This window comes from Glandiceps talaboti, chromosome 13 (assembly GCF_964340395.1).
Source record: "Glandiceps talaboti chromosome 13, keGlaTala1.1, whole genome shotgun sequence".
Taxonomy (NCBI): domain Eukaryota; kingdom Metazoa; phylum Hemichordata; class Enteropneusta; family Spengelidae; genus Glandiceps; species Glandiceps talaboti.
This window is the reverse complement of record NC_135561.1, coordinates 1,162,501-1,302,500: the sequence shown is the minus strand read 5'-3', so window position 1 is coordinate 1,302,500 and position 140,000 is coordinate 1,162,501. Positions and strand designations below refer to the sequence as shown.

Genomic DNA, 140,000 nt, shown 5'->3' with positions numbered 1-140,000 from the left:
ACTACGATATTCATTTTTGTAGCTGTATATGTTTCAGTGTAAAACAATACAAGTTCTTTTGGTAACTACTAATATACAATTTTGAATTGATACTGACAAAAATGATAGTTTTTATTTTGTGATATTTATATGCATATCTATTTTTGATCTACTGAAATATTTTATTTTCTATCAAGTGAATGTTTCAAATAGTTTTCTAGATCTATAGTTATAGTATTTTATGATGATGACAATGACGACGATGATGGGGACGACTACGATGACGATGGTGTCGCAAACCGCTGCTGCTGATGACGACAACATTGACAATGACAACAATAAGAATTACTGTAATGCATCAACAATGACAATGATGATGGCATACATAACAACTAATCCAGTAATTCCTAAACTATTCACTAACTGTTCTGTTCTGTTGTTGTAGATGGAGGACCCAATAAAACTGAAAGAGAAAGGCAATCAACTATTCAAAGATGGCAAGTATGAGGCTGCCATAGCAGAGTATACGAAAGGACTAGAAATGTGTCCCAAAGATGACAACAATGACAAAGCTGTCTTCTTTAAAAACAGAGCAGCGTGTTATTTGAAACTAGAAAACTACAAGAAAACAATCCATGACACTGAACAAGGTGATTTCCCTTTATTTTTATAGTGTTCACATCACCTGCTCTTTTCCAGCTATGATCTGGACTATACCATTACATGAAAGGGGTCAACAGCACATGTCTTGTGTGCTTCTATGCTGGTCAGCAACCCCTATCATATAATGTCACAGTCCAGGTCACAGCTATGAGGCAGAGTAATGCACCCTTCTCTTCTGTTCTCTAAAAAAATGACATAATATTATTATACTTACTGAAAGATAATATGACATTGTTATTAATTATTAGTACTGTTAAAAGTTAAAATCAACACCAGATGGGTTTTTTATATATGGCATATGTACCAGTGATGGTGCATGGTTTATGTACATACTAATGGTATCGTTGTTTACACTGCAGTGCAATACCAAAAACATTGCATACCTTTGATAATGAGTGCAAATGAGGAGACAATCATTCCTTGCACACTTCATCATGTGATTGCACAGTATGATTTTTATGGAAATTTGCTGTTTTGGAATAAACATATATAATCATATCATAACATCATATCATGTGAGTACTAGTATGTGGGTAGGCAAGGTTATTTACATATGTGCTGTGTTTTCTGCTGCACTTTCACTTGCTATTAATGCTTGTGAATGCATAGCTGCACAGACACTGCAAGTACTCATGCAAATACCCAAAGTATGCTAGGCCCACACTTGCACTCATGTGTCATGAGGTTCTGTTATATTATTTACTAGATAAAAATTATAGTATCTCAATTTATCCAGTGACACCCCCCCCCCCCCTAATATTTAATTTTCCAGCCCTTGAAATCAGTCCTGGAGATACCAAAGCCTTGTACAGGAAGTGTCAAGCATTAGAACAGTTAGGACAACTAGAAGAAGCCTATCAGAATGCAATGAAGTTATTACATATTGATGCCAAGAATACTGCTGTACAGACAATGTGTAGAAGACTTAATATTGCTTTAACACAGAAGGTAGGTCTATTTTGTTTCCATGGTAACCCAAATATAATTATTGTATCTATGGAATTAAATCCCAATGTTTTGAATCCAACAGTCTTGGACCAGAACACTGAACTATCTTATCAGTGGTGCTATAAGGCTTAGGTCATCGTTGCAAACCACAGCCTCTTTTATTGCACCGTCCAATACGTGCCATACTCTTGTTATTTTGAAGTTCCCAGAGAAATAAGAGCTCTGGTTTGCTAGAATGGTCTTAGATAGGATCATTTCTTTTGTCCATGGCCATCTATACAATCATTCAGTTAGACAACTGTTTTACAGTCACCTATTAATGTCCACCCATAACTTACAATGTCCTATAAGGATGGTGCAAAAATTAACATTAACCCCTCACTCCCCACCCAAACATGAGATTTTAGTACAATTTACAACATTCAACACGTGATAATATAGAGATGATTATTATTCTATAGCTGTTATAATTATACCAATATCTTCTGAGTCATGTCATCTCTGACTTCAAGAAAGTCTCAAAATGGAATGAAAAGTCATTCTTCTCTGAATGCAGACCGGGTTCAGCTGTATCATGCATGTATACAATAAGGAAATCACTGGTGAGTCACTTTAACTTTGTGAAGTATCAAATCAATTAATATATATACTAACAATACATCAATGACTTCTTTTTATTAGGCAAGTGACCACTCCAAAACAGATGCTAAAGTGTCTCAAATGTTTAATTTACTCAACACAAAGGAAGAAGATTTAGAGAAAAAGAGACAGGTAATGTACTTATTTTTATCATTTTATAAACGTCTATAGAATGTAATCTTTGTTTTAGTGACTTAATGAGGTGATAGAAAAGTTACCTGTGTATTAGAAGTTATTATATTTTAATACCTCCCATCTATTCTTTGCAGGCTGCCCAGAATTTGATAGTTCTGGCCAGGGAAGAAGCAGGAGCAGAAAGAATATTCCGGGAAGGTGGAGTAAAAAGGATTTTACAGCTGGCTGGTGATAAAGATAAAGAAACTAGTCTGTCAGCTCTGAGGGCATTAGCATGTCTATGTACTGGTCATAAGACTAGGGTGAGTAGTCAGATGTCATGTCATATGTCTGTCATGTGACATGCAATTGGGGCATTGGCATGTCTATGTACTGATCACAAGACTAGGGAGGGTAGTCAGGTGTCTTGTCATATGTCTGTCATGTGACATGCAATTGGGGTATTAGCATGTCTATGTACTGGTCGTAAGACTAAGGTGAGTAGTCAGCTGTCATGCCATGTGACTCATGTGACAGGTTTGAACTATGGGCATATCTTTATTCTAATCACAATACTAGAATGAGTTATGTTCTGATTGTCATATACTTAACTCATTAGGCATTTAACCTTTGTCATATGATGGTCATGTGATGGTCATGTGACTAAAATTTATTTTCCAAGACGTCTTCACAGACTTTTTACTTATTGATATTGTAACAAACTAGGCATTAATAGTGATGAAAGACGTCGGTCTAGATAATCTTGGTAAACATATCGGTGTAAATGATGAAGAATTAGCTGCTGCAGCTGGTAATATACTCCAACAAATCATTTTATCTCTGATTGGTGAAGATAAACGTGAATCCAAAGACAAGGACCAAGCTGTAGTACAGGGTAAGTTTGGATTATACTTTTATAGACAGGTTTAGAATAGTAATTTTAATATCAGTATAGTCATGACCTTAGGGACAAATGTCACTCTACTTTATGTTAGGGTTAGAGAAAGTCCTATTTGACCGCAGGGTCAGATGTCACTACTTGACTTGATGGCTTGCAATCACCCTACAGAGAATCTACAGGATCTTAGGGTCAGAGTTCATCCTATTTGACCTCACGGTCATATGTCACTCTAGTTGATGTTAGGGTCAGAGATCACCTTATGATCAGAGACCATTCTACTCAATCTTAGGGTCGATCAGATATCATGCTTCTTAGCATCAGGGCCAGAGAATACTACTTGACCTCTGAGGGTCAAAGATTGTCCTTGAACTTTGGTTGAGAACTTCAACTTGGCTTTTGAGTCAGTGACCATTATGGTTGAGCTTTAGGGTCAGAGACCATAATACTTTTATTAGATATAACTGGTGAACTTTGACCTGTTTGTGTTTTATTAGATATAACTGGTGAACTTTGACCTGTTTGTGTTTTATTAGATATAACTGGTGAACTTTGACCTGTTTGTATTTTATTAGATATAACTGGTGAACTTTGACCTCTTTGTATTTTATTAGATATAACTGGTGAACTTTGACCTCTTTGTATTTTATTAGATATAACTGGTGAACTTTGACCTCTTTGTGTTTTATTAGATATAACTGGTGAACTTTGACCTGTTTGTATTTTATTTGATATAACTGGTGAACTTTGACCTGTTTGTTTTATTAGATATAACTGGTGAACTTTGACCTGTTTGTATTTTATTAGATATAACTGGTGAACTTTGACCTCTTTGTGTTTCATTAGATATAACTGGTGAACTTTGACCTCTTTGTGTTTTATTAGATATAACTGGTGAGCTCAAATCTATTCTATTATTCATCATGAAGATATTGACAGATAACGATGTTTCTGGATTTGGACGTGATGCTGTCATAGATGTACTTATCAAAGTTTTACCAGAAAAAGATGGCATCGGCAAGTCATTGACCTTTATGTACAATGGAGGTAAGGAACAACTATCTTGTATCAAGACTTGTTATATCTAGTGCCAAGGCTGCTAAGCAACAAAAATATCAGTGTTGCCATGGTAATAAGATATTATTACTGTTTGATTTTATTAGATACAATGCTTTATGATAGTAATAATCAATATTTACCAGTTATCCATAATACTCAGTTATCTGATGATTAATTACCAAATGGTTGTCATGGAAACCAGTTAACCATTTTGATATATATATATATATATATATATATATATATATATATATATATATATATATATATATATATATATATATATATATATATATAAATTGTTCAAAACTGTTAATTTATGTAATAAATTGTCATTTATTGGACAATAATTTATACAGATTTATTACAAGTAGTGTGTGCAGTTACAGATTTAGTTCAATATCACTTTCCCCAACAGCAGAGATTTTTGACCCATGACCTTAATCTCAGTATTCATGCCAGTCCACAATTACTAAAATGATATTTTATTTTATTCGTCAGGTTTAAATAAACTACTTCATGTAGCCTGTCAAGTTCCTGATTTGAAGAGACTTCCTATCACTGCCAATACCAGAATGCATTGCTCTGTTTTGTTTAATCTCATGTATGATGAAATGGGAGGAGATAAGAAGAGAGAATACTACAGAGAATTGTGCCATAAATTTATCACGTAAGATTTTAAACTCTAAAGAGCAACTTTTCAAGATTCTAGATTCAGATTTTACTCGGAAGATTTTAAACCTGTAAGGTCAACTTGTAAGATTTTAAATCCGTAAGGTCAACTCGTAAGATTTTAAACCGGTAAGAGCAACTTTCAAGCTTTTAAGATTTTAAATTCATGAGATTTTAGACTCATAAGATTTTAGGTATGTTACATTCTTAAAACAAAAAGTGACATAAATAACCAAAAAAAATGCTGGGTAAATAATATTTTTTGGAGAACTGTTCAGATGCTGGTGCCATGCTATTTGACCTTTGACCTTGATGTCAATTTTCATGCTTGTCCACTCTTAGTCACTAGTCTTGCTCATTGAAAGCTGTACCTATGTTGTATTAATAAAGTAACAACATAGTATGTGCATTTTTTATCTTATTTCTAGGGAGCGATTTGGCCATAATAATATGGAGTCTAACATGGAAGCCCTTACAACAATCTCAGCTCTTTTACAAGGTCCATATGATGTGGGTGGTGATATGTTGACTAGAAAGGGAGTCTTAGAAGTCATGGTTTCCATGACAGCCAGTAGAGATGAAAGGTTACAGGTAAGTTAAGGAGTCTTAAAAGTTATGGATTCTGTGATAGCCAGTAGAGATGAAAGACCATAGCAACAATAATTAAGTAAACAAACAAAGAAACAACTAGTGAATGAGTCAACAAATGTACAAACATAAATAGTTGACTGTTCTTCATTTAAGTTTTATCTACAGAAGCAATTTATCACTTAACAAACAACAAATAAACTAGTGAAGAAACCAACAAACGTACAAACAAACAAACAACTTGTTCACTATTCTTCATCCTATGTACAAGTATTAGCTATTGAAGCGAATATTCACACAACAAACAAACAAACAAGCTAGTGAATAAGCCAACAAACAAGCAAATACATACATCTCTGAGTCCCACACTACGGAAACCTAGGCAGTAACGAGGGATGCTCAAAAAAGACCTTTATTTCTGAGCATAAATTTACAAAAGACCTCTACCACCACCATCACATCAATCATCAAACAGTCCACTGTTCTTTCTATTAGGTTGTAGCCACTGAAGCAATAATTCATTCAACAAACCAATCGAAATACTGCAAAGGTACCCTGGCTGCTGGTGTACCCATCCTGAAAGAGTTATACAAAGACACTAAAACTGCAGAAAGAGTCCGTGTGAGGGCGCTAGTTGGTTTATGTAAATTAGGTAGTTATGGTGGATCAGATGCTAGTATACAGACTTTTGCTGAAGGCTCCTCAGTCAGATTGGCTGTCGAAATCAGAAAGTAAGTATTGTACAGACAAACCACAGTATTTTTCCTATTTACACACACACACGCATACACGTGCGCGCGCACGCACGCGCACACACACACACACACACCTGCCTGTACCTCCGACTCCCACACTACGGAAACGTAGTCAGTATTTAAAGATGCTCAAAAAGTTTGTTTTAGAGGAGAAATTTACATAATATACAAAAGACCCCAATGCCCCCCCCCCCTCCCCCACTCAAATCTTGCCCAAGGACTTTAGCCACTCAGAAACAAATGGCAACAATGGGTCTCAAACCTGCAACCTGTAGATTCCAAGGTGGCCTCACTAACCCTTTGCCCATGTTTCTGATTTTGATTAGGGTACTTTTCATGCACTTTTCCACTGGTTTATTCTCTCTTATTTAAATTAATCTAAATTTTGTTTACATTGTCATTTATCAGTAGTTAAAGTAACATTTGCTCTGTTATAGATTTCTAGTCAGTGCTAAGAAAGATCTTGATATTCGTAAATGGGCTGCGGAAGGCATGGCGTATTTGACGCTAGACGCTGATGTCAAAGAAGCACTGTGTGAAGATAAAGAAGCCATATTAGCTATCATTGACGTTGCCAAGGTAATACAATAAATCACCTTTCTTTTACCTTTGTACACATACCCATATCTATTTTGGAATAGCTGTGTTTATTCATTACAAACAATTCAGTTTTGTGACTTGTACTGTTTACATTTAATTCTTCTGTAAAATAATTACCCCACCTGTGGTTGGTTGGTTGATTGATTGATTGGTTGATTGGTTGATTGATTGATTGATTGATTGATTGATTGATTGATTGATTGATTAATTGGTTGATTGATTGATTGATTGATTGATTGATTGATTGATTGATTAATTGATTGATTGATTAATTGATTGATTGATTGGCATAGATACAGTAGGGTTCATTACACTTGTGAGTCCATATAAGTTCATTAAATTTCAAAGTTCTCCTAAAAAGTCCTGGAAATAAAATTTACCCGATGAACTCTCATAAATTAATTTATTGAAGTGATAAGTCATAAAAGTGTTGAAATTCTAATTCCCAACATGTCTTCATGGTAGACTAAAGACAAAGTTACATTGAGAATAAGTTATTTTTAATTATATTGAGTTTAGAATTGAAATCTGTTTATAATATTCTTTTATTTATCTTGATTTATTTTGTTCACAGAAAGCAGATGCCTCGATGTATTTTGGCATTGTTTCAGTGTTTGTAAATATGGTGAATAGTTTGGAGAAAGAAAAACCACCACAAGAACTCATAGATCTCGCTAGGTTTTCTAAGCAACATGTACCAGAGGACCATCCCAAGGTGGGTAATGATAACAGGATACCTTACAATTGATAGAATTTGACATGTTTTTGAAAATGCATAAACCAAAAATATGGAATTTATACCCTGGTCTTTCAATGCCAAGACAATACATGTTATGTAACAACAACGCGTATTTACGTCACTGGTTCTGCTGTGTTTGAAATATAAGCATATTTTAACTATCACTTGCAATTGGCAAAATACAAACATGTTATTTAGACATGATACAGTGTTTTACAGGTTATTGTTAACTGGTTCTGTTTAATACAATCAACCAATAAAAGACTATACATTCTATACATTGAAAGTTTAAGATAGCAAGGTAGTCATTTCTGACTATGTTTAGTCTAAATGAAATAAACCATTACAACATACAGCAACTAGACACAGACATGTGGGCACCAATATTTTGATCTCTGCATTTGATGTCTGTATGGTGGCATCTTAGTTTACTTTATTTGATGTCTGTATGGTGGAATCTTAGTTTACTTCATTTGACAAAATGTAACAAGAAATATATTGATGAATACCTTATAACATGTGCAGTTTCTTATTTGTTTGTTGGAGTAACTGAATGAATGTATTTATTAGTTCATGAAATTAGGCTAAATAGTGTTTGTTTTGTTTCTATGGTAACAGGATGAACCAGAATTTGTGAAGAAAAGAGTGAAGACCTTGTTGGCTAATGGGATTGTGCCTGCTTTAATTGTAATGAGTAAAACGGATAGCGATTCTGTCAAAGAACTTTTAGCAGGGTAAGTAATGTTTCATTTCAACATTTTTTTACTGTAATTTTCTGTGACTTTGTGTTATGTTAGAGCGTCTTCACTTTTATGTTGTCATGTCATCATGTTTTATCAGAAATTTGTTTTCCTTTGTCATTGTAGGGTATTTTTAGCATTGGTTGAGGAGCAAGAAAATCGTGGTTTGGTCATAGCACAGGGAGGGGCTAAAGCCTGTATTGGTTTAGCTACCAGTGGATTCAAAAGAGGAAAATTACTAGCTGCCCAAGCACTTGCTAAGATAGCAATAACTAATAATCCTGAGATAGCCTTCCCTGGACAAAGGGTATGTACATAGTTCAAATATCTTTTTAAATGTACTATTTTTTGTTCTTATTTTTGATATACATTGTACTGTACTTGCTAAAGCATGTATAATTGTGGTCAATAATCTATCACTGTCCCGCAAATATACAAAGAAATAAATAGTTTGTACCACCTCAGACCATGAAACAACATATATGTTAATTTATCATGGAATTTATCTGTATTGGTAATCCAATAAATTGCATTAAACTTTTCTTTCAATCACAAAATTCAATATTGTAAATTCTTGTTTCTTGATGTTTAGTCTCTAGAAATAGTTCGTCCATTGATAAATCTACTAGGAATTGAAAATACTGGTCTACAGAACTTTGAAGGTCTTATGGCTTTAACCAACCTAGCACAAATGAGTGACTCTGTCAGGTAAGGACCCCCCCCCCCCACAGACTTTGTACGAGTGACTTCTTGAGGGTAAAACAATGTCTCCCTGCCATCCAGTTTGTTAAACTATGAAACTATGTATTGAGGAACAACTTGGATTAAAAGGTGTATGTGTGTATGTGTGTATGTGTATGTGTGTGTGTATGTGTGTGTGTGTATGTGTATGTGTATGTGTGTGTATGTATGTATGTGTGTGTATGTATGTATGTATGTATGTATGTATGTATGTATGTATGTATGTGTGTATGTATGTGTGTATATATGTATGTATGTATGTATGTATGTATGTATGTGTGTGTATGTATGTATGTATGTATGTATGTATGTATGTGTATGTATGTATGTGTGTGTATGTCTGTGTGTGTGTGTGTGTGTGTGTGTGTCTGTGTGTGTGTGTATTAACACCACAATGACATAATCTACAAATACCTGTCAGTCTGAAGTCATTACATTGATGTACAGAAATCTTGTTGACTCTGTGTTATTGATTCATTTCTGTGAATAGGACAAGAATTCTGAAAGAAAAGGGACTGCCATCGATTGAGAATTATTTATTTGAAGACCATGATATGATACGAAGAGCTGCCGCAGAGTGTGTATGTAATATGGTAATGAATGAACAGGTACAGTAGCCAATGATAGTAGATGTTATATAGTGTAATATGGTAATGAATTAGCAGGTAAAGTAGCCAATGATAGTAGATGTTGCATAGTGTAATATGGTAATGAATGACCAGGTAAAGTAGCCAATGATAGTAGATGTTATATAGTGTAATATGGTAATGAATGACCAGGTAAAGTAGCCAATGATAGTAGATGTTATATAGTGTAATATGGTAATGAATGACCAGGTAAAGTAGCCAATTATAGTAAGTGTTACAAAGTGTGATGACCTATTTTGATACAAGGACAAATAACTGCTGCAGAGTTAAATAAAATTGTTAATGGTGGAAAGTGGAAAGTAGAATGTCTCAATGTAAAATGTGTACTCTTTGTAGATATTTTAAATTCTCATATATTTCACAATATTAATAACTATCAAGTCATAAAATGGGCATTGCAAGTTTAGTGTATCAGTAATGTGAACATGAAATCTATATGTCTTGTAGGCATTTGAAACCTATCTAGGTGATAATGACAAAGTGAAGTTAATGACAGTACTAGCTGGAGAAGAAGATGAAGCCTTGGTTCTGGCATCAGCTGGTGCATTGGCATACTTATCTCACAACGACATTGCCTGCAAGAAGATCACAACCGTGAGTTATCATAGAATACAAGAGTAACAATTTTATCATCCTCGTTCCAATGAAATCAAGATGAATTCATTGTTGAAATCCCAAACAACCATTTTGTAAACTGTGCTTATTTCTTTCTCTGTATTAATGACTTTAATTATAGTTGCATACACTTCAATGCTATATGTTTTGGCCTGATTATTGGAAAGACGAAAGGTTGTATAGTTTGACCACTAGGTGGCGCTATTCAACAAGATGTTTTGGGCAGAAGTGTGGTCAGAATTGTTCAGTACTGTTGTTACGTAGCACATTTTGAAAATCACACTTTCCCAACTATTTCCTATCAAATGCTGATAACATTCTTGAATAATTCAAAGAGTTTTACTTATTCCATTTTTGATTATTTATGAAAAGTTTTAGGAACTTATGAAGTTGATTTACACTCATTTCGTTGACTACTTCCTAGACTGCCGTGTGTTGTGTGTACATAATGAAACCCACATATTTCCCAATCTTGTGCACCTTTGTCTGTGCAAATATTGCATCAACTTAAACCATGAATGAACAAGTTGTAACTGTCTTTTTTCCTTCACAAGTTTAGAAATGTGAAGATTTGAATGAAAGGTCAATCTCAAAACACAGGCTGTTTTCAACCTTTTCTTTTTTGAACCAGAGACATTTTGTCCAAACAATTTTTCATGCATAAATCTCTCACTCACCTTGTGTTTTTTTCCACAGGTAAAATCCTGGTTAGAAATCCTACAACGACTTTGTCTGTGTGATAACATGGATATCCAGCATCGAGGTGTTTACATTGTCGCCAACATGATTGAGAATGACAAAGGTCTTGCTACAAAAATGATAGAAAGCCCATTACTAGAGATCCTAATCGTCAAATCTAAAGATACAACTCCCGAGAAAAAACACATCCAAGAAATGGCATTGAAGGCATTGGAGTCAGCAACAAAACATGAATTAATTAAACCAACTGGCCAATCATAAAAAAAGCTTTCAATTTTCCGTCATCCTCTGTTTCCATGACAATATGTACTTGTTCTCTTGAGTGGTTGGAAGCCATCTTGTAGGATTATGGTCAATAGTTTTGAATTCTTAATGTACTGCCATCACACTTGTAGAAATTATCTTGGAGAGGATAATCACTTCATGTACTGCCATCAGATTGATAGAAACAACTGGGCAATAATTTCTAAATTGTGTGTATCGTATGTAGATGCTAGGAATGAATGTACAAGTGGAGAATGCACCTCAGAAATAAACTCTTTAATTAAAGTTTTGCTGTTACTTTATTTAAGATGAATCCAACCTATTTGCAGGTGAAATTGATTTTAAAAATCTATGGTCACTGTACACATTTTTAAATAGAAGTCAAAATGATACCAAAATGTGGTCATTTTAGCAGCCAATATGGCCACCAAATAGTGTATTCACTCTATGGGACAATAAAATCCAATATGGCCACCAAATAGTGTGTTCAATCTTTGGGGAAAATAAAATCCAATATGGCCACCGAATAGTGTGTTCACTCTATGGGAAAATAAAATCCAATATGGCCACTGAATAGTGTGTTCAATCTATGGGGAAAATAAAATCCAATATGGCCACCAAATACTGTGTTCAATATATGGGAAAATAAAACCCAATATGGCCACCAAATATTGTTTAACTCTGGTAAAATAAAACCCAATATGGTCACCAAATACTGTTCAATCTGTGGGAAAATAAAATCCAATATGGCCGCCAAATACTGTTTAACTCTATGGGAAAATAAAATCCAATATGGCCACCAAATACTGTGTTCACTATATAAGAGATTGAAGATTTCCTTGAAAACAATACTGTGAATCCCAAATTTCTTTTTAATTATTTAAGAAGAACCAGGAACAAACTTCCATACAGCAAAGTTTTGAGTGATTTTAGGGACTTTTGGTTTCAATAAAATTATCCTTTAGATGCAATCTACCATATCACATGGGCCATGGTGCTACCAACAGTGTCTTTATGTACAATGTGCACATATGTAGAGATAGAGAACTGAAATGTTATTGTTGCCATGGCAATCTGATGCAATATAGGACTTTTGTTGTAGTGGAACACATTATGTGAATTCCAAATAAACAATTTTGTAGGCTACTACTTTGTGTTTATCTGTCACTTCACCAAAAACTACTACTGTGTGTTCATCTCTCACTTCACCAAATACTACTACAGACGTGTTTTGTACCATGTCAACATTTTCAGTGTGGATACAATTTAACAATATCAAATATTATTAATGTAATCAGAGATACCAAAGTTGTGAGGTTCAAAATATTGTATGAAGGGAAGCTTTTTGAAGTAATGATAATAATGAACTTTTATTGCATATGCTTTCCAATGATATATGATGTGATATGATGTGATATATGATACGAGATGATATGATATAATGTGATATATGATATGATATGATATATGAGATGAGATGATATGATATAATGTGATATGATATGATATGATATGATATGATATGATATGATATGATATGATATAATGTAATATGATATGATAGAGAGATTTATATAGCGCCTAGTATCCATCAAATGATACTCGCTGGCACTTTACCATAGGTACTGTCAGAAATAAGCTCTCTTGATAAGGTATGTCTTTAGTCTTGATTTGAAAATCTCAATGAGTGGGAAATTTCAACGGATAAGGTTTCAAGGAGATGATTTGTGAAATATGCTGTAGAGGGGGATTGGGGAGATGAATATTATTGCACACTTGTATGTCCATTATGTCAAAATTAAGATGTCTATAGATTTCAGAAATGAATAATTCAAATTAATATGTCGCCTACAGATTTCAGAAATGAATCATTCAAATTAAGATGTCTACAGATTTCAGAAAAGAATCATTCAAATATGATGTCGCCAACTGATTTCACAAATGAATCATTCAAATTAAAATTGGACAAGACACAGAGTGTTTATTTATAGTTTTGTTTTATTTGAGCTACTGCTTCAAAGTGACAGTATTGTGTGACCTTGTGACCTTGTACAAAAAATCAAGTTATTAGTACATTTTCTGTTAGGCTAGATTTTGTGATAAAACAGCAAACATTATGCATTATGTATATCTAATAAAATCAAAGGTACTACATCACGTGTAGGAATCTTTGTATTTGTACAAATTATTGTTGTACTTGTATGATTTTAACCAAATTAATTGGTTTGCCAGATTTGTATGAATTTTAACAGTCATAAGGTGTTCTGAGAACAATCTAGTTAGTATTACAGTGGAAACGAGATTAGTGTTGCATTTCACTTGTGTGACACAGATTTTTTACGTAAGAGTAGACATTTGAATGCCAAACTAGCAATAACAAAGACACAATAACACAGAAGGATCTTGTATATATTGAATCATATTGACAGGTGAAGAACACTGCTATTCTTTAACAGTGTAGTAGAAACAATTCCATGTGAACTTGATAATTTTAATGACTTCAGTTGCTTGTATACTTTCCTACTGATGAGCAACGTGCAACACAATGTACATGTTTGCTTCTACATCCTAACTGTGTGTTACACCTCTAGAATCATTCACTACCCTGGTAGTCGAACCTTCAGTTACTCTGGTAGTCAAACCTTCAGTTTACTAAGATAGACACAAACTAAAACTACTGTGGCATCATTTTGATACAACTGTGATAAGATATTGAATGGGTGTTGGTTTAATTATAGTCTCAGTAGGGAAGCTTCTCTGAAAACTAGTTTATTTACAGTTCCATAAACTTGCTGTGTTGTTTTGGCACTTCCAATGTTTACGCTATGTTGATCACAGGGTGATTAGATCACACAACAGAGGAACTGCTATCGCCCACTTGACGTGTAATCTACCACATTAAAGAACAAGAGATTTAGTTTGTGTCTATCTTAGTAAACCAAAGGCAGGATTACCAATGTCATATTTTAGGTTTGAAGTTTTCCTGTATGTGTAAAAAATGTGTGCCATCAGTGAAACGTCACACCAACTCTGTTTCTGCTGTACATTGACTGTAATATACAATACTTTGAATCATCAGACTTGGATGTTATTGGCAAGAAGTGATAAAATATTTTACTTTCATATAAAAACTTACACATGGTAGTGATGTGTAGACAAACATCTATCTAATATCAAGCAGTATTGAGTTGTTATATCATGTTATCTTTTGTAAATCTAATATTGGTAAATTACTGAATCATAAGTTTCTACACACTACTTCACAACTACTATTAATTCCCTGTACCTTTAAAATGCCCCATGTATCTTTACCCATTTATTTTTAACTTCAATTCCCATTTTGAGCTTTTCCCAAAAATTCTATATTTCCCCCCTCCCTGTGTAACTGTCTACTATTGGCATTACATTTCTCCTCATATCCTATGTTACAGATATTGGCTATTCTCTCATTAGTTCCCTTGATACTTTCCACCATTATGAGTCACGCTGCTCACCCCACCCCCACCCCCTTCCAATATTGTAGTGATATATTTTACTCGCAGCATCTCACCTACTGATTTAAGAAGTGTTGTACATCTATGGCTGCATTGCATAGATTTTGACAGCTACTAGGCAAGACTCTATAGGCTGACATGTTCTCCTGACATGAAATATTAATGGCAAGACTATCACCTGACACAGAGTTAGTGTACGATCATACTCTTTGTACTCTCAACAAAACTTAATTTCATCAATCAACAGTGCAATAAAATATCAGAGTTTTCCAATATTTTGACGACTGACAGCCGTCTTCATCTGGGAATGTGGCCATGACCTCAAGCATAAGGTGGTGTAAACATTTTCTATGTACTCTCTTAATTTTGGTGCATGACCACATCTTATGAAAGAACACCATTCAAGGTTAAAGGTCAAATGCAAATTTATGCAAATATTCTGTAACTCCATGTTTATCCATGTCAGATCAAATACTTTAAATACCATATATGGTAATCTAATGCCAAACATAGTAATTCTCATACCAAATATGGTAATTCTCATACCAAATATGGTAATCATAATGCGACATCTTAATCTTAATACCAGATATTATCAACCCAATACCAAATATGTTCTAATGCATTACAATAATTCAATAAGCATTACCACGAACTATACATAGAAACATTATTTGTCATTTCAAATTTTGTATAAAATTCAAAAACACATCAATATCGGTAGTAAAATTTGTCAAGAGACTTGCAAGCTCACCACAAAAAGACTATAGTCCTTACTATAGGAATGAATGTGTCTTTAAAGTTTTACCAAAAAGAGGACGACATTTTTTTTTTATTTGTTTCAGATTTCGAAAAAATCAGGGACATAATTCCTTTGTTGCAGTTGAAGGTTGTATTTGTCACTGTTAGAGAAAAATCATATTTGGTCAGGGCATGAGAAACAAACAAAAAATAAAATGTTGCCCTTACATGACATCCAATACATGAAGAATCTTTAAAGTTCCCAGAAGTGTAACAAACCTTATTTCAGTTCTTAAAATGTTTCATTGTTTAACTTTGACAACCTAGGGGAGACCGAAATTCTCACGTTGATTTCTCATAGCATTAGCATGCCAGTATACTTGGTTGAGCAACCTATCAGCTCCCCTAACCATGTGATCGTTGGTTGGTTCACCATCTTCTGTCAGACTCTGATTGACTTTGGGAACTCCAAAGATATTGGAGACAGCAGTGCACCCTAACTCACCCAACATTGTACGCAGTTGCATGGCTGATCTCATCCCACCATACATACCTACAAGATGAGAAAGTTTTACAAGTGTCAAAAATGTTTAAAATAATAAATCCACAATCTTTACCCTAAACAAGACATAGCCCCCCCCCCCCCCCACTTGTGTGCTGTATTGTGTAAGAGGATTAGGCATTTTGGCAATATTAAGAGAACAAGGTACCTGAGTCAGACTGGCATACACTTATCAATAAAGTAACAGACAAAAGCAATCAACACTCTACATTTACTATAGCAACACTTACCATAGCAACCGTTACACTTACCTGGGGAAAAACAGACAATACCCCTGGGTTATACATATAGCTAGCGTTACCAAAGTAGTCCTGTTACACTTACCTGGAGAGTAACAGACAATACCACTGGGTTTATACATATAGCTAGCGTTACCAAAGTAGTCCCATTACACTTACCTGGGGAGTAACAGACAATACCACTGGGTTTATACATGTAGCTAGAGTTACCAAAGTAGTCCATCATGTTAGATAGTGCTGGTGGTATACAATGGTTATATTCACCACTGACTACAACATAGGCATCGGCTGCATTCACAGTCTTCTCTGCCTGAATTAACCAGTCTGGTGCACCACTTCTATCTGCGTCATAGTGGAAGATAGGTTTCTCCAGTAAGGGAAATTTCATCTCCAAAGGATCTACAGTAATTAAAATAATTATATTTCATTAATTATTCATGTCCTGTGTGCTTTTGCCTCCTGTGGAATAAATCCGTATTTAATAGAAATCAGAGACCAATGTTGGTTTGGTTGTCTGGTAGAGTTCAAGGGTAGTCCTGAACAAATGAATGATTCTATGTAATCCCACTTAACTGATATAAAGATAGTAGTAATCCAGAACTGTCAGATTAGTTGTGGGATTCAAACATTTGGGGTTTAAGTACTAACATCCAATACCCCCACCCCCACCCACCCTACCCCCACCCCACCCACCCTATCCCCACCCCCCACCACACCTTGAAATTATATAAATGGTAGATGTTTAAACAAACGCGCTGTCTGTACACAAAACCAAATGTTGCCAAGTTAATGTTCTATACTTTTGTACTAGTAGTCATGTCACTGTGGAAAGTGATATGAATGATTTCCTGGTCAATGACCCCACCTCATTCATAAAGTCACTTTACATGTAACAAGTCCAACACTTTTGACTAGACCCCAATCTATGCTGGTTAATATTTCTCTCCTACATTTTTATTGTCAACACATCATATCATTTCTAAAGTACACCAACTGAAATCAAAGTCTTCACTTCATTCTGACTAAGTTACAGAATTTTATCCTATGCAATACAAGTACTCAAATAAATTGAATTGGTTCTTTACTTTAGGTGTGTCATCATTCTACCATCCTGATATTTAAGGTAATATAAGACCCAGGGAACAATCAATCCGGTGAACAAGTTTCACCAAGGAAAATTCATGACACAGCTTGTAAAGTTAAAATACATATATAATACATTGTATAAACAACAATTATTAGTATGAAGTCCTGCTTGCAGAGACACTGGACCTATCATGATCATACTGGGACAAAAGTTTGAGAATGCGGCAGTTACATAATATCACTGTCTGCAGGACTGGGAGCGACACAATAACAAAGACCAGGGGGTGTATGCCCTAACATTATCATTACGGTACATCCCAGAATACAAGCAAAATTCGAAACGCTTAATGTGGTTATACCATGGAAATGTCAAGAACGCGAAGGTATTATTTCGCCAATAGTTTTCTTTCAAGGTCTGATTTGTTAGCATCCGTTAAAATGTTTCAGGAAACGCAATCAAATTAACCTTTTGCGATGCGATCCATCGACAAGATGTCGCTCTACACTCTGGGTTTACACTATGACCTATTGAACTGGGAACTAATTTGTGTAGCATGTGTAGGACAGCAGTACTGTACATACAGTACTGGTGTAAAATACATCAAGTGATAGTCTCCTATGTGAGCATAAATCGACTTGAATTCACAGGTACTAATACTCATCCCGAAAGAAAGCGCTGCTATGCCTTCAAATGAAGATAGTGGTACACCCCCTGTCCTATAGTGCATACAGAATTGCTAACTCATTGATCATTCAAACCACAGCTAGGCTTCTTCGCTGATTTCCCGGCAAATATCTGTCAATAGCTGTACACATAGACATCAATTTATCATTAACAGTCATACATACATACATACATACAGTGAACTACGATTGCAGTCTATAAACAAACAAACAATCAACATAGCTTGTACAGACATCGAAAGTGATCTAATTCAAATTGTGGACCTACCAAAAAAAGTGACTTCGTGTCCCGATTTCTCTATTTGCTTTAACATGAACTTGGCAAGTCTCAGTCCGAGACGATTCTCACGAACAGTTCCAAGAAATAAAACGATCTTGAGTGGAGCGTTTGATGCTGTGAAGGTAGCCATGGTTTAGTAGCTGTCGAACGGTATGCAGAGCTGAGTGAACGCCGTACACAACCACAAAGAAGGCGATCCAGGGGTGACAGACAGTACGAGTATGACAAAACAACGTGTGAGAGTGAATGTTGCACAGCGCCACCTATGTATTAGCATACACCATATGGTCATTGTAAATTAATTTCATTCATTCAAAAAAAAACTAACAACATTTCGAAATAATGCAAAGTACACATTTAATGCATGTTAATTCTGATAAACTGTCAAATAAATGAAGAACAGGTATCGCAGTCAAAACTATAGTTTAGTTGCAAGACGATCCGTGTTATCGATTTACACTACGTTTTATATCTTCACATGCTATCACGTGTGAAGATAAGTTACTTAGTGTAAATCGTAACACAGTGTAACACGGATCGTATTGGAAATAGACTATCAACGCTACAACTAGAACATGTTTTTGAAAATGTTTCGTTTACAGGTACAATATCTTACTCGTAATATCGCAGTATTGAATAATCTGTGACTAACGTATTTATGTAGAAGTACACACAGGATATATCAAATCAAAGTGATCTGTGGGTTAGTCCCCAAAAATCTACGCTCTCAATGGCTGTCGCGCGAGCGACTGTCGACAGTCTAGCTGTCACGATTCCAACCTGTTTCTGTACAGCGCATAGATAATATAGACTACTGATTAACATGTACACTGTCTGATTATTGGTATTTTTACAATTTTATTGTGGTTGTCTGATCGAAAAATGATACCCCAGTTATAATTTCTACAGTTTTAACATGGTGACAGATTGAAAACAGAGCTTTCGCTCAAGATTTAAACTTGTCACTACACTACCTAATAATGACCGCTAATCAACAGATAAAATGTCTTTTTATAATTAGTTCTTCATCAAATTTTATTGAATAAATCTTTGATAATTTGATATAAAATATGTCCCAGTTGCGAGTACCTGCTAGTGCACAGGTATATGCGCTTGCAACGTGAATAAGTGAGGGAGACGTGTCGGCCGGAGTTCCCGAAGCGTTTTAATTCCAAAGCTAAATCATGGGAGATAGCTGTTGTGATTTCATTTCATTGGCCATCTTTTATAAATGATTGCGACAAGTTTTTAAATTTTCCATTACCCTCCTATAGCAGTAGCTATAGTTTTACGCGTTTTTGTGATGATCGGCTAGCATTTACATGTAGTTTGCGAGGTGAACACATTGAAAGAATTGGTTCTGACTATACCGTTGAGGGCCACTCTGCTGCACCTGGAGGGATTAACCCCGAGCCTACTATCCCCAGTCAACCATAGACGTTCAGTTGGAGAGAAAGGCAATGTCAATGATTCAAACCATTCAACAATACAATACAAAACACATTTTGATAAATATTTACAATTTAAAATGCATATCTGTTTTACTGAGGATCAACAATACACACCCTTTTTCGTACACAGTCCCATTTTTGTGCACCGTCGATCAATAACAGATATACAAATATATCAACAGAGAACACGAACGATAAATATCTATTTATTTTTGAGAAATTGGGACAACTTCTTTTTCCTTCAAAATTTAAATCTGTCCGTTCTTCTAGCAAGAAATATAGCATAGAGGTAATCTTAACTTTCAATATACTTTTCAACAATCGCTGTCTTTGCTAACTTATTTCTATATAACTCCTCTGACGCCAACCATCTCCAGTGTCGACAAATATAAACAGGCTTCTTTTAGTTGCAAATGATAGTGATTCCATACATACAAGATATCGCGCGTTACTGGTGACAGAATTATGGATAACTTATTTGACTCGCCTCATCAACTTCTTTGGCTCCTCGATAACTTATTTGACTCGCCTCAACAACTTATTTGGCTCCTCGATAACTTACTTGACTCGCCTCAACAACATATTTGGCTCGAGTTATCCATAATTATGTTACAAGTAACACGCCATATACAACTTATAGATAGTACATTAGATTGACACAGTCACTAACTTTTTGGTTCTTTATAAATAATGTTATGACAAATTGAGATATCCTCACATTAATTATACCTACTTAATCACACCTACGGTAAAGTTCTCAACAGGTTTGCATACCCACACATGATACCAAAGTGGCATCACCAAGACATGAATAGTATAAATAAATATTGGAAAATACAAACATCCTTATCAAGTTTATTTTAGTATAAACCCGATGTATCATGTGTATTGTCCCTATTACTTCTTTGATATCGACTTGGATATGGACATAATGATCACAGTTACAACACTTAGGAAAATTGTGAACATTATGTACATCTCTCTCTCTCTCTCTCTCTCTCTCTCTCTCTCTCTCTCTCTCTCTCTCTCTCTCTCTCTCTCTCTCTCTCTCTCTCTCTCTCTCTCTCTCTCTCTCTCTCTCTGTATATATATATATCAGATATAAACTCGAGTCTGTGCCCGTGTCTTTACATTTAATTTGTATTTGTTCGTTTGTCTGTCTCATTGCTTTTATATATCTGTCTACTATGCATGTAGGCATGTTTTTTTTTTTTTATAAATGCATCACGTTTGGTGAGAACATATTGGCCTGCGTCACAAAGATGGAAATCTAGATGTTAAGAGTTTGCACAACTAGCTGCTCTGTCGCCAGTAAACTAATTAACTACTGCTTCATCTTTTGTGGAGTAGGTTGTCAAGAGAAACCCAGGCCTTTATTTCTCCCTACTCAAAGACTCGGATCACACTGCAATGAAATACCGAATGGAAGGTCAAGGTCACCAAGAGTATCAGGTTACATGACCCGAATTAACCCTCCGTAAAACGAATCAATAATTCTTTTTCTGTTTACAGAAAGCAAAACTTAAAAACACAGACCATGTGTATATCATATTTTCTCTGTGTGATTTCCCAACGCGATAATGAAACGTTTCCTTCAAAGTTAGGAAAACGGTACAGAATGCACATCGGGGACTTTTTTTGAAAATCAAAGTACATGTAAGATGAATTGCCCAAGACTTTCCCATACGATGAAAGCTTTTTCGCGATCGACGTCCTTTTGAAAACATCAAAGAAATTTGGTTGTTCACCATCTTGTTTGCGATCTATTATTTTCTCACAGAATTCTTGAAGTGTGTAACAGCAAAAGACTTTTATTCCCAGGATGCTCTATGACACAATGTCATTTTGAAACAGTACCCTGCAGATCAGAAACGAATTTCAAAGTAGTTATTTGTTCCGACATTCTGAGAAACTAATGCTAGCATTCATAAAAGCTATGCTCAAAATTATTGTGACCTTTTTATTCAATATAGATTGATATCATGCAATCTATCTTATTAGTCATGTAATTATAGAAACCTGAGTATTTGGAGTCACACTTTTTGTGAAAAACAGTACTAAGTTTTATCAAAACTGAAGGCTGACAACCTTGAGGGAAAATATACAGAAGTTGATGAAATTTACGGTTATATATGATACAGTATTACGAAGCAGTGGAATACAAGCTTCATTGAGTCGTACATGTGATAGCGTCATGACATTTTACAATGTGTGTGTGTGTGTGTGTGTGTGTGTGTGTGTGTGTGTGTGTGTGTGTGTCTGTGTGTGTCTGCTTGTCTGTCTGTCTGTCTGTGTCTGTGTCTGTGTCTGTGTGTGTGCGTGCGTGTGTGCGTCTGTCTGTCTGTCTGTCTGTCTGTCTGTCTGTCTGTCTGTCTGTCTGTGTGTGTGTGTGTCTGTCTGTCTGTCTGTCTGTCTGTGTGCGTGTGCGTGTGTGTGTGTGTATGTGCGCGCGCGCGTGCGCGTGTCTGTCTGTCTGTCTGTCTGTCTGGCTGTCTGTCTGTCTGTATGTATGTATGTATGTACGTACGTACGCATGCATGCATGTATGTATGTATGTATGTATGTATGTATGTATGTATGTATGTATGTATGTATGTATGTATGTGTGTGTGTGTGTCTGTGTGTGTGTGTGTCTGTGTCTGTGTCTGTGCCTGTGTCTGTGTCTGTGTCTGTGTCTGTGTCTGTGTCTGTGCCTGTGTCTGTGTCTGTGTCTGTGTCTGTGTCTGTGTCTGTGTCTGTGTCTGTGTGTGTCTGTGTGTAAATATTGATCTTTTGTATGGGAATCTCTTACCATGTGTGAATCAGTAAGTAGTACCATGTCTGAAACTTTAGCTTTTTTCCAACTAACTGAGTCTTTTTTCTTGATAGAGACATATAATGAGTAAAATAGGCAGTCCATTGATGAACGGTTACACGCTATACCTCTAAATACATGTCGACCTTTAGTCCTAAACTTCAAAGTTCAGACTAAGATTAAAAATTAGGTGCGACAAACAGTTGTGTGGCAGAGACCTATGGAAAACTAGGAAAGAACATAAAAGAAGAAAAGAATGATCCTGTGCAATGTCATACAGTGTTCAACTGATAAGATAAAACTTAATTCGAGAACCTGGAATTGAACAATGTGCTTTTAATCATTAATTGTTAGACTAGCCCACCCACTATTTAGATAGACATGAATCCCCTACCCCATCGCACTCATCAGACATAACATTTATATTGAATGTTTTTATGTACAATAAATGACAAGTATAAACCATTGATTGGCCCTGACCGTTCATTCCAGGCCCGTCTAGTAGTCTTTAACCCTCAGTGTTTATTTTGTCATTTTAAAGAGAGTCTAACTTAGTCAAGCACCACTGCATATACTACTGCGGAAATCGAGCTACACGCAAACTAAGATATACACAAACTATTGAACTGTTGTTGTAATTACATGTGGTGTGATATAGATAGATGTACAGTAGTCAACTTGTAACTAAAATAGTGTAAACACTGCACGAGGTTGAATGTGCAGAGACGCCACCCTACTGTGAGTGCATGGATGTATTAGGAGAGAGTGTAAACACTGCACGAGGTTGAATGTGCAGAGACGCAACCCTAATGTAAGAGTAAGTATTTCAACTTCAATAAAATGTATAAGCTATATCAATATGCGGCTTTAGTTTGTGTCTCTCTTTAAAGTTTACCGACAGCTTGCTGTGGGGGCAAGCTTACAAAACAGATTCTATTAAAAATAAAATAGTTTTCATGGGATGAGAACTAAAATGGTTCAGTCCTCACCCCAAACTTAAAAAGTGGCCATATGGATGAGAATTTGGTATTTGTTTTGGATTTTTGTTTGATAAAACAGCTTCACTATGTTTTTCTACTTGAAAAAATAATGTGAAATAACATATACCAAGTCCATGTTCACATCTCAATAAACGGCAAAACATTAAACAATGTGTAAAATGTTTGTTATTGTACGTACAATAACAAACTTTTTACACTTTTTCCATCTTTTTGCAATGCATTGAGTTATGAACATGGACTTGGTATATGTTCTTTCACATTATTTTTTAAGTAGGAAAACGTAGTGAAGCTGTTTTATCAAATAAAAATCTAAAATAAATACCAAATTCTCATCCATATGGCCACTTTAAGCAGCTACGGTTTTTTATTATCCAACATTGCACTTTTATTGACTTCGAATTCGCCCCCAAATGCATCTGTTGTGAACTAAAACACAAGCAATGCACATACATTGTATACTAGAAAGTCTATCCTTTTCACAGCCCGCTTGGACTCCTTCAAGGGTATTGTAATAGAAATAGTGTGTGCGAATTCGAACTTGTAAACTTTTCAACAAGAAGCCTAATGCTTTCAAGGATACAAATTATACACGTCTCCTTGGAAAGTTGTACATACATGTACAGAGTCAAGTTGAAACAAGTATTTTTGTGTTCTGCAAAATGTGTAACCTTAGTGTGCAAAAATTGCCCACAATAACATCAAATTAGAAGTGAATTTGAAAATGGTTTATATTACCCAACATTTTGTACACTTTTGAAACAAACCACCACAAGTCCCTGAAAAAATCTGTCAATATTCATATCGTTTTTATTATGTCCTGAAAATACTTTTGGAAAGATTTCCTTTGCCGGGAATGCCATCACCTATGATGAATAACCCGATACAATATAAACAACAACAACAACAACAACAACAACAACAACAACAACAACAACAACAACAACATCCAGTATTGTCTGGGCAATGGTCATGTCGCGATACTGGCAACAGTTATGGGGAATGTAGACCAGCAGAAACTTGTTGTTAAGTTGGCCTTGTAATTTAACGATGAGATTAGAAAGACAACTGCAAGCCTATTGTCTAATAGGGGAAGGGGAGACTATATATATATATATATATATATATATATATATATATATATATATATATATATATATATATATATATATATATATATATATATATATATATATATATATATATATAGTTTTGGTAGTACTGGAACTCTTTCTTGATTGTAACTCGGAGTTTCACGCATTGTGCGATCATCAGATATATATAATAGTGAAGTCTTTCTATTACCCCCTCCCCCCAATATTTAGTGTATAAACCAGTTTATTATCGTAACATCTCTATATGATTTACATAACGTCCATATCACTACGTGTAGATTAATACTGTGTTAGTATGGAAAGCCGATATATGCAAACACGCACGGTATTTTGAACCCCTATTGATGTTTCCGTTCTCAAAAAAATATTATTGATTATTTTTTAAAGAGATTTAAAAACAGATTTATTTATCATTCTTAGTTTTTTCCCTTAGTAAATCGAAATGTCCAACATTCTTCAAAATGTCATTTTCAAAAAAAATGATTGGAAAAATTATAACTAGGAATAAATGAACAATATTACAAATGTCCAATTTTCACACACACACACACACACACACACACACACACACACCACACACACACACACACCACACCCAAACCACACATATACACACACACGCACGCACTCTCGCACGCACATACATACTTACATACATACATACGTACGTACGTCCTTCCGTCCATCCATCCATCCATACATACACACACCCACCCACGCACCCACCCACCCTCCATCCATCCATCCATCCATCCATCCATCCATCCATCCATCCACCCTCCATCCATCCATCCATCATCCATCCATCCATCCATCCATCCATCCATACATACATACATACATATATACATACATACATACATACATACATACATACATACATACATACATACATACATACATACATACATACATACATACATACATACATACATACATACATACATACATACATACATACATACATACATACATACATACATACACACACATACACACACACACACACACACACACACACACACACATATATATATATATATATATATATATACATACACACTCGTGCATTGAATAGAAATCTTAGACTTAATACTCATGAAGGTCAATGAACTATAATACAGAAAGTACGAACGTTCGGGATTGTTTGATCTTCTGTCGTTTCATTTTCATGGACATCCATTCAAAGCCGACCCTGATACTCATACCTAAACCCGTGACAGCTAATTTGTGCAGACAATGTTGTCCTGCACTTTAGATTTCTAAAAAAATATTAACATATTGGTCTGGGAAAACGGATTTTAATTATTAACTTGATCAAACTGCAAGTTGCGTTATGAAGATAAACATGATATATAAATGTATGACAATATGTTGAATTCCGTACCTTAGATACATAATATAGATTTGTTTTAATTACGGTGATGGTAAGCAGTAAATGCCCACTGTTGTAATTTTGATAAAAAATACACCCTAGTTATTAAACTCTCATAATACGGGAAAATTACGAAAGAGTGACGGCTTCTTATTTACATAGTATACATCCTTAAGTGGGGCACTGCACATGCGTACAACTTGTTTGTTTCATGTTGTATGCTGAAACCACGCCCCACGTGACCCAGGCAGTATGGTAGTGAACTCACATAACCGCTTACATGCATTGGTGTTATTATACACACAGACCACATCGATCGTTCCCTTAAATAACTGTTGTAACCTTGAAGACGGTGGGAATCGAGGGCTAAAACTACCCAAGAATCGCTACGACTGAAGCTGTTTCAATGCGATATAGGTTGCAGGTCATCCTGACACAGCTTCGAATTGAGTGTATTTCTCTACAAGTTTACATGAACTGAGCTATCAGTCGAATTAGATTGTTTTTGTTGTAAGTATCACGACCAGCACTGTTGTACCACGGCTTTGAAAGAGCACGTCGATCTTGTCCGACAATATGGCATTATATGATGCCGTGAACTGATTGATCTTGTATATAATATGTGCTATTGAAGAAATATTTCAGTGTTAACTGTTATAATGTAAAACGGACCGTTCTTCATATTCGTAGCTACATAAATATACGAAATTTACGATAACAAGAACGGTGCAGCTGTGACATTGCACATGAAAAATGTAGTAAACATTATCATTGTTGCTACCAACTCGTTGTTTACAAGTACTTCAGTGAAAAAAGTCACATTGCCCGATCACTGGAACTGTCGTTAGATCGATGCTTTAGTCCAGACAAAACCAATGGGAATTTGCTCCCCGCCATGTCAACTATTGAGACGGAGGCAGCAATCATGACCGGTAGTGTTGACGAAGAGAACAGACCACAGCAAGAGCTGGTGACAGACTCGGAGAGCGATATCAAAATACAGGGATATCTACGCAAAGTCAAGGTAATTTGTCAACATTAAAAATACCCCACCCCTACCCTTCCTCCAAAACCGCGCCAAAGAAAAAACGAAAAAAAAAAGTGTGTGAATGGAACGTGTTTTTGTATTACTATTTGTGTGCATTTTACAATCGACCCAGTACATACGTACTTGTTTGTGATAGTTGGTGTTTGACATGCCCTATTGTTTTGTGTAGATAATAGCGGTAAGGCAGATGTTTGTTTTGTTTATCCCGCATCGCTGACAAGTTGTATAATTTGATTGGTTGAGATATGTTGGAACGAGAAGTGACATCGTGACTAATGGTAATGACAAGAAGTATGAGATATTGAAAACACGAACGTGCATGTTGACACGATTAGTCAATAGTGCACACATACATACATACATACTGTACATACATACAATGAGGGCTAGGAGCCAGAAAATTATGTTGTTCGTCATTCTAAACAATGTATGTTACCTCAGAACTGAAAATTAAACCGTGGGTTTTGTTTTCAGAGAATGCCACATACATTTGAAGTGTTTGCATGTTAGTTCTTGTATTATTGAACTACCAAACTGCAAAAACAGAAGAATTTGTTTTATGCATGTGGCTGCAACATCCAAAAACCACCAATCAACTGCATGGTGAATAGAAATCAATAAAGCACATAGACCCTGGGTCTATGATGGAGCACACAATGAGACATTTGGCACATGCTGTTGTAAATGTCAACTACAAAAATGTACTTAACTTGAATTGCTCATTTCGCAAAAATGTAATTTAGTGCCCTTTCTAGCTTCTGAATTTACATGTTACATGATAACCTTGCTCCTTACCACACAGTGTGTTGTGGTACTTTCCATAGACTACAGCAGTCAACTGTGCAGAGATTTAATGTGCAGACTCACAAAATAGGTTTCAGTTTGTAATTTTTTTTCAATCTTTATGACATGATCTTAGAAACATGTTTTCATAGTTTTCTGTTTGAAAACTGTGTGCATGATATTAACATTGTGCCCTCATTTGGTCGAGATAGTATTGTTTTGGATAGGAGCCTTGAAGCCTGACCTCTACAGAATAAGTCCAGAGCTGGACATTTTACACTATCAATCCAGGCATACAATAAATGAATTATTTTATTTTGTTTCTGATTTTATTAGATACTGGACAATAAAGGTTTATTTTTTGAACATATCAGGATGGGATTACATAAATACTAACTAAAGTCTTGTTTGTTAAATTCTACACCATGTCTGCAGTGTCTGATAAAGTTTTGTCATGGCTTGTTTAGGAAATCATTCTTTAAAAAATATAGCTTCATATGTATTGCTAAGTGTAAATTAATACAAATTAAAAACATTATAAACTCTTTTATTTTATATTAGAAAATAATATAAGAATGAAAACTATTCCTCTGATGTAGTGGAGTTTTTATGTAAGGAAGTAAATAATGTTGCATCAAAGTTAAGTTTTGTTCCAAACACAAACTTAAAAGTTGCACATATCATCCTCAAAATGTGCCAAGATTTAATTTCAAATATTTTTTTTAATTGTATGCCTTAAGATGAGGAAAAAAAGGCAAAACGTGATATAAATTATAAACACAGTTATTTGGTACTAAACTGTATTATTGATATAAATTATGATTCATATGAATGCTAATATTTTTTTCTCAAACTTTCAAAAGTTTTGTAAGTTATTAATAATAATGCATTTATAATGTAGGAGGTGTGAGCTTCATCATTTGCATAATACAGCCAAACAGGATTTTATAGGTGTGTGTGTGTGTGTGTGTGTGTGTGTGTGTGTGTGTTAGAAACTTACAGTCATTCTCACCTAAATAGCATGTGTCATACATGCCATTTTTATCTAGCTTCATATTGGTAGAATAGAACACTACTTCAGACATACTGACTCTACAAATGAAAATAAAATGCAAGAAATTATAACATTGTTACCACTGAAATCAGTGAGGTTTGGGGAAATGTATATGTACAAGTAGTTTACTAAAAGAATAAGCAGGGTACTAACAGTGTATCTCAATTACTTTCATTTTGTATTCATTTGTAATGAGTCAATGTGTCTAAAGTTTTGTCTGTATCCACCAATGTTGTGTGACCAAACATAAAGATATACTTTGGCATAAACATTTTCGGCAAGGTTAGGTGAACTTGGTTCGCAGAGGAATTACTAAAGTTTACAAAGCACAGATGACATAAATAAAATAAAATAAATTTAAAGTATGTAGTAAAAAAAAAGAAGTTAAAATTAATAAAGTATTAATAATAATTCAAAAAAAAAATAAAAAAAATAAATATATTGTAAAGTAACATGAGATATAAACACTGTTGGCCATACCACTATGACTCCCTCACAGTTCTTGTATTTCAAGAACTACCAAGAAGACTACCAACAATTTTCAAATTTCTGATATTATTTTATGTAACATGATTAAAAATTCAAGTACAAAACTTCGATAACAGTCAAATAATGTTATTGTACCATAACATGCAAAGTACAATGTTTCTTTTGGAATTGATGTTGTGATAATTTTGTGATTATTTTTAAACCTGCTATAGACATACATTAATAAGAAAGAAAGAAAACTGGATGGGCTTAATAAAACAAAACTGAAAAGGTTTGAAAACTGACTACCTTTGCCCAATAAACAGAGCATCATTAGGTCAGCAAATTTAAGAGAGAGAGAGAGAGAGAGAGAGAGAGAGAGAGAGAGAGAGAGAGAGAGAGAGAGAGAGAGAGAGAGAGAGAGAGAGAGAGAGAGAGAGAGAGAGAGAGAGAGAGAGAGAGAGAGAGAGAGAGAGAGAGAGAGAGAGAGAGAGAGAGAGAGAGAGAGATGTATATATATATATATATATGATAATAATAATAATATATTTATGTATTGTATGTGATGTATTTATGTTGTGTGTAAAGTGTAGTGACAAACCTATGTGTTGTACTAAATGTGTTTTGATGTTTTGTACACATATCAAGTAGTTGTTTGTGAACCATTCAAGAAGTGTTTTACTTATAAATACACTAAACAACCTATTCAACTGGAATGTATACAAAGCAAAGTCCTTTGTAAGTTATTTATTAGTCCATTGCCATTCCATATATGGGCTTACTTTTAAGCATTTGTATTTTGTTATCATCACTATCAATAGGCTTGCTAACATACATGTTATCAACTCACACTCACACACACACACACACACACACACACACACACACACACACACACACACACACACACACTCACTCACTCACACATACTAACATATGTTTAGTCATACAAAAAATACATGCATGCCATTGCCAAACACACACACTCACACACTCATGTATTTAACATTTACGTAGCCAATCACACAACTATACAACATGCATTATCCACAGCCAAATACACACAACACATATACAATCATATGTATGTAGCAAATTCCCATACACACAAACATGTGCATGCAATCACAACAATATATATAAGAAAGAAACATACAAAACCACACATACACAGTCAAACACACTTTCATACACACATAAATACAAACACAAACACATAAACATGTTCATTAAATGTATGGGCACATGATACACGTACAGTTACAAATAACACAGTGTATAATGCACATACACAATCAAACACACACACACACACACACACACACACATACACACACACACACACACACACACGCAAACACATACACATGTACACTTGAACATGGTGTACACAGTGACAAAGTAAACATACACTTGAACCTTGACAAAATAAGATAAATTTATAAGTAGCTGTAGTTATGCAATATCCTTTTGAATGGATAGATTATAAAACCTATTGTTTTCATACACGATGATACAGGTATACAGGTATACAGGTACATTTCTGATTATAGGCTTTATTTACGCCTCTGACATCAGATCAAGTTTAACTATCGTTGTATCAGTGCATATGCTTCCATAGTCTTCAATTTAAATTTCATTTGCAAGTCCTTCCCAGTGTCTATCTAAACGTCTCTCAAAAGTCTAAACATTTGGTGCATCAACCACATGATTGGATATATATGATTGTGTATGTGTTGTGTGTATTTGGCTGTGGATAATAAAACATTGGGATAATGATATGATATGTGTTTTATTGTCATATATATACTGATACATATATAATGAAATGTGCATAATCTTCCCAATCATGTGGTTGATGCACCAAATGTTTATACTTTTGAGAAACGTTTACATGTAGATAGACACTGGTATTCATGGATTATTAATAGTATTACCTTGTTTTGTTATTGACATGATCTTGTCTAATTCTGATTACTTTGTTCACCACTACTATTGTTAAATGGTGTTACACTCCTTGGCTTAGTTTTCAGTCAAATTGTTGTCGGACGCTGCAAATTAAGGTTCATTCAGTGAATGTCACTTCTGAATTTCATTTTCAATGGTAGTTGAGAATGACAGCTTGTGCAAGCATGACAGGTCATCTTTGTATTTCGATGTTCAAGTATCATTGGTCATAATGTTGCAGAATAGTGACAATTATTAACATAAACTTTTTGAAAACTTTCTGGCAAACTGATAGTACTGACTGAATGCTGAACATGTGTGCGTACAAAACTGTATGATAACTGTTTTACTATTGGTTAATTGTACAAAACTGTATGATAACTGTTTTACTATTGGTCAATTGTACAAAACTGTATGATAACTGTTTTACTATTGGTCAATTGTACAAAACTGTATGATAACTGTTTTACTATTGGTCAATTGTACAAAACTGTATGATAACTGTTTTACTATTGGTCAATTGGAAGTGTCCGTCAACTGTATGACAGTGGTTTTAGAATTTATCGTTGGTACAAGCATCCATCATTTGTATGATAACCTTTCTAGTTGTGTGGATAAAACAGTGTATGCATGTTGATATTAAAACTGATAATAATCTGTGCAACTAACAATAATACTGCAAGTACAAAGTCTAACATTGATTAGATACTGTCACTAATTGTTTGAATAAATCATCTCTGTTGTGAGCATAAAATGATAATCAGTTTACATATGCGATTGTTTTATTTTAAGTCATTTTCTTAAGTTATAAATTTCAAACCAATATCATAGAATAAAATGTGTAATTTATTTGTTTTAAGCAGTTTTCTTTAGTTGTAAAGTACAAACAATATATAATAGATTCTATATATAAGACATGTTTATAGAGATGATACGCTTCTTTTATAAATCTAGTTTCCCTTTATATGCCAATCATAATTAGCATCTGCATGTGTTATAGGTACTACCGGTACCTAATAAACAGTACGTAACAATGAAAATAATATTAATAGTTGATAGAATTAGTGTACATGACATAAATCATAATGTTATGTTCATTGCATAATTATGACAGGGTATATTTGTATTTGATAAGACAAGTGAGTTATGAAAGAAGACTTTCAATCCTAGATTATATCATTATCTTATTAGTTGAGCTGTATAGGATTACGCTTCTAATCAGGACTAACTTTTCCTTTATATCTGTTATCTACCACACAACTCTTTGTCACACCTAGAGATTATGATCCGATTGGGAATCAAGCCTAAGACCCAGCCACAGTGTCTAGCTTTGTAGGATCATTTACTACAGCTTTGTAATGTTTTTACAATGTAGAAACCACTTGAAGTGCATTTAATAAGGACATCTACATTTACACTGTGGAATCGTAACTCAGGTGCTCCAGGCTTCTATCTTTAGTATCAGTAAGATTGGTTTGCTGGAAACACATAGAATCTTAATTGCTAGTGAATCACAAGCACACACTGCACACATACACATGGTCAAGACATTTTATGGGAGATCCAGACCCTGTAGGTATAATAAATCAAGACCCTGTAGGTTAATAAGTCAAGATGGGTTTAGGAACATTCTCATTAGCTAGATATCTTTGATTGTCTGATTGTGCTCTGACGTAAAAGGTAGAAGACTTTGTCATGTTTTGTTGTCATGTTACATGGTACAGTTTCTCATACTAATTGCTATATTTCATGTTTAGAAAAATCCTGTTCTTGAATTAGAATCATGATGTCTTTGTTTGTCTGCGTGTCAGTCAGTCAGTCAGTCAGTCAGTCAGTCAGTCAGTCAGTCAGTCAGTCAGTCAGTCAGTCAGTCAGTCAGTCAGTCAGTCAGTCTGTCTGTCTGTCTGTCTGTCTGTCTGTCTGTCTGTCTGTCTGTCTGTCTGTCTGTCTGTCTGTCTGTCTGTCTCTTTCTCTTTCCCTCTCCCTCTCTCCCCCTCTCCCCCCTCTCTCTCTCTTCCCCCCTCTCTCTCTCTCTTTCTCCCCCCTCCCCCCTCTCTTTCTCTCTCTTGAATGGATAATTTGACTAAGTCCTAAAGTGAAAGTGAAAGTAAAAAATATAAGCCATACAAATTCCATATTATCATAAAAGGACCAAATAGAACTTGTACACATGGTGTTTGGGTTTTTAGAAATTTTCTAACTAAAATAGTAAAAAAAAGAAAGAGAAACAAACAATTTCAAAGATTTCAGTAAAACTTGTAATTTCTGGTGGTTTATCCATTGTGTTACGTGTATAATAAATGTCGTATTGAAATGTCAGTTTTATTATGGTACCCTCATGTAATGTTACATATTCATACGAAAAAAGATCAGACAAGAACAGCAGCAGTAGAATGAATTGATAAACTGGATATTATGACTCAGTGGTAAGAGGAAATGATAAAAATAACTATTGATAGAGATGTCAACGAAAGCTGCTGATTTAGTATAATTAGTCCTTTATAAAAATGTTTAAAGAAAAAAATCAAACGATTGTTAAGAAAATCACTGAGCACTATTTATTTCTGTATATGAATATGTGAGAGGACAGGCCCAGAGTAGCTGTAACCTAGTTCCTGACTCTCCATTTATCCACTGTTATATTTATTTGGGGTAAATACACTGACATTTTATACAGATGAGAATTGTTACCATAAGCAAATGGGTGATTTACTGAAATCGTCTGGAAGAGTGTTTCTGGGCAGAAAAATGTTAGAAAGAACATTCACAAAATATTGAATAATTTTTATCAGAAATAAATATAAAATGAATTTATTAACCTGTGTTGATGTATATTTGATTCAAAGATTAGTTTAATAGATTATAACACATTGTTCAGAATAGTTCATTAAGTTAAGTTGGTTTATATTAAGAAATTATTTTAAAATCAAAATCAGTTAATTAAATTTATTACATTTGACAAAATGATGAAAAGAAAAAAAATAGTTAAGTTAATATTAAGTAAATTTTATTGAGATTATCGTTGAGAAATAGAAATGTCAAACTTAGTTAAATTGTATATTTGATGAACATATTAAATAAATTAGAAAGAATATATATTTTATAGTTCAGCATAGTTTATTATACAAAATTACAGTAAATTTAGTAAGATTATCATTAAAAGTCAGAATATTAACATCAACATTGATTTATTAATTTATGTCTGATAAAAAGATAAAACTTAAAAAAGTTGTGTAACAGTTTATTTGATTTAGTTATTATTCAGAAATTAAATTTATATCAAAATTATTTGATTATTTGTTTTCTATTTAATAAAATGATTATACAATGTATTGTGTAAATAAATAGCTTACAGATAATTTATTAAAAGCATGGTGAATTGTATAAACAACAAAATTAGACAACTTATATTTGATAAAAAGATTAAATAATGTCAAGAAATAGTTTACAGATGGTTTATTAAAATGTGGGAGTTTGATGATGTGAATTAAATTAGTTTATTGTAATACTTTGATAATACTGTATAGAATAGAGATTTATTGATGATTGAAGTCAATCGCATTAGTTTCAAACCAATAAATAATATTACTTTAGTTTAGAAAAAAATGAATTGATTTATTGGATTGTGTCGGATATAAAAATGGAATTATGAAACGATGTCAAAACATAGTTGAGTTTTTTTAGTCAACCTTGCGAGTTTAATTTTGATTGATAATGTTGACACCAAAATGAGTGAATTAATGGGGATACTAATGTGATATGAGGAATGTACGGTGTGCTGAAAATATTGCGTAGGTGTCATTTTTATCATTGTGTGTAGTACATATTAAATACAAAGTAGTAAGTTGTTAGTAGTTTTGGTAGATTTATGTTGATGTGTTTCTTGTATGTGCTAGACAGTATAAGTTGTTAGTAATATTGGTAGATTTGGAATCATGTGTTTCTTGTACGTGCTAGATAATATAAGTTGTTAGTAGTAGATTTATGTTGATGTGTTTCATGTACATGACACTGACAGATAGTAAGTTAGTAGTAGTATTGGGTAGATTTATATTCCTGTGTTTCGTGTACATGACACTGACGGATAGTAAGCTAGTAGTAGTATTGGGTAGATTTATGTTGATGTGTTTCGTGTACATGACACTGACAGATAGTAAGTTAGTAGTAGTATTGGGTAGATTTATATTCCTGTATTTCTTGTACTTGACACTGACAGATAGTAAGCTAGTAGTAGTATTGGGTAGATTTATGTTGATGTGTTTCGTGTACATGACACTGACAGATAGTAAGTTAGTAGTAGTATTGGGTAGATTTATATTCCTGTATTTCTTGTACTTGCTAGCATACAACAACAGGGTTTGAGTCATTGCTACGGAAATATCTTTGTGAGTCGTAATATAAAAATATCTGAATTTATTAAATGAGTTTTTTATGTTTTTGTTTGTGGATTATTATATTATGAGTCACTAATGTGGGAACACCTAGTTGGGTTATGATGGACAGAGTAGTTGATAATAAAATAATCACACAGAAAATGATAATATCACCATATCATATTGTAGCACACTATACAGCACCACAACACATTGTACACACAACACACCTCACAACACAACACCTTACAATACAATACAACACAACACAACACCTCACAACATAACACAACACAACACAACACCTCACAACATAACACAACACAACACAACACAACACAACACAACACAACACCCCACAACATAACACAACACAACACAACACAACACAACACAACACAACACAACACAACACAACACCCCACAACATAACACAACACAACACAACACAACACAACACAACACCTCACAACATAACACAACACAACACAACACAACACAACACAACACAACAGCTCACAACACAACACAATACAACAGCTCACAACACAACACAATACAACAGCTCACAACACAACACAATACAACAGCTCACAACACAACAGCTCACAACACAACAGCTGACAACACAACACAACACAACAGCTCACAACACAATACAACACAACATAATATAACACATAACAGGTCAATAGAATAGAATTGAAATTGATAGAATACAATACAATGCAAAACCAAAATAACACAACACTACATTGTTTTTATTGTAATGCAGTATATTTTCATTGTTCCATTCTTGGCTATACATGTATAACATTTACTTGTTATGCCATGAACCTATAATAGGTCGTTTGTTAGGTTTCCATGGAAACCAACCTAGGGAAGACATTATTACCATTATTATTACTAAGATATCTACGTAGATGAGTAGATGTACAAATTAAATCTCCTTTGGATCCAACAGTAGATAATCTTTACTTGTACATAGGTTCATAGGTGTTAGTATTTGTTTATTTGTTTATTTATTTATTTGTATTTGTTTATTTGTACTCTTCAAAGCAAATGTTCATATAAAGATGACTTTCAGGTCATTGACAATTAACCTCCATACAAGGTTCTCATTGATTGGCCAATGTGTAGTCATATGAATGATCCAACTGATCGGTAACTTTGAAAGGTTCTCATTGATTGGCCAATGTGTAGTCATATGAATGATCCAACTGATCGGTAACTTTGAAAGGTTCGCATTGATTGGTCAATGTATTGTCATGGGAATGATCCAACTGATTGATACATTGGCCCATGTAGGTCAGTGTGAACCCTTTGAAAGGTTCTCACCGATTGGCCCATCTGAAGTTATTTGAAAGTGTTCCACTGATTGGCCAATGTGAAGCCCCATTGATTGAAGTTCCTCATTGATTGGTCGATGTAAAGCACCTAGAAAGTTCCCATTAATTGGCCGATGTAAAGCCCTTAGAAGGGTCCGATGTGAAGCCCTTAGAAGGTTCTCATTGATTGGCCGATGTGAAGCCCTTAGAAGGTCCTCATTGATTGGCCGATGTGAAGCCCTTAGAAGGTTCTCTTTGATTGGCCGATGTGAAGCCTTAGAAGGTTCTCATTGATTGGCCGATGTGAAGCCCTTAGAAGGTTCTCATTGATTGGCCGATGTGAAGCCCTTAGAAGGTTCTCTTTGATTGGCCGATGTGAAGCCTTAGAAGGTTCTCATTGATTGGCCGAAGTGAAGCCCTTAGAAGGTTCTCATTGATTGGCCAACGTGAAGCCCTTAGAAGGTCCTCATTGATTGGCCGACGTGAAGCCCTTAGAAGGTCCTCATTGATTGGTCAATGTAAAGCACCTAGAAGGTTCTCATTGATTGGCCGATGTGAATTAAGCCCTTAGAAGGTCCTCATTGATTGGCCGATGTGAAGCCCTTAGAAGGTCCTCATTGATTGGCTGATGTAAAGCTCTTAGAAGGTTCCCATCAATTGACCGATGTAAAGCCCTTAGAAGGTTCTCATTGATTGGCTGATGTGAAGCCCTTACAATGTTCCCATTGATTGGCTGATGTAAAACACCTAGAAGGTTCCCATTAATTGGCCGATGTAAACACATTTTATAGTTTTCAAAACAGGTTCTGTAACATGGGTAATTCCATATTCTGAGACTTTGGCATGTGAATATACACTCTTGTAACCTGGGTAATTTCACATTCTGTAACTGGCATGTGTATGTACACGTTTTGTGATTATGAGTATTTATATGATGATATCACTTTTTCTAGGGTAGTCTAGATGTAATCACAACATTACAAATGGATAGTGATCAAACACACTTGTAATCCTCATCTTCCTGGATGTAACAAAGTAATTATACATCATCATTTTGATGACGTCTGGAATGGAAACAACAAAGCTACTAATCCTGGGAATACAGTCATGAATTATACAATATGGTGAAATGCTTCAAATGTCAATCATATGGGGAAAATACAGGTGATAAGCTGGTTGATAGCATTCATAGAGTGATAGGTTGGTTGATAGCATTCATAGAGGAAGCTGGTTGATAGCATTCATATAGTATCAAATATGATAAATTAAATGAATTGCAGTGTTAGTCTGTTATTATCACTAGAACATACAGTCATTTTATATATTTAATACTGCAAACACACACACACACACACTCTCTCTCTCTCTGTGTGTCTGTCTGTCTGTGTCTGTCTGTCTGTCTGTCTGTCTGTCTGTCTGTCTGTCTCTCTCTCTCTCTCTCTCTCTCTCTCTCTCTCTCTCTCTCTCTCTCTCTCTCTCTCTCTCTCTCTCTCTCTCTCTCTCTCTCTCTCTCTCTCTCGCAAAATGATGATGCAGAAAACAACTCAAAATTGAAAATCTAATCACTGGATTGATTTGAGTGGCTAATAAAATATAAGTGAATTCCAAAGAAAGTCAACTGAAAAATTAAGTATACAAAAAAAATTAATAAAATTATGATTTTCAATTCCAAAAGATGGTTTGTTTTGTGTGGCAATGTAGTGTAATACACCAAGATTACAGGGCTGTATTATTGATAAGGCAGGGTACTACCCCAAGATCACAGGGCTGTATTATTGATGAGGTAGTGTAATACACCAAGATCACAGGGCTGTATTATTGATGAGGCAGTGTACTACACCAAGATCACAGGGCTGTATTATTGATGGGGTAGTGTAATACACCAAGATCACAGGGCTGTACTATGGTAATTTACTTGATAAGGCAGGGTACTATCCCAAGATCACAGGGCTGTATTATTGATGGGGCAGTGTAATACACCAAGATCACAGGGCTGTACTAGGGTAATTCACTTGACAAGGCAGGGTACTATCCCAAGATCACAGGGCTGTATTATTGATGCGGCAGTGTACTACTCCAAGATCACAGGGCTGTATTATTGACAAGGCAGTGTATTACCACAAGGCAAAGTAGGTGACATTATGGTGTATTGGATCCAACATGGCCACCCTATAGGTGCAGGTAATAGGGTCTACTGATGTGTTAAGTATACGTAATGTACATGCATACCATATCCCAGACATATGTACATAGACACAGACAAGACAGACACAGACACACACATATACATACATACATACATACATACATACATACATACATACATACATACATACATACATACATACATACATACATACATACATACATACATACATACATACATACATACATACATACATACATACATACATACATACATACATACATACATACATACATACATACAGACACACACACACACACATACATACATACATACATACATACATACATACATACATACATACATACATACAGACACACACATATACATACATACATACATACATACATACATACACATATACATACATACATACATACATACATACATACATACATACATACACACACATACATACATACATACATACATACATACATACATACATACATACATACACACACATACATACATACATACATACATACATACATACATACATACATACATACATACATACATACAGACACACACATATACATACATACATACATACATACATACATACATACACACACATATACATACATACATACATACATAGGTACATACATACATACATACATACATACATACATACATACACACATACATACATGCATACATACATACATGCATGCATGCATGCATGCACGCACGCACACACACAGACACACACACATAGGTACGCACGCATGCACGCACACATACACACACATACATACACATACATACATACATATATTTATATTTAGAAATGTTCGGGTTTTGACCTGGCATTTCTGTGTCTCGCCAATTTTTCCTTTGAAAAAGAATATTTATTCGAAATGCCGGATTTAACAGCTATATATACGGACTGGTTTATTAGTTCCTTATGCATTTCTATCTACATACATACATACATACATACATACATACATACATACATACATACATACATACATACATACATACATACATACATACATACAATAATACATACATACATACATACATACATACATACATACATACATACATACATGTGACATACATACATACATACATACATACATACACACATACATACATACATATATACATACATACATACATACACATACATACATACATACATACATACATACATACATACATACATACATACACACACATACATACATACATACATACATACATACATACATACATACATACATGCATGCATACACATACATACATACATACATACATGTACATACATACATACATACATACATACATACATACATACATACATACATACATACATACATACATACATACATACATATGTTCATATAGACTACAGACAAATTGCACGTCCATGTACACATGCACAATTATATGAATGTACATGTATTATGCCTTTCAATCAAGTAATGTTGTCACATGGTATAGACAGGAGGCCTTCCCAAGTCACGTTTACAATACGTGTCAAGGACGTTCCTATCAACCGCTGGGAAAAAAAGTCATGAAATATTTGTATAAAATTAGTATGATAGTGAGGGCTGATTTATACATCAGTGTTGCATGGTTAATATATGTTGTTTCAAAATTGTTTATGTTTAGGGGAGGGTGTTGTACAGGGATGTTTTTAGAAGTACCGATTATAGTGCTGTAAGTTACTGGATGTGTGATAAAAGTACATTGAATACTACATGTATGTACACTGTATATACATACTATATATACACATCAGAGTTGTAAAGCCATGTGTCTCATTGTTATTCAGATGTAGTCTGCATCTCTTTCAATAATGAAACAATAAAATCTGTCCTTGACCCTGTGAGTGTTGGGGTAGGGTCATTCACAAGCCACACTTTGATCAGTGTGACATGAATGATGAAGGCTAGACATAAAATGTAGAGAAGACATCACGTACGTGTCAAATTGTCTCTGAATATTTCATAGTTTCCTGTCCTCTGTTATAGTTTAATTAAAAAAATGGAAGTGACACCAACTGAAAACAGTCAGACATGTTTTTCTCATCTTGTGTCCTACTGGTAGGAAATGTAATACCACCATGTTTGTCTTTACTGCATGTATCACTATCCTGCAAATAGTATTAATTGAACAAATTTTATGTTTTTTTGTTACTTTTTAGTGTATTTTTACTAGATTCTGGTTGAAGTCAAAGAATTTTTCTGACTGAAAAAATATTAAATTTGTGGTTGAATAGTCATTTGTATAAAAAAAATTCATAAAAATGGTGTCATCCGATGAACATTTTCACATCTGGATAGTGAAGGCAGTTGCAACAGATGAATGTTTTTATGATGTTTTCACCATACATAACACAAGTTATGACAAAATTAATCATCATAAATTTCAGGTTTTACTTTCCGATGCAAATATTTTATAAATACCAATTCTGTCGTTGTCCAGCCTTTGAAGTTTAAAGATGACAGTTGCATTATTTTTATCAATGTACATTAAATTTATAAGAATTTGAATCTGAAGAAATTAGCCTGCTGAAGTAAGAAAATAGTCAGATATTGAGGCCGGTTTTTACTTACTTGAAAATGTTAAGTTTGATTTATTTATGATAAATATAAGAAAATGAATAACTGTTAACTGTTAAAGGAGAAAAAACACACCAAGACAAAGAAAAAAAGCAGATTAAAAAAAAAATTAACATGCAAAAGGCATAAAATGTTATTCTGTACTCTCAGTCAAAAATAAGTCTCATTTTAACTGACCTATATGATAGAAATATAATTATGAATAATTATAAAAGTATTCCAAACAAATTGAAGAGAAACTAAATATAGATTTAATGTGATAAAAAAACCCTGTTCAAATGATAATTTGTGAGTTGACAATAAAATAATTGCTAAATTAATGTGTATAATTTGACAATAAATTTATCTACCCTACTTTATCTCAAAAATCAGAAGATTGCGTTCGTGCAGAGTGTACTTGAGTTTGTTACTGTAAATCAGGAATTTGTACTGATGATAAATTGTTAGCAGTATTTTTGTCACGAGTTGTACTTTTAAAAAGTAGGTAAAATTGACCAAAGTTCCCCACATTGTTTGTCAGGGTTCCCTACTAATAATAACAGTACAAGGTTTTGAAAACCTATTCAAATTTGACGGAAATATCTCCTCTGTTTTAAATAATTTTTTTCATGTACTTGAGTTCCCCATCAAAATTGTGGTGTAACTACATGTACAATGTATGGAAATCTGTGCCAATGTTGTCGAATTATTTCCTCTATTCACAAGTTTTATGTAATTCCCCATCTGTTACTGGGGTTCTCCACCAGACTTGCAATACAATGTTTTGAAATCTGTATCAGTTTTATTGAATCCTCCCCCTCTCCACTGTTTGTGGGTCCCCCACCAAAATTATGGCACAAAGTATGAATGTATGCAAGGTTTACAGAATGCCAACTTCTGTTATATGACTTCCACAAACTTAAACAAAACAGTACAATTATGGTGTATTTTGTAATTCCTTACTGCTGTTGGAACCCAAACTCTATCAGACATATTTTATGTGACCGACGACATAAAGTTGTTGTGGTAAATTGTATGCTTAATGAGGCGTAAATTAATCCAAATATTGCAGTCAATGGCCCTGAAGTTCTTTTACATTTTAATAAACCCCTCCTAGCTTGCTGTGATACAGTATACTATCCTGGAAATCATGACACCCCACCCAGGAAGAAATGACCTTTAGTGTTTTTATGTTTTAATCGGCCAAGGGGACGAGAAGCGATGTTTTGATTTAAATGAGCAACAGGATAAGAATAGCCTAGATCGTGAATAAGAATGAAATTATTCAAGAGTTATAATTGTGAAAAATACAGCTTGTTCACATATCTTCAAAATGGACAGTTTTATGGAGTGACAACCTGACCCTCAACTTAGAAACCCAAGGATAGAAAATCTCAACATTTACATGAAAACAAAAATGATATTTTTATAGGGATTATACTTAAAAAAGTAATGACCGGTACCATTTGCAAAGTTGCTGGAGACTGCTTCAAAAAAGTAATAACCGCTTTCATTTGCTGGAAGGTATTGAGACTGCTAAATTTATCAGGCTCTCCAACCATGTTAGATAATTCTTAGTATTACTGTAATGAAAACAGTCATCTGTTGTTTTCAGATCACTATCTTTGTCAGTATATTCTAGTGGAAGTCAGTGTGTGAAAATACATGTCTCAGTTGCTCGTGTGCATTCAATAAATTTCTGCAATGTTGGTTGAGTTTTTTTGTTGAGATTGATTGTCATGGTGTCTGTTGTTACAATCACAATGAATTCCTAACATAGATGTGCATGCTATCAAAGTTAACAGAAAGATGATATATCTACATCGGATATATTTTGTCACATTAAATGTTCGGTGGTCATCGGATATCGCATGACTCCAGAATTCACATTGGGAAACAGTCTTTCTAATAAAAAAAAAATCATGGAACACCAAAATGTTGTTGTTTCCACTAAATATGTATGCATGGCCACATAAATGTGGTTTATTTGCACGTCATCAGTATTCACAGGAGCAAAAACATCTTTTTATAAAGTATGTAAAGTTTTGCTTGGAAACATATTTGTTTCAAAAACGTCCTTAGTTTATTGGTTTGGTTTTTGTATCAGGAACCCCAAGGCATGTATGTAACTTGGAGGACAGCTGCAATTTTAAAAATGTATGCTAACATTTCATGTACCATATATTTACACTGTGTTATCTATATAGTCTAGAATTGCTAACAATATCACTATGCAAATTGGTATGCTTATGTTTAACTTCTCTAATTCGTAAACAAAATATTTTAAATATACAAGATACAAGAAGACTTCATATCTTTTGTAGGAGAAATTATGGTGATGGGGTTTCCTACATTAAAAACTAATAACATATTCAGAAAGTAAACTATAAAAATATAAAAACGATCCATAAAATAAGCAGAATGCACAATTATAATTCACACAGAGTACAAACAATAAACATGATAAAAGGATGCTGTTAAAATGTGATAACAAACTGGAGCTGTTAAAACTGCAGAGGTGCAGGTCAAATTTAATGATGAATGTATTGATAACAAAACAATATATTTTATCATATAGAAATGATTTATGCCATTTTAGGATTGTTTTGCTTCATGTGTCTCTGTTCACTAAGTTAACATATAGTAATGCAAGTTGTTTTTCATAGTTGAAGTTCCTGCAAAAAACTCAAATAACATATGTTATGATATTTGACTATTGTAGATGTACTTGACCTTCACCTCAGTGAGTTCAGTTTCTGGCAGCTGCATATCTGTAAATATTTGGGAATTTTTACTTGGCATACAAATGTACATATTTGTGCTGCTTTTAGTTTTAGTTATCAAATAGGCCAGATCTACTCTAATTTGTTAAACTTGAGAGTGGTGTTCAGAGTTCAAGCCATCCAAAATGAGATTTAGAGACTAGTAAATCCTTGCTAGTTGGAAACCAGGAAAGGAAGGAAAGGGAAGGAAAGGGAAGGAAAGGGAAGGGGGGGAGGGAAAGGGAAGGAAAGGGAAGGGGGGGGAGGGAAAGGGAAGGAAAGGGAAGGGGGGGGGGAGGGAAAGGGAAGGAAGGGAAGTGAAGGGAAAAGTTTAGGGACTTGTTATCATTTTAATAGTACAATTTTGTGCAGAATATAGAGGGAAGTATGGTTTACATTTTATGACGAGGGTAGTGATTTTAATTCTAGAGGGCTTGGCACCCTTGTTACTTTCATCAGGTAGTAAATAAGTGATGGACATCAAATGTAAACTGTCACATACAAAATGGTATACTTACATACGTATGCATGCACGCACGCACGCACACACTCACACACACACACATACATACATATACTAATAGTGTATATTATACATACATACATGCATACACACACATACACATACACACACTCACACACACACACAGACACACACACACTCACACACACACACACACACACACACACACACACACACACACACACACACACACACACACACACACACACACACACACATAGAGATGTTACTTTGACATGACATAAAGACATATGATTTATGAAAGCCAAAACTGTGGAATGAGAATGTAGAAACAATTCTATAGACTAAATGTTATGTATTGCCTATCAACTAAGTAGTTTAAATCTCTTGTTTTTATCTCCATACTTGCGAAGTCTGAAATCTTACTGGGGTAACAAAGAAAGACATTGGTCTCCAAGGAATCAATCTAACACCCATTACTTAGCAGAGCTGAAATTGATTTCTTCCTGTGGGGGCTGTAGGAAATTGTTTTGTTTCTTCAATAATGGCAGGTTTTCCACAGGAAACTAGAAGGCTTTGAATAATTATGACTTACCTAAGGAGACTTGTTTTTCTCATACTGCCAGGCGGCATGATAACATAGCCTACACACGTAATACTAATATACACTATGCATAGACAAGCACACACACACACATGCCCATGTATACTTATACAAACACATGCATGCAGTACACATATACACATTTCTCATGTTGACGTTAACATATCTACACCTATAAGTGTCACCCAGGCAGCATGATAAAATATTTGTATTAATTTAATAATAATATGTACATATAATGTCTTAAATTATTTGCACAACAAAATAAAGATACAAGTATAACATAGACACAGACAAGCAAATATTCCACATAGTAGCTTCATGCATACAGACATGCACACACGTGGATATGCAAGGGCACACACACACACACACACATACACACACACACACACACACACACACACACACACACACACACTCACTCATACTCATATACTGATATGCATGTATACAAACACATATATTCACACGCACACACATATACATTGTAAACTAGACATATCGGTACATTGATACATACAAATGTACCTCCCCAATAATTTTGTGTTCCTGTCTGCCTTACTATCTGGTAGTGACTATGTCATACTATTTGGTGACTTTGCAAGATCGAAAACCTTAGAATAGAATGTATAGAGATTTTCATATCTTGTACAAAATTTTTGTAAAAGGACTGAGGAACTCTAACTTGTAGATCTACCAGCTTTACTTCCCTCAACAAAACACTGAATACGAGTCAGAAACATATCTGTGCATATTGTTAATTTGCAGATTACTACTTGAAAAATAAAATAAATGGAATATATATTTCTCTTTCCAGTCAAGTAGAAACTTGGGAGAAAAAAGTTTGTATTTGAAAATACATGTATGTGGATTTAGTCTAGTTCCTATTTGGTATGAGCTACGATCACTACGATCACCTCCACTCACTAGTCTAGTTCCTATACAATATGAGTTACGATTACTGCAATCATCTCCACTCACTACATCTAGTCAAAGTCAAACATTTTACCGTTACTCTGACTAAACCCCATGCTGGGTAAAGGGTAAACGGTGCATATCAGTAGTAATCCATCACAAACTGACAGGCAGTTGTAATTGGTTTACTTCCTTCAGACATTGACAATTGCTCATTAATATTCAATTAGCTGTTTTTACTAAGATCATGTGAGGGACACGATAACATCATTACATTTATACGAACACTGTCAGGGGTAGCACAGATTTCTGTGTTATAGCAACGACTTTGACTAGATGTAGTGAGTAGAAGTGATCGTAGTAATTGCAACTCTTATCGTATAGGACCTAGGCTACCAAATACTTGTATGTGCATCATAATTAATAAACCAGCACTTTGCCATCATGTTTGATAATATTGTTTGTCAGAACAGACAAGGCAAAAGGTCCATTATTAGAAATCTATGCTGAATTTCAAATTACCCCCAAAGTTGTGCTAATTAGATTGATGCTCAGATTTAAACTGATGATGTAATCACATCCCAATTTCACTTTCATGGCCTCACTGAGACAGCTAAGACAAATTGAGATGAATTCAAAATTAATGAGGAAATGTTGAAAGAAAATATACAAAGCTTTACATTACAAGCACCTATCAATATGTGATGAGTTAATTACCACACTTTGTCCTGTTGTTACATGTTGCTATGGATATTTGCATATTTACAGTGTGAAGTTTGTTGGTCAAGATTTTGCGCTGGAAATGTCAAGTGTGTACGCTCTATTTTTACAGAAGTGATACTTGGTGTGATGATGATGTTACAGTGTATGTGTTACTAGTATCTAGGGATATTTGCATATAATGTGTGTACATCAAGTCTTGCATTCGAAACAGCATCATAATCATGAACCCAAAATCTGTGGGCTACCTTTGTACCTTTGAGATTTGTTGGTCAAGTGTTGATGTTAGAAATGACAACGTAATCATGAACACAAAATCTGTTAGCTACATTTGTACCTGTGGTAGAGAATATATCAAGGGAGGAGACGATTCTGAGAGTTGGATGATGGGAATGATTTACTGGTACGGTATGGTAGACACGTTTTTTCCCACCTACACATTTGACAACAGATGAAGCTACAGAGCAATAATGATTCATTCAAGGACACAGAAATATGAATAAATCACTTGAATATAGTGAGAGTAACATAACAATAAAACCTTTTGATGCATGAATCATACATGATTATTAAATGATCCAGACAAAGAGCATAAAATATTAGCTATTGTATTACTATTATGACTTCTGTGCATTGGTCATCCTGTGAACACCCCACATGTTCAGAAAGTCACGTTTCCACGACAGACTTTGTAAAAGGATTAGGAGTCTATATTTGAACGATATAGATGTGTGGACAACAACATTGAGGTGTTCAGATTTATACCAATTTGCTAAATTATAACTACCAATACCTAGTATTTGCATTTGCGGTGATGAGAAATGAATAATATGTAAATACTACGGATATATTACCCTTGTTCATGCAGCAGTGTTTTTGGAGCCCATAGACTTCCTGTGGTCACTACATTTTTGTACATGCTATTGTTATAAAACAATAGCCTGTAGTAGTGCATGACCACAACAAGTGGTTCCACAAGTGGTTTTGCTATGGTCTGGGGACCTTGTGAACAGAAATGATGAAATCTGGTAAAATTGTAGCGTACATGTAGCCTGTAGAAGTGGCCACAACAAGTGTCGTCACAAGTGTTTTTGTTATGGTCTGAGGACCTTGTGAACAGAAATGATGAAATTTGGTAAAATTGGCATAGTTTTCCGTACATTGTACGGTACAATTGGTAGGGATTGTACACAACAAAATGACTTTGAAACTCAGGTAGATTTTACCCACCTACTTACCATAAACAAAAAACTGTTTATGTCTGCTTGTTAATATTAGTCATGAAGTGCTTTTTACTTCTGTTTTGGGTGTTATAATTAAGTTCCTGTTAGTTTCTTTACGCAAAGAAACGTCAATGTTGCAATATACAATGTTATTAGTTTGGTAACATTTCTGTTGAATTTTGGGTGATATACTGTAAGTGTTCATGTCAGTACCTGTAAATGCATAGAATTATTGTATATTATAAGCAGTGACTGTTTCTGTTCAATTTGTTTCTCTTAAATCAGTGTGATTAGTCCACGTTCATCCACAGTACATCAACTCTTAGTAAATTACTGTTGCATCCTACATACCCTATTCTTGAAGATCACTCAAGGATTTATCTAGAACTAGCTAGAAATCCTAACATTTTACACTTAACTTAACACCAATAATTTATATGGCTTCTTTGAACCCACGCATACATCACAACTGTATGTATTCATCAGTAGTTTGTAGAATGTGTGGGCTGACACTGTGACAATGATAGAATACTTAACATTACCTATCAACAGAACATGACAAGTCTATCAGCTTGTAAATCTTGATACAAAATATCACTATCAATTTACATATCGATATATACACGTCTGTATTAATTATATTGGTCCTGACTGAGTTATTTGTTATCAATATATAATATTATTCATTGTCAATATATATATTCATATGTTATTCAATATCACTTGTAAATATCTGCATTTTCATTTTCAATATCCATAGTTATTTTCAATATCAGTTGTAAATATCTGCATTAGCGAGTTATTCATTATCAATATCCATAGTTATTTTCATTATCACTTGTAAATATCTGCATTAGTAAGTTATTCATTATCAATATCCATAGTTATTTTCAATATCAGTTGTAAATATCTGCATTAGCGAGTTATTCATTATCAATATCCATAGTTATTTTCATTATCACTTGTAAATATCTGCATTAGTAAGTTATTCATTATCAATATCCATAGTTATTTTCAATATCAGTTGTAAATATCTGCATTAGCGAGTTATTCATTATCAATATCCATAGTTATTTTCATTATCACTTGTAAATATCTGCATTAGTAAGTTATTCATTATCAATATCCATAGTTATTTTCAATATCACTTGTAAATATCTGCATTAGTGAGTTATTCATTATCAATATATATCCATATTACTAAGTTATCCATATTGCTTAGTTATTATCAAAATTTATCTGTATTACCGAGTTACATATATTTGTTATCAATAGATTATTGATATCCATATTAGTGAGTTATTTTGTAATATGGACTTATAATATTGATAATGAATAACTTGGTAATTCGGATAACTTTTATTCGATATCCACATTAGTGAGTACTTCATTCTCAAAATATATATATGAGTTTAAATCGGTTATCAATGTTATATGTTCATATTACACCAAATTATTCATTAACAATTATATATCCACTTTACTGAGTCAGTTATTTTAGTATATATCCATATTTAGATATATTTACTCAATATTTTTCTTCGTTCAGCCAAGGAAAATACAAATGGCCCAAGGGGCATTGTCACTACAAGGTCACGATGTCAGACGAGTAATGACAAGGGGGTCCCCTTAGGTCAAGACTGTTTCCCAGCTGAATGAAGAAAAATGTTGGGGAATTACATGTATATAATTTCACCTCCATAATTTATGAAAAATCTGAAAGTATAATTGTGAGTTTGAATATGTTTTGACTAAATTAAATATTTCAAGCACCACAGAACTACTGATGTAGACTGGTTGTCACGACATCAAATGACAAGTGTATAAAAATTCATATTTTTCTTTTTGTACAAATATGTTCAACCAGTCTTGTGTGTGGAAAAATCAGAGTTATTCAAAATACTTTTTAGCAATAATGCTAATTTGTTTCTTGTCATACACAGTGTCGTAAGTGTGTGTTTTGTGATGTTTTGTGTTCACTAATATCTTGTTCATTTCATTACAGACCATGAAGAGGAAATACTTTGTGCTTAGGTCACAAAACAAGTCAAGTCCAGCCAGGTTAGACTACTATGACAGTGAGAAGAAATTCCGATCGAACTGTTCCCCCAAACGATCTATAGTTCTTACAACCTGTTTTAACATTAACAAAAAGACAGACCATAAACAGAAGAACTGTATAGCTTTGTACACTAGAGATGATTGTTTTACGATAATGACTGACACATCTGATGAACAGGAAGAATGGTTAATGGAAATGTTGAAATTACAACAGTCTGGATCTAAGGAAGGATTGCCATTACAGCCAGCATTTGGTAGGTATAGGGTCCAGGATATAGGGATGCGTGGGATTTGATGGGTAATAGGGCCTAGGATATGGGTGGGATTTGGTTGGTATAGGGCCCAGGGTATAGGGATGGGTGGGATTTGGTTGGTATATGGCCCAGGGTATAGGGATGGGTGGGATTTGGTGGATGGGTGTGAGTGTATATGTATATATGGTGTGTACATATGGTGCGTTGGGTTGGTAGAGTAAGGATACTTACCATATACCACTATGTGACTTACTTCAAAGGAATAATATAAAGACACACTTACACATGCAGCTAGATAAGTATATGTACAAATTACACATACATACACACGTACATACACACCAGCGTTTTTGCTAAAGGTGGAAGGTTGATAAATCTATCCGGGTTCCCCAGTCATTTTACCAGGGTTCTCCAACAAAATTTTGATAAATTTTATTGGAAACGTCCCCTTTCGGTTACAAGGGTTACCTAACACAGACACAGACACACAGATACATACAGACACACAGACACATGCACACACACAGACAGAGACACAGACACAGACACTGATACAGACACATACACAGACACATGTACACACACAGACACAGACACACATGCACACACACCCATATGTACTTATATCATCTTATGTATGTATTGCCTACATGTACATCTGTACATTCACATTTATACAGACCCATGGTGCTAGAACACACATACACACACGCATGCACACACACATGCTCACGCACACACACACACACACACACACACACACACACACACACACACACACACACACACACACACACACACACATGCATACATGTTTGTTTACAAACAGATGTACATACTTACATATACAGTAGTGTAGTCCATGTAAACCTGTACAACGCAGTGCCAGGTAATGTAAAGTTACTGTGTAACACCCACTCTGACTTGACTGTGTCCTTATCAATTCACACACATCATAATCAGTTAAGCAGCGTAAGGATATAATATACGCTATCATTTGTGACATTTTAACTATTACAATAGGATTCCAACCCATTAGCCATCTGTCCACTATACCTGTATACATGTATGTCTACTATCATTGCTGCATGTCATGGAATATTACGGAGACTGGTACGCGATATTAAATCACGGTGCCAAGTACATGTAGGGTAGGGGATATTGCACTCAGTGTGTTTCATACAGTAAACAAGATGTGTACTCAGAGTCTACGAAAACGATTTATGTGTCTAAGAAAGAAGACAGCAACGTCATCGACATCAAGGTCAGTGTCTGATACACCAGCCCAGTCTTTAGAGAAACCTGCCTCGATGACGTCATTGGATAGTTACTTGGAGCACCGTAGGTCAAACTATAGACAGTCTTGGTCAAAACGACCCGTTAGTCTTCAACCTCAGGACATATCATTTATTATCCCAGAAGAAGAGGTATATATGTGTACACGTAATCCCAACTATCAATACCTTACACCCAAGGCTAAAACAGTACTTGTACAAAACAAAGGTATATAAAAACTTCATTCCCCAATTATATGCGATAAGTTTACCATCGATTTATAATACAGAGATTACATTCCAAACATGTGAGTTTATATACCCCAGGCTGACATGGTACTTGAATGAAACAAAAGATATGTTTTAACTACAGCTTTAGACTCTACTAACCTAGAACGTCATGTACTGTATCCATTTACCAAACAATTTGTCTCAACTTAGATACGTCATATCGTGATCGTTCCGAAGCTAAATGGTAGTTGTCAGAAATTAAGAAGAAATATATGTTTGCTCCAAATCACCTGAGTGTGTTTACTACAGATTTGTACAGTGTCTGCCAAACACAAAGGAATGCTCATTCTATGTCAAGTTTACACATTGCTTTTTATAAAAACGAGGAAATTTCATTGCAAATCATTGAAAAGTTAACTCAAATTGTACATATATACCATAATTGTTAATTCTTATCTACATGACTTTATACTTGTACGTGGATATGGCTGTCAATGAAAGACATTGAAATAGAAGATTTACCTTTGTGTGACAATTAAAGGCCCAAGTTTTAATCCCAGGTTCTTGCGTTAGTGTTATCTCATTAGACGAACCATAAGGATTACATAGCATCATTTTTTGTTAAAGTTTTGGACTAAATTTTTATATAACTAAATATTAATCCTAATCTGATGTAATCCTTTAAAGGGGCAAGTCAGCTAGGGGGATTATTTTATGTTGTGATAAATGCTAGCAAGCTGGTAGTGCTTAACAAACTGTCAATTGTCCCCTGGTACTGAAGTCACTTTTCAGTGAAGTCTCTCTGTCAAGTTTAACAGTGAGTGACTCTGCATTGCTCTCTCACATGCTAGAACAGCATAGTACAGTCCCTAATCTGTCCTCTTAGCAATTTTGACATACACTGATTGATGCACATCAATTTTTAGTGACGAACCAGAATTTGTTGTTCCTTTATCTCTAAATGTGCCAACCAAGTCTCAGGAAAACCCAGTTACACACATAGAATTATTGTTCACTCACAGACACCATTAAATGTTATCTTGCATGTGAGGGCATCATACTGTCAAACCTAAACCTTTACCCTGTCTAATACCCACAAACACAGACACAGACTAAGTTCAGGTTCATAGTCATCCATCATTATCATAACACCACAAATTGCACAATGATACTTGTATATTTGATTCTGTGGTTTGTAGAACACCCGCTATACCATTTCCATTTAGATCCTTGACTTCAAAATTACGTTGCAAATATGAAACAAAAACATGTCATTTCTGAGTGATTTGTACAGTACGATTTGGAGGCGATACAGATTGTGGTCACATGATGAGGTAAGAAGGTCATTGTTTAGAGGGGTCAAAGTTCACAGTACAATCTAGACACAAAGTAAACAAACAGTAACAGGTTTGGACAAACAATTTCAAAACAACATTTATGTCAATATGAATATGTCAACTTGTTTTCTGTTATTTTATTTCCAATGGAATATTTTCAATGATGTTATCTATTCAACCTTCTTTTGTTCACATAAACTAAGTCTTGCATTTTTTAACTGTTGGAACTTCTAGAATATCAAAGTGTTCATATTACTTACAAAGTAAATGGTTCAAAAATCTAAAGGTAGGACAATAGAGTAATGTTATGTAGGAAGTTTAATCGAGAATAGAATTGTGTAAGCGATGATCATCCAATGTCACACAAGCTCATAAAACAAACATCGTTCATTTAGGTCCCCTCCCCCTCCCCCTAAACGAACGTTCACAAGTGCAACACCAAACGTTTATATATGATGTAAACTATGATGAAAACTGTAGTGGTCACACCACTATGATAGATGTAATGTAAAAACATGACTGTAAACACATTAAAATAGTACCAGAAACCCAGCACCATATCTCACATTAGAAGTAAATTTTTATCAACTTATCAACATCTCAGTAGTAACTACAAGAGCTGTAATCACAGAAGGACTGAAAGTTTTGCGTCAAAATTTGGTTAGGTATTCAGTAATCGCATTGATGCCAAACCCCTCCCCCTAAACGAACTAAGTTCGCTTATTGAGTGTGTATGACATTGTGCGATTGTTCCTAAGTAATATTACAATCTACTGTAATATAATTACTAGTATAGTTGAGAGGGTACAGTTTAATGTTATTCCCCAATATTTGTCTTCATTCAGCCAAGAAAACTAAAGGTGACATACATGTAAGATGCTGTGTCACTTCAAGTCAAAGTAGTGGTATCTCACAAACCGTTATCCTTAGGAGGAGAATTTTCTGGATAAATGAAGAAAATTGTGGGAGAATAATATTACCTATGTAAGCTTGATTTAAGACAAAATTAGGGAAGAATAATATTACCTATGTATGCTTGATTTAAGACAAAATTAGGGGAAAAAAGCTGCAATAATTATGAATACTTGAACTCATTCAAGTACGACAAAACCAATGATTTAGACACATGCTGTTTTGATGCAGTACAACCGGAATATTAACTCTGTTTATTTTTGATTTACACATGGTATAACAGATATTCTCCATAGACGTGAATTATGTGTGCCCATACTTGATTGCTAGACAGGTATCATGTCATAACATACAAACAAACAAACATTTGTTGTTAACCTACATTAGTTTATTGATTCAACACATTTTAAAATTGAAATTGAGGTATGTGTATTGTTTACCCACAAGTCTGTCAAGTACAGGTGTTTCCTTTACAAAATATCAAGTTGTTTTTCTTCACTGATTTCTTGGAAAACTAACGGACAAATCACTACAAAAATTTTTTTTTTGTTATCCTAATATCCACAGCATCTACAGGTATGCGGCAAATTATTGTTACGGAGAGTGTTCAATTCTTTATTGACTTTGAGCAATTTATGCTTCTCAGTATAATATAATGAAGAAAAAACTATACATCACAAAAAAAATACTTAACACAACATAACTGGTTTACATGCACCTAGTGGGTGAGTCTTGCTAACTCATAATTTCAGTGAATTCATGGCTGTCACAAAACATAACTAGTATACAAGGACCTAGTGTGTGAGTCTTGCTAACTCATGATTTTGGTAAATTTTTGGCTGTCACAAAACATAACTAGTACACATGGATCTAGTGGGTGAATTCATGGCTGTCACAAAACATAACTAGTATACAAGGACCTAGTGTGTGAGTCTTGCTAACTCATAATTTCAGTGAATTCATGGCTGTCACAAAACATAACTAGTATACAAGGACCTAGTGGGTGAGTCTTGCTAACTCATAATTTCGGTGAATTTTTGGCTGTCACAAAACATAACTAGTACACATGGATCTAGTGGGTGAATTCATGGCTGTCACTTTGGGTCCCACTTTTCAAACCTAGCCTGGTACACTTACAACAAAACATTTCCTGCACTGTAGTACAGAACATTATGGATTTCTAAGGTCACCACAAACACAGGCACATTTCTAGTTTGTATATTTACACAACAGACCCTTACCAAACTACACCTGCTTGACTTGTGATTTTGGCCCCAAGCTTGCATATACATTAATATAATTTACATACTTCTTTTCAAAAGTATAGATTTATGTTATGAATATATGTTTAAAATAATATTTCATTGTGTGATTTTGAAAACATGTACCACTCGTTGCTTAGTCTTGATTCTTTGTAAGTTGCAATGTCATGATTAACTGGAAGACGTGCAATTTAGTGAGGGTCCATCATATTTTCTTGTGGAAATGTCAACGTCAACCAGCCCAACTCCTCTCTGTTATTGGTCACTCACTTATTTAGGGAAATCAGATTAAATATGTGAGATTTATGTGTGTCTCTGCAAAAACTTTCGATAAAATCTCAGGAAATATCATGTTGAAAGAACAGGATCCCTCATTAGCGATCTTGTCATCCTTAGGGTGTTACCATAGAAACCATTTAGTTTTAATTGGATCTGCATCATCGTGTAGTGGTAGAGTTCCATTATGTATCATCTTGCATTTCCTTGTCTACCCATATTAAGTGTTGTGTTTGCGGAAGTACGTAGATAAATTCTACCCGAGTTCTATACAGTTTCTAAATTTTCTCTCCTGTAATAGTAATCTGTGTTCCCCAGAACAAAGTAAGTGGAATGTGTGCCCTCTTGTAATTTCTCTGAACAAGGTAACAGGGGTACTGAGTCCTCTTGTAATTTCTGTGTTCTCTCTGAACAAGGTAACAAGTGCAAGACCATTTTCTAATTTCTCTGTTCTCTATAACCATGGTAACAGGAGTGCATAGCCCTTTGTAATTTCCATATTCTCCCTAAGCAAGAAAACTGTTCCTGCTTACGGTGTTCTTCCGTAAGAAGGAAACACGAGTACCAAGTGTCTTAAAGAAAATTAGGTGTCATAACACTCCAGTGGAAATGTCAAAACTTTATCTCAATAGTTTCTGGATTCCTGAAGCAATTCTTGAAGTTTCTAAATGTCAAATGTTGCTGTGATCTGTTCTTCACCAGCAAACACTGTACACTAGCAAACAATACATAGTGTAGTATTACACACTATAGAGTAGTGCTGCCAGGCCCTTGTCTATTACACACTATAGAGTACTGCTGCCAGGCCCTTGTCTATCACACACATTCACATATTTTTATCAAGAAAGAAGAAATTGAGATGATAAACAATGAAATATAGATTTGACTGAATTGTCAAATCCTTGAATGTCTATGTCAAGAAGTCATACATCATTCATCATTGAATTATTGCACTAAGTCCACATTGAAAACCAAAAACAGAAAGATATGGAATATTCTTGTATGATTTGCCAATGTCACTTTGTCTGTTGCTGTCTGTGTGGCTGTGTCTGTAAGGCTGTGCCTGTGTGGCTGTGCCTGTGTGGCTGTGTCTGTATGGCTGTGCCTGTGTGGCTGTGGCTGTGGCTGTGTCTGTATGGCTATGTCTGTGGCTGTGTCTGTTCTTTCATTTGAATATGTGTGTCTGGGTATTTGTTAGATGTTATGTGACTATGCAAGAGAGGGCGGGATGGAGAGGTAAAAGGAGGGAGGGTGAGGAAGGGGTGAGGGAGGGAGAGGTATAATGTAGGAGGAAGGGAGAGAGGTAAGAGGGAGGGGTGACAAGGAAGGGGTGAGGGGAAAGAAGGAGAGAGAGGAGGGGATGGCATCACAGACAACGATCAATCATGTCAATGGTATTGTGGACAACTTTCAACCAAAACCTCCATGGATGATTGCCCATAGTTAAAGCAACACTTTATGGAATAATATATATGTTTTTGAATGGCTATTTAGTCATTGAATTCCTCAAGGCAAAATGATCACCTAATCTGAACATATTCTATGTTTGTAAATGATCATACACTGTCATTATAAATCTGTATGTTGAAATCTTGTTCCAGAGCATGTATGGCAAGTGAGTGTGAAACCCCGAGGACTGGGCAGCAGTAAGAACCTACAAGGATCCTATCGTCTTTGTCTCACATCAACCACTGTCAATTTAGTCAAGATGAGTGTTGAAAATGAAGACATGGTGTTCCCAGTAAGTCAATTTAACTTTCTCTATTGTCTGGTGCATTTGTAATTACACTGCCAATTACTGTACTGTTTTTAAGCCGTAGGTGATAAGAAACATGTAATTTTGTTTAAATGCAATGAAATGTATATTGATTGATTGATTGATTGATTGATTGATTGATATCTCTGCAACTATAGTCTGATAGAAATTTGCAAACTTTTTACTAACAACATTATCTTGTCCTTGGCCCATGGGTTTACCTCGTTCCTGTTCTCATTGCTGTTGTGTTGTTGGTAACGGAAATGTTACCTTGTTCCTCTTGCAGAGAAGATACCTTATTCCTGGTGTGTTTTCTTGGATTTGAATGTTACCTCCTTCCTTTTGTGTTGTTTGGGAAACCAATTTATTAACCTCTTGGTATTAGAATTGTAGTTACATGATTGTGTATAACAACAAATGAGAAATTTCCCTCTATCCAGAACAGTTTAATCATGGAGATATGACAACTCAAAGATTTGATAGTGGACATCTCAATCCTGTACAATGAATGTCTTATATTAATACACTGTATATTTCACAGCTGAGCAGTGTAAGACGTTGTGGCCATTCTGATTGTTTCTTCTTCATGGAGGTTGGAAGATCAGCCATGACTGGTGCTGGGGAACTATGGATGTTGGTAGAAGATACTCTTATAGCTCAAAATATGCATGAATCTATCCTCAAGTAAGAACTTTAAGTGTGTTTAAATCGAAGCAATTTTGAGCGTTGTCTCACAAAATGGTTTTAATATATGGTTTATAATGAACAGTATCCAATATTTACTGATATTCACTATTTTTAGTGTTTTTGTATTGTGTGATGTTTGTGTGTGTGTGTGTGTGTGTGTGTGTGTGTAGGTTGTGTGTGTATGTATGTATGTATGTATGTGTGTGTGTTTGTGTTTGTGTGTGTGTGTGTGTGTGTGTGTGTGTGTGTGTGTGTGTGTGTGTGTGTGTGTGTGTGTGTGTGTGGGAGGGGGGATGCTTGAGTGCGTGCATACATATTTATGTATTCAGTTGAGTTTTATATGTATTATGAGTCATAATTCTAAAGTTTGCAAATCATATATCTGGCCAGGGATGCAATATTTGTTCTCAATAGCTTGATGTAGCCTTGAAAATGTAGCTTTCTCCAGAAAGATGAAAAAAAGGAACATGTTTACCTGTTAAGTTCTTTGTGAGAGGTTCACTGTACCCTAGTTATCTTGTGCAATTGATAAAATATGTAAAAAAAAACCTTGCAGCTTTTAAGGAATCCATTTGTTATTATTACTAGAAAGTATATAGATTGTCAGATTGTATGCTCAGATGTAGAAATCTATAAATCAATGTGTTTGTCTTAAAAAATTATAGTTTTCTATTTTTGTTTCAAGGCCATAGATGTGGTCTGTAAGATGTGTCTAGGTGCCTATTTATTTAGTTTGATCAAGGAGAAATACGGAGGACAGGGACAGATAGACAGATAGCAACAGAGATAGAGACAGACAGACAGAGAGACAAACAGACAGATAGAAACAGAGACAGACAGATAGAGACAGACAGACAGACATACAGACAGAAACAGACAGAGAGACAGACAGATAGACAGACAGATAGAAAAAGAGACAGACAAGACAGAGACAGACAGATAGACAGAGACAGACAGATAGAAACAGAGAGACAGACAGACAGACAGACAGACAGACAGACAGACAGACAGACAGACAGACAGACAAAGCAAAGGAGAGGGTGAGAGACAGAGACAGATGAGAGAGAAGGGGTGAAAATGAGGGGAGATTGAAGGGAGAGGACAAACATGTATATAATTGAGGACAATTAACTTTCAACCAAAGCCTCCATGGATGATAACATACATACATGTATGCATTACATCATGGATATATATACAGTTTTAGATATTAGTCAGTATGAGATTGAGTGTATGAGAGAGTGGGTGGTTTGATAGAAAACACTATTGTATCTTATATTCTATCACTTCTCCTTTATCTCAAACATCTGGATTTATATTGAAATAAAAGTCAATCACACCCAATCTGATCAATAATTTATATTGATCAGATTGTTATCATGCTGTGTTAGCTAGATTTTTAGTTTAACATCAAACAGAGAATTTCATCAGTGTGATCTATAGCGTTATATTTGATAGATGTATGCAGTGAAAGATAAAGAGATAATTACAATCATGGTAACTTTTGATATCAACGGAAACAACGCAAATAGAGATAATTCAGAGTAGCTGTTCAGTCAAATAATGACTATATAGGAAACCATGGAAACTATAGTAAACAATGGTAAACATCCTGTGGTTGATGTAATATTGCACAAGTGTAGGTCTGTGCTTTTCACTGGATGCAGTTTTAAGTCTTGATGTAATTAGACATTAATGATAAGTGCATGTAGTACATGAGAATGATAGATGAAGGCATACTAAAATCAACCACTTAACTTGAGGGAAAATAAAGATATTAAAATCAACCACATAACTTGAGGGAAAATAAAGATATTAAAATCAACCACTTAACTTGAGGGAAAATAAAGATATTAAAATCAACCACTTAACTTGAGGGAAAATAAAGATATTAAAATCAACCACATAACTTGAGGGAAAATAAAGATATTAAAATCAACCACTTAAACTTGAGGGAAAATAAAGATATTAAAATCAACCACTTAACTTGAGGGAAAATAAAGATATTAAAATCAACCACTTAACTTGAGGGAAAATAAAGATATTAAAATCAACCACTTAACTTGAGGGAAAATAAAGTATCATAGGTTGTTTTTTGACAATAGCCTAACATATCAAAGCTCAAAGGTACGACAAGGTTAGTCACTTAAAATGTGATCAAATTTTTGGGTAGCAACTGTTTGTAGTTATAATAATTCACATTATGCAGCACCTTCAAAGATTCAAGTCCGTGAGGCACATACGTATGTGCATGCGTGCATGTGTGTGTGTGTGTGTGTGTGTGTGTGTGTGTGTGTGTGTGTGTGTGTGTGTGTGTGTGTGTGTGTGTGTGTGTGTGTGTGTGCATGCATGCATACATAGAAATACACACACACACACACACACACACACACACACACACACACACATACACACAATGCACCATGCATATGCCAGCGTATTTCAAAATGTAAAATAAAAGTCTTTCTAAAAATTCTTACCAATTCAGTTATTCCCTTTATAATCTGTTCACAGTGCTATGAGGAACATGAGTCAACTAGATGATGACATGCGCCCTCGCAGTCGCAGTACAGGTGCATCTAATCCTGATGTGGTGAATGCAATATCTGTACCGCGACGACCAGGCACTCCAGGTACACCTGGCAGCATGCCAGCTATGGCTAGTAGACTTGGTCGTACAAGATGCGACAGTATGCCGGCACATTCCCGGACAACTACAGGGAGTAAGGAAGACATCCGAGGAGATCGTAGTCCTGGCAGGTTAGTGTTGGATTGTTATATAGATGTTAGTTATACTGTTGCAATGCTGCACATAGCGCATGAAGTGCAAACTAACACACAGCTATGAAATAAACAAATATATAAGGAGAATGTGAATGGCTAGAAAGGTATCCCCCACAATGGCATAGTTGTTGTACCCCTGAATGGCATAGTTGTTGCCCCGCTGAATGGCATAGTTGTTGCCCCCCTAAATGTCATAATTGTTATTTTAACTACATTTTGTTGGCTGTTGCTATAAATATGACACAGTGTCTATGGGTACTTCTGATGTAAGTGGTTTAAATCTGAGTGCCATTTTAAAGTCAAAAGTGATGATTTGTTAAACTTAGTCATCCTTAGAAAAACTACAAGATCACCGTCTTCTGTTTTTTTGTGTTATAAATTATGGTGAGACTTCAAAGCAGCCATATGGATGAGGAGTTGGAATTTATTTTGGATTTTTAATTTGTAGAACAATGTTATCATGGCTTCCTACTTGAAAAATCAACGTGAAACAACATAGGCAAAATTCTTGTTGGTAAGTTAATAAATTGCAAAGATTAATAAATGGGACAAACTTTTTACACATATTTTATCTTTTTGTAATGTTTTGAGTTACAACCACAGACTTGGTCTATGTTGTTTCACTTTGATTTTCAAGTAGGAAGGAGTAGTATCGTTGTTCTATAAATTAAAAGTACAAAATACCTTCCAAATCCTCATCCATATGACCATTTTATTGAATCAAATGATCTGCCATGACCAGTGCTATGCTCACTTTACAAACTATTGGTTCATTTCATTTCATTGCAACAATATATAAGTCCAAAATGTTCATCTTGTCCAAAGAAAACATTTTTTTTTTTTACAAATGAAGTTAAACTTTGAACTGAACCGAAATGCTTAAAAAAAGCTTTCAATCCAAGTCCTTCATGAATGTGAAGTGCTTGGTTTATGTATAGATGACTTAATATATTGTCCCAGACAGATGGTGAAGAGTACTGCCTGTCTATATTTAGAGATGATTGTAATGTTCTCATGTATATAGCATCTATGATAAACCAGTTTGGGTCTCCTATCCTGGATGGAAACATTCTCCGTTATCAGTTCTCTGTGTTCAAGATTCATTTGAGCATTTTGTTGCAGTACATTTACTTGTAAACTCTATCACCTGTCCAGACAAGTTTCCGTAACACATTTTTAGATTTTACAGTGGTCATTAATATATAAAATTATATATTTTTATATCTTGTGATAAGGTGTACAAATTGTCTGAAAGATTGGCTTGCCTCACTATGTCTTTATACTTTTCACTGGTAAAATACTGAAATTCTGAACTGTGCTGTTGAGGGCGCACTACTGTAGTTTACTTGTTCCTTCAATAGTGTACATCCCTTGCTAGGAATGTATAGTATAAAAACTTATCATCAGAAGGCTGGATAGACAATTTGATGTCTTCCCAAATGAAATTATTAATGATTATTATTATTGTTACTTTTTAAATGTAGTCCTGTTTATGTTAAAATGCTCAGTTTAATGTTTATTTTCTGTAGTTTTGTGTTGGTAATTGGAGTTTTCACGTTTTATGTTGTCACTTGATTTTGTGTGTTTTCAGTCATAAAGGTGGTGTTACTTGGACCTATACTGTTCATTTGTTTGTTGTCAATGTCATGTACTTTAATTTCCTCATATAACCATGTCGTCTATCTGTTCTGTATTCCATGATGTTAGTGGTTTGTACCAACCATGTTTGTAAGCCAGTAATTTTAATTTCTTTGGGTCTGTCTGTTCTGTATTCCATGATGTTAGTGGTTTGTACCAACCATGTTTGTAAGCCAGTAATTTTAATTTCTTTGGGTCTGTCTGTTCTGTATTCCTGGATGTTAGTGGTTTGTACCAACCATGTTTGTAAGCCAGTAATTTTAATTTCTTTGGGTCTGTCTGTTCTGTATTCCTGGATGTTAGTGGTTTATACCAACCATGTTTGTAAGCCAGTAATTTTGAGTTCTTTAGGGCTGTACTGTTCTGTACACCTGATATTTATTTGTCAGCTTCATACATTGTTAATCATTTCATGTGTATAATCTGTATGTCTATTTCATTAGTCCATTTTCATACATCAATTTATGGATAGTGTATATTGACTGATTCCAATTCTCAGTACCTGAAATGGAATTTTACTACCCCCCCTCCACCTAGGTATTGTAAAAATAACAAACATCAAATTTCTTAGTTGATACATTGATACATTGCATTACACATATATTACTATAGATAGATGTGAAGATAAGTCCTCCTTGTTCTATTTTGACCCTCTAGCATGAGTTGCTATTACAGGTATCACAAACAGTAGCACAATTCATTAAATCAAGTTATATTAACATAGTAATTTACATGTAAATGACACAAAAGGAAAAGATGCACAGAACAGTTCAACTTAAATATTTGTTAACATTATATATTTTCACTTCAAAAGTTCATTGACATGAAAAAAGACATTTTAGCTTGATGATATCATCCTCCATAGCAACCAAAATGTATATCTAATGAAACTCCATGACAACCAAAATGTATATCTAATGAAATTCCATGGCAACCAAAGTGTATATCCAGTGAGAAATGAAAGTGTTTTCTCTCTCTATGCTTCAAGAATGTGACCACCCTAAGTTCATAGATTTCTTTGAAGGCACCTTAAGTTTGTATTATTGTATAGAGGTAGCTCTAATTTGGCAGTATCCAAACGCTTGACAGAATTCTGAAATTACAAAAATAGCTATACATAATGAAAGTTTTCATATCTTGTTATGATATATTTAAACAATCTGAAATTACCATGTTGTGCATCACATGGTGTAGTCTTATGGCTTATTACATGGTTACTATGGTAACTAATGGTGAGTCTTATGTAGATTTATCTCTGTCAGCCAAACTGTTACATTAACATGAACTTTTCATATATTGCTAGCTACATACTACACATGATGTCTACAAACAACAAATACAGTGGTTACTATGGTGATAAATTGAGACTTAAAAAGATGCTTATTTTAATTTTAGGGAAAGAAATTCTTTTTGTAGGTTTATATGTGCTTGTATGTCATTTAAACTTTATGATAAGATGTTAGCAGAGAGCTGACAGTAGAGGCCAGATAGGCCTGAAGTCAGAATGAATCTATGAATCTATGTGTAGACTTGCATTTAATCCAAACTTTAATAAGTTAGAAAGGTCTCGTTGATATGTATTATAACACTGACCCCCCATGAAGGGTGGCTGCCTTCTTCTTGGGAGACAGTCACTGATATGTTTAAAGAATTATCCAGTATGAATACAAGAAAGATGACACAATAAGTTATACATGCATGATGCTTGCTTTTATAGTGCATTAAATATAGTACATGTATGCCTTGCTGTAGTACAGCCATAATGTAGTTACTATAGTAATTGTATTCCCAACAATTTATTCTACGATATGCTAAGACCTCGGACTTGCAGTGAGGGCGAAGGTCAAATTCGAGCCAAGATGGCTGGCTTAAGGTGACTATTTCATACAATTTGTTTTGATGTTATTATTTTTGTACTCTATATTTCTTACTCTCTTGTTTTTTTCTCACCATCAAATAAATATCCTTTAAAAGGTGGGCTCAAACAATTTTAAAACATTTTATTTTCCCTCTCTATATCAAACAATTTGCTCCTTTTGGTTCATACTGTTGATAATTTTAAACTTTTCCTGACCTTCCAGCAGGGGTTGGTTTTGGGGCTCCATAATTCTACCCACAAGACATGATAAAGGTTCCCTAACTTGGGTAGCAAACTTTGGTTTTGAGACTCCCTAACTTCTCCAGCTAGAGTTATACTAAGACTCCCTAACTTCTCTAGATATAGTTGTATTAAGACTCCCTAACTTCTCTAGTTATTGTTGTATGAAGACTCCCAAACGTCTCTAACTAGAGTTGTATTAAGACTCCCTAACTTCTCTAGCAAGAGTTGTATTAAGCCTCCCTAACTTTTCAAGTTTGTGGTGGTTTAAGGACCTTGTAACTTCAAAAGCTGATATTAGTAATAAGATTTGGTGTTGGTTGAGACTCCCTAACTTATCTGGTTTGAATTGTAATTTTACTCCCTAACTTGTGAAGTTGGTGTTAGTAATGACAAATCCTAACTGCTGAAGTATTGAAATTCCCTTACTTACCTGGCTAGACTTTACATTGAGAGTGCCTAACCTCCTGTAGTATTGTCATAATTGAGAGTGCCTAACCTCCTGTAGTATTGTCATTATTGAGAGTGCCTAACCTCTCTATCTTGCATTGGTATTGAGACTTCATAATCCCTTGCTAGAGTTGGTATTGAGCCTCCTTAACTTCTGTTTTATTATCAAGACTTGTTATTAATTTTTCTGGGACTCCATATCTGTTCTTAAAATGACAATTCTGTAGTGCATTCTTTATGTTGCATTGTTGTCTTACTATACTCCAAGTAGACTTGTTTGTTGGCATGCAGTGGTATCATAGCAACAGCTAACTAGCTGACATGACTGATTTGCATGATGTGGATTAACATACTTACATGTTGCCTAGCAACCACTACATACCACCACATAAAACCACTAGTTATTGGTTGAATAATTAGCATGCGTTCCGATGGCTGTTATTATGTTCCTTCCTTTCTATTCAGTATATTCAAACTTGGAAGTAGATTTCGACCACGGACAAGCAGTGAAGGCGACAAACATTATCGCAGCAATCGTCCTGACAGGTTTGTTATATTTTTAGTCACATGACCACTGTGTGACCCACAGCAACCAATTACATGGCACTTGTGTGACTTTTACTACTACTTCTAGCAGGTCACAGGTCACATAATTACTCATGACCCAAAATAGCCAGTTACACTACACATATTTTGGCAATTTGTTTTCCCATTTTTCAGGTTGAGTCTTGGTTTTCCTCTTTCAACTTTCATCTTTTTTTTCTAGATTCACAGAAATTGCTTTGAAATTTTTCATCCCAAATATTTATTTTGTTAGTTTTTTTCTTTTGCATAAATTTATGTTCAAATTTGACCTTTGACCCCAACTCACGTGTGTAGCTTGCTTTTTGAATGCATTGTAAAGTTTAGCTAAACTACCAAGATTTGGATACTAATTGCTGTTGGTGTACCAAAATGTTTATTTTGCCTCATTTTTCCTGATTATTATGATATCATGAATACTGTGGTGTGTTGATATATTCTCGACAGCAGGATATCTGGGTATTTAAATTTTACTGAAAACCTTTTACTCTCTATAACGCCTCTGAGATACAAATATGACAATTGATTGTTTCATAATGAGTCAGTTTTGTAATGTAAGAACAATATTCTCAGAAGATTGTTGCAATTTTTTTTTCAAAATTCAGATATCAGGCTTAATTTATTTTTATTTATTGTTTGAATCAGGCTCTAGGCCTGTGAATACAAGCTAAAAAAGTAGTGACAAAAATGAATGAAGAATATCTGTCCAAAACCTGGACTGGCCAACCCAGTTTACTTGGCCATCTACAAACATATTGATGTGGTACATAAACATGACATCACTGCTGTCGAGAATATTAGATTGAATAAATGTAGATTACATCAGACTTTGAGATGTTCTAGCTCTATTGTACAGCTTGTTACCATGGCAATGATTTGCTATCAAATCTCATATCCTCAATGTATATTGAATTGAAATCTCTGAAAGTTTGGACCTATACAATTCTCACTAATTTGAATAGTGCATTCCATGAGTCAGAACCAATCATTAAACTTGCTAGCTGTGCTTAGCCAATCAGAAATAACAACTTGCGCCCTGTTTTAACCAATCATAGATGACTTTCTATGCTTGTTCACCAATCAGAAATGATTGAACATGTTAATCTTGATTGCTTTTATAAAGCACATTGACATCACATTTTGCTCTGCTGTAAAAAACATGCATAGCTTTGCTAAAGCTGTAGAATTGTGCTAAGGACATATGATAGTTTGCTACTAACCATATTTATAACTCTAAATTCCTCAAACTTTGACCTTTAACCTCTAACCTGACACTGCCATACTGATCATTTCCCATAATGCAATTCTCCTAGCACTGTACACATTGGGGTTTAGACGATATCGGGTCAGTGAAACCATGCAAGATGGTGTAAATATGGCCGAATATCAGTCATGTACAATATGAACATTTGTTACAGAAGTAGTCTACAAACACGGATTACATGTCATTTTAGTAGTTAGCATTTTATTTACCCTTCAGTTGCATCACAGGGGATATGATCAGTGGCAAAATCGATATTTAAATTAGTGTGTTTGTTTGTTTGTTTGTTTGTTACTTTGTTTCATACAATTAAAATGTAGAGTGTCAAACAGTTATACAGTTTTCTTTTAAGGTTTGTTTGGTTGCTGTTTCTTTACACACATTGACCTATTTACACATTCTTTTTATTTTCATCATTTGTTTGTTTGTTTATTTCAACTTTGCTCATTCACTCACTCACTCACTCACTCACTCACTCACTCACTCACTCACTCACTCACTCAAATTGCACTTTACTACACAGGTACAAGATCACTTTTCTCATAATATTTATGACTAATTGAGTCATTCTAAAAATATAGATATTTGAAAACCTACTTGTTTCATTATCTTAACCTACATTTTTCTTGTCTTTTCATACTTCTTCCATCTTTGTCTATTCTTTGATGGTAAGACCACATTGGTTTTAAAATCTGTACACATTCCAGGTAGTCAACTTGAAAATTATGTGTTTAACCATAGTTTTTTATCTTCTGTGTTAATTCTTTGCAGTCCAAGCAAGTCAAGATCACGAACGCTGGGAAGCCAAGCTCGTAGCAGTCCCAGTACTGGAAGACTGCGCCCTCACACCATCATGTCACGGTCTGTATCTCAACCAATGTCACATTCTCCACCCGTTTCTAACAGTCCTCTAAGGTGAGCTGCATTTTTTAGGTTGTTAGAGGGACTCCTCATCACATGGTCCCCGAAGAACCAATCATAGCAAGAGAGTGGTTGTGTTGCAATGTTGTGACCCTCTAACTCACTAACCTTAGAGGTAGACTGCTTTGCTTGCCTGATGATGTCCTTATTTTATTTGAAATGTATTTACTGATTTGTCATTAAGACTGTTATGAACTGATTGTGTCCACAATTTCAACTCAAGAATTATGTAAGTAATTGTTATGACAAGCAGTTATTACAAAAATATGAATTTTCTGCAGAGATAGTCAATGCAATAGGCCGTATTTCAGTTAAATACCTTGCAGTCTTTTTTAGTGAACTTCTCTGGCATAACGAAAAAATGTTTTGTCTTTCTTATAATCAGAATATGTCCTTATTTAATTCAGTACAACTTCATGTCTACACAACAAAAAGTTGTTTTGAACAGCACTCCTAGTGGCATAACTAAAAATCTTTTGTTTTTTCTGATAACCAGAATATGTCCATATCAATCAAATTCAGTAAACAACAAGCTGTGTACACAACAAAAAGTTCTTTTGAACAGCACTCCTACTGGCAGCACTAAATAATCTTTTGTTTTTCTGACAACCATTTTATTCAGTATAATTCAGTACAATTATATCTTTCTACACCACAAGAAATTAAGAAGTCACAACACTTTAACTTGATCATGGACATCAGTACCATTTATCACAAAATTAAGAGTAACACAAGCAATATTGGTGAGATAGATTTAATGATAAATGAATAATTACATTTGAAAACAGTGAGTGACGTCATCTTTCAGTACTAATAGAGCTTTTTGCTTTTAACTGCAGTGTGGCTGATGGACTGACTGGACTTATCCACTTCACTCATGGCAGCCATCTTTGATTTCACTCACGGCAGCCATCTTTGATTTCACTCGTGGCAGCCATCTTTGATTTCACTCATAGAAGCCATCTTTGTTTTCATTCGTCTTGATCTGAATCAATTTATTTTATGGAATATTTCTGAAACCTGTTACACAATAAGATAAAAATTATCAAATATTTTTTTGTAAAAATCGAATTTCTGACAACAATATGGCAAGGTTTTTTTTGTAGTTTATTAGTAATATGTAGAAAGAATGAATTGTGTCTGGAAGCAGAACAGACTTGGAGGTTTACATGCAATGGGTGAAATTCAATATGGCTGTTCAGTGATCCAGTTACACATGCATACATTTTCCAAATCACTGATTCCTTACAACATCCTTCGTCTTGTCATTGTCATTGTAATTTGACAATTATGTACTATTATTCACAATTTTCTATAACAATCATGAGTTTTCACTGACAAGATGCAACATAAATATGTCTTTCACAAAACAGCTACAAATAGAGTAAAATCGTATTTCATACCAACAAAGTGAACATTGCACAGTAAGCAGAATATCCCACAATTCTCTCTGATTTGTATGCTCAGACGTTAGTTCCTTCAATCATCAGGCAATGCTCACTAGTATACAAGGTTTTATGAAAACAATTTTGACATTTGTGAAATTTAGAATTGCCAACATTGTTTTTGAATTGGTCCTTTTGAAACAATGCATAGATTTGTAATAGTAGCAAGTGAATGGTATGAAATGTGATTGTTAAATTTGTTGTGTGAAAGACAAATTGGGTTGTCTTAACAGTAGCATTCATGGTTCTTATTGGTGAAGTACTTAATAATATAATATTATTTCTGCACTACATTTCTTCAACATTTGAACAAACAAAACACACACAAAAAGAAATAGTTTGATTTCTCATACACATGTATATAACAGTATATTATGTATTTGTTATCAGACATGTACAATAACACAGACACGCATACACACAGAGACACACAGACACACATCTTCACAGACAAAGACAAACAAATACACATTTTCATACTTGTATGATTTGAATTAATTAGCCACTGTCATGACCTCAGTGTTACCCCTGCCCCTGATTAGTGCATTCACATGTCCCTGAAGATGTAAACCACCAGGATGGTTTTACACTTACTTTCACTTAGTCATGCAGTCAAACTGTTGTGTTCCTAATTGCCATGGTAACTTTTCTGTAAAAGAACAAACATAGTGTTATTTCTACTGACTCCCACGATACAAAATAGCCCATAGCAACGATACCCCATAAAGGCGCAAAATCAACTCGATGTTTTGCTGAAATCGCTAGTAATTGTAGGTGATGTAAAATCATGAAATGTCTCTCCAGAAGCCATAGTTTATGAAAATGACTTTATTTCCTGGAATGGCGTTTCCCTTTGGTATTCAGTATTCTTGCTGTCCATTAAACACTTACAAAATGTAAATAACAACTTACGTTGCAATGAAGTAAAATTCAGGATATTTCTAATTACAAAATTGTGACTGATACTAACATCTCGTGTAAGATCAAAAATCAAAAGCAACGCATTATTAAAGGCCACTTTCAAGGTTTAGCTCTATAGTTACACCACACATTTACACAATACATATAATACTATACTGTTAATGTGATGGTGTCAACAGTATTTGTCTGACAGCTCTGGAAAAAGAATAGTTTTATCAAATAATTATGGCTTCATCCATATTAAAGCTAGCACTATGGCTCTATCCATATTAAAGCTAGCACTATGACTCCATCCATATTAAAGCTAGCACTATGACTCCATCCATATTAAAGCTAGCACTATGGCTCCATCCATATTAAAGCTAGCACTATGGCTCTATCCATATTAAAGCTAACACTATGGCTCTATCCATATTAAAGCTAGCACTATGGCTCTATCCATATTAAAGCTAACACTATGGCTCTATCCATATTAAAGCTAGCACTATGGCTCTATCCATATTAAAGCTAACACTATGGCTCCATCCATATTAAAGCTAACACTATGGCTCTATCCATATTAAAGCTAGCACTATGGCTCTATCCATATTAAAGCTAGCACTATGGCTCTATCCATATTAAAGCTAGCACTATGGCTCTATCCATATTAAAGCTAGCACTATGGCTCTATCCATATTAAAGCTAACACTATGGCTCTATCCATATTAAAGCTAGCACTATGGCTCCATCCATATTAAAGCTAGCACTATGGCTCCATCCATATTAAAGCTAGCACTATGGCTCTATCCATATTAAAGCTAACACTATGGCTCTATCCATATTAAAGCTAGCACTATGGCTCTATCCATATTAAAGCTAACACTATGGCTCCATCCATATTAAAGCTAGCACTATGGCTCCATCCATATTAAAGCCAGCACTATGGCTCCATCCATATTAAAGCTAGCACTATGGCTCCATCCATATTAAAGCTAGCACTATGGCTCCATCCATATTAAAGCCAGCACTATGGCTCTATCCATATTAAAGCTAGCACTATGGCTCCATCCATATTAAAGCCAGCACTATGGCTCCATCCATATTATAGCTAGCACTATGGCTCCATCCATATTAAAGCCAGCACTATGGCTCCATCCATATTAAAGCTAGCACTATGGCTCCATCCATATCAAAGCTAGCACTATGGCTCTATCCATATCAAAGCTAGCACTATGACTCCATCCATATTAAAGCTAGCACTATGGCTCTATCCATATTAAAGCTAGCACTATGACTCCATCCATATTAAAGCTAGCACTATGGCTCTATCCATATTAAAGCTAGCACTATGGCTCTATCCATATTAAAGCTAGCACTATGGCTCTATCCATATCAAAGCTAGCACTATGACTCCATCCATATTAAAGCTAGCACTATGGCTCTATCCATATTAAAGCTAGCACTATGGCTCCATCCATATCAAAGCTAGCACTATGACTCCATCCATATTAAAGGTGATTCAAAATGCTCACATTCACTATCGCTAATTTGCTAGACGACATGTTTGTGAAATGCATTCTGGTTTTAAAACTTTTCAAAAGCGTCTGCAAACACCTTAAAATGACCCTTTTTCAGTCACTTCCCTTCGGATTTACTTCGAGAGTTTTCGGGTATTTCCGGTCCCACCTAGACCACGGGATTTTATGACGTCATAAAGAGACATGGATAGCACGTAGCCTATGGCGAGCGTAGTCACTAGGTGAACAAAACTCAACAGCATTGTGAAAAAATACATTGCTAGTGGTTGTAACAGACATCAGTAAACAAAAACTACACTCTACATGTCTTATTAACCAACATTTACCGATATTTACTCACACTTTCTGACTAATTGGCAGTGTCTGTGGGTATAAATGCTAAAATATGATCTCCCCATATTATGGCAAAATAAATCAAAACGGCTAGACTACAGTGTAGATATACATAAACACTTGTAATGTCGCTCGCGTGTTTCAATTTATTTATCTGATTTTTTTTATTATTTGCCGAGGAGAAGCATTACAATATCTTCGACAGGCATGGCGTCGACAGCATATTATAGCCCACTATACTCGACTATACTCACTGATGTCGCCTTTTGAACGGCACATTTAGCAACAAAGTAAACATACTTATCTTGAATAAATATACTAGCTATTAGATTGCCATATCATCAGCAATAAAATTGTAAAGAATTGAGGAAATTTCGTGAGTTTAGTGTTGTCATTTACATGACTTTAGCAACTCGTCTGGAAGAAAACTTGTATGGTTTCCCTTGTTGCGATATCACTTAATTTAATGCAACAATGCAACATGCCTATTTAATATTCATTAGAAGAATTCTGTAACGAATCATGGTATTCGAAGTGTACAGTTTAGGAAACCAACAAATCAAATATCGCGATGTGCTCATGATATCAAATACGATTGGACAATATTGACGTCGGCAATCAAGGTCGTGACCCCAGCACATGGTTATGAAAGAAAGCCTGCAACTAGATACTTGGCTAGCCACGTCCGGTCCCGTTTCTCAGGGTTTGTTTTGAAGTTAGAGACGTTATTTCTGTACGACTTGAAGAATTTTACAATATATCTGATTGATAAATATGGATTACATCAACACGTGGATAAATTTAACCCGACACGAATGTGCGTTGTGCTCTCCCGATTCCATACGTACATTGTACATACACTGCTTCAGCTTTGATCGGCGGCCTAGTATGAGCTTACTGCCGCGGCCGCGGTGACTGCACAAAACTTGACAACACTACCCCTCTACCGATATATAATAATCACCTGTATACCATGATAAAAACAAGCAATAATTCGAGTCCCCAACAAGTCGATGAGACCTACTTCTGTTCTGTCCGATCCGAATGCGAGTTTCTTAGGTTTTATATGGGTTTCAGACTCGGACTAGAGTATTACGCCCTAGACAATAATAGATGTAAACTTGTGTTCACAAGCCAAACATGCGACAATACAAGACCACAACGAAAACTGTGAAAAATTTGCAGGTCAGTCTCATTTTATATATGGACAACAAAATTAGGTCGGTCACAGTTAACGTTCCATTTACATGTACATGATGCAATGACTCGGAGCGTACTTCCATATGCTCGGAGCAAATCGAATCAATTAGTGTATTATGGGACCAACAAATATATTGTGGCACATGTCCCGATACGCCTTCTTGAAGTTTCCCATTGGTATTCTAATAGCTAGTATATTTATTCGAGATGAAATATGTTTACTTTGTTGTTAAATGCACTGTTCAAAAGGCGACGCGAGTACGATTGGGCTAAAATATGCCGTCCTTGGCCCGGGGATGCCGTCAAACGTCACCACGGTATCGCAATGCTTCTTGTCGGCAAATAATAAAAAATCAGATAAATAAAAGTCAATGAATGTGAAACACGCGACATTACAAGTGTTTATATATATCTAGTCTAGCCGTTTTTGATTTATTTTGCCATAATATGGGGAGATCATATTTTAGCATTTATACCCACAGACACTGCCAATTAGTCAGAAAGTGTGAGTAAATATCGGTAAATGTTGGTTAATAAGACATGTAGAGTGTAGTTTTTGTTTACTGATGTCTGTTACAACCACTAGCAATGTATTTTTTCACAATGCTGTTGAGTTTTGTTCACCTAGTGACTACGCTCGCCATAGGCTACGTGCTATCCATGTCTCTTTATGACGTCATAAAATCCCGTGGTCTAGGTGGGACCGGAAATACCCGAAAACTCTCGAAGTAAATCCGAAGGGAAGTGACTGAAAAAGGGTCATTTTAAGGTGTTTGCAGACGCTTTTGAAAAGTTTTAAAACCAGAATGCATTTCACAAACATGTCGTCTAGCAAATTAGCGATAGTGAATGTGAGCATTTTGAATCACCTTTAAAGCTAGCACTATGGCTCTATCCATATTAAAGCCAGCACTATGGTGCCATCCATATTAAAGCCAGCACTATGGCTCCATCCATATTAAAGCTAGCACTATGGCTCTATCCATATTAAAGCTAGCACTATGGCTCTATCCATGTTAAAGGCAGCACTATGGTGCCATCCATATTAAAGCTAGCACTATGGCTCCATCCATATTAAAGCTAGCACTATGGCTCTATCCATATTAAAGCTAGCACTATGGCTCTATCCATATTAAAGCTAACACTATGGCTCTATCCATATTAAAGCTAGCACTATGGCTCTATCCATATTAAAGCTAACACTATGGCTCCATCCATATTAAAGCTAGCACTATGGCTCTATCCATATTAAAGCTAGCACTATGGCTCTATCCATGTTAAAGGCAGCACTATGGTGCCATCCATATTAAAGCTAGCACTATGGCTCCATCCATATTAAAGCTAGCACTATGGCTCTATCCATATTAAAGCTAGCACTATGGCTCTATCCATATTAAAGCTAACACTATGGCTCCATCCATATTAAAGCTAGCACTATGGCTCCATCCATATTAAAGCTAGCACTATGGCTCCATCCATATTAAAGCTAACACTATGGCTCCATCCATATTAAAGCTAGCACTATGGCTCTATCCATATTAAAGCTAGCACTATGGCCCCATCCATATTAAAGCTAACACTATGGCTCTATCCATATTAAAGCTAGCACTATGGCTCCATCCATATTAAAGCTAGCACTATGGCTCTATCCATGTTAAAGCTAGCACTATGGCTCCATCCATATTAAAGCTAACACTATGGCTCTATCCATATTAAAGCTAACACTATGGCTCTATCCATATTAAAGCTAGCACTATGGCTCCCTCCATATTAAAGCCAATACTAATGCAAGAACTTAGCATTGAATCATAGGACTACCTTAAGTTATAGTAGTAGGAACACAACAAGTTTAAAGCAAGATTTCATTTTATCTCTGGAAACATCTGACTAATTTGCTTATTTGGGGTCACCAAGGGTCATGAGAATGTTTGATTAATATCATACAAAAATAGTGAGACCACTCAAAATTTCCACATTCTGTCAAAATGTTGAAGAAATAAACAAAACTTGCATACCGATCATCTTAAATTGTGTGAACTTTTTGATCTGCTACTCTGCTATTCTCAGAAAATAACTATTCTGACACGACTTACTTCTTGGTTTGTCACTCCTATTCAAATCTTAGTAAGCTAACAACTATATTTGCAGTGGAATGAGGAGTGAGCTGAGTGGTTTCATACTAACGTACTCCCTAGTTCAGTCATCAGTGATATGGAGATGTTCTCAGAGACTCCCTAGATTAGTCATCAGTTATACTGACATGTTCTCGGGGATTATATCGTTTATCATAGAGACTGGCATTGAAGGTTTTTTCATTTTGGCTGTTGGTAAATTTCCACCAGGTTGAAAGTGAAATTTTGATTATGATTTGAAAGCTGGAAGGAATTACACCAGTGACCACAAGTCCAATTTGATATTTCTGAAGATTTGTGAAGTACTTAGAAAGCAAAAAACGATTACCTAAAACAAAGAATCACCCATTAGATAGTGGAGAACTCCTGAGAACAAGATGTGAAATACATTTAAAAAAAATATACATATTGTATAATCTGTGATTAAAAGTAATCAGTTGTACTGCAATGTCATTGGCATCATCTGTGAGTTATCGCAATTCAAAGTATGTGTTCAGTATATGTACATATATATCATTGATGAGTGAAGTAGCATGGATATTTAGAATGAATACATGTACATTTCATCTTTAATATTTAGAATGAATACATGTATATTTCATCTTTAAGGTACATATATCACTTTATGAATACCAAGGGAATGAATTCAAAAATTACACAATGCATATATTTCCATAAAATAAATATATAAAATAAATAGTGGAAATATTGGCATGCATTTGAAGTGTCTATGTACAGGTAGTAGACACAGGAAATGTTTACAATTCATTGTTAGGTTTTACTCAAAGGAATACTTTTCAATAAAATAAACTTGTACTGGCTGGTTTTATTTTCTGCAGTGAGAGTCCACAACAGAGTTCTAGTTTTCCAGAAGAACATTTCTTCCGTCACCATCTCAGTGGTATTAAAGTTATGCCAACAGAGGGCAGCAGAACACCTGAAGAATATGGATCCAGTCCAGCTGAACAACACTTCCATAGGTAGGATAGAGTGTTGTATGTGTGTATTAATGTTATGTTGAAATGTTTTCTATATGCCAGTTTTGATAAAATCATTGGGGTGGGGTGGGGGGGCTTTTGAGGCTGGATGGCTGAGAGAATCAGTAAGAGGAAAGTAGTAGATTCTTATTGTATATGTAAATGTATATAATTAATATCAAGTACTATCATTGTAGCCATAATTGTTCTTTGCTCTCATGAATTGAACCATTTTATGATACATTGTAGCCATAATTGTTCTTTGCTGTCATGAATTGAACCATTTTATGATACATTGTTGTTTTGTCAGATATGGTAGAGTTTCCACTCCAGACTCACCAAGTAGAACACCAATCAGAGAAGAAAGTACGGAATCAGGAGATGACTACATGCCAATGTCACCTTCTGCAGTATCACAAGGTAACCTAAGGGGCTATGTATTCCGTATATGGTTATCTTTTTTAATCTAGAAGGCCTTGAAGCAATATCACTAGGTAACCTATGGGGCCTTGAACAACTTATATATGACGTAAACAAGGGCCTTGAACACCTTTTATTATGTGCAGCATATTTCATCTGCAGTATCATAAGGTAATCTAGGGCTCTTGAACTCCTTATATGTGCAACAATTTGACCTTAGTATCACAGGGAAAACTAAGGGGCAATCACAAGAGGGCACCCCAGATTAGAGAAAATGAACGTCAAACTTTGCTTCATGTTTATCAAATATATGACACAAGAAGAAGTCAATGTAATCGGTTCAAAGTTTACAGTTGTTGATCTTAGATCTACCCGATTACTAAGTGTATATGACATTTATTGAAGATGTTGATATGTTCAGATTTCAAATCATATTGTGTATTCATTTTCAGGTCAAGCTATTCCCAAAGTTTTGTCAAGTGAAGGCTACATGGCAATGGATATGCGGATGAAAGCAAGACCACAAACAGAAGCTTATGTCAACATGTCTCCAGCAAACACTCCAGCAGCAGCAGCAGGTAAATATACAATTTATACACCCATAAGAACACTCCATGAGCAGGTATATATGCAGTTTATACATCCATAAGAACATACCATCAACAGGTAAATATACAGTTAATTAATACACCCATAAGAACACTCCATGAGCAGGTATATATACAGTGTATACACACATAAGAACACACCATCAGAAGGTAAATATACAGTATATACACCCATAAGAACACACCATCAGAAGGTAAATATACAGTATATACACCCATAAGAACACACCATCAGAAGGTAAATATACAGTATATACACCCATAAGAACACACCATCAGAAGGTAAATATACAGTATATACACCCATAAGAATACACCATCAGAAGGTAAATATACAGTATATACACCCATAAGAACACACCATCAGAAGGTAAATATACAGTATATACACCCATAAGAATACACCATCAGAAGGTAAATATACAGTATATACACCCATAAGAATACACCATCAGAAGGTAAATATACAGTATATACACCCATAAGAATACACCATCAGAAGGTAAATATACAGTATATACACCCATAAGAATACACCATCAGAAGGTAAATATACAGTATACACACCCATAAGAATACACCATCAGAAGGTAAATATACAGTATATACACCCATAAGAATACACCATCAGAAGGTAAATATACAGTATATACACCCATCTACGTCTCTAAATATATCCTTGTACATATACAGGTGATCTAGATTCATATATGTCAATGAGTCCTACGATCCAAACCACCTGTCCAAACAATGACACAACAACCAATCAGAAGGAAGGACAGTTAAATAAAACCAAAAAGCCCACTCAGGATGAAGGGTACATGGATATGGCACCAGTTGCTAGTGCATTACCAAAAACAGGTAACATCAGACTTGTTAATTTTGTTTGAAATACATATGATAGATCATTAGCATATAAAACAAATGTGTACTATAATTATGCGTTTTGTAGATATATTGTTTAATGTGTTTGTATCGTTTGGAGTAGTGTGTCTTCGTCTGACTAGAAGGCATTTTAGTCACTTACTAATTACTAGACTGGTTCATTGTGTTCATGTACAAGAAGGCATTTTAGTCACTTAATAATTACTAGACTGGTACATTGTGTTCATGTACAAGAAGGCATTTTAGTCACTACTTATTTTTACTAATTACCAGACTGGTACATTGTGTTCATATACAAAAAGGCATTTTAGTCACTACTTATTTTTACTAATTACCAGACTGGTACATTGCGTTCATATACAGGAAGGCATTTTAGTCACTACTTATTTTTACTAATTACCAGACTGGTACATTGTGTTCATATACAAGAAGGCATTTTAGTCACTACTTATTTTTACTAATTACCAGACTGGTACATTGTGTTCATGTACAAGAAGGCAAGTTAGTCACTTACTAATTACTAGACTGGTTCATTGTGTTCATGTACAAGAAGGCATTTTAGTCACTATTTATTTTTATTAATTACCAGACTGGTACATTGTGTTCATATAGAAGAAGGTATTTTAGTCACTACTTATTTTTACTAATTACCAGACTGGTACATTGTGTTCATGTACAAGAATACATTTTAGTCACTACTTGTTTTTTATATTTTTTCCCTCTGATATAAGCAAAAATAAGTCTGTTGTGAAAATGTCCAGGTTTACAGTATTGATATCTCACTATACAGTTGACATACACAGTGGGATGGTTTGGGGATGGGGAATGAGATGGTGGGGGGGGGGGGATGAGATGGTTTGGGGATGGGGAATGAGACGGGGGGGGGGGGATGAGATGGGGGGGGGGGGAATGAGATGGGGTGGGGATGGGGAATGAGATGGGGGGGATGAGATGGGGTGGGGGGATGGGAAAGGGAAGGTTGGGATGGGGATGTGGGATGGTTCAGTTCAGAACATTTTCTACCACCAGATCTGCTAAGACCAGTGTTTTTAATTAGTCTTGACACCTATTGTAATGAGCACTACAATGCCAAAGAAAGACCTACATCAAAGATTTTATGAGATAACACCACAGTCAATATGTGATAGACATGTACAAGCAGTCAAGCAGAACACAAAATGACTCAACTGTCCTGGGAAATAATTAGAGTAAATAATGAAGATAACACCTCTCAGAGATATCATTATCAGCTTTAGATGGAAAGTTGACAATTATGTAGATCAAAAAACCTGTTGCCATGGAGTTTTTACATTAATTGGATCTGTCACCGTTGTCAGAAAAAATTATCAGATTCAAAGGCCAATGTTGGATTATGGTTAAAATTAAAATTAAAAACATTGTCTGGCAATGTAGAACAGTTTAAGTCGGCCAAGGGTCAGAAAAGGTTAGCCCCAATGAAGATGGGTGTGGGGGTGAAATTGGGAGTATTAAGTTTAACTGTAGAATGTGAATGTATTTAGGCTGATTCTGGAACCAGTTGATGCCATGATGCATAAATCCCCATGTCCATATAAGTCTGTGAAGTGGGTAGCATATTTCATAAACATGAATACAGCCCCAAACCAGCATATCAGTTTACGACTTATATGTACTAGAGTCGACACTGATCCCTGTAATGTGATAGTAGTATTAGTTTACTGTTTAATGACTTTTATGGTTGTGTGTGATATAGATTCTGTGGAGCCACTGTAATTTCCAATTTGACCAAACAAAGGGCCAGTGGTAAATTTAGGATATGATGATAAAGTGATAGATTTGTGTATTGTCGTACATACAAAAGTAAGATGATTGAAAAGTTTGTGACTCATTATCAATGTGAGTCGTGATGAGCCAAGTGTTATCATTAATAACATCAGCCATCTTAATTCAGAGTTATTGCTGTATGGGTTCATAACATATTCATGGTTGCCATGGCAATGTTAACGAGATGACAAATTGGATTCACAACGCCATCTGGGATTTGAAATATTATTTCTAGTATTCCTGTGTAGGCTCTGTGTTCCTTCAAGCTTCACTGTGTGTGTGCCATTGTTTGACCACAATATTGATCTGTTAGCAAGTTGGTCCCACAGCTGGGCCAAACGCACACAATGAAATAGGACAGTATGGTTGATTTCTATGTGACCATTTCAGACATTATAATTCCATTTAGTGTAGCCATTATGGTGGACATTGTACTTCTCTTCTATATGTTCATTCAGTGGTATGCATCCTGTCAACATCTTTCACCTATTCATGTCAAATCACGACTTATGTAGAAATTAAAAACCTCCCAGCTGCAGTGTGTAAAACATGTCTTTTATCAGTGATTCAAAGATCATTACAGAGAATGTGTGAGTACAGATACATATAAGTGGCAATCATTACTGTCGTGTATAGTATTCATGTCACTCCAAGAAGAGTATGGAAATATATTCATTTGCCCAAGTGGGTTTAAATTCAGTTCTCATGATATTGCAAATGATACCAGAAATTGTCTCGCATTTGATCACATAGCAAACTTCCGTTGCTTGCAGCCACCCTATGCTTTAAATCTGTTTATCTGGATGTTCATCCAAAGAATTAATGTCCTTTCCTGTGGGTACAGAAGTTTGGGATAATCTGATTGTCAAGTAGACGTCATTCCGGGTCTCATAGGGAAAGCTATTCATAATTCCCAAATACCGATGTGTGCATCTTAGAGGCAAAAAACAGATATCGCTATCGGGCATGTTAATTTCCAGTGTTATAGGTCTGGTACTGATTATGACTAGTAGGAAATGAATCAGAGGATATGGCACTTAATATAGCTCATGGTATATTTATACTCACATTAGGGAGCTCATACATGCATAAAATATAAGTACAAAAAATGTTCTATCACTATCTTTACATGGCTTACACACACTAGCAACCGGGGAAGTTATACACAGTGATGTTATACAAAGAGTAAATGATACAAAAGAGTCAAGTTGTGTGTCTGTTCTTGTATTGAATATAGACATTTAACAACCAAAGATGTCAGATGAGGCTTAAAAAATACAAAAATATAGTCATGCTTCTGTCCTCGCAAGGGGTATAGCTAGCAGCCTGGGAGATTATACATGGAATGAAAAATACAGAAAGTGTAGTTGTGCCTCTATCCTTGCTAGGTGTATGCACTCTAGCAGCCCAGGAGATAATACATGGAATAAAAATACAGAAAGTTTAGTTGTGCCTCTGTCCTGACTAGGTGTATGCACACTAGCAGCTTAGGAGATTATACATGAAATGAAAAATACAGAAAGTTTAGTTGTGCCTCTATCCTGGTATGGAATATACCTGCTAATAACCATGGAGGTCATAGAAGCAATACAAATACAAATACAAAGTGTAGTTGTATGTCTATCTGTGCATAACATATATACACTAGCAACCTGGGAGATGAAGTTGTACCTTGAAATTTGCTGCAGTGTTTTTATTCTGAACACACAGTTTTTGACACATTTTAATAGGCTATTATAATTACCACCCATGGGATAATAAATCCTACTTACTTATATGTGTTTCTATGTCTACGTGCTGTTGTAAATAGCTCTTGAGGATAATATTCATGTCATTAAGATCGGTCTTGATAGAAAAACATTAACGATCAAAGTATATTTCATATGAGTAGTTGCAACAACAATCTGGATTTATGGTAATTGAAAAACATAACATTTACTCAGAAAAGTAAATCAACCTGACAGAAGTGTAACAGATTTTAGTGGTGATCAAAGACAAATCATCATGTCAGTGCAGTATATACAGTTGTATAGCAGATACGACCTACACTGACATGACGAATATAAAAACAACTTTGGGAAAGGCCCTGTTGGCTTAGTATCTCCAAGTACAGGTTAAAGGTGAACTTTGCCTTACATTTTGCCTTACAAAACCCACATCTGTCTGTAAAAGATGTCTCTTATGGACTCTGAACTGATCTGGGGCATTGCAATTTCTTCATTTGTTAGTTTGTTTTGAGATAGGCTTACAGGGGGGTTAGCCTATTTTAGAACAACACATTCAAGTACTTGCTGGCCCACCCCAGCCATAAAAAATGAACATTCCCTTAGTATACACCTCAGAAATAGATGCCTTAATAACCTTTTGCTGTTACTTTGTTCAAGTAAACGCCAACGTATTCTCAGTTCCAATCAGTAAAGAAAATTGAGGGATCACCACTTAAATTTTTGTGGAAACTGAAATTATCTACATTCTATTTCAAAATGAAAATGTATGAAAGAGGATGTGAAAGAGGAATGTCATTATACGTGTTAACAAGTCTAGCCACTGACTGACTGCAGGCTCTATTATCGTGATAGCTTTACTATGTAACTACATAATTAAAATTGTTAATTGTACACACAGTTGCATTTTGATTCCAAATCACCTAGAGTGTTTAGGGAATTGTATTCTTTCCCATTTTTTGTCTTAATTTGGAGACTCAGAGATAGGGAATTATATCTCTTGCTATTATTTTTCTTGATGTGAAAACAGTGTTAGGGGAATGGTATCAAGCCCAGTTATTTGTCCAGGGGAATTGTATCACTTCCCTTTCTAAGATTTGTTAGGCGTATAAACAAAAAATATGAATATATAGATATATCAATCTTATGTTATGGTTTATTTCAGAAGTTGGAGGTCACAGCAGCTCTGTGGAAGTGGATTCATATATGAGTTTCACACCAGAAAAAACAACTGCCTTACCGCTGCCAAATGTTGCCAAATCCCCGGGATATGCTAATGTGGAGATCCGACCTAAAGTCGTGTATCCAACTGGAACATCCCAAACCTCTGAGAAAGCAGTTGATACTTACATGCCAATGACTTATACGACTAAATCCTCCCAGAAATCAGGGCTTGTGGATGTAGCTAATCAGCCATCATCAGCTGAACAGCGGACATTATCATCTGTATCACTGTTAACAAAACAGCAAGCTGTTTCATCCAAACAGCAAGCTGTTTCATCCAAACCATCAAATACATCACCTGTACCTCTATTAACCAAACATCTGTCATCGTCTCTACCTGCAGCAACCAAACATGAATATATGAATATTAATTTATCAAGTCAGGTTGCTAATGCTGGTGGTGATTATGCAGAAATGGACATAAGTAAAGTTCAAAAGGCACTACTACACACCTCAACAAGTCCTAACTCACAACAATGTGGAGGACGATCACCAAGACCCCATAGACTACCTCTTCCATCAGATGACAGGCCATACGTCAATATTCAATATGAAGATTCCAAATTAAAGAAATCTCCAAAGATTTCTCCAAAAATTTCTCCAAGCTTGTCACCCAGAATGCCAAAAAGTAATAAGAAGATATCGCAATACCAAGAATATATGAATGTGGAGGTTGGAACGAAAGATGCATTAAGGCAAAGCTCTACAACTTCACAGCCAAATGTTGGAAGTGATCATAAGCCAAAGAAAATGCCTTCTGCACAGCCAAACGAAGCTCAGTCTAGTCCTGCCTCAGTTAGTAGTAATTTGTCACATAGTTCAGCTGCTGGCGATTATCTTAATCTACAGTTACCAACTTCTACCACAACTGCATTGAGTTCTGAGACTTTGCGAGCTGCAACACAGCAGTCTGGTGCTGAAGCAGAGACAGCACCTTCACAATTGAACTATATCGCCTTAGATCTGGGTCCAAGTGAGGAACCCGATGACAATGGACAAAGTCGCTCACCACGATCACCAAGGTCTCCACGGTCACCCTTACGAAGTACTTCTGACAGTGATGATAAGTCTGAGAGTAACTATGCTAGTATTGACTTTAAAAAGTCAGAAGTACTGAAGAATATTTCAGAAAATATTAGAGAGAGTAGATTTTGACATGTCTCTACAGGTTTATATGACATTTCTATGTATAAAATCCTCAGTGACCCTATCTCTATCTTGACAAGCAATCATAGCTGTATGGATAGCTGTACTGATCTGTCTACAGATTACTAGTATAGCTGTGTGGAGATCTGTACTGATCTGTCTCTGCAAATTACTGAACTGAGATCTGTACTGATCTGTCTCTGCAAATTACTGAACGGAGATCTGTACTGATCTGTCTGTACAAATTACTAGTATAGCTGTGTGGAGATCTGTACTGATCTGTCTCTGCAAATTACTGAACGGATATCTGTACTGATCTGTCTGTACAAATTACTAGTATAGCTGTGTGGAGATCTGTATGGATCTGACCACAAACTACTATTTTACATGAACGGAGATCTGTACTGATCTGTCTGTACAAAATGTTATTTTACTTGAACGGAGATCTGTCTACAAATTACTATTTTACTTGAATGGAGATCTGTACTGATCTGTCTGTACAAAGTACTTGAAATGAGATCTGTGCTGGTCTGTGAATGAAGGATCTTTGGTTAAGTATATGTACAAGTTACCATTGTAATTGTGACAGCTTTACTAGCTGTCTGTACAAATTACTGGTGATTGTGTGAAGGTCTGTATCGATCTGACTGTACAAATTATGATTGTAGCTGTATGGAGATCTGTACTGATCTGTCTAATACAGTTACCACACACAGACAATAAACAATGGATTTGTTTCATGATCTAAAATATTCTTTTAAAACCACTTTGGAAGAATTCAAGATCATATCGGACATCTGTTTGTAGAACATTGTAGAACATTTCATGGTGACGTATAAAAAATATCGTATTGATCTGTCATTGAACCTACCAAACAACTTTCTTGACAATTTTTTTTTGAGGTCAAATGTATGAAAAGATGCACCTACACACTGTATTGCGGTGAATGCTTAAACTTTGATAGCAACAAAGGACAAGAGATCTAAGAGATCCCTTGCTTATTGCAATTATCTTGACATTTCATGGGATTGTTTCTTGAACTTACTCAGAAAACAGTTTTATTCTGTGTGTTTTGTATTCTTTTATTCTGTGTGTTTTGTATTCTCCACTGTTTAGTCATCCATCCCTTACTTCAATAATCTGTGTTAGCAATGCTTGGCTTTTCTTCCCTCATGTGAATGTCACATAGTTATTGTGTCTTGATAAGTGAATATCACATGCTAATTCTGTCTGGACATGTGAATGTCATGTTAATTCTGTCAGGACATGTGGATATCACATGGTTATTCTGTCTGGACATGTGAATGTCACATGGTTACTCTGTCTGGGCTTGTGAATTTCAAATGGTTATTCTGTATGACCATGTGAATGTCACTTGGTCATTCTGTGTGGACATGTGACTGCAGGAGGAGTTCAGATATCTGTCTTAACTTGCTTATTCTAGCACCTTAGGAATGATGAATCGTCTGTCAGTCACTTTAAACAAGGTTTAACATTTAGAGCAAGAGAATGACAAATTTCAGTATTTCAACTGGACAATAAGAACAACATTTCTCAGCTCTCTTGCTGTACATATCAGTCAGTGTATACAAGCTGTGTTGTTGATAAGGTTTAGGAATGTGGGGAACATTGAGTGGAAATGTTGTAAAAATGCAGATTTAATATCTTGTACCATTTTTTGGTAGAACTCAAGGATCTTCAAAGGAAAATAAGATAAAACGTAGATTTCCATACCTTGTACCATAATTTGGTGAGAAGTCTGAACTATTGTAAAATGTTTTAAAATACCCCCCCCCCCCACTCCATGCTACCACCACCACCACCACATTAACAGAAACACAGACAAGATATATTCATGTGAATCACAGTGCCTAGGCTATGATATACAAACAGGTCACAAGGCATTATCATGTTTCCTAACTGTCAGTTGTGCTGCATAGTCATTCATTCTGACCACAAAATCCAAAAAAGAGTATATTTTATTATTTTAGGTAAATTATACTTTAACTTGTGCATCTTGCTACATCAGGCTGGCTGCATAGTTATAAGTACTTTCCTCACACTAGTCAAGTCATCAAGTGTTTCCATACAAATATGTGTTATGTATTTCAATGTGTATCATGGCTTTCCAGTAAAAAACTACATGGGACTCTTATCTCAGACATAAAAAAATATAATATAAAAACTCCAAAAAAATCTGACTTATATATATATAAATATATAATATTCACCCTTAAGTGTGCAAATTTGTCAGTGTATGGAAATGAATTGAAGTAGAAATTGAAAAGTGATGATGTATTGTGTTAGAATTTGCACTGACTTAAATGAATTTCCTAGATTATGTGCTTTAATTTCTTCTATCTATTTAAGATTGTTGACTAGGTGTTCTACATTTAGGAAAGATATAATACTTCACTTCAAATTGATAGAAGATGTGAATGTTGCGAGCAGAATGACTAGTTAGAAATATTTATCAATGGTTGCCCCTTTGGCCACAAACTACAATATTGTTTTTGTCACAATGGAGTGATCACAGCATCCACTAGAAATGTGAGATGATTCCATCATTTTGCTATGATGACAGTACTTTACATTTAGTGTTTTGTTATTTTAATAAGTGTATTGTGAGTAATTTTTTTCGTGAATGAGGATGTGTCAAATATGAAAGGTCAAATGGAAGTACCAGGCCTTGCCCACACAATTGACACGACCACAACATAGTAAACAGATACAGGAGTTCCCTACGAGAGTATTTAGTGTATTGTTGGGAAATAGAAATTTCAAACTACCTCCAAAAAAAAAAGATATATAAAATAAACCATTTATTGCTTTGCTCAGTTGGCAGCTGATTAACATTTTCACAAATTATCTGTATTACTTTTTACACATTACAAATTATCAATTGCTGTGGAAGTTAACTAATGAAATGTCTGACATAATAAGACATTGTCAGTGGACATGTAAAACATATAATTGTAAACTGACAGAATTCTGCATCATTTCATCTCATGTGTTATGAGAAAACCCAGGAACTGAAGTTCACAAAGGAATTTGTACATTGGTAAGATTAGTGTCTTGACACAGGAATATCATATTAATGGTGGCAAATTTGGAAATGAACTTATCTCACAGTATTCTTGTCAAGAGACATGACTGCCATGTGGTTATTCTGTCTAGCCATGTGAATGTCACATGGTAATTCTGTCTGGACATGTGAATGTCACATGGTTATTTTGTCTGGATATGTGACTGCCACATGGTTATGCAGTCTCAACATGTGAATGTCATGTGGATATTCTGTCTGGACATGTGGCTGTGATAGCAATTTTAATCTGACATGGAACTGTTATGCCAATAATTGTTAAAAGATGTACCACAGCGAGATATTTTCATGGCAGCGAAGCTCATATTTATGTCAGTAATCAATTTTTCAAGTTGTTTGTGTTTAATGTGTTGGCATTTAAACTCAATGAAATTACATGATTGGAATGGATGCTTGCCATTACAGCCCAGCTGCTTGTACCCTCTAAGGTGTCTCTCTATGTAAAGAGAACACTTGCAGCAGAAGTATTGTAGGAAGTGAAAAAAGAATGGTTCTTAGTGTAATTTTTAACCCACAGTAAAGTCATTGCTCTAACAGAGCTTAACTATTTTATCATTTACTTTTGCAAACAAATGATTGTGATATTGTAAAATATTGTATTGTAGTTATTATTATATATTTTGGCAAATGGTATGTAATTTTTGCTTGTCAGATAAATGTACTTGTTCAGGTGTGACAATATTCACCACACACATCTTTGTACAACTATAATACTTCCAAGATAAAATACTGAAGAAGACAAATTGCCCAAAAATGGGCCAGCCATGCTGTCATGAAGGATAGAAAATAGTGTACAGATTTTTATAGCAAGGCTGCTACATTGTGTACAATACAGTTTAACTGATCTGTTACATTGAAGCAAGGCTGCTACATTATGTACAATGCAGTTTGACCGGTCTGCTTCATTGAAGCAAGGCTGTTACATTGTGTACAATGCAGTTTAACTAGTCTGCTACATTGAAGCAAGGCTGTTACATTATAGTATGTGATTGAGCTGATTTGCTACATTGAAGGAAGACTGCTACATTGTGTACAGTGCAATTCAGCTAATTTGCTTTGCAGAAGTGAACACATGTTTATTCTGTTTGGACAGGTGACTATCACATGGTTAATTTTGTCTCCACATTTGACTGTCGCATGTTAATTCTGTTTGCACAATGAATGTCACATGGTTATTCTGTCTAGACATGAATGTTGCATGTTAATTCTGTTTCGACAGGTGAATATTACACATCTGGACATGTGACTCACAAGATCACACTGTGTGGCCATGTGACTGACACTGATTGTAATTTGAGATTGAATTAAGAATGTTACATTACGTAAAATGTAATCCACCTAAAGTATTGCAATATTACATGGAAGAGTTTTTCAACAGTACAGGACTACCATTGCAGTCTTGTGACACTGTAGCAAATTAGTACAACATCACAAATACCCCAGCCACATTGAGTGGGGCAATCACAGAAAACAGGCAGCTAGTTATATTTATGAATATATAAAAACACACGCAGTACTTACATCTAGCTATCGATACTGAAATGAGTCCATGTAGCAGGACATTTTATAACTAGCCACCTTTTTCTACTACTAGTTCAAATGACCTCTTTATAGTTTTATTATTTGGAATCTATAGTGTGCATGGCTGTTGCTGGATCATATAATCACAGCTCATTTACATGAAATTAATGAAATACAAAAGTATTTTATGATTCTTGATTGGGTTGAAGAGTGGAGACAGCTATTAATGAATTTGGTCTTTGGATGGAGAGTTGATGAAACAGTTGAAGCTTTAATGTCTTGTCATACAGTACATGTACAATTTTGTTTTGTTTTTTTTAGTCCCCAAAGGAGGGGACTGTTATAGTGGGCTCCGTCCGTCCATCTGTCCGTGCATCCGTTATACATTTGCTCATTTTGTTTTGCAGCTTAGCAAATTTGACTGAATGGTGGCCATATAACTCAAATAATATATAGAGACTGCATTCAAGTGTCTACCCCATATTATCATGTGCAGCTTTAATTTAAGACATTGACCTTTGACCTTGACTCCGCCCTTCAGGGTCATTTATCAAAATCAAGCCACTTCTTGCCTATCGCAGACCCTTTTTAGTATTTATTTGTTGCCAGTTTCTTTGAAATCAGTCTACAGGTAATATAGAAGAAGAAAAATGTACACAAGGTTTGCTTTCTAATAGTGTCATATCACTTTTTTTTACTGAATGGTGGTCATATTTGGTGTAACAGATCAATATATTACTACATACCCCAAAAACTAAATACATAGAGATTCAGGTGTTTCTTGTAAGACTTTGACCTTGACCTTCAGGGTCAAATATCAAATTAAGTAATTTCTTGCATATTGCTGACACTTTGTGTCATTTATGTTTGAATAGTTTCTATTAAAACATGTCTAAAGGTAATATAGAAAAAAGGGAAATATACCTAATCATTACTTTTGGTGACCATATAGAATTGGTGGCCAATGAAGTGAATGGTCATGATTTATTGCATAACTCAACTGTCTCTTGAGACATTGACCTTGACTGTGACCTAGGTCAGTTTTCAAATTCAAGCTTTTTCCTGCATATCAAAGACACTTTGTAGTATTTATTTGTTGCCGCCAATTTATATTAAGGTATGCTGCCATTCAGTCACATAGAAGGGAGTATGTGGTCTATGAAAACTTTTTTTTTATGTGAATCGCTGCCTCATGATCCTGTTTTGTGCAATAGTGGTGGTTAAAGGTTAAATATGTAGCTTCTATACTATCAAATAAACTTGTGTTTGAAATATTGCCAAATGATACTATGATGTCATGTCTTCAGTATTTTATGTACCCAAGGAATGCAATGCATATATGTAGGTTCTGTTTGTCAGTTTGTGTGTGTGTGTGTGTGTGTGTGTGTGTGTGTGTGTGTCTGTCTGTGTGTGCCTGCCTGCCTGTCTGTCCATGTCTGTGTCTGTCTGTCTGTCTGTCCATTTGTGTGTGCCTGCCTGTCTGTCTGTCTGTCTGTCCGTGTGTGTGTGTGTGTGCCTGTGTGTGTGTGTGTGTGTGTGTGTGCACGCGCACCTGTCCCCTTTTTATTTCTCAAGAACCATTGGCTCAAAGACAATGGAATGCAGTACACCTATTCTATATGGTTATGATAAGAACTAATTAGGTTTTGATTATAATTGTTGTTTGTTGTTTTATTTCAGTAAACTAATGTGTGAATTTGCATGTAGTGAAATAAAAATAATCAAAACATTGACCACATGCTATAACACTGTTTACACACAACATTTGGAACCAGACATAAGCGTAACGTTACAGTATATACTTGAATATAATACATTGGATTAAGGTTTCCCTGTGTCTCACTCATTGGGTTCCTTATAGAACATTGCGGTTCTCATGTCTAACATACAGTTGTAGTGTATCTAATACATGGGGATCCTGATAACGTAACACGATGGTTCCTATATATCTAACATACAGTTATGACCCCTTCGTCTAACATTGTGTCCACTAGAGATTCCTATATCTAACATAATGTTATGATCTATGTGGCTATCACATTGGGTTCCCTATAATATAACATTGAGATGTATCTAACATAATGTTATGATCTATGTGGCTATCACATTGGGTTCCCTATAACATAACATTGAGATATCTAACATAATGTTATGATCTATGACATTGGTTTCCCTATAACATAACGTTAAAATATCTAACATAATGTTATGATCTATGTGGCTATCACATTGGGTTCCCTATAACATAACGTTAAGATATCTAACATAATGTTATGATCTATGTGGCTATCACATTGGGTTCCCTATAACATAACATTGAGATATCTAACATAATGTTATGATCTATATGTGGCTATCACATTGGGTTCCCTATAACATAACGTTAAGATATCTAACATAATGTTATGATCTATGTGGCTATCACATTGGGTTCCTATAACATAACGCTAAGATATCTAACGTAATGTTATGATCTATGTGGCTATCACATTGGGTTCCCTATAACATAACGTTAAGATATCTAACATAATGTTATGATCTATGTGGCTATCACATTGGGTTCCCTATAACATAACATTGGGATGTATCTAACATAATGTTATGATCTATGTGGCTATCACATTGGGTTCCCTATAACATAACATTGGGATGTATCTAACATAATGTTATGATCTATGTGGCTATCACATTGGGTTCCCTATAACATAACATTGAGATATCTAACATAATGTTATGATCTATGTGGCTATCACATTGGGTTCCCTATAACATAACGTTAAGATCTCTAACATAATGTTATGATCTATGTGGCTATCACATTGGGTTCCCTATAACATAACATTGGGATGTATCTAACATAATGTTATGATCTATGTGGCTATCACATTGGGTTCCCTATAACATAACGTTAAGATATATCTAACATAATTTTATGATCTAAATGGCTAACATATTGGGTTCCATATAACATAACATAAGGTAACATTGAGGTTCGTATAGCTAACATAAGCCCCCCCCCCCAAAAAAAAAAAAAAAAAACAACAACAAAAAAAAAACCCCCAAAAAACACAACAACAAAAAAAACCCCAAAAAACACAACAAAACAACAACAACAACAACAACAAAAACCCAACAGAATTATTGTTTCTGGTCAGTGGGCGCATCACTTAAATATCCTCACGTCGGTCTTTGTGTGTGTGTGTGTGTGTGTGTATGTGTCTGTGTGTGTGTATGTGTGTGTGTCTGTGTGCGTGTGTGTGTGTGTTGTCCAGCCCATGCAGTCTACAGATCCGAGGGGAAATACAAAAATAACCCTCGCTACTTCAGTGAAGACATCTGACATGACATCTGCCCCACATACACACTTGCTCTAAAGTACTAAGTAAAAGGAACAGTAACTGCCATAAATAGTAGACTGAGTGACAGGTTTGTTGAGAATTTTTACAAAATCGCATCGTCGCTCCATTTTAGACAAACTGTCCTGACCAGAAACATTCCTCTCTTTTTTGGCCAAAGGTTATGATCACTTTGTATAACTCATTGGTTTCCATATAACATAACATAACATAACATAACATAACATAACATAACACAACATAACATAACATAACATGACATGACATGACATGACATGACATGACATAACATAACATAACATAACAACATAACATAACATAACATAACAACATAACATAACATAACATAACATAACATAACATGACACATGAATCTAATAGTTTTCTGGATGTATCTGAGATGTGGAGCCACTGGCCTCATCGAAATAGATGAAATGAGTAACCGAATGTTTACATGTGTGAAGCTAATCCTGTTTGTCAAATTGCATTATCTCCACCTAAGTGGTACATGTTCCCTTTAGACTTCTGAAATGTTTAAATTCCAACAACTGCTTCCACCGAAAAATACCGGCCACAGTCGTAACGTTAACAAAACCACGTTTCCTGCTATGTATGTTACTGACACCTTGTCTGTTAGTTTCCTTTGGTGATCATGACACCTTGTCTGTTAGTTTCCTTTGGTGATCATTATCAAACTACCCCTTGCTTGCTCATTTCTCTCATAAATTGCTTCAAAACTCAATTTCATTTCTTGTATGTTGATTGTGATATAAGGAATGATATGAAATGAAAGAATGACTTGTATTATTGTTTGACCTGTCAGTTTCTTGTCATACTAAACCACTTGTCAGATTTTCAACACGCAACCTGTGTTGTTTTGTTTCATATCCAGGAGGTGTAGTGATAGCAGATATCCGCTCCCGTTGAGTCCACAGTCAGTGCAGTGAGATGCATTTCCAATTCGCGATGTCGTTCTATCCTTCCTGCAGAGAGGCTTGGTGCCTTTGTTCATGAATAGTTCTAAATATTGCCCCAAGTTACACAGTTCAAGTGAAAGTGTAGGAAGAAAAAACAGTGGGGGTTTCAGTAATTTTTGGAATGAAGGCTTTTAGAAAACTGTCACGATACATGATTTCCTTCCCGTAGCCGTACGTAGTAAATATAAATTCACTGGTAGATACTCTAGTAAACAAACTGTTTGGGGGTTTCTCACAAAAGAAGGTTTTGTAAGCGTGTACTGATGGCTTTACAATGAAATATTGGGTGGTTTAATAGTACTAGAAGCTAACACGTTTTGTTCAAACCTTTGTACACAATTTAACAACAGATAAACCTTCTGAATGAGTTTCTATGAAAATGACATGTAATTATTGCATTGGTGATTGATGCCTAAATATGGACTAAATTGTAGGCGACAAAAGATATCATTACTTTGTCCAACCTGTATATCCAGCAGAGATCATATCAATTTGTCATCAGAAAGCTGCGATAAATATTTAACCTGTGCGCCGAATTTACTATGTTTCAACCAACTGGTCCATCAAACCGATACATAGATTGGAAAGTCAATAAAAGACGGGCATGAGCTTAACGTGTTCATTTTAAGAAGAAAATTGAACCCAATTTTATATCAAATATTGTCTCAGTTTTAATGATAGTGCAATACGTTATTTTGGCAGTTTGTAAAGTAAATAGGTTTGACAATTCACCCAATCTGCGTTTTCGCTAACTTTGCTAATGACGTTCGGTTTAAATTCTTGTCAAATTTGTCACCACAAACATTGGACGTAGAACTTTCTCAGTATAGATTGTAGGACTGTGTCTGATGCCAAATTTAACTGAATAACCATACAACAAATACCCACCTGTATTTCAAAGTAATGGGACAATCGTTTATTTAAAAGAAATGCTTTTATTTTAAAAAATGCACAGTTTCATTCCTAGCTTATTTCTCTAGACAGTGATGTTATGAATAATATTCGAAATGTAGTCGTCTCAAACTATTAAATTAAAGGCAATGGATTTTTGTCTGTTGTCACGTGTGTGTATGGCGGTGGATGGAGTGCGTGCATGTGTGTGTCAGTGGGTGGGAGGAGGTTTGGGTAATAGTTATGATAGTCCTGTGTAACTTTGAGATTTTGATAGTTTTTATATAAACAATTTGGTTTTCAACTTATACTATCACTTTGTCTATACCAGTTGCCACATGAAAGTTCCCCTGATAGCTTTTCTTCATTCAGCCAATGAAAATACGAATGACCTAAGGGGCTTTGTCACTACGAGTCACTAGACGAGTAACATAACATTGCTATCTTCTCTTTTACTAAAATATAATGGTGACAGGAAAAACCCGTTTTCTAAAAAGAAATTGAAAGTAAAAGTACACTTGCGCTTTGCATTATACTATATATTTAAAATGTAAGTGTCAGTCCTCAATCAAACATAACCGACTACAAATTGTAAAACACACAGCGGAGATTTGTCTTTTGTCATCCTACAAAAGAAAACCTAACCAATACACCTACCAAAGATAAATATAAAATATTTACAAATTTGTTGGTAGATTTAATTCACGTTAAAATGATTAAGGAAATAATTCTTAGAAGCACCCAGAATCACCAACCTGAGTGAGGAATCGAATGATTGGAGGTGAATGTTTTTGAGCTTGAACATTTTTGAGTAGGTTTCCTTTTCAGTAAATAGAAATATAGTTCTGAATGCTTTGAGCCAAAGATCTTTCCTCCTCTTCGCCTAGGTTGACGACTCACATTAACTTTTACACATTCCCATACCTGGATACGATATTAAAAAGTTAAAACGCTGTCAAAAAGTGAACGATACATCAATTCTAAAATATTTTACTGACAACACAACTAATAAGATTGGGTGCAAGGAATCCTCTGGACATGCATGTCTCTCTTGTCTTCAAAAAAGTTGAGTGCAAGGAATCCTCTGGGCATACATATCTCCCCTTGTCTTCAAAATGTTGGGTGCAAGGAATCTTCATTATCAAATCAGGATGATACGGTTGATAATCAGCATAGAGAAAGTAGTGTATACTTCCCTCACCAAACAAATAAATCTTTGGGTACATGTACAATAATTCCCTATCGAATTAATTGAATCTAACGATGCAAACAAGCAAATGGACCTCAGTTTGCACAGTACTCCCTTAATCAACCCCAATGACAGGCAGGGAACCGGACATGAGTAATGATATCCCAGGTTATTAATGAAAAAATAATCCGAAAGCGAACGTATAGCACGGTAATGTCAATCAAATTCAAAGGGATTAACTTTCTGTTTCTAATCTAACGTCGATAATGCATGTGATACTAATACAAGATATTAGTAATAGGCATTATACAAATCCTCAATATATAGGAGTCCTTAAATGCCCATCAGTTCAACCACGGTAGCTTTAAGCCAAATAGAATATACTACTATACTACTAAACTATTCAAGTATGGTAGCAACCCGGTGGCCCGTCCGTACTGAGGTTTGATCAATTGTATTCGTACAATTTAACTATGATTATTAAAGATACGTCATTCTCCATTTTAATCGAATTGATTGTTATTATCACATTTAAAACCACATTGATGGCAATATCGATACACAGGTGAAATTATCACTATGTATGTCTGTCTGTCTGTCTGTCTGTCTGTCTGTCTGTATGTCTGTCTGTCTGTCTGTCTGTCTGTCTGTCTGTCTGTCTGTCTGTCTGTCTGTCTGTGTGTGTGTATGTATGTATGTATGTATGTATGTATGTATGTATGTATGTATGTATGTATGTCTTCATGCCCGTGAGTGTTGTATTTTGGTTACTGGGCGGATGTAGCTCAGTTCATACAATGTCTACGAGGTTTAATGCACCCTACTGTGATTACCTATACCACATCTGTGATACGTTAAGGTATGATTTCTGGGTAGGTTAACACAGGTCAAACACAGTAAAGATACAACATATCTATCAAAGCCGACAAGATGACATAGCGATTTAACTAGATTAGACTTACGTCAACTTTCGAAGAATCTCTACTCTCGGTGTTCAACAAGTAATTTCCGAATATGATTTGATGTCCACATCTTGATACATTGGACAATGATATTTTGATTGCATAGATAAATCATTACTTGTTGAACGTGTTGAATAATTAATCGCCATTATATTCTTATCATTGGGACATGTTGAGTAATAGCTTAGACGTTAATCTAGACATGTATATTGTTTTTATAAAATAATGCCTCAATAAATCACATTGTGATCAAATACATGTCATTTTGATCTAAATTACAAAAGTTCCAAGAATCAGCTGTATAATAAACTCCACGTTCAATTTAATATTTACATTGTGTATACAAATGATAGAAAGGGTGACAGATCTGCTCTTAACTAGTCATCACAATGTCACAGTATCAACAAGTTACATGTTATTTGATGAATTAGTGACTAATAAACTCAGGCCTATGTCTAGCCATGTTGATGTGTATGAACTCAGCATTTGTCATCAACACTCAAATTACATGGCTGGAAAAACTATAGGAATAAATAGTAACTGTGTGTGTGTGTGTGTGTGTGTGTGTGTGTGTGTATGTGTGTGTGTGTGTGTGTGTGTGTGTGTGTGTGTGTGTGTGTTTGTCTGTCTGTCTGTCTGTCTGTCTGTCTGTCCTGAGGTCGGGTCCAATAGAAGTTGTTCATTGATGCCTGTCCAGCAATCTTTATCCCCAGTTCAGTGGTGAATAGTGTCGGGTACGTCAGTTTTGGTCTTCATGGCTTCCTCTTTTCATGCTTGTATTGCCAAGTGACCAGATCTTTGACTACTTCTTTGCTTCTGTAACAGCGACCAGCGAATTGGGCCCGCATCGGGCTGATTGTCTCTGAGATCTAGGTGTTTCCATGTACAAGTCTTTATTTGTCATATGTCGTGACCAGAAAATGTTGAATTGCTTTGCTCTGAAAAATCTGAAAACTGTTTGAAGTTAAGCATGAAGAATAAATAACATGAAGAACAAATATTAAGGTCGTGCTAAATGGTTGCGACCCTTACTTATGGCAATTTGATAACACGTATATGCAAGTTACGTCAGCCCTACCCCTTACATTAACTTTTGATCACATTTGAGTTCACAACGATAATTACGTTCTTGTAATTAACTTTAGATGACTTTTGTGCAGTGAAATTAGCGACAATGGCATTGTAATATATCTGGCTGTTCCAAAATTGATATTTCTGTGTTGTTATTACAAGCGAAGTAATATGTTAATAGTTGCTATGGCCCCTGTGATGGTTGCTAGTGATTTCAGTATGACCTTTGAATACTAATTAAGAATGCTTATCGGCAGATATCTTTTATAATCAAAATACACAATTCACATGGTTGCTTAAGATTCGTCATAATTAGTACTGACTTTTGAAAAGATGAATTTCAATCCAATAATAGCATATCTGTCTTCACAATTGTGTTATAGCTATAGGTGTGGCCATGCATGGTTGCTATGTATTCCCATGCTAACGCTAGGTATTCATGTGCTGATAACTTATTCAGAATTAAGCTTTCTCATAAACACATCTATCCCAACGTCAGAGTCTTTACAGTTGTGTTATTGTCACTACTTGGAAATTCTTTATCTTTTCATCAGTCGCAATGTAGGCTCTGGGTCTCAACAAATATTTTGGCAAGAAATCATAATTTTTACCAAAACTGCGCTCTGTAGCTAATTAAACTTACACAATGTTTTTCATTTCATGAAATATGAATGAATTCTCCGGCTACTGATGTTCCATTTTAACAACGAAGATGTACGTTTTTATCATTAAACAACAATCAAATACCAAACAAACCTGTCCAGCATGTTAGAGTGTTGTCTACTAAACATAACATGTTGACATTCCCCATATCTTTAGTTCGATAATTTTACCCTGACAAAACTTCAACATGACACAAAGGTCAAAGATTACACCCCTTCTGAGTGCATAATACAGATACAGTCGCGCACGCACGCACACACGCACGCACACACACACACACACACACACACACACACACACACACACGTATATGTAGCCGCTTTACCAAAGCCCTCTTTTTACCTCCTGAAGCAAATGTAGCTCCGAAGTACCAGTCATAAAGTACTATAATATACAGCTCCCATACATGTCAAATATATAATTTTTATTGTTATAAGGTATCATGAATTATAATTTTAAACGCACTTGATGTCAAATAAAACAATGAGGTAATATTGGAAATACTTATTCAACATGATTACGTGTTTTGTGGAACTGCAAATAATGGCAATAAAATGACAGCAATGGGGTATACACCTTGTCGACGTCCTTAGTAAACAGATCAATAAATAATAAGTGAATTAATGAACTTCTGGTTGTAATTGTACTGAGCTTAAAAGCCTCTTATTGATGATACCGGGGCTTTTCATAAATATCTTAACAAAGCAAACTAATACTAGTAGGCAAACTGTCTCTCTCTCAGGTGTACTTAAATCTGACAATATTAAAAACGAAGTCATTTATTACACATCCGGAGGGCAGAACGAGTATAATATAAGCACACCCACTCAAAGACACATACCTCTATCAAACTAAATGTCATAACACTAAATTCATTCCAAAGGGTTTTAAAGAAATAAACGATATTTAAAAAATTCAAATGTTTGATATATTAAATAGCCACAGGGTATCCAAAATACTCTTGCAGAGTGGATTTATATACATATTATTGTAATAAAATTATTCCTTGTGGCTGTCTCTTGCAAAGGGTAATTCATATACATTGTAATACAACAAAATCGCCCTCTGCAAGAGACAGACACAACCAACAAATGTATCCCGCCTGTAAATATTCAATTATAATCGTTTTATCAGAAAAGAATTATTTTTACGATAAGATCTGGCTTCTCTACTGAAGACATTCGTAAGGGAAACTCACAGCTTTTTGTAAAGGAAACATCCAGTAAGACTTGTGAGTACTGAAGTTTTAACCAATACACACAACATGCTTAGTAAGAATTATTTCTGCCTTCAGTGCACTTGTATTTATTAATTTATGATTTTAGTTGATAGGATAGGACATTGGTAACTTACTCAAAGATATGTTCACTAAAATTGATTAATTATTTATAAAAAAAGACATGATTGTATCTGTTAATGGGGCCACGAGCTCGACTAGTTCCTAAGAACTATTTTTGTGACCCTAGCCAGAAATTTGTTTTGTGATCCTCTACATTGTTCTATTTTATGTCACATTTGACTTGTTAATTTTGATATATTTGTACATTTGTAGATAAGATTAGAGTATTATGTAAACCTTAAATTTATTTATTATTACATTAGTGGTCAATATTATCGTAGTGTAGTGGCATGTTTAATTCTGTTGCCATATGAAAACTGCACTAGTTTTAACTGGGGTATTATTATTTTCGATACGACAAACACAATATATTCACTGAAAATTGTTAAAATACCAATAATGGCACATTGTACATGTTAATCAGTGGTCGATATTATCAATAAGTAGTATAGAAAAAGGTTGAAATCATGATCGCTGATAATTGGTGCGGACCCCAAAATCAATTTGATTGATCGTGTATACATCCATACACACGTTTACCCACAAGTACCGTTCTGAGTGCAATACCGTTCTGGGTGCACAATATTACGAGTAAGTTATTGTACCAACCAAAACATTTTAAAACCGAAAACATTACCCTTGCACACTTTTAATATTTGACATTCAATTTGTAATTTTCCCAGTTTTTTAGTTGCCTTGATATGTTGTTAACTTCATCCATAATCAGAGCATTCAAGCCGGATATATTGTATATTTACCTGTTTATTTGCAGTACGAGTTTTCGAAATTTCAGGAAAGATCATATTTATCTTTGATCTGAAAAGATGGCGTCTTAAAACTGTAACATAGGAAATATGAGAGAAAGTCGTGAAATGATATAGTGTTGTATGATTCCTAGTATATGGGCAGGTGTGATAGACCGAGGAATTAAGATGACATTGTGGAGACATGGGTATTAATATAGTGGATTATTCTATTCTTTTTTCTAACGTTGCTTGGTAAATATCTGTGACATCCCAAAATAAATTAACGTTCGTATTAAGTTCACACAGGGAATGTCTCTGAATTGTCCATGAGCAATCCTATTATCCATATCAAAAGTGTATAGTATACGCTATGTTCCCGTATGTACAATGTACCTCATTTAATTTCAATGTACATCAATCATGGAACGGTCTACCACTTGAACATTATCCCCATGTAACTAAATTTAAGAAGGATACGTCCATATACAGAGCATTTGCGTATCGATCTGAAGCTGTTTGATCCTGTCCAGTGTCATGTAACTTTATGTCGTATTGGATTTGTGAGCTGTACAAATTCTTTGATTGATTGATTGATTGATTGATTGAGTTAAAATGATTGAGTTAAAATTGGCGACACCCCTTGCCAAGTTCTATCATACCTGGACATATAGAGTCGATTTAAAACGGTCTACACGACAAGCCAACCCTATCAATACATTTTCCTGTCAAAAGGAAGGGTTTGATAATTAACCATTGTTATCCTAGTATGAAGTACGGTAAGGGGGGACGCTTTTTATTTATTATATTATTGTTAAAATGATTGGTTGGTCGTTCGGTTCGTTTATAATTTGTTTTATTTTATTAGAAGTATTTGTTCACGATCGTACTATAAAGAGTATATATGCCTTAGAAATGGCAATTTAAGCCTCATGCAAATTTAACGTTTGTTTTATTTACATGTTCAAAGCTTTCACCCAGCCACACACTTGTGGTGTTGCCATCTTACCATTAATAACGTTACTACCTTTCTGATGTAGTCGTATAGGGTTGAAGAAATATAGGGTCGATGAGGGTCTTGAGAAACATAAAATAAGAAAGAGCTGCCCAAATCACAAACTAAAGTAGTATCACAATTACCTCTTCAGATCTTTCACCATTTATTCTAATATTCAAATACCTTCCACACGAACTCTAAACAAAGTCAACACCAGGTCAACTCTTTAGAGTGTTGCATACTAACATCATTTCTAACATGAACATTAACATATTAACTTTATGCTACTGATACGTTTTATTGATATCGTTTTATAAAATCTCTTACTCTGATGGGATTTCAGAATAAATCTTTAATAATAAAATTGATGCCACCAGATGGCACCATAGGGCATAACATGTAAACCAATTTATCACTTGTATATGCAATGAATTTTTGACGAGTTTCCTTTTCATCGACGTGATTATAAGTTCTTGAATAATCCTAAAGTATAATTATGTATATTCATAGACGCGGGAACATCACGACTGCGGAAAGAAGCTTTCAACTAACAGTACTAAGATATATTGGTACGTGACTAAACGACGGCCAAGTAAAATCCTAATCTATCCAGAAATGAAATGCTTCTAAATTACACAAGTGAGTAACTCCAGTGTCTTAGTTTGCAGTACATACATACATACATACATACATACATACATACATACATACATACATATAATTCATATAATTAGATGTATAAATTGACAAGAACAAAGCGCACACATGCTATAAAGCTTGGGAATGTAGCTTAGGGGTTAATAAGTAATCTGCATTATTGTTGGTTTTCGGTATAATTAGACAAAATCTCATGACTCATGCTTCAGATCTCACATACATTGGTGTCTACATTGATGATAAACCACGTGTCCTACAAAGATTGTTGATGTAGCTTTAAATGTTAATGCAGTTTTGCATAATCATGATTTTTGTTGGCAATATTTGTTGAATGCATACTTCAAATCTCAGTGAATACTACATAGCTGACAGAAGCAGTGTGTTTATAAACATTGCAGATAGCTTTGGATTTTAATGACAAATTTCCATAATTAGTTTGTTTGGTAATTAGATATGTTGATTGATGCTTCATATATCATATAATTTGTTTTATAGATTGGTGATAAAAAAGTGTATTTTTCTACAAAGATTGTTGATGTAGTCTGTAATTTTAATGACTTGTAAGAAGTCAAACGTGTTGTCCTTACAGAAGGCATTCAGTTTACATCCAGTTAAATGTTCTCTGTCTCTTTACAGAAGGCATTCAATTTAAATGTGTGCCTTTGTGGTCAGAATTGTGGCAATAGCCAAGCACAAGTCTTTGTCTATTTACTTGTTTTGATACGAAAGCAAAGTAGCAGCCAAATATCATAAAGTTATAGACAGTCCCTTTAAAAGCATAAAAATCAGAATTACACATCATCATCAGTTTCAATTATACAATTAATTGCCCGAATCAGTCAAAAAAGTTTTCAATAACAGTGTGATGATTCCCCAGTTAATTTCCATTATTGTTTTCAGACAACAAAATAGCCATAAACGTCAGGAAAGGTTTGCATGATCCCTGATTAGGCCATACAACATTACAAAATCAACGAGTGAATATAACAAGATTGATTGACATCGCGGCTAAAAATCCATGTGTATTTTTTTTGGCAAAGGAAGCATTTCAAAAGAGCTAATTATCTTCTCTGTCGTATAGTATGAAAATTGTAGAAGTTGTATGTCTTTCAACCTGGAAAAGCGCTATTTCTAGATATGATTCTTGCATATTTGCGTATGATCCATTAATATTCTATCTCCTACACCACTGTGAAAGGATGTAACGCCTCTATGTAAATATCTCAGAATGTTGTCCGCATATCACATCTTGTCAGCTTATAGCCATATATGGAATGCGGCATGTTCAAACATATCAGTTGTCTTTGTCAATCCGCAAAATTTACAGTGCTATTTTCATCTAAAAAATAAAGGGCACATCTCGAATTACTGTGAAATATGATGCAAGGACTTAAGTATTGTCTTCAGCATCACGTCAGTTTCCTATATAGGTTGCTAGAACGTATTAAGTTACTATATGATACTACATGGTTCTATATCTCTCAGTTCGTACATCTCACTGTCGGACTGCCAATATTTGTATTTTGTCATTTTGTGAGAAATCTGAATCCTAACCTAACTGATATCAATTCTAACCTAACGGATATCAATATAAATACTGAATTTTAACCTAACTGAATCCTAATCTAACTGATATCAATATAAATACTGAATCCTAACCTAACTGAATCCTAACCTAACTGAAGAACAATATCCGATAACTTACTATATACAAATACACTCTTCCCTTGGCTTTTGTTCGGCAACCTTTGTAGCATAAACCCGAGGTCTTACTACAAGACAAGGTTCGCTCTTCTCCTGTCAAATTTGTCTCATTTTGAAGATGTTATAATAATACTATCTAAACGCAAATTATTTCATTCTCAAAACTTTGGTATTCAGTCTTATGAATGATTTGAAGTTCAAAAAATATTTACCTAAAACTGGTACAGTATATTCCAATGATGAAATATGACGTGTATATTTTGCAGAAATAAAGGTAGGATATGTAATATACCCTATACACGAAAGGGATTACGTGTGGCATTTATGTTTATACTAACTGCTTTAGGTCGAAATGTCTGACTTGCTAACTTATTCATTTTCTATGTTGGTCGATGCATTTATCCTTACTGCCGTAAACAGAATGGAGATTACTGACTAGACTATACACAACACCTTCTAATCTATTTTGAGTTTTTATTTTCTTACAATTGATAAGTTAGCTGTATAATATTTGTGAATATATCTTGTCATTATCTGCTTAAATAGACACGTTCATGTACACATGACTTCCTTCCTTCCCTCCTTCCTTCTTTCCCTCCTCCTCCCCCTCCTTCCTTATTTCTCTCATCCTTCCTTCCTTCCTTCCCTCTCTCCTTCCTTCCTTCCTTCCTTCCTTCCTTCCTTCACCCACAATGATTTCAATTTGAATTGACGGATTCAATAATTTCATGGCCCACTGAACGTCGGTCTAAGTCCTACCTGTTGACCTACCTATTGTGATTATTCCGCTCTATTCCCATCAGACTAGCAAGATATATGTGAATTCTGATCACTTTATTATCTTGACAAGCAAATTAATCATGATGTATAGAGATATGTCGTGTGTGCAGTCTCTATGCTATGAGCAATGGACATACAATGCATAGCAATAGATCGGCTCTTCAATAGAAAACGTAACCTTATAAAATATGACGTACTTTTTTTCTTTTCAGATACACATGGCATAATAAACAATTGATGGAAAGGAAATCTTGGGATTATTTGCAAAATAAATATAATAAAAGCCAGTTCACCTATCAAAGAATGTCGTTTGACTTGACAAAAATCCTACTAACATTGCTACATTTTATCATATGACTCGTCAAAAATCCTACTAAGATTGGTACATTTTATCATATGACTTGACAAAAATCCTACTAACATTGCTACATTTTATCGTCTGACTCCGAGTCGACAAAAATCCTACTAAGATTGCTACATTTTATCGTCCGACTCGTCAAAAATCCTACTAACATTGCTACATTTTATCGTCTGACTCGTCAAAAATCCTACTAACATTGCTACATTTTATCGTCGAGGCAAGCGATGAAGTATAGCAATGTTATATTGTTAGTAAGACGACTTTCTAGTTCAGGTAAACTGGTTTTTATTGAACTTCATAAGAGACATCCCATAAATCTTACAGATCAGAGGGAATGATTGCCTGTCAAATGGAGCATGTATACATTTTCAAACGTTTTATAAGAAATCTTCGTGTGAAAAGGATACTTTGGGGGCATTCCAATCACGTCTCGTTAAATCCTGGGACATACTGATCAATCCAAATAGGTTGGTATACTAGTAACGCATATAGTATAGATAGTGTGTAGTAGATAATACAGTGTGTTGTAACAGGGAGGCGAAGTCGGAGGCATGCACACAAGAAGAGTTTATACATCTTTGTAGAGATCAGCAAAGGTAGCCACTTTTTAGTTCCCCGTTGAAATTTGTCGTTTAATAACCTTAAGACTTAAAACCTGACTAGTAATCAATGTCACTCTGACATTGAAAGATTGACGTGACTGTCTCTGTCACACACACACACACACACACACACACACACACACATACACACACACACATACATATATGTGTGTGTGTTATATCTGTGTGTGTGTGTGTGTGTATGTGTATGTGTGTGTGTGTGTGTGTGTGTGTGTGTGTGTGTGTGTGTGTGTGTGTGAGTGCGTGCGTGCGTGCGTACGCATCCTTTTAATTTGATCTGTACATCACTACATCGGCGTTTCAATACTTAGATACTACATCTAAGGTATATTGATACACTTAGATATACGTACGTGAGTACACGCAAGACATTTTTAATTTTTATAACTTTTATACAGGTCTGTACGTGACTACGTCCACGTTTCTTTGTCACGTATCTACCTCCCGGTTACTGTAACTTTGATACGATACTTACGGTATTATTACTGTTAGTTATAAATATTTATGAATATAACTTTTCTGTTTGTCTATTGGGATATCACGATTTTGTTGATGACGTATGCTTAGCGTTAGCTGTTGTCAACATGATATATGATTTCCTCCTGTGTACTAGGTATACTAATGATGTCCTGCTAAGACAAACAGTTCATTTTGACTCGTCATTACAGGGAGTCTGTATCATATCGCTCATACTATCAATTAAAATACGTCTTGTATGAACGATGCCTTTTCATTAAGCATAGATGACTTTCATTTGATATTGACAAGGAGCATTTGCATGAACTGAATCACCCGTATGTGTTATAGCTGGAATAGTTGATTATCTGATATCAATTTATGTACTGGCCCCACAACATGAATAATATCGCAAGTGTATTAAAATATATGTATGTATGTATGTATGTATGTATGTATGTATGTATGTATGTATGTATGTATGTATGTATGTATGTATGTATGCATGCATGCATGCATGCATGTATGTATGTGTGTGTGTGTGTGTGTGTGTGTGTGTGTCTGTCTGTCTGTCTGTCTGTCTGTCTGTCTGTCTGTATGTCTGTATGTCTGTATGTATGTATGTATGTATGTATGTATGTATGCATATGTGTTAGCCTGCCTGCCTGCCTGCCTGCCTGCCTACCTACCTGCCTGCCTGTCTGTCTGTCTGTCTGTCTGTCTGTCTGTCTGTCTGTCTGTCTGTCTGTCTGTCTGTCTGTCTGTCTGTCTGTCTGTCTGTCTGTCTGTCTGTCTGTCTGTCTGTCTGTCTGTCTGTCTGTGGGATGGTGGGAGGTGTGTGAGAGTATTCATGTGGCTGTATGTCTATAATTGTCTATCATCAATTTCGAATTCATCTTCGCTCTTTTTTTGTAACAGTTGCAATACATTTTACAATCATACTTCGTGTATAAGGTTTTCCCTAGAACATGCGTGTTGAGTTTTGCAATTATCACCGTCTCTTTCATTCAACATGCGTGGAAGACTTTTGACGCTAGTTCGCAAGTACACTGTAAATAAATTAATATGTTACCATTTGTTAGGACGTAACCTGACTAGGTCAAAGGTCATATGAATACACAATGACGATGAAAGTAAATTTCCAGATCCTATGTATAAGAAGTCTTCATATGTTTTGGACGTATTCTTATACGATTTGAGTTTTGTGTTTGTCTCCTTTCTTACGAATGTACACATAACGTCTTTTGAGGATTGCCATGTATTTAAGTACCATGTGGAAGTCATAAATAACACTTAAAACGACAGTATGGAGAATGAAGCGGTACCTCAGAAGAACCTTTTATTCTTGTAGGGATAAATGATTAGTGAACATCACTGTTACGTTTTTATATTATACGACTTCATAGAAACCATAATTGTATGAATCATTCCTGCACTAGTTGATTGTTACATTGATTACAAATGACTGTAACACGTGATTCATGGACGTTTTAAAAAAAATGAAGAACATACAATGATTGTAAACATTACACTTTGGGGTATGAGAAGATCACAGCTGCTATGTCTGTCGGACCAGGGTGATTCCAGGCTAACATGTATACTGACTGAGAAAGCCTTGACAGTTCCACAGCAACGTGATATAGAGCGTGCAACATAGCTCTGTCACGTAGTCCCAAACCTGAATGGAACTCTGTAGAATTATGTGTGATTGTGTGTCGCCATAAAATAACATCGCTGGGAGCAATTCCCAGCGCAATAAAAAACCAAAAACAAAACAACATAAAAAACCTTAGGGTATGACGTACTCAGGATAGGCAAACATAATTCAATACGGATGTGATACCCACGAAATGGCATATACGCACACGAAGTTCATGATTCCTGCCTGTCAAAGAAAGTCAATTTCACTGTAATATTGCTGGTGTAGATCAATCAATTAAAGACGGGAAATGATCAATGATGTGATAAAAGATTTATAAGATGTACACCCATAGTTCTTAAAAATCACTGATAGTCAGTTTATGTTTAAAGTAGTCACTGTAAGTATTTATAGTTTTCATGGCTTCGTTTATCGTATCAGACATAATTCTCGACCCTATGTTTGCAAGACAGTGGACAATTTCGCCTTTGCCTCAATACTTGCTATTTAATAAACTACCCAAGAAAACATGAAGATTTAGATAACGGAATGTAGTATACATCTTGGAAATACAATATTTGAACTGATGCTGTTACTTTGTTCAAGAAAGCTCAAACTTATTCTCAGTTTAAATCAAGGAAAATCAGAGATCGGCCAACAAAGTTTTGAAATTGGGTTAAATGCCATAAAATTTAAACCATATTAGAATTAGAATATGGCCGCCATATACTGTATTAAGTCTTTGGGACAATATCCAATATGGCCGCCATATACTGTAATTTCTTAACTAGGCAAAGCCCATAAGCTCGCGCAGGGTAGATTCATTTGTGACCGGCTGCCTGGGCCAGGGTTGATACACTTGATTTGGGTCATTTTCCAGGGGTATTGACCATCAAAAATTATTTTATTGAATGACATCTAATTCTCTGACATGGACGAGAAATAAAGAAAGTCAACACTCTATGCACTTGTTGGTTTCAAAAACCATCATAGCCATTAGATTAATATTGTTCATTTTCAATCTGCCAACTTATCATAGACCCTCCACCAACGTACGTTGGTCTTTGGACAAATGTTTTGTTGACATGTTGCCGAACATCCCGATTTCTCAATTCAACTCGATGATTTAGGAATGTTACTGTACCAACAAACATAGGAAAGTAGTTATTCTTTTTAGAGCATGTAAAAAAAATCAATTATCGACAATATAAATGTCAAAACCACACTTCCACAACCCGGAAATTAAACTGCGCTATGTCATCAGTGGTCCGTATCGCGTGCGCGTACCGCCGTGCGTCAATTACTTCCAAATAGTGTAACAATTTCTCCTTGAAGTACAGTGATGCCTCGATACTCGTTACAATGTTACGATAATCGTGCCAACAGGCCTACTTTTACAATATTGCAATGCATGGTGATGTTATGTCGCCTATGCTATACGATGATACGGTGCGGTAGCGCGTGGAGAATGCACGTAGTATATGGAAGGCGCACGCGTAGTCACTGCGCGCCGCAATGCATCCTTGGGAGAACCACCAATTTTTTTCGCATAGTATATACGACGAGCAAGCGTACTAGTCTTTGATCATGAGCCACTCCGCGAGCTATTAAGTGTATGGGACAATATCCAATATGGCCGCCATATACTATGTTAAGTCTATTATATTTTTTATTATATTGGAAAAGAAAGATGGTAAGGTTTGAAGATATTTTAAGACAATTTTAGGTTTAGGGAAAATTGTCTTCAAGGCACATTTACCGTAAAATGTATTATATCTTAGTCATACTGTCCTGAGTGCTATTCGTTTTATAAATTACGTACATCACATTCACTTTATATGGTGACTAAAGTTTTATAAGAGCTAGGTATATAAAACGTACTAACAATGTTCATTTTCATATTTTCCCCACATTTTAAGACTGTTTTATGGTTCTTTCTAAATTAATATAAAGCATGTGTGTTATTTGATTGTGGCGTGGTGATGTGAATGATTGTGGTGGAATGGCTAGGGGAATATAGGCAAAATAGAAACACTATAAATACAATTTATAAGTCATTTAGCCAATTTCAACACATCACAACGATGAATTGTCACACATCATTACTATAAACGAGCAGCTTTGTAGATTTATATATCATACGTCATTATTTCCATGACATCCACTTCTGCAACACATTCACTGATCGGCTTTTACAATATAACCTTAAATGTTTAAAAAACCAAAGTTCACAGACATTATTAAGCCAACAAAGTACTTCCTTTGGCGTTAAGTAGATGTTTAGTTACTTAATACTCCTTCAGTTATAACACGGATATTACTGTGAGGAAAATGTGACTTTTTAAGGACTCCTACCAAAGTCTTGCGTTTGGTAAACTGTTTTTGCATGTTTTGTGAACAGTGTGACAAAACATTATATAATCTTTATTTCTTGTAAATGTTTTGCTAGTAGTTGAGATTCTGCTCTTATCTCCAAAGATGTGATCCATTTGTCTTACACACAACGTTTCGCAAGCCAGCTGCTTCTACACGATGCAATGATATAGTCATATCTTTATCCATTCTTTACAGTACATATTTGTAACAATACACCTTCCCAAGTAACGTGGATTAATCCCATTTCATGGATCCATTAAGAATGTTATTGAGGGATTAGCTTGGTGTTAGAGTGGGGAGGGCTAAGGCTAAGGGTAGAGTAGGTAAGTGTTGGATGGTGTTAGAGTGGATAGCTTTATGGGTAGGGTAGGGTAGGGTAGGGTAGGGTAGGGTAGTGTTAACTGGTGTTAGAGTGGATAAGGCTAAGGGGTAAGGTAGGGTAGTGTTGGCTGGTGTTAGAGTGGATAGCTTTATGGGTAGGGTAGGGTAGGGTAGGGTAGTATTAACTGGTGTTAGAGTGATATGGTTAGGTAGGGTAGGGTAGTGTTGACAGGTGTTAGAGAGGGGAGGGCTAGGGCTAGGGTAGGGTAGGGTAGTGTTGACTGGTGTTAGAGTGATAGGGTTAGGGTTAGGGTAGGGTAGTGTTGGCTGGTGTTAGAGGGTTAGGGGTAGGGTAGGGTAGGGTAGGGTAGGGTAGGGTAGGGTAGTGTTGACTGGTGTTAGAGTGATATGGTTAGGGTTAGGGTAGGGTAGTGTTGACAGGTGTTAGAGTGGGGAGGGCTAGGGTAGGGTAGGGTAGTGTTGACAGGTGTTAGAGTGGGGAGGGCTAGGGTAGGGTAGGGTAGTGTTGGCTGGTGTTAGAGTGGGGAGGGCTAGGGGTAGGGTAGGGTAGTGTTGACTGGTGTTAGAGTGATAGGGTTAGGGATAGGGTAGGGTAGGGTAGTGTTGGCTGGTGTTAGAGTAGGGAGGGCTAGGGGTAGGGTAGGGTAGTGTTGACTGGTGTTAGAGTGGGGAGGGCTAGGAGTAGGGTAGGGTAGTGTTGGTTGGTGTTAGAGTGGATAGGTGTGGTGTTGGAGTGTTAGGGTAAGGATGGAGTGGCCTCCAGGGAAGCAATAAAATAGTTGCCCTTCACTCGTTTTGTAGGAAATGTCTGTCAAGTACAATACAACTAGTTCTTTATAGTGATAGAGTGTAAATTGATAGTAGTTACATGGATACTTATAGTTTAAACCCGATTATGTCTACGTCAGACTGAGAAGAGCATCAACTGTAACTTCCTATTCAATCACGAGTTTAGCTGCCGGCATAAGATTGTTATGACAACTAATCCATTTTATTTGATATGTGTATATATTTTTATATTGAGAATCACCATAACAGATGCAATTTACTAATAAACCAACCAAAAACAAGAAATGTTTTACAATGAAATTGACCTCAACGTAGAATACTCATGAAAAAAAAGATCTTTGAATATGCTGTAACTAAAACTCATTGTTAGTTAATATCAAGAAAACACACCAGGGGTCGTCACGGTACAAATTGTTGAAATAGTGTCCAAAATAACACACACATTTTAAGCTACTGTACAATCCAATATGGCTGACTAATACTATGTAAACGTTATATGTAAAATAAAAGATTTCTTGAAAGCAAGACGGTGAACCCCACAATTTCTTTTAGTACTTAAAAGGATCGGGATCAGGAACAGCCCACATAGAGAAAAAGTTGTAGTGATTTGAACTGCTGTGATTTTCAGGGAAATTGATTCCGGAGGAACATTCTACCTTAAGCAAGAAATGATTAGAGAGGTAATTATTAAGGCTTTAGTTACGGAGATGACGCTATGTGTAAGAGTAGATAAGTTGCACTATGTTATATTTACCGTGGTATCTACACACTAATCTTTTGATGAATCTACATGTGACACAACTGAACCAAGACACTGTCAAAATTATACATCAGAGGGGCACTTTGATAAACCAAGTATAATCCCTTTATGCAAAGAAGAACAAGTTTTCTTCATCAACAGAACGGCGGGAAAGATTTTGTCAAAGAAATTATGCCTTGTATAAGCCATAGTATAATCCAAACAACAATGATAGGAATGTCTTCCCCAAGGGTGAGATGTGTAGATGTATATTTGTCTACATATTGTATTGTATTGTATTGTATTGTATTGTATTGTATTGTATTGTATTGTATTGTATTGTATTGTATTGTATTGTATTGTATTGTAAATAAATATTAATATGCTGTTATAAGTTATATACTATTATTTTCTTTTAAAAATACAATACAATACCAATGTGAGATTGGTGAATTAACTAAACCATATGCGACGTCGTGTACTATGTTCTCAATTAATAATTGTCTAAACATAGAAATATTATATATATATTGTATTATATTATATATCTCAGCAGTTTCCATTCAGTTGACTCACCCATAACTTGATTAACTCTTCCTTACAATGCTGGTCGTTCATGTCATCGACTCACTTCCTCCTTTATAATAGGAAATATCACCCACGCTGTGGCGTACAGGTGTTGCTGAAATGAAGTTATAATAAACAAAACACAAACATTTAATATAGCCGAAACGCCTAAAGATATAACCTTAGTAGATTAAATGACGAGATAGACTTAGTTTAGTTTCGAATTTGACAAATAAAATTAAGATAACGAAACCAGAAATAAAACGTCGTCTGGCTGGACAAAATCTATCTTACTAACAATAGTACATTTTATTGTCTGACTCAACAAAAATCTATCTTACTAACACTGCTACATTTTAGAGTCTGTCTGGCTGGACAAAAATCTATAACACTACTACATTTTATTGTCTGACTCAACAAAAATATATCTTACTAACACTACTACATTTTAGAGTCTGTCTGGCTGGACAAAAATATATCTTACTAACACTACTACATTTTCTTGTCTGTCTGGCTGGACAAAAATCTATCTTACTAACACTACTACATTTTATTGTCTGGCTAAATTACAAATCTTACTACCATTGTTACATTTTATCGCCTTGCTCAATAAATATCTCTGATAGTACAATTTTTGTTGAACCAGACGATAAAATGTAGCACTGCTGGTAAGTGTATTAGTGTTGGTGAGATTTGTGTTGAGCCAACCGATAAATTGTAGCAGTGTCAGTAAGATTTCCAGTGTTTTTCATGTTTCATGATAATAATTGTACAGCAAAAGGAAGACTTAAAATATACCAAATTGATGAGTAATTGGTCACATCACCACGTAGTAACAACACTGTAATTGTTTAGTAGGTTGATTATAAGTAATAAATTGAAACATTTTAAACTCGACACATTGCAACACTGGTAAGATTTCTTCTGTGGAAATATGATATAAGGTATTCCCGTTTTCAGTTTGATGTATACCTGTTATACCTAATTCACTTCCATGGTTTTATATTTGGGATTCTGTCTCTTAGTCTGAGTTTATTACATTATTTTCGTTTCTTTTCTTTTGGAGTTGTGAAACAGTGCTATAGTGTGACAGTGTCCAAATATGAAAATTGACATAGTAAATAAAACCATGGTGCATGATTGCACCCTCTGCATTATGTTTTAAATGCAATTTGTCAACCACCCTAAATGGTCCAAATTACAACAGGAAGTATAATTTTCTCAATAAATATTGCATTTCATATCAATTCAGCGCGTTCTGTAGTAACTGTTATGGAAGCAATATAAACATACAGCGAGGCCGTAAAACTACTATTTATAGTAAAATACATCGTCGCCGTTTAAAAAAAAAATTAATGTATTTATTATTAAGATTCACTGATGAGTCAAGGTATCTGATTACAATAGTTTGACATATCATTGAATACAAAGAGAAATTATAGTCTTATAGATATATATTCTGATTCAGGGCCCATTAAAATCCCCACGCATCAAATTATAAGACGGTGTACACTTGCTGTGCTGTGCATATTGTAACCTGTCGTTGTCCAGGACGTTAAGGCCAATTTTTTACAAAGCGCATAACGATCATCCACCTGCTTCCAAGCCAGGCATCCTTAGGTACGGTAAGCTTTCTATATAGTTTGACAATTATCTTTTGTGTTTTGTAAAATATAGAAAAAGTCTTTCATACATGAAATTTGTTTGTTTATATATATATATATATATATATATATATATATATATATATATATATATATATATATATATATATATATATATATATATATATATATATATATATATATATATATATACATATACACACACACACACATATATATATACATATACATATAAATGCACCAGGCTGTTTCCGATGCCGGCCGAAATACCCTACAAGACATTGCAGTATTCGTAATGCTGAAATATTGTTGCTAGTTTCGTTGAAAAAAATAGTTGAGGTTTTGTTCACTGTTTATCATTTCATCCAACCCTGCTAATCTACTATACAATTGATAAGGTCTGTTCTGAATTAGTACATTCTTATATTTTTACAACACGAAAGAAAGAGTTCTGACGTCATCTAAGAGTCGTTGTTAGTTTTGACCTTTACGTTTTTGTTCCCTTTTCAAAAGCCTTTACATCATCAAACGAGGGGGCCGGTCAAAACTACTTAAAGTCAGAATCAGAATCAGAATCGGAATCAGAATGACTGTGAATAGTGATTGAATTACACCTGTCTACTCTATGTAGAGTCTGTGGGAGTTAAGTACTCATGACATCTATAGCGACTATCTCGATAACTTTCACATTTCAAAAATGAGCCTGTAATTTCGCCATAACCCTAGGGTCCTAAAATAGTGTTTTTAATACTTCCTTGTACCTGTTAGAAGATCTGAGAATGACGCGTACCTGTGACTTGTTCTATATCTCATACAAACTATGCAGACTCGATGTGCGTCACTGCGTAGGTGATATTTATCCGTGTAATTAATGTTTACTAGGTATTGTTGATAAAATCTAGCCCATTGTCCAACACGTTTCTTACATTCATGTTCTCACAAATGGTTCCTCATTGGTCTTTTTATTACGACATTACAATAAATTCTGTATGACGTATCTCTAGAGGAACAAACTGCAGACGACAGGAATAACAGTCTTCATCGTAAAATCAACTAAGTTCTTATTTTCCTGAAGTTTATGTCATAATGGAATCATCGAAACCGGTTTTATTTCTACATTTTGCGATACACTCTGCAAACTCGTTAATGTCAAGTTAAGATCTTAATTTATGCCATTTTGGACATCCGTACTTTAAGTGACGTTGCTGTAAATGCACAGTAAATTGTCTGACGGTTTACGATCTCTTACTACACAGAACAATAATTATGTGCTGACAAGTGAGAAACGGAATCAAACAAACAGTCAATCACACCTCTATACACACAAACCTAACCAGGAACCATTTTGAATTTTACGTAATATAAACTCAATTAATCAATTCTTAAACTCGTTGTACTCTCAATTCGTCGTTTAATTGAGTATATAAGGAATAAGTACAATGATTTAGTGTATAGACTGTTTCGTAGTCACTGTTACATATTTATCATATTAAGTTAACTGTAAATGAATATAACAACTCAGTTGTCTGATGATCGCACTATGCGTGAAACTCCGAGTTACAACCAAGAAAGAGTTCCAGAACTACCAAAACTATATATATATATATATATATATATATATATATATATATATATATATATATATATATATATATATATATATATATATATATATATATATATATATATATATATATATCAAAACTATATATATATATATATATATATATATATATATATATATATCTGTGTGTGTGTTTGTCTGTCCGTCTGTATGTATGTCTGACTGTGTAGATGTTCAGATGTTTGTGTGTGTGTGTGTGTGAGTGTGTGTCTGTCTGTCTGTCTGTCTGTCTGTCTGTCTGTCTGTCTGTCTGTCTGTCTGTGAGTGAAATATTAATGAAATATATCCTGCTCAATATAAACAGTCATTCTTTGTAAAAACACTGGTAGACTGGAACTATCTGGACAATAGTACTGTGTGTGCTAAATCTTGTGATGCCTTTAAAATGGCAGTCACTGTCAAAAACCATTCTGACTAATACTCTCCCCCAGTGTGTTATTCCTTACCCAGGACCTACACCGCAGTTATACAGATCCCTATAGATAATTATGAAGGCAGGTCAAGGGCGTTAGAAAATTTAGTTACATTCTCGAAACCATTAGAAAATTTAGTTACATTCTCGAAGCTATTAAAAAATTTAGTTACATTTTAGAAGCCATTAGAAAATTTAGTTACATTCTCGAAGCCATTAGAACATTTAGTTACATTCTCGAAGCCATTAGAAAATTTAGTTATTAGAAAATTTCTCGGGGTTTCGCTGCAATTACTTCTAGAACCTATATTTAGGGTGACAGCAATGCGAATGCATTTGTGTACGCGTATGCCTTCCTCTGTCTGTCTGTCTGTCTGTCTGTCTGTCTGTCTGTTTGTTTGTTTGTTTGTTTGTTTGTTTGTTTGTTTGTCTGTCTGTCTGTCTGTCTGTCTGTCTGTCTGTCTGTCTGTCTGTCTGTCTGTCTGTCTGTCTGTCTGTCTGTCTGTCTGTCTGTCTATCATGGGGGATGCTGTTTCTGCCAAAAATCAAGATTGAAAGAGAAAACCCTGCTGGCTAAGTATTACCAAGTAAAGGTTACAGCCCAATGTGAAACCTTTTTCGCAAAGCCCATATCTATTTGTGAAGAAATCTCTCCGCCATACTATACTGTACATCTCTAAGTGGAGCGTGAGGGGGGGGGGGGGTGTTGTACTGTATAATTACATGTGCAGCCGGGAGGTGGCGGGGGGGGGGGACTACTAGAATTATTGGGTTCATTTCAGGGTCCATGACAATTTTTTTTGACCAAAATAATTTCTCCCCAGGCCCCCCCCCCCCCCCCGCCATAAATTCTGACCCCAGTCTAAAATGTCAGAATAGATTATATTTTTTATATCATACAACACCATTCCATGTCATTATTCATGATTTGATTTCATAGTAGACCTGTGACAGGCCTAGGGTGTCTTGGGAATTCACAGGAAATAAGTCACGAGTACTTGAACAACCTAACCACGCTTGTAGATTGCTGGGACGCTGCATGGTATAATATATGATGAAATCATATTGCAATATTTAAAAAAATACACATAAATATCATGCACGATCTACCATGATATTAATTATTATTATTATGATAACTGTTGGCCATTCAATGGATCGGTATGTTGCTAAAGACTAATTGCAAAACTACTTTTCATAAATCATTCAACATATCCTCCAGTTATTCTATTTTGCCAACTTACGATTGGAACAGAATTAATCTCCGAATTCCATTTTTTTATTGGATACACTTTCTCTGATATTGATACAAAATTAATTGCTAACACAGAGATAATATTGACGTTTGAGTAATAAAAGCACGTAGATAATGTGCTTAACATGTAGATACTTCCTTTTGGCCCCCAGGCTGACAGAGTTGTTACTCTTTAAACAGAAACAATCATCCTGTTGTTATTTAAAAGAGTGACACATTATATACTAAACGCTTGAGTAATACATGCGTTAATGTTTGGCTAGTAACGCAATATCTAAAAGATTATTCGATATTCCAAATAATTTTCAGTTCGTCGTAGCGTTCTAATTTACAACTAATGATGTCAATAGATATGTATGTACAAATCATTATTTATAAATGATGATTTGTACAAATCGTCATCTATATTTACATATGTACAAATCGTCATCTATATTTACATATATACAAATCATCATTTATATTTACATATATACAAATCATCATTTATATCTAGATATGTACAAATCGTCATTTATATCTACATATGTACAAATCGTCATTTATATCTACATATGTACAAATCGTCATTTATATCTAGATATGTACAAATCATTATTTATATCTACATATGTACAAATCATTATTGATATCTACATATGTACAAATCATCATTTATATCTAGATATGTACAAATCGTCATTTATATCTACATATGTACAAATCGTCATTTATATCTAGATATGTACAAATCATTATTTATATCTACATATGTACAAATCATTATTGATATCTACATATATACAAATCATCATTTATATCTAGATATGTACAAATCGTCATTTATATCTACATATGTACAAATCGTCATTTATATCTAGATATGTACAAATCATTATTTATATCTACATATGTACAAATCATTATTGATATCTACATATGTACAAATCGTCATTTATATCTACATATGTACAAATCATTATTGATATCTACATATATACAAATCATCATTTATATCTAGATATGTACAAATCGTCATTTATATCTACATATGTACAAATCGTCATTTATATCTAGATATGTACAAATCATTATTTATATCTACATATGTACAAATCATTATTGATATCTACATATGTACAAATCGTCATTTATATCTAGATATGTACAAATCATCATTTATATCTACATATGTACAAATCATTATTTATATCTACATATGTACAAATCGTCATTTATATCTACATATGTACAAATCATCATTTATATCTACATATGTACAAATCATTATTTATATCTACATATGTACAAATCGTCATTTATATCTAGATATGTACAAATCATCATTTATATCGACATATGTACAAATCATCATTTATATCTACTTATGTACAAATCGTCATTTATATCTACATATGTACAAATCATTATTTATATCTACATATGTGAAAATCATCATTTATATCTACATATGTGCAAATCATCATTTATATCTACATATGTACAAATCATCATTTATATCTACATATGTACAAATCATTATTTATATTTACATATGTGAAAATCATCATTTATATCGACATATGTACAAATCATCATTTATATCTACATATGTACAAATCGTCATTTATATCTACATATGTACAAATCATTATTTATATCTACATATGTGAAAATCATCATTTATATCTAGATATGTACAAATCATTATTTATATCTACATATGTACAAATCATTATTTATATCTACATATGTACAAATCATTATTTATATCTACATATGTGAAAATCATCATTGATATCTACATATGTACAAATCATCATTTATGAACAAATCGTCATTTATATCTACAAATGTACAAATCGTCATTTATATCTACATATGAACAAATGATCAGTAACCTATAGAGTTTGAAGCCCTAATCAAACGAGAGCACTCTTGGAATCTAACAGAACATTATAAAACAAGACAAGACAAAACAAGGCAATATAAAGAACCACTCCTTGAAACTTTCAGACTAGAGTATCATGATTACATACATATTAGATTCTATAAATATCATATGCATATTCATGGCTTATTTGCATAATAAATGTTTTTGTGTGTGATGTAAAGAATGCATGATTCAAACGTAATATACCTTAGTACATAACATCACAATGTCGTGCTATGACTCAATGTATTGTGGTAATTACCCATTGTGAAATCTTGAAGAATATAATTAGTCTACGGAAGGTATTCGGTTTAGATCTGGTGATTATTGTAAAACGATAGATTTGCATGCGTAAGCTGATTATCTGCTTCACTAGTCGGTTAGTTCTTACATTTAATTTCATGAACTTTTAATATTCTTGTTGATAGCGGCACAAGCTGAGTTTATAAGCTTTCTACTCAAGTTACAATCACTTAAATAAAACCACATTTCAGTATCATGTTAATGTCAGTGCATATCTTCTTTAACATTACGTTCGTCTTCTGGCATTATTAGAAAAGTTGATTGCATATTAGAGATTTTCTGATACGTATAATGCATTAGTCATTACGTCATCAGATCGATTATGATGCCAGGTTTGGGTTCATTCAACTCCAAGGGATGATTACGTTTGCTTCAACAGGTCCAATAATGCAAGTACCTTTACATGTAAATATGCGGTAAAATCTTCACCTAAACATATAGACTCAGCTTGTGCCTCCACATTTGCATTATCTGCTTACGTTTGCATCAGTGCGACCTTTTTTTCATAATACGAAGAACAGTTCAATCAAGAGTAATGGTACTGAGATTGACCCGAATAACTAGCCGACCACTAATCAGACTCATACACAATGTACCAAGCAAACTAATTATGACTTGCTGTTCACATCGTATCATAGTACATGTATTATTAAATTGATTTATTCATAACTTAATCGAATCAAGAAGATAACAAACAATATAAAATTGAATGCTAAATTATTTACTTCACCTGTATTATTATTTCAAAGATGAACTAAAAAACAGTAGACACATCCGATTAATTGAAATTAGTTCTGCAATAGATATATGAACAGTCTCGTGGTGAGCTGGGGTTACATCACATTGTCATTGCAATGTTAGAGGCTCTATTAAACTATGGACTCCATTTCAAATCAATGTAATACCAAGGTAAGCCTTACGATTCTACACACATTGTCAGAATGCGATTCCAAATTGTGAGCTACCATATACAGTATATCACCTGATTGGGAAATGTCATTAAGTATCCAAATGACTTCAAGTTATAATTGAAAGCTACGGGAACATATAGAACGCATGCACTTTGTTATTAGCAATGTATGAACAAAGTACAGTGAATTTGAAACTTGAATACTAGAGATATTGCTTATTAGTTATTGGAAATTAATAAATATGTAAGTGACGCATTAAAGTTAAAGTGGAGACATAGAAGTACTTTGGTTTAACAAAAAAAATACTTGACGATGATTTTCTAAATGATAAATGAACCAGAAATAACATAGATAAAGTCCATGGTTGTAACTCAAGAATAACAAGGCGGTAATTCAATGTGTAAAAAGTTTCTTGTTTTAAGCAAAAGAATAATTTTTTTATAATTATTCACTTATAAAGATGGAATTTTTATTTTGCTCCACCCATATGACCACTCTATCAACAAGCCTTATGGAAACATGCACTTTGTTATCATCAATGTGTGTACTAAAAATATATAGCTAAGGTAATCCAGTATACAAAACAAATCTTGCGAAGCGAATTTATGTCTGTTCCCTGTGGTATTTTCATATGAGTACACATACAATATTTATTGTGTTGATTATCTGTACATTAGTATTACTATATTGTGTTGATTATCTTTACATTAGTATTACTATATTGTGTGTCAACGATGTATATCTGTCTACCTCTGGCTAAACAATGAAAGCCAGTTAATTTGAAACAGAAGCCCCGTGTGGCTCGACAAAATATTTTATTAACTTTGTTATATTTCATCGTCTGGAGTCCGAGTAATACAAATCTTACTAACGTTCCTATATTTTATATTCATGAACTACCTTTAGAGAGATCTGAACACTTAAATATACACTAGCTGTAACTGAGATATTTTTTCATCAAATACCCAAAGATATGTTCACTAAAAATTGGTAATTTATTTATATAAAAAGACATTGTATCACTATTAGTGGTCAGTCTTATTTATAGGTAGTGTAGTGGTAAGTTGAAATCTACAGCGAAAGCTTGGCTTGTGTCTGTTACCATGTTCAAACTGTACGTATTACTGGAGTACCATTTTTCGATCAAACAATCACATTATATTCACTGAAAATGGTTACAATACCAATAATTAGAAATTTTAGATGTTAACCAGTGGTCGATATTATCCATAAGCAGTATAGAAGCAGGTTGAAATCATGATTGCCGTTGAGGGCGCTGATTTTTGAGGGGACCCATAAATCAATTTTATTTGATTTGATTCGTCTTGTATACAGCTACAAAATCAACAGGTGATGAGATAATTTTGACGGGTGTACGATATAACGAGTAAGTATTATTGTACACAACAGAATATTTTTTTTTTAAATTTCCATTATTGCAGCTTTAACATGTATAAGTTGTGCTTCTAATTATATCAAGTCAGACGATAAAATGTAGCAAGGTTTGCAAGAGTTTTGAGTAGGACGATACAATTTAGCAGTGTTAGTAAGAATTTGTATATTCAGGTTGCAAAGTGTAGCAATGTTAGTAAGATGGTGGCATGCCAGACGACGTTCATTTTCAGGTTACAGTTAGCAGACAGTATATTTATTGCAATATAAGACATAATATGACCCTTGGTCACTACATACACAGTATGTGTGTATATGCACCGTATTTATAATTTTAAACTCTCTCAAAACAACCATGAAATTGTCCTTCCGTTTACCTGAAACCTTCAATACGGATTTTCGGTGACTGCCACAGTTCACTATCGCAAGTAACATGATGCATAATTGAATCCCAAGTTGGCATAGTTAAAAGACTTTGAATGTCTTGTACCCTCTAAATTCATCACGGCAATATGGGAGAATATCCAATATGGACACCGATAGTACTAGTGTTGTAGCCAAACAACTTTCTGTATTGTAGCTCAGGCACGCCTGGGGGCCAGTGGTTCTAACTGTCCATAGCTGTCCATATATTTTGCATTGGGTATAGCTGGAACAATGACTATCTTGAAAACATGGAGTTTACTCTCACATCACCAACCCTATTATTATTTCTCTTGATCATTTAATAGTTAGGCTAGGGTACACAATAAATACATTAGACTAAGTATTATTCAGTCTTAGCAGAGGGAAATATAATTATAATGGTTTGCATCAAAATTCCGTTTTTATTTTATAAATACGTAGGCACATGAGGTTCTCATTGCATTTTTTGGCCATTACGAATGATAAAAATATAAAAGAACAACAATATTGAACTGTTCAAATAGTTTACGAGCGACACAGTCACAAATCGTTAGTAGATCTTGGCTTCTAGAAGACTGAGGGCTCTTAAATCATGTAACTTACAAACGTGATCAATATAATTATGAATATGGATTATTTCACGATGCTATCACTATCCCTTCATTTTATTGCTCAAATGACTGTATCGATATCATTTATATTAAGATGTCTGGGAGAATGAAAGGAAACAAATTGAGATGTCTGGGAGAATGAACGGAAACACATTTTGTAAGATAGTCTTTACCCATAAAGTCTATGACGTAAGTACTAAGGGGAATCTATTTAATCAATAGCGTTAGTAGTAAGGGGGGGGGGGGCTCTATTTAGTCAATAACGTTTTGTGCCATTTAATGTTGAAGTACGTCATAAACGTGGTATAATTTTATACTGATGTGTGTTTACCAAGTTAAATAGTTTACAACATAAAGTTTACATCTATCATATAACTGTAATTTACTTAATACATATATTGATATTGATAACAGGAAATTATCGTACTTTATGACGTCACTATATTTATTTCCCTCCGGCTGAACATGAAGAATCGAGAGCAAATTTGTTCAATGATAGCGCCCGCCACGACCTATGTTTGTCATACTTTCTGGCATTTTGTCTTATGCTGGAAACATCAACTTAAGGTTTGTCATTTCATTTCTACAAATTGATTAATGGTAAAGTTCGTGACTTAGATTTGAAATAAATTTTTATACTTTTTTGTAAATAAGTCTTAGTTGTAAATGGAATCTCAGACCACTACCGGGTCTGAGATGGAATGTATTATGAAACGACACGGCGTCTTCCCCTTATGAAATGTCTCTAGAATGTATTTTGCTAAAATCTAGTGAATTTCACGCAAAGTGTGGAAAGTTAAACAAAACAGTGTCATGAAGTCAAATTGATGTTATTTATCTCAGGACAGGATCTCTCATAGATGAAATAAAATATATTAAAGAAGTGAAAAAATTGATTTTTCGTTGTATCTTCATAATTTAAATGTCAGGAAGGCGCCATAATTATTACATCTTATAAAACATTCAGATAACTTAGACGTGAATAAACGTCTAATCTTATTGATCAACTTGTCATCCATGCTGTCAGCTGTCACAAAAGACGTGAAAAACATAATGAGAGAGACCCAAATTAAGCAGTAGCTAGTACACATATAAGGGGTTATAACCTGTATCTCTGCTATTACAAATACTTCACAGAGAAGCATACTAGTGCAGTCCATAAACATGTTGAATGGCATTTATCCACTACTACATCTCTCACTAGAGATTCACATACGATATCAACAATATCATATCATAGCATATTGGTTAAAAAATATCTCATTATCAATTTCAAAGTCTTCTTTCTGTATATCTACAAACGCTCATACTTGGTCAATGACAATGTTATTGCATTGTTGTAGTGGTTCAACAGTAACAATGACGAGATTTTTTGTGGTGGGTTTCTGTGGTGTGACCTGTGTTGTTTCTTTTGTTGATTTAACCAAACTTTTGTTATTTTATGATATGTTGTGATTGACAGTTTTATTATGTATTTTTTTTACAAATCTGAATCATGTTTGTAAATTGTGTGATTTTTTTATGTGCAGACCGTTGAGACATTTGTGTTTAATGGTCTTTACAATAAATTATTATTATTATCTAAGTACCACAGCATACTATGTCGATTTAGATTTCCTTGTCAGTAAATGCGTACCTTTCTTTATTGATAATGTGATCTCTGTTTGGTTCTTGGTACAGAGCGTACCACTGTTATAGTGTTCACAAACTCCTTGTTATTGATTCAACTTGTTTGTGACCTTCGTCAAATTGTGTTCTTAACAAAGAATTAAAACAGCGAAGCAAGCCCTGTATCTTGATTTCCATTCCAAATGTAATATTTTCATGAGTGCTTTTAAAAAAAATATTATCAAAGACATATTTACCCAATCTTTTCATAACATGCCTCATCCCGTCCTAGTAAATTGATATCGATTACGCTATATAATTAATTTATTTTGTAAAAAAGGAGAACGGCTCTCCACATACTTCTGCCAAGGCACTATTACATGTGAATAATTTGCCCCCTTTATTCGAATGCACGAAAGACCACCGTTGTTACAGTTAGCACTTAGAGTAGCCGTTACTATGTCATCTAATAACAACCGTGGCCATGAACGAAATGGTGATCACGTGTCACGACATGAACATCTCCTTACAGTAAACAGGTGTTGCTAATAAGCCATACCTATTTATAATAAACCATTATCACCTCGGGACCAGTCGTTGGCAAATGGTAAAAACAACTTTTACAAACAAGTAACAAACACGAACCACACCCACGTTGTAGGTTTCAAAATTTTGTGAGTCACGTCCTAAAAACCATGAATTTGTTATTCTAAGATAAAATAAAATGTGTTACGAGCAGAGAGAAGCAGGGAGACAGCCAGGGAGACAGACAGAAACAGACAAGGTAGACAAGAGGGAAAAGAAAGATACCTCCACACCCGCAAAATAACATTAGATAGATAGATAGATAGATAGATAGATAGATAGATAGATAGATAGATAGATAGATAGATAGATAGATAGATAGATAGATAGATAGACAGACAGATAGATAGATAGATAGATAGATAGATAGATAGATAGATTTTTCTCGCAACTACATACACGAAAATTAGTTTACAGTTTTGCCTCCTAACTTTCGTATACAAAAATACGACATTCAATAAAAGAAAATGGCAAAATCTTAACACATCGTTACAGTTGACCGTAATTTTCACGTGTAGCATCGCATTTTCTGATACAGAACGCCTGGGTTGCTTCGAATCACGTGACTATGACGCTACGCGTATAGCACACACGTCAATACGCGCATCTAAACCTCTCTAATTTACTGAATGAACATTCGCGCAAGCTTGCATATGACTTTATAAAAAGAAAGCAAGCAAGCAAGCAATCGAGCAAACAAACGAGCAAACATGGTTAAATTTCTACCCCCTCCATCATAATATTTTAAAATATAAATTACTGCTATTCGGCCCACTTCATAACTGCGGCTCTATATCGCGAAAGGTGGTTCGTGGGATGTAAAAAAGGGGCTTTATTTGTGTGTTGAAAGCATTCATGATCTGTTACATCGAGGTTTCCATTTCAAAGTTTATATTTCTCAAAAACGACTCTGAACTTTTATGGTCCCCTCAGACGACAGACTAGCCAACAAATAAATATTGAGATATTACAGCTTGCCATCGAAAGGTATTCGAATCAACAAATTTGAACCTTGATATTACCATTGAAATACGATACGAGTCATCGTCAAGATACAACAAAGTTAGTGTATTGTACTCAGGAAGTAGACATCAGGCGTTGGACAATTGCATAGGGTGTTCTTTACTCCAAACCTACCGTGGTAACATCATGACAATTCCCCGAGGCGGTTTACATCAATTTATTATAAATACAGCCCAACAGTAATAGTTCCATGATTGTAGCTCTTTTTTTACGACTGACTAGGAAAAGGGTGTATAAATATCATCTATGCAATTATTGCTAAAATTGTGTAGTTGAGTGTCTAGTCAATATAATAGGTCCACGAGGCACGCTTTTTCAAGTCAAGCTGAATATGTATAGAAGCGATAGCTTATTTTTGCAGCATTTGGATTACAGGCCTGCTATATGATATTAGGTTGATGACTTCCGATTACCGGTGTAAACGGAGTTATCATGCAATTCTTTGGTTCGATAGCAGTTCTAGTTTTTTTTCTGCCGTCTAGTCAGGCATTGCTGATTCGATGTACATAATCCTATATTGACAGAGCGACAACTTTAAAATACAACCAAAATCACTGTTTTGTCTTAAGTCAGCTCAACATCATTATTGACTCAACTGTCGATTTTTGTACATTAATATATTGGCCACCAGATAAACTTTTGAAAAACATGTTATATACATTGAACATAACAATGTGTCCATGTTTGTCTATGTTCAATCTCGACATTTTAGAAATCTCAATTGTATAAACGGTATTTACATTAAATATTTCCCAAAATGTCATGAAGATATATAAGATTTGAAATTCCAATGTCTTGACCATTTAACGTAGATAGTGAACCAATTTATTTTAACTATGTAGGGGCAGTAACATATAAACGAAAATTACACTCAATTTATGACGGCAGACATTATAATGGTACTTAACAATTGACGAATAGTATCATCACTGACATCAGACTATATTATTTCCCTTGTATATAGGAATAGCAAAACGGAACGTCATTTGAACTCAGTTTCAGGGTTTCCTATTGAAGAATATCGCTGTTCTCATTAGAGATAGACCGTTTGATTATCAAGGATGTTTTATGGTAATATGAGCTTATAAAGTTCTCTTATTTCTTAGACCTGTCACTTGTTAGTTGAAATATAAATAGCTTTACCAAACAGTTTCATGAAGGCTGAAAGAATAGAATGATTGCCTATAAAATACACGTGTACACAGCGTGACGGTGACTGTGTTTTAATAAATCCAATATATGATAATAAATGCACTGTAAAATTCACAGGACCCATTGAACAAAATTGTAATCTTGTACCAACACCATTGTGGATAACAGGAACCAGTGTACACACCTGGACACTGAAGTAAAGCACATTGTAACAACATAAACTTTGTTCAGACACGTGTAAATGGATTAAAATGGTAACATTGCATCAATGTATCAAGATGTATCAATGTTAAAGGGAAACGTCACCCCAGCGGAAATACAGCGGATTGTGAAATACCGTTCAGCGGTTCTGTTTGATACAATCACACAGAAACTAGTAAAAAAAAACGTATGAAACTTAAAGATGGTAACATTTTGTCTAAATAAAATGAAGTAACCAGCCACCAGGCAGCTATCAAAATGCTGATGTCAACACATTGACGCCTGCATGTCTGTGTCATTTCAATACGTTTATCTATTTCAGACTAAATGTAACATTGTAACAACAAATTTTGATCTTCCCATTAAAGTGTAGCATTTGCTGTGACAATTCTTATTGATTTTTGTGTGGTTTTATCAAACCGCCACTGAACGGCACTGTGAAATCCGCTGTAGTATCTCCCACGGCCACAGCTCATCCACGTTTAACAGAGATACTATTAAACATGCTTATATTTGCTTACCATTACCAAGCTTCTTTGTGCATAAACAAGCACGCGCCATCGTTTTATGTAAACTCAGATTTGTCAAAAGAGGTTTTAGTGTGTAATTATGTGTACATACATTATGTTCATTGAATTTTACGGTAAAGTCTGACCATCAGTAGATACATACCGTGTTACTTTCATTGGCACTATTAAGCTATATAAATAGTAGCTATTGTACTAAGGAGTCACATGAATGATCGTGCTACAATGTATCAAGCCAGATTACTGGCGCCACTCATAAATCGTCTCAGTAATTGTTTGGACTTCCTATGTACATTTTACATAGCGTCTTCCGATTTCGCTGTAGCGTTCTTGTATTGTATTGTATCAAAATAGCTTACCAACGTTTTAATAGAATGTGTTGACTCAATTGGGTGTTTTACTCCACTCAAAGTATCAGTGACATTTCCAATAATATCAAAACTAGCCATCCGCCAGTGGCAACTTCATAATAAATGCAGATCATAAAAGCGTGTCATAGCTAGTTGTACGGTAGTTTTCTGTATGTACAACAAAATATTGATATGGTGGGGATTTAAAACCCAAAACTGGTGCTTTAAAAAGGCACTTTGCCAACCGACAACGTTAACATACAACCAAAACCACTATTTTGAAACCATATCAACCATGTCTATCCCCCACAAGTTTTAGATTTTACTTCTATTTCAAAATTTTGTACGGAGACCCCCGAAATTTTAAATCATAATTTTAAATAGATTGTTGTTTTATCGATAAAGATAACTACATACGTTTACGAGTTTTATTTCCAAGGGGAACACGATATTAAGAATTCGTGACATTGAGAACTGTTCGTGACATTAATTCTTCGAATTCGTGACCCAAATATTGACAGATGGTATATCATACATACAGACATTAATTCGTGACCCAAATATTGACAGATGGTATATCATACATAAAGACGTCAATCCCAACAATGGCTTCATCCTGTCAAAACACTTCACATAGAATAAGCAACTAAGAATTAGCTCAAGTGGAGGTCTACAACACATCTGTTTGTAGTTTGCGTTTCCAGATGACTTAATTTTAAAAAGTGAAAACATAAAACGTGACATTTTGGATTTCAGATACGTCTATCAATAGATAAATAAACGAATGGGTGAATGAACGAATGAGCGAATGTCTCATTAAAGAAATATATTTTAAAATTCGTCCAGCCTATCTTTAAAAACCAAAGAAAGGTATGCATATGATAGGATAACACTGTATCTTACCCCCCCCCCCCTCGGCCCCCCACACGTTTATTACTTGATGTTTGAACCATTTTCAGACATCTATACTATGTGCAGGAATATTTAGTTCAATCATATGCTTTTCCTTGGTCATAATTTGTGTTGATTTGCATAATGTCATAATTTGTGTTGATTTGCATAATGTCACAACTATGTGTTGATTTCCATAATGTCATAATTTGAGTTCCATAACAAAATATCACAGTATATTTCCTTTTCACAATATCAAAACGACGCATTCTATTTTAAAATATCATAAAGTAAGCTCTCATTACAAACTTTCACCATGTATTATCTTTGCCAAATGTCATATTTTGTTTGCATCCACTGCAGAATGTAAGAATAACATTCAACGCCATAAATCTAAATCCAGTGACAACAATAAATGACTTATTGAAAACAAATAGTCATTTTCTTTACTATGTAAACCTCTTGTACTAAATCTTGTAAAAAATCACAGAACATTGCATTATTTACCCTCAAACTTACTAGCATTCGAGAAATTTGGTGAAATGATATATTTTCCCTTTGCAGGTAACGAATTGTATGACATTTACTCGACACAAATATATTGCACTTTCACGTTTACATTTTCAACAAATAGTTCGTCAATGAAAAACAATATAGCTACTCGTTAAAATTGATTCTATAGTTTTCTCATCATCATCATCATCATCATCATCATCATCATCATCATCATCATCATCATCATCATCATCATCATCAGAGACCACGACCACGACAAGAACAGCAAAATTGGTGAACATTGTTAGGAAGAGTTACAGAACATCGACTATCTCATATCTCTCAGTGGCTTGACAATAAATGAATGATTAATGTACAAATGAACACACGTTACCTATTGAATGCAGATGTCTTGAAGAGATCACGACATCATCCTCACATTATATGCACTTACAATTTTACAGATGAGATAGAACAATGTTCGTAATTATAGAATGAATGAGATAGTGATTTCTTGGAATGATAAGACAGATAAAATCTAGCTTCAGCCTAAAGTACTGCTTAAGATAATCCCATGGGCCCTGTTTCTATGGTAACCGTTACAATATTCCATATAGAATACATACATGTATTAATCCACTTGAAGTTTTGAAGTACACCGCAATGTAGTTTACTGTTCACTGGTTATGTTTGATAAAAACACACAGAAACCAATAAGAAACTGCACATGCTTCACTTTAAGATAGCAAGATTGAATGAATACAGCTTCGATTTCGTCTAAATGAAATGAACTAATGTGACGCTATGCAGATATCAAATGCAGACATAAAAACATTGGCGCCTGCGTATCTGCGTCTAGTTACGATGTTTAAATGGTTTATTTCATTCAGATTTAATGTAGCAATGATTTTGATCTTGCTATCTCAGAATTTCCATTTTATTATTGGTGTCTCCAAATGATTGTATCAAACAGACCAGTAACCTGTAATGCGCTGCACATTGTATTGTTGAATCATTGGGTAATGGTCTTTATTCTCTTTATAGCAAGGACATCAATAACAATAAAACATTCAAATTCACATTTATTGGTAATCAATGACATTTCCTTTAATTCTTTAACTTGTGACCGTAGCTGATTTACGATTACTCCCATTTCTTACTTATGAATAGATTTGTAAAAATTAACCTGACTCTTACTAACAACATACTACTTATCTTATCAGCGGCAAATCATATACATTGTAACAACATACACTTTTCGGGCAAATGTAACTACTATTGCATTTACCTACTACGCAGTCAACCTTTCTAACAATGCAAGATCTAGAGAACAGCTGTAATGCCACGGAAGACATGCATCGACATAATCATAGTACGAGAATAGTTCATTCAAGATTTTATAAAAGCATTTTCACTCTAGTGAAAAGTTTACAAATCCACCTCGTGTCACTTTCGCTGGATACAACGGTGTCTTTAAAACGGGACAGAATGATGCGAAACATGGTAAGGCACTCAATAAGTAACAACGGCACTTTTGTACTCCATAATCGGCAGATTTCAATATTAAAAAAAATTACAGACAACATTGTCAACTTAATTAAGTAACAGTGATCAGTATAACAAGCTCATAATAAATGCCAATGGTCATAATATTGTTATATATACAGACATCTTATCTTACAAAAGTATGAAGGAAGGTTACTGTGTACGTCATTTAATCAATACTAAAGACGTGTTCTGACGTCTTCTGAGTTGTCAAACACGTTGTAAAACTTTTAACGAGGACTCTCGAATCTTAACACACAATACAGCGACTGATGAAAACGTCTGTTGCAAACGAAGTACTTTTTTTAACATTTGCCAATTAAAAGACATGGTTAAAACTTGGTTTTAGAAAGTAAAATAAAATAAACAAAAAGACTTACGTATACGTACGTACGTACGTCTAAACACTCACACACACACACACACTCATACATACATACATACATACATACATACATACATACATACATACATACAAGCACACATACATACGCACGCTGATTGCTGAAATATAATAACGGTAAATACTGTAGTATTCGTATCCTCACACATTTTTCAACTTTATGTAGACATAGGTACATGTTTTTTTCTTCTTTTTTGTGCACCGTGCCCTTCCACACTGCTTGACAAGTGTAATATGCCAGGATCGTGACTTATTTACCCTACACCTTTGATAGATCACCCTTTAATATCATCAGATACAAGACCGACTTTGACATATGCTGACGTTCGCTTATTTTTAGAACTGCCATTACTGTGTCAAAGGTTAACGAGACAAAAATACATACATTAAAGATTGTTAGATTTGTTCACACATTATTGCAATACTACACAAGGCAAAAAGAGTGAAATTTCGTACAACTTTTAAAATCAAACAAGTCTTCATAGAAGACATACTCATGTCTGCAATATGTAATATTCGGTTTAATTTATATATATAAACAAATTGATATGCATATTTCCCACATGATATGTCACTTTTGTGTCAGGTTTGAAAGAAATCGGATACTGCACGTCTAAGAAATGATGTATTCTGGACGGGCGGACGGACGGAGCCCATAAGTTATAGCACCCCCGTGGGTGGGGGAGGCTAATAATCCATCGTTTGATGGTCATATTAAAGAAGGTATATGATTCACAACATAAAACTGTGTTATATATATTGGCATGTATTACTAAACCGAATCAGATATTTCTTCAGAGACTGGTGCGATCATGTAACACCGCAAGAACAAATTCTGTTGCTCGATAATTGATGAATCTTGAATACGATAAAACGTGTAGTGAACCAAAGTGGTTATCTTTATTCATATCTATGATTTGTGTCAGGGGAATATGTTTTATACACACCCTTTGTAAAAAGCCGAGATTTAGTAGCTCAGGGGTACACGATGGAAGTAAGCACGTGATATTGATGTCAGTTATCACTCTTTATCCTAAATATGAACGCTAAGTAAGGTAAAAAAAAATCCCGGTCTGATAAAGTTGAAAACAGCGGACGGTTAAGAAATACCTCTTCCAAGAGCTGAAGCGTCATACTACTAAAGATACTGGGAAAATAATATGAATTTGAGTGGATTAAAGAAAAAAAGAAGAATTTGAACGCTAAGTGAGTTTGCCAAGTACTATCACATGCTATGGATATGACAGGTTGTGCACATGTTATTACATAACATACTAGTCATTGAGCCTGGCGACGAATAACAAAATAATCATTAATATTGAATAAGGAAACATAAAGTAATTTTATCTAATCTTTACCTTTAAACGATTTATGTGGATAATCTCCGATATCGTATATCCGGTCTGACATTCAACATCGCCATATATAGATAGAAATATGATAATGGTTAATCAACGGACAATTAAATATCTCCTTAGGTAGACCAGAACTTTCCTTCACGTGCTTTCTGTTTTCCAATTCAATCTCTTTAAAAGTATAGTTTTAGCCGGGTCTCATTTTTACTGTAGTAGCCTTTGCCGCTTTTACACACCACTTCCAGTTTCTTTATTGCTCTATAACCAGCCCTTTTGAGAAATTCTAAGTTTAATAAGTTTCCACCGTTACTTTATTCGTTTTTAGTTTCATGACGAAGGTTCTCCGTGTAGGTTCAAAACGTTCAATATAATTATTTAATTCAATCCCATTAAGAACCAAGATCTTCAAATGGAAATATGTCTGTGTTGGTAAACCATAGTATTGAATTTGAACTTTTCTTCCAAACACAACTTTAAAATTTAGCCGAACATTTCAGGTACATTTTCAAGTTGTGTTTGGAACAAAAGTTCAAATTCAATACTAAGAACAAAGATCTTGTTCTTTATATCATATTCACTTATTTAGTTAAATCGCATAGGCGTTATAACGAACCATATTACTGCCAATGTCATGTTAGTGTTCACTGGCTAGGGTTGATGTAACCCCACAGAAACCAATATGAAACTGTTAGACTTTAAGATAACAAAATTGAATGAATACAAATTTTTGTGACATTTTATCCAAATGAAATGAAATGAAATGAAATGAAATGAAATGACGCGACATCATACAGATATCAAAATGCAGACATGAAAACATCGACGTCCGCGTGTCTGTGTCTAGTTGCAGTACTTTTCAATAGTTTATTTCATTCAGACTAGATGTAGCAAGCAATTACGATCTTGCAATATGAAAGTGTAGACTGTACAGTTTCGAATTGATTGCTGCGCAAAACAGAGCCGCTGAACACTATTACGAAACGGTTGGTAGAATGGAGATCTTCCCATTATGTGGAGGTTACATAAAGAATTAACATTCTGTTACAATGTTACTAATAATACTGGTATACCAGCAATTAGCACCATTCAAGTTGTGACTATTCTCGTCTCCTTTCCGGATAAACATATGAAAATGTCTTTACTTATCTTCATCCTGTGGGCATACGGTATTATATAAACACTTTGACACGTTAACTTGAACGTGCGCTATCAGTTTGTGACATAATGTGTAATGAATTAAACGGCGTAAACAGGAAGTCTGTCTTTGAAAACAACAATAATAGAATGTACAATTTTACCGTTTCCTTTGCAAAGTCTGGAGGTTTGTCACGTTTTCAGCCTCAAACAACAAAGGTACAAAACAACTGATGGTTTTTCAATTTTATAACTTTATAATATTTTGTTATTTATCTGATTTATGCAAGCCTAATGAATTGGATAATATGAAAATAAATGTTCCGATAACACCAAAATAATGGTCTACAACAAACTGCGAGAAACTCTTTAAAATATAAAACCGAGAACTAGCAACTACTTTTCATTTACTGTGTTCTCAGTAAAACTAACTTTCACAAAACAACAGTACATCCATCCATCCATCCATCCATCCATCCATCCATACATACATACATACATACATACATACATACATACATACATACATACATACATACATACATACATATATACATACATACATCCATACATGTATACATACATACATACATACATACATACATACATACATACATACATACATACATACATACACACACACACGGACTTATGGACATGTGTCAACATGCACTATATTTAATATAAACCCTACAATATACTTAATTTCCACTTTAACTTCGGGCAACGATTTCTACAGATGTGTCGTGCAGATTCTAATTTCCTCTTGACAAAAGGACACAGGCGAACACGTATCCTTGAGTAGAATTCAACTGACAAAGCTACGTTTCACCCTAAGGTCAAAGAATTGATGTTGATGTCGATAAGGGCCACTAAAAATCATAAACCCTCACCTTCATGGATCATGAGTTTATACAGTCAATTCCGAGTAATTCTGATAAAATCAGATATTATATATAATGACATGTTAAGTAAACCAATACATATACAGGCTTACAATCTAAATCAGAAGAGCGAAAGCTGTAGCACAGAGTTTCAATTATTTCTTTCAAAACCCAAAAAGATTTGCTGCACTATTACTTACATAGCACATACTAGTATATGGCTTACATTACGTTCCTCTATTTCCACTTGCAGACTTCAATCTCAAAACATAACATATACCAGGATGTTACCAGGTTCAGGAATCAAAATTTCATAGAAAGAGTTTAACATTCAACTAACTGATATTAATTAATGACATAGCTGTTTACTGCTAGATTAAATAAGTTGTCGCAAATACATGCTTGGACATCCAGAGTATACTAATATACATTTATGTCCAGTTATTGTGGTATACCATTTATATCCAGTTACTGTGGTATACCATTTATATCCAGTTATCGTGGTATACCATTTATATCCAGTTATTGTGGTATACCATTTATATCCAGTTATTGTGGTATACCATTTATATCCAGTTATTGTGGTATACCATTTATATCCAGTTATTGTGGTATACCATTTATATCCAGTTATTGTGGTATACCATTTATATCCAGTTACTGTGGTATACTATTTATATCCAGTTATTGTGGTATACCATTTATGACCAGTTATTGTGGTATACCATTTATATCCAGTTATTGTGGTATACTATTTATATCCAGTAATTGTGGTATACCATTTATATCCAGTTACTGTGGTATACCATTTATATCCAGTTATTGTGGTATACCATTTATATCCAGTTATCGTGGTATACCATTTATATCCAGTTATTGTGGTATACCATTTATATCCAGTTATTGTGGTATACCATTTATATCCAGTTATTGTGGTATACCATTTATATCCAGTTATTGTGGTATACTATTTATATCCAGTTATTGTGGTATACCATTTATATCCAGTTACTGTGGTATACCATTTATATCCAGTTATTGTGGTATACCATTTATATCCAGTTATCGTGGTATACCATTTATATCCAGTTATTGTGGTATACCATTTATATCCAGTTATTGTGGTATACCATTTATATCCAGTTACTGTGGTATACTATTTATATCCAGTTATTGTGGTATACCATTTATGACCAGTTATTGTGGTATACCATTTATATCCAGTTATTGTGGTATACTATTTATATCCAGTTATTGTGGTATACCATTTATATCCAGTTATTGTGGTATACCATTTATATCCAGTTATTGTGGTATACCATTTATATCCAGTTTTTATGGTATACCATTTATATCCAGTTATTGTGGTATACTATTTATATCCAGTTATTGTGGTATACCATTTATGACCAGGTATTGTGGTATACTATTTATGACCAGTTATTGTGGTATACCATTTATGACCAGTTATTATGGTATACCATTTATATCCAGTTATTGTGGTATACCATTTATATCCAGTTATTGTGGTATACCATTTATATCCAGTTATTGTGGTATACCATTTATATCCAGTTATTGTGGTATACTATTTATATCCAGTTATTGTGGTATACTATTTATGCCCAGTTATTGTGGTATACCATTTATGTCCAGTTATTGTGGTATACCATTTATATCCAGTTATTGTGGTATACCATTTATATCCAGTTATTGTGGTATACCATTTATATCCAGTTATTGTGGTATACCATTTATGACCAGTTATTGTGGTATACCATTTATGTCCAGTTATTGTGGTATACCATTTATGTCCAGTTATTGTGGTATACCATTTATATCCAGTTATTGTGGTATACCATTTATATCCAGTTATTGTGGTATACCATTTATATCCAGTTATTGTGGTATACCATTATGCCTAGTTTAGTATACTATTTATCTCTAGTTACTATGCTTTACCGATTATACGGAGACGTCTGCAAACAAGGGATCTGGGCGGAAATTCAGTTTTAGTCGAATATTTGAAGATGATAATCGATAGATGATTAAATCAAAGGAAGTAAATATGAAGAAAGAATGAAAATGACTTATAGAGGGAGGAACTAAGTGATTTTTCCCTCAGTACAAGAAAAGTGAACTTTTGTTGATTTTATAAAATTATTTCTTGTAAACCGAAATAAATCCAATTTTGCTGTAAATTTGATATTATTGACACTTAAAGTGTAAGATATAAAATCAAAATAGAATTTACTTGTATAGTTAGCAAGTGTGGACAACATGATATTGATGTGTTAATCGTTGACCAACTGAATTAGATGGTATAGTGTAATCCATTTTTGAACCTGGATTTCACGACAAATATTGTGATATAAGAAATATCAAGGTTGATGACCTTTTTTGGCTGGCAAACAGCTAATGTACTTTGACCGTAAAAGAGCATCAGTCTACAATTGAACTAACTGATCAGATTGCACATAATGGATGTGTTCATCTACCGTAGGAGCATAGTACTATTATAAATATGTATTAAAGAAATATAAAGAATCCCTCCAGTTAGTGAACTATACCTCATGTTAATTATGTCTATCCCAACATGTGACTTCTGCTGAAATTTATCAGGTATTGGAGGTGATTAGACAAAGCATTGGTTGTTATGTATTGTATAGTATCAACACACGGTTATAAATACATCAAAATGATTGGCTGATGTTTAAATCGGCGACTACACACTTCATCAAATCCGGCTTCCCTTTTCAATCGTTTACGTCATTACATATAATTGAATATTCATTACTGCAAAGAAGCCTTGTAACGATTATGACAGAATAGTCAAACAAACTAGTTTTGTACCCACCCATTCACCAATCATATTGAACCTTTCCACGCATGCGTACCAACGTCGTCACTAAATCCCGTCACTTCGATATATGGTCCAAGAATCACACTTATCTGTCAGTTTGCTTTAAGCTGATGTACCGTTAACTTCTATCTAATATTTTCTTTTTCTTGTACAGAATGCGGTAAGCTTGTACATTTTCGATCGACTGAGTATATTTATGCACTTTTGTATTAGCTTTTAGTTTTTTATAGACTTTCTTGGTGAAAAAAGCTTAATATATGTCATGTCATGTTTCAGATAGGCACTTGTGGGCAATGAATCAGGGCAGTCTGCGTGCAGTGTCAGTGACAATTATTTTAACAGCTTCGCTACTACTAGTTGATTCCTATTCCATACGTCGGCCGACTCCACAAGAATGGCAATACATACTACAGTCTTCAGCGTCAAACAAATACGACCACAGAGTACGACCAGGTATGTACAATCCAATTATGTTGTCGTATTTTGTAACAATTAACGACTATTTCTTTTTCTATTTTTTTTTGGTGTCATACTATACTGTTCACAGACTCTCCCTTTTTGCATTCCCTCTCCACTGTCACCCTAAAATGTTCAACTTTCAGTTACTAATTGTGTAGAAACACAAAATGATAAAAACATATTTATAATATCTTCAAACAGGTAATTGGCGTTCCTTATCCATTGTTAGATTGCTTATATTTCTATCGAAAATTGATAATTGCAACAATTACTGTTTGAACGAAATTTGTAAATTAGACATTCATACTTCAATTTCGGTAGCTGAGATAGAACTATACTTAAACATAAAACGTAACTAAATACATATAGGGCAGAAACATATGTGAGATTATGGCTTATGTTAATCTTATTTAGCCTTACGGAACGATTTGGAATATAAAGAAGGTCACGTGAACAGCAAGGCTAAGGTTAATACCAAAAGACAAAATATCAGCTTTGCATTTATAATGACATGATATTAAGTGCAACGTCAATGTGTCTAAATGTTACAAAACTTGGAATTTGCGGTCATTTGTATACTGACTGTTACATGATATATTGCGTTGCACCGAAATGATAATGTCAACCTGTTGCACATTATCAACACTGTGTGTCTATTGAGAGATCCGTGTCATGTTCCCTACACACTGGGCCATTCGGTTCTTTATATTTTAAGGTAGCAATTCATTACCCTTTTTTCAATATTTGCTCGGCAAAGAAAGTGTCCCTAATCATATAATGTCAACAAATTGCAAATAACAGTTAAATCGACAAAATGTTTACTGAATAGCACAAACAAGTACCTCAATACAATGTGACGGCCTTGTTTAAATCATAAAGCTATGAACTTTAATAAACTACATGCTGTGACAGTCAGAAGCTTTGGATCATTTAGCTAAAGAATGGATAATCATTCAATGTTCGAGTTTAAAGATGATATGGTTACCATAAGTTGATATCCATAGAGGAATCGGCTGACAACGTTGCCTTACATTACTCGTTGATGTCAGGACGAGCTCGAAGCATAGCACGATGGATTTCTATGGCTACAACTTGACAAATAAAGCATAATTTAAGAAAGATGCTAAAATGTTCCATAAATGTGTAGCTGATTTTGTCACAGTCAAGGCACTCTCTAATGTATATGTATATAACTAATGATATATTCTAGTAATTTCATTTACTGTGTTCTCAGTAAAACTAACTTTCACAATTTCACAAAACAACAGTACATACATACATACATACATACATACATACATACATACATACATACATACATACATACATACATACATACACACACACACACACATACATACATACATACATACATACATACACATACATACATACATACATACATACATACATACATACATACATACATACATACATACATACATACATACAT

General features: G+C 34.7%; 3 protein-coding genes across 6 annotated transcripts in view; 2 read left to right on the top strand and 1 right to left on the bottom strand.

Moving 5' to 3' along the window:
- Window positions 1-14,853, top strand: part of LOC144444129 (protein unc-45 homolog B-like) — a 16,082-nt gene extending 1,229 nt beyond the window's left edge. For both annotated transcript variants that reach the window (XM_078133531.1, XM_078133530.1), the window contains exons 2-18: window positions 425-629; window positions 1,415-1,590; window positions 2,272-2,361; window positions 2,499-2,666; window positions 3,070-3,238; window positions 4,127-4,288; window positions 4,802-4,970; window positions 5,401-5,563; window positions 6,056-6,291; window positions 6,753-6,894; window positions 7,490-7,630; window positions 8,273-8,388; window positions 8,521-8,701; window positions 8,987-9,102; window positions 9,626-9,743; window positions 10,230-10,376; window positions 11,094-14,853. In XM_078133531.1, coding sequence (XP_077989657.1) covers window positions 425-629; window positions 1,415-1,590; window positions 2,272-2,361; window positions 2,499-2,666; window positions 3,070-3,238; window positions 4,127-4,288; window positions 4,802-4,970; window positions 5,401-5,563; window positions 6,056-6,291; window positions 6,753-6,894; window positions 7,490-7,630; window positions 8,273-8,388; window positions 8,521-8,701; window positions 8,987-9,102; window positions 9,626-9,743; window positions 10,230-10,376; window positions 11,094-11,357 — 2,763 coding nt within the window. In that variant the 3' untranslated portion in view covers window positions 11,358-14,853. The remainder of the gene's footprint in view (window positions 1-424; window positions 630-1,414; window positions 1,591-2,271; window positions 2,362-2,498; window positions 2,667-3,069; window positions 3,239-4,126; window positions 4,289-4,801; window positions 4,971-5,400; window positions 5,564-6,055; window positions 6,292-6,752; window positions 6,895-7,489; window positions 7,631-8,272; window positions 8,389-8,520; window positions 8,702-8,986; window positions 9,103-9,625; window positions 9,744-10,229; window positions 10,377-11,093) is intronic.
- LOC144444131 (quinone reductase-like) lies at window positions 13,341-18,671 on the bottom strand. Its single transcript, XM_078133533.1, has 3 exons — window positions 18,435-18,671; window positions 16,556-16,795; window positions 13,341-16,148 (listed from the first exon to the last, which is right to left on the bottom strand). The coding sequence occupies exons 1-3, from the start codon at window positions 18,574-18,576 to the stop codon at window positions 15,919-15,921; spliced, it is 612 nt and encodes a 203-aa protein (XP_077989659.1). The 5' UTR covers window positions 18,577-18,671; the 3' UTR covers window positions 13,341-15,918.
- A 7,759-nt stretch (window positions 18,672-26,430) lies between these two features.
- Window positions 26,431-90,672, top strand: LOC144444509 (uncharacterized). 3 transcript variants are annotated; one of them, XR_013481847.1, is made up of 13 exons: window positions 26,431-27,203; window positions 50,664-50,973; window positions 57,867-58,006; window positions 58,563-58,705; window positions 61,223-61,468; window positions 66,144-66,224; window positions 68,293-68,436; window positions 76,830-76,970; window positions 77,278-77,387; window positions 77,840-77,965; window positions 78,689-78,856; window positions 83,573-88,795; window positions 88,848-90,672. XR_013481847.1 is itself a non-coding variant. In XM_078133947.1 (12 exons), exons 1-12 carry the CDS (start codon window positions 27,075-27,077, stop codon window positions 84,784-84,786), a joined length of 2,952 nt encoding a protein of 983 aa, XP_077990073.1. In that variant the 5' UTR covers window positions 26,431-27,074; the 3' UTR covers window positions 84,787-90,672. The 3 variants fall into 3 exon arrangements, 2 of the variants coding, with proteins under 2 accessions (XP_077990073.1, XP_077990074.1); XM_078133947.1 differs by having other exon boundaries at window positions 83,573-90,672; XM_078133948.1 differs by lacking the exon at window positions 66,144-66,224 and having other exon boundaries at window positions 83,573-90,672.
- The last annotated feature ends 49,328 nt before the right edge of the window (window positions 90,673-140,000 follow it).

What these genes read in the sequence shown, in the direction of transcription:
- LOC144444509 (XM_078133947.1), top strand. Translation starts at nt 27,075, where the DNA reads ATGTCAACTATTGAGACGGAGGCAGCAATCATGACCGGTAGTGTTGAC. An exon ending in ACCTTCTGCAGTATCACAAG is followed by an intron (nt 77,388 to 77,839) that starts GTAACCTAAGGG and finishes ATTCATTTTCAG; the next exon opens with GTCAAGCTATTCCCAAAGTT. An exon ending in CACTCCAGCAGCAGCAGCAG is followed by an intron (nt 77,966 to 78,688) that starts GTAAATATACAA and finishes GTACATATACAG; the next exon opens with GTGATCTAGATTCATATATG.
- LOC144444131 (XM_078133533.1), bottom strand. Translation starts at nt 18,576, where the DNA reads ATGGCTACCTTCACAGCATCAAACGCTCCACTCAAGATCGTTTTATTT. An exon ending in ACACGAAGTCACTTTTTTTG is followed by an intron (nt 16,796 to 18,434) that starts GTAGGTCCACAA and finishes TAATTACTGTAG; the next exon opens with ATCCTTTGGAGATGAAATTT. An exon ending in TATTGTCTGTTACTCCCCAG is followed by an intron (nt 16,149 to 16,555) that starts GTAAGTGTAATG and finishes CTCATCTTGTAG; the next exon opens with GTATGTATGGTGGGATGAGA.